The following is a 144,179-nucleotide window of genomic DNA, read 5'->3' on the forward strand; positions in this document are numbered from 1 at the left end:
GGTGGGTCACTGTCATCATCAATCACCTGCAAGCCTTTTGTCTGTGGGGGGCTGGAGGGGGCAGGTGAACCAACAGGATTTGGGGCCTCTGCTGGTGGCAGGAGAAGGGAGGGGCACTTAGAATTTTGCGGGGAACCTTCAAGGTTTGAGGAATGCCCTGGAAGGAGACGATGTCCCGCAGCCACTCTGATGGGCGGCATTCGGGTCACAAGCCAGTTCACCCCAGCGTTGAGTCACCCTGTTTATCTAGCTCTGAATGCCTCTGTCGTGACCCACGTCACCACAGTTCTGGAAGTTAGCAAGAAATACATTATTATATTTGCATTCAGAGAAACTTATAGTCCAACTGGAAAAATATATGCATGGAGCGTAACATACACACATACATTATGTGCCAGGCAGCGTTTTAAGGAATTGCATGTATTTACAGAGGTAATCCTGGCTGGGGTAGCAACTCCTGTTATCCTGTCTTTTTATAAGAAGAAACTGAGGCACGGGGGAGACCACATGGCTGGTGAGGGGTAGGGTGCCAGGTGCCAGGTGCCACATCTGGCCCGTGTGCGTGCAGGGGAGGCAGGGAGGCCATACACTCGAGATGGAGGGAGAGCTGAAGGGACAAGCCAGACAAGGGGGTGGCTGGGGGGTGCTTTGGGGGGAAGGAAGAGTTAGAGCTGTGCAGAGCCCTCCCGACTGAGCCTGGCCATGCTGGGGACAGCCAGTGCACCTGCTAAAGAGGGAGGTGGCCCTGGGGGCGGTTAGGGCACAGGCGGGGGGTCAGGTAGGTCCTGGATGCAGGGAAAGAACGGGGTCTGCACCCTCGGAGGCCGCGGCTTCCCTGGGTCCCGAGCCACGGCTGGCGCAGCAGAGAGTAAAGTGCTGGGAGACCCCGGCCCCAGGCCTGGCGCTGCCCTCAGGCATCTCACTCAAGGTTGTCGCTGGAATCGCTCTCTCATTTTTTAAATAAAAGGATCATGCGGGATGACCCCCCTGGCTACAAAGTCCTGTGGTAAGAGCAGAAGAATCCGGCAGGGTTTCTAGGGGGGCTGTGGGTAGAAGCAGCTGGAGGCAGGGAAACCTGGAATCAGAGGGGGTGGAACTGGAAGGGATCTTAGAGACCTTCCCTCCCTCTGCTTTGCAGGTGGGGAAACCGAGGCACGGAGAGGGTGCGTGATTTTCCCAGGACCCACAGCTCATGACTGGGGCAGAGCTGAGGCGACAGTCCTGCCTCTGCTAAGCCTGCCTGTGCCTGCCCCCCGCAGGGAGGGGGCGTGGGAGCCCCACTGCAGTGCAGGGACAGAGGGTGGGCAGGGAGCCCCGGCCTGGGGGGGCCCCTTTTGCCAACACCGGGTGATAATCGTCCCCAAAGGGGCACAGGTCTATGGTGGCAGCTCAGAACCTCCAACTTCGGGGCTCCAGTCCCAGCTGTGCCATGGCAAGGCCCTGCCTCGGGGGTAGGGTACTCCTACTTGCTCATCTGTCACACGGCAGGACATCCCTGCTCGTGGCTGTGAGTGGAGGCCACAGTGTCACGAGAGCCATCCGAGAGGTGGGGCCCATGCCAGTGGCCAGTGTGGTGGCCCCGGGGGCCTGGGCGTCCCTTTGCCTCTCTGGGCCCGGAGCCCCGTCCTCACGCCTTCTGGCGGGGGCTCCGGGGCTGGCTGGAGGGGCAGAGGCAGGGGTACTGCCCTGCGCTCCCACACAGGAGCGACCCTCCCGCCCCGGCTCTTGTTAGCCTCCATGTCAAAGGAGTCTGGTGACAGTCAACAGGCCTCCCTGCCTCCAACAGACCGGAGGGAGGACTGCAGCTTGCTGGGGTCAGGGAGAGGTCACTGAAACCTGCCTGATGGGGCGGTCACTCGAGCTGGCCCTGGTCTAGGGGCCTGTCCTGCTCCCCAGCATGGTGCAGAGCCCAGGACTCAGCCGGGGTGGCCGCCCTGGGCACCTGTGTGTCTAAAGGCCCCTTAGACGGTGCCCTGGGCCTTCCTCACGGGGTCCCTCCTCTGCCGGCTGATGTCTCCCCAGCTCAGGCCCCAGTGTGTCGGGGGAGGGGAAGGGGTGCGGCAGGGGAGGAGGGAGGGATGACTCCGTGGGTGAGACACAGGGCCTGGCCAGGTGCGACCCTAGTCCCTGACCCCCGGTGGCCCAGAGGGGAGGTGGTGGGGGCTGGGGGCAGGGAGGGGGCTGCTGGCTAACATTTACCAGGACCTTTGAAGATGTAAATGCTTCCCCAGCCCCTGCAGGGATTGATGGGGTCAGAGTTCACAGGCATGGTTGCCTGGCTCTCCAAGTGGGCTGGAAATCTTGCAGACACATGCGTTAGGGTCACATGTCGCGGGACGCTCCCCAGAGGTGAAGGGCTCATGGGAAACGCTATTTCTGGAGCTCTCTTGGATCAAGCCCAGAGACTTGGAGGCCTCCAGAGGGGCTGATGGAAGTCGTTTGTTTCAAATGTTTGCATTTCGTTTGCATACGTTTTCTAGGTTGTGTTCAATCACCGGACCAGCTGGGAGGCAGCCTCCATCTCCTGCCTCTGCCTGACTTGGACTTTTTATTCTACAAATCCTAGATTGCTTGAGGTTTCCTGTGACAGCGTGCTCTCTCCTGCCTGTGCCCTGCCTGGGCTGCTTCCTCTGCAGGCATGTCCCTCCCCACCCGCTTGGCATGGACAACCCCTACTCACCTTTCTGCATCACCTCCTCCAGGAAGCCTTCCTGGAATGGCTCTGTCCTCCTGTAGCATTCAACAATTCATTCATTCACTCGACTAATATTTATGTACTATCTACCAAGCCTTGTTCTATTGGGAATGTATCCCTGCCTAAAACACACCCAAATCCTTCCCCTGGAGAGCTTACATTCTAGAGAGTAATAATAGCTAACACGTACATAACCCTATTTGAAAAGCTTTTTGGGTATTAATAGATTTAATCTCCATAACATCCCAATAAGGTCGGTCAATGATTATCCACATTTTACATGTGAGGTTATACAACTGATAAGGGCCACATTCATTTAATTTAATCACTTACTTTAATTTAATCCTTATAACAGCTCTATGAGATAGATGTTATTTTCCTCATTTTACAGGCAGGGAAACCAAGACTGAAAGGGGCTAAGTCATTGGTCAAGGGCATCTACCCAGGAAGCAGTGGTGCCAAGTGGGTGACTGTGAAGGGCCCATGCTGCAGCCGGTGGTGACATTACTCTGTCTCTGGGTTGAAGCATCTCCTCTCTCTGTTCAAATGATCTCAGTTTCTCCACTATCCTGGGAGCTCCCTCAAGGCAGCGACCTTGGCATAGACCTTGGCATATGTGTCCGATTCCTTTGAAGTCCCACTATGCTGGTGCTTAACTGGCATCCAACAAATACTCGGCATTGATGGATTGATTGACAGCTGATGTGGGTGGAGGTGAGGATGAGGCAGCTCACAGTCATCGCACATACTCTGTGCTGGGCTGTGCACAGGTCCTCGCTAAACACGGCCGCTTTTAGTCCTCACAGCAGTCACATGAATCAGCTGCCTCTAGGCGAGCAGCTCGTACAGGCTGAAGATGGGGTTTGAGTCACACGTTTCTCTGACTCCAAAAATCCACGTCCTGTCTGCACCCCAGGAAGCCCATCAGTGGCAAGGGGGCCGCTCTGGAAGCATCCGAGGCTGAGCCTCCTGGGTTTGCAGCTCTGGCCCCTGTGTGGCGACGTGGGAGAGGCGGGGTGGGCTTCAGTGCCGGGGGCTGCATCCACAAGGGATGGGAAGGCATGTGGGGAAACTGAGGCTTTGGTCCCAAGTTTATTCCCATCTGTTCAGATGTTTGAGGTAATTAAAGGACCGCGATTGCCACATGGAATTTTTACCCATGGTTGCTGAATCGGCAACACTCTGTTCCAAGGCAACTGCTGGGTTCGGACAGAACTGGCAGATTCTGCTTGCGATTTGCAGCGAAGGAAGAGGAGTACGGCTGACTAGACTGCAAGGTTCGGGCCTGGAGCAGAGACCAGAGAGTTCCTGATTTAGCTATGTTTAGTGCCTTTGTTCTAGTGACATCTGTGGTTATTTCTTTCTTTCTCAATTAGGAAGAGGGAGAGGAGTATGTTCTGAGTCACCTGCCCACGGGGCTTAGCAGACTGGCCAGCTGGGCGTACGTGTGCCTTAGGAGGGGGACACAAGACACTGACCAGGGTCCCACAGCAGGGCAGTGCTAGAGCCCACGTCTCGGGCCTCCCAGGGTCTCACTCTGCCATCAGGAACACTGGCTTCCGGTGCCCCCGTGTCCCCCGGCGGACAGCCACGTCTGATCCCCCACCCCCTGTTGGTTAATCCCCTGTTTTGCTTGACTAAGAGTCACAATGCAGGAGGACTGCACCCAAATGAACGAAGCTCACTTAAATCACTGGCAGGTAATTTGATAGATGAGTTGGCCGGCACCCACTGCGGAGTTCAGCGCAGCCGGAGCCGTGCAGACGGCGGGAAATAACCTTGAGTGGCTGCGGTGAACAGGCGGCCTCATGTCACCCGGGGGACAGCACAGCCCCAGCTCCGCAACTCAGATTGGAAGACCGTGTAGCGTCTGCCAGGTGCTCGGGTGACATTTCTCTCCCAGCCTCTCCCTCCAAAGAGGGACAAATGTCTCAGTAGCGGGGCCTCAGGCAGAACCAAGCTGTGTCCTGGCTCTGACTCACCCGGGGACAGGGGACAGGGCATCTCACTCTGATTGAAACTGTGCGCCAGGGTCCCCTCCCGCCAGCCTCCGTCCTGCCCACCCAGGTAAGGACTCCAGCACGTGGTTTCCTGTGCTGGGAACACAGAGGGAACAAGGGGCCTTCAAGGGACTGGAGTGGCTTTATGGAATGAGTTTCATGGGCCACGTGCAGAATCTGACCGCTTGCGGAAGGCTGCCCAGGGGCCAGTTGCGAAGGAGAAACTTCTAGGTTCTTTCATCATGGTGAGGATTGTGAGCTCTGACTTCAGATAAGCAGAACAAACAAGCCTCAGCCCAAGTGGGAACTGGTTCTGCCCCTTTTCTTTGCTTTTCTAACTCATCAAAGCCAAGTTCCTAAAGCCTGACTGTCTCACGGTACTTTCTGATGGTTTCATTGTTTTGTTTATTGTGCTTACGGCAAGTGCTAACAGACCGCTTTCAAAGTGTGTTGATATTTCAGTTGTTTCTCAATGGCCCTTCTGTTTTTCTGCATCTGGACAGCATTAGAGTCTGGCCCCAGGGAACCACTGGGTTCCTATAAAAGTGTCCCAGGTCCCCTTCTGCAGAAAACACTGGCCACGACAAGATCAGACACCCATCTGGGCAGGAACCCCACCAGCGATCGGCAGCCAGGAGGCAGGCCTGGGCTGGGCAGGGGCCAGCGGGCGCTGCCAAGGGGACCGTGGGTGTTCTCCCTCTGCCCACAGACGTGTTGCCACCTTCCCTTGGGAGGGACTCGAACTAGCAGAGTGCCTGGCACGGGGGGATGCCACTAGGTGTTTGTTGCCCACAGGTCCCCCCCACTCCCCGTCTTCTGATTCTGAGCTGCCTGGTCAACCACCAGCATAGTGTCCACATAGGGGGTTCCTGGAGCCCGGACCGGGCACAAGAGCTGGAAAAGGGAGAACAGCTTGGAACACGGGAAGGCCGGGAGGAGGCCGGGCTCCCCCGGGCACCGGCTGCTACGTTTCCCGAAGAGCTGCAGCAGGAAGGGCAGGGTGGACGTGTTCTCCGAAGGCTCTTCCTTTAGTACTCATGGCCTTTGCCCTTTCTACCTAGGCTCTGTCCCCCTCAACCTCGTGCAGCCCCAGCACGTAGCCCAGCAGAGCACTGCAGCTCACACAGAGCCGGGCGGAACCAGCTCCGGCCGTGGGAGAGACCTGGAGGCGTGGGCCAGGGTCCGACGAGGGGAGCCACACATGCAATCTCGCTTCCCTTGACAAGGCCGGCACAAAGTCTAATCCATTTATTGAAGGCCTCCTCTGTTTTCTCCTTTCCAGGCTGCCTGAGATTTTCTTGAGTGCCCACGACCCCGACCAGCTTGTAAAGGGTCTTCTCTGGTTTGGTTCCGGGGGTTGCTGGGCCCCGTCCGACCACCCTCCTGGCAACTCTACGGCTGGGGTGGGGAAGGGTCAGCCCGGACTTTGCAGCCCCCGGGGCTTGCTCTAAGGGTCAGGTGGGACAGGCATGGACAGGGGCCGAGTGACTTCATGGCTGTGCTGCAGTTAGAGGAGAACCGGGTGGTCCAGAGGAGGGGAAAAGTCAGCTGTTCGTTGGTTCTATTTTTTTTTTTTTTTTTGAGACAGAGTCTCGCTCTGTCACCTGGGCTAGAGTGCCGTGGCGTCAGCCTAGCTCACAGCAACCTCAAACTCCTGGGCTCAAGCGATCCTCCTGCCTCAGCCTCCCGAGTAGCTGGGACTATAGGCATGTGCCACCATGCCCGGCTAATTTTTTCTATATATATTTTTAGTTGTCCAGCTAATTTCTTTCTATTTTTTTTGGTAGGGATGGGGTTGAACTTCTGACCCCCAGCGATCCTCCTGCCTCGGCCTCACAGAGTGCTGGGATTACAGGCGTGAGCCACCGCGCCCGGCCTTGTCGGTTGGTTCTAAAGGAGACCTGCAATCAAAGTGTGTGTGCAGAAACACGTCGCGCTGGGGCTGGGGCCGAGTGGCCTGCTTGGCGATGACGGGGCTCTACTCACTCGGCCTCGAAGTCCTCAACTTCTTCATGGCCACACACTCCAGCCTTTCCTGCCAGCTTTCACTATCTTGCTAAAAATGCTCCTTTAAGCTGCGGGTCCTTCTTGAAGTTTTAGCATCCTCAGAATTGTGTGTGTTCCTGTGGTTACTGGAGCCCGTCTGGGACCCCTGATGCGCCCTTAGTGGCGCCATCGTGTCTCTCCAGGACGGGAGTTGCGTCGGCCTCGGTTGTCGCAAGGAGGAAGGTGGGTGAGACGCTGGGGCCAGGGCCAGGCACACCCGGCCAGCGGGGCTGAGCACAGAGGCAGGAATATTCCATGAGAAGGGCGTGTCTTGTTTTCCGATCTGATTCCCTGCAATGGGCGAGATGGAGAACCATGGTCTTCTCTCTGCCACGCACTCTGTGTGTGTGTGTGTGTGTGTGTGTGTGTGTGTGAACACTTGTCACTTTGACAAATTTTAAACTTTATGTAGCAGTTTCTTTCTCACCAGGGTCTCTCCTTGTGTGAAACTTTAATTTTATAGCTTTGGCTGTTAATTCATCACGGGCACCACCATCAATAAATATTTATTGAGCTTTCGCTGGGCACAGCATGTTGAAATAAGAGCTATATATTTGACTCAAGAGGAGTCAAGAGCAGACGGGGGTAGATTTGGGGAGCGGTGGGAGAAATCCGTTTGGGGGTCTCCTGCAGCTCTGAGGGCTCACGACTCTGTAACTAGAGCGATGGGGCCTGCTGGACAAGGGCAGGCAGTCAGCTCAGAGGGGACAAGGGGGCTTTGGGAGACACAGGGGCCACTGCAAAGCAGCACCTGCCGAAAGCCCCCCCAGAGCCGGCGAGGCAGCCCTCGGCAGTGTGCACACCCTGGTCCTGGGATCCAGGGTTGCCAGCAGGTGAAGTGAATCTTCTAGGCCTTCCGCAGCGTGCCCCATGGAAGTCCCTACTTGCTGAATGAGTGAGGGTCTGTCACTTCACTCTGCAATGTAAAAGGACCGTAGAGCCTGGGCAAGTTTGGAGCCTTTTGATGCTTCGACAGCAGAGGACACCGAGTCTCCTTTTTCACGGGCTTCTCGGCGGCGTCCTGGTGGGATCCCCCACGTGGTGGGAGCCCCCGAGTGGCACGGGCCGGGCGGGGGATGGCTGTGTGTCTCTCACGGAGCCCTAGTTAATCAGACCAGAGACAGCCTGCCTGCCGCCGCGGTGACGCGGGCCTCCTGGGGGGTTTCCTTCAACATTATGAAGATGAACATGGCTCTGAGAATTCCCGTTGGACCTGGGCTCCGTGCTAATTGCCTCCGTATTTATGGGAAGATGGGGGACCCCAGTGGGAGCCTCTGCAGGGGAGTCTGGGCAGCTTCAGGAGAGAGGCCGTGTCTCTAACGAGAGTGGTGGGAAGGTGGGTCTGAGCTCAGCTCCCCTCGTTGGGCAAGCGAAGTGCTTATTATTATTATTGTTGTTGTTGTTATTCCCTTTGTCCAAAAGAGGAGCTGAAACAGAAACCTGGGGTGGTTCAGTGCCTAAGGTGACAACATCAAAACAGGAGCCATAGAGTCAGGGTAAACAGGAGATGGAGTCCGGCTCTCCTGCCCCCCAGGTCATGGTTTCTCACTGCCATGGTCAAGGTGAGCCCTCCAGCGAGCGAGCCTGGCTTCCTGGTAGAGACGCTGTTCTATGTCCCCCACACTGCTGTCCCCCCGAGGCTACACTGGTAGAATTAGGCTGAAGAGGCCTGAGGGGGAGGGGAGGAGCCGGGGATATTGCCACGTTCCACGTGGATGAGCTAGTTTGACTGTGGGCTAGTTACTGAGCCTCCCCAAGCCTCAGTTTCCCTGTCTGTAAAGTGAAGATCAGTGGTAACTGGGAGGATTGTTGAGGGCAGTGGCTGAAGCAATACACACAGAGGTTTGCATCATGCCTGGAACAAAAGTGAGTGATTCATAGATACGAGGTGTCGTTACGGAAGGTCTGGTGGTTAAGGCTGCAGGCTCCGGCTGCCTGAGCCCGGAGAGTTCCCCGGTTCAGTCACAGACCTCGCCACGCCGGGTCCTTTGATCAGGGGATGGGCACCAGGGCTAGTCACAGGAGGTGCCCACCTGGGGAGTTGGGGTGATGTGACTTCCTTGTGCCTTAGGACAGCAGCCACTTGGTGAGGGGCACGGTGCGGGAGAGGTTCCGGGGGTCCCTGGGAGACGGCTCTGGGATGAGCTTGAGCTGCTGCCTTGTCTACCATGGTCCAGGTGGGGACGTCGCCTCTGGGCAGAGCGGAAGCCACGCGGGCCAGGCAGGGCGGGTGCCCCCAGGGTGCTGGGATCTCTGCTTGGCTTCTCGGCCAGCCTCTGCTGGTGCCTGGTTCCCCCATAAAGCCATTATGTACCGGGAGGATTAATCATGCCGTTAGGTAAGCATTATGGCACTTTTATGGCAGCTTTGAAGCTAATCTGTCACTAATGCCTGCTGGATTATCATGATTTCTTGCAGTTGTGATTCATTAACTCGAGGCCTAATAGTGATTCTATTAAACATCTTCCATCCCTGTTTGCCCCAACACGTCCCCGCTCTCTGTTCCATTGTGCCGGGATGGTGGCGTGACGGGCAACCTGTGTGGTCTCCGAAGTAGGAGCCCCAGCGGGGTGGACAGGTCCCCCAGGCGGCTGGAAACTGCCCAGCCATGTGTCGATCCCCTCCCAAGCTCGCAGTTCGTCTCCCCGTTCCGGCTCATTCTGCCAACGGGCATCTGCTGGACTTTTCAGTCGATTTTAGCTTTTCTGGAGAGGGGGCCACAGGGTCTTCCCTGGGTGCCTGTCACTGCCTTCCAGACCACGCCACCGAGGTGAAGCCGAGCCGTGTGGACTGGTGGCTCTAAGGGGGACTGCTAGACCCCGCGGGGCCTACCTGGGGCAGAAGTGGGTTTGGGGCTGGGGGAGAGGAAACCTGGTCACACACTGCCCTTCCCGTTCCTGCTCACGGCCCACAGCACGCACAGGTGCGGAGGGGGCAGGGGGACAGGGAGGTGGTCTGGTCCCCCACCCACGGTTGGGGCTGCCAACGCTCCTAACACGCCTCGGGGAGGGTTTCAGCCAGAGATGGTTCCCTGAGGCTGGCTGTTCTCTGCAAAGGTCAGCTCCAGGGCACGGCTTGACTGATGGCTGGGGGAGCAGCAGGGAAAAGAAAGCCGGAGAGAAGGGGGCGGTGGGGGTGGACCAGGAGGAAGTTGGTGGAGACCGAGCTCGGGCTCTGTCCTGGTGCCCGGGGAGGCTCGGGGGACGGCGTCCTGCCCCTCACACCGCACCATCCATCAAGCCCGCACTGATATCTCAACAATCTGCGGCCCCTCCTCCTCCTCTCAACCTGCTCAAGTGCGCACCGGCCCTGACCCTTCCGCCCCCATTCGGGGCTCTCTGCGGCGGGATGATGGATGGCTCTCCTCCCACGGCCCCGCTCCCCGCAGCTGGGGAAACGGCGCAGGTAGAGGTGGGGTCAAACCCAGGGCAGCCACGGTGACCCAGTCACCGAGGCCAAGGGACCCTGTGTTCCCAGCGGCAGCAGGTGCTGCCAGGGATATAGAAATAGAAGCGAGAGAGGAAACAAGGAGCGAATTCCAACTCTATAAGGAGGAAAGGGGGGAGGAGGAAAAAAACCCAAACTGAAACCAAAAAACCTCTCTGCATCCTGAGGTCTTCCAAGACTTCTGAAAAATCTCGAGCATGGTGTGATGTCTTCTGTGCACAGTTACAGCGTTGCCTGCTCCAACCCATCTGTGTTTTCTCACGCCTGTGCGCTTAAAGCACCGCTGAAATGAAAAACAAGTTAAAAAAATACATAGATGTATATATAGTGAGACTGGGAAGGAGAGGGCAGTATCCTGCAGCCTGTGCAGCCTGTATTTGCAGTTTTACTTATTTTTTTATTTTTTATTTTTTTTTGCCAGTGTTTGTTGTAAGAAAAAGTGTATAAAAATAAGCCTTAGACAACTGGAGTAAATACTCTCAACACATCAGCCGACTCAAAGGCAGGATCCAACGCTGCCAGCCTTCGTGTTTCTGGGCAGCGACGGTGGGGAAAGAGAGGAGCTCTGCCCAGTTTTCCAACGTCTAGGTTCCTCCCTGCTTTTTGTTCTAGGTGACGCTGGTTCTTCTGCTGGGGCTGGGCCTAGGTGAGGCCTCGCTAGCCAGTCCAACTATGAGGGGGACATTGAGACCCTCCTTCTGCGGGTTTAGAGGCCTCGGGATAATAGACAATGGATGAATAGTAGCCCAGGAATGGCGTGTGTGTGTGTGTGTGTGTGTGTGTGTGTGTGTGTGTGTGTGTGTGGACAGCGGGTGCTGGTGCAGCAGAGGCCTGAGCCTGCTGCCAAGAGGCCCGGGTGAGAATCCAGCTCAGCGTTGGTGACCTTGTTCTTGGCCTTGGGGGCTGGGGAAGCCCGTTCCCCAACACCTCCGTGGCCGGGCACCCCCCGCAGCCTGGCACGGGCACCCCAGACGTCTTCCTTCTTGGAACTTTCAGAGCCCGAGTCGGAGGGCCCAGGAGGGAGTCCCAGGCCCGTGGAGTTGTGAATGGGTTGGAGAGAGAGCGAGACGGTCCGTGGAACAAGAGGAAATGTGGGTGACGCGAGAGAAAGGGCAGAGGAAAGGAAACAGAGGAAAACAAGACTGCAAAGGCCCTGGGAGAGAGGGCGAAGTGTGCTGCGAGAAAGATCCGAGGGATAGGTGGTCACGGGACAGGAGTCAGCCGGGAGAGACGGAGGGAGAGGAAATTTAATGAGGGCGACTTGAAGGCCGGCGCTCACCCACAGCTGGCGGGGTGCCGGGTTTGATCTCCTTGTGAGTCAGGCGGTCTGATTAATCGCGGCCTGTGGAGGAGGATGGACACCTGGCCCTGCCGCCGAGCTCTTTGATCTGCAGGATTTCTCAGGCCGTGGGAGGGGAGGCGCTGGCTGCTCCCGGGGCACCGAGGCCTCGCGGGGGGGCCCCCAGGGCCAGCCGGGCGTGGGGCGGGCCAGGAGGGGTTCACAGCCTCCTGGAGTGGTGAGGTCTGTGGGGACAGAGCCCTCGAGAGACAGCTGTGGGAAGGAGGCTAAAGCTCATAATCTCGGGGTGACTTGGCCATGAGGGGCCCCCACACCCGATCTCTTTCTCCACAAGGACATAACTGAACGGAGAGCACAAACAGCCGTTTGCACAGAACCGCGCTGGGCTGCTGGTGGCTGTGGGGCCGGTTGGTTTAATCAGGGAGCAAGCTCTTTCTAGGGTGCGTGGAGAAGGGGGTGCAGGGCTCCCTTGAACTGGTTCCATTTTATACATGTTGGATGGAAACAGATTTGAGAAAAGAAAGCAACATATTGCCAAAAAAAAAAAAAAAAAACCTCCAGAAGAAGGAAAAAAGGAACTAAAACCCTAATGCCCTTAAAAAAGAAAACCAAAAAAAAAAAAAAAAAAAAAAAAAAATTCATAAATTATGTCTTTGGACTAAATCCATTGGTGTTCTGCCAATTTCAAATAATAGTGTAACTTGATTAAAAAACTTTACAGGATTTAAAGTTGTTGGCTTCTCTGACTCCTCCCTGAGACTTCGCCTTAAGTCACTGTCTACACCAGGCTAATTTGTTCTCAGATTCCTTAATCTTCTGCGAGTTGCTGATGACGTCTGTGACTCCGTAGCCATATTGGAAATGTCTGTGATCTCTTTTGCTGTGACTTCCACCCAGAATTTTTGGGGCGACTTGAAACGTTCCTCTGAAAACGTGCTGCCATTGAAATACTGTGTGTGCGTGTGTGTGTGTGTGTGTGTGTGTGTGTGCTTACGTGTAAACTTTTCTAGTTTTACCTACCTCGGTCTCCTTTTGGGCTGCCAAACTGTTGCTCACAGCCACCCCAAGGCCCAGAAAAGAAGCGTGTGGGAACAACAAGCACGTCTCCCGAGAGTTCAGCCAGCACACAGGATGTGGGCTCTCGGGATACAGGCTCCGATGACTAGTGGCAAAGAGAATTCCAGACGCGAAGGGCGCATTTTCTGGCAGCATCGGGGTTCTGACTGCGTGACATTAGCGTGGTTTGGGGGACAGCTATGGGGCAGTGCACAGGACACCAGCCTTGCACCCGAGGGCCTGAGTTCCGATTCCGGCTCTTTGACTCGGGGACTAGCTGTGTGACCTGCCACTGCGTCGGTTTCCTCATCCGTAAAATGACATAAGGAAAAATACTTGCATCAGAGGCTTCTCATGAGAGGATGAAATGCATTCGAACCCGTGAAAGCACCTGTGAATTATGAAGCCTTCAATTAAGCGCAGGCATTCGAAGGACTGGTTATAGTACAGAAATCCGGGTCTCCTTAAACACGCGTGTTGACAGCAGGGATGTTTTCGTTTCAAACAGGGTTTGCTCACGGACGGCGTTAGAAATAGGGGCCCCAGGTAACCTGCTCCTCTTGGAGCACCTGATCTCCTATAATTATTATTTACTAAGAAGTACGTTTTGTTCATAAATGCGCCATTAAACCCAGCTGAAGTCCTCCACCTGGCCGGCCTGGCTCTTCTGGATGTGACTAGACAGGAGCCGCGAGATCCCCCCAGGTGGGGGTCTCTTGGTCTGGGGGCTGCGGCCGGCCCTTCTGAGGAGGACACCGGCAGTGGGACCCAGTATGTCTCCCGCTGGGCAGTGGCGGCACTCTCAAATTTGTGCATTTTTGCTTACACTCTCCTTCCTGCTTCAGCCTGTTTCGCTTGTTTATAAGAGGAGCACTCATTCCTCCAGCCGGGGCTTCCTGGAGTTTCGTGGCTGTTTTCCCTGCTTGTCAGTAGTCTGAGATGTGGGGATTTTGCTACTGGTGACAGCCCAAGGGCTGGTGCCGGGAGCCTGGGCTCTGGGTTCAAATGCCCGCTGGCACGGGACCCACGGGATGTGGGACATGCCATGCCTGACGTGCAGAGAGCAAGGCTTACCCTTCCAGCGTTGTGGTGAGGTTAAAGAAGCCCTCTGTAAAACTCCTAATCCATGTCTGGCACATAGTAGATGCTCAGTAAATGATTATTCTTGGCCAGGTGTGGTGGTTCATGCCTGTAATCCCGGCACTTTGGGAGGCTGAGGTGGGAAGAGCGCTTGAGGCCAGGAGTTTGAGACCAGCCTGGGCAACATAAGGAGACCTTGTCTCTACAAAAAATAAAAATAAAAATATTAGCTAGTCATGGTGGTACATGCCTGCAGTCCCAGCTACTCGGGAGGCCGAGGCAGGAGGATCTCTTGAGCTCAGGGGTTGCTGTGAGCTACAATCACATCAATGCACTCCAGCCTGGGCAACAGAGCAAGGTCCTGTCTCAAAAAAAAAAAAAAAAAATAGATGTTTAAAAAAAGATTATTCTTCTAAGACCAATGGTCTCAACCCTGACTGTACGTTGAAATTATTTGGGATAGGTAAAATTCAAAAGCCTGGGCCCCACAGCTAGAAATTCTGATTTTATTGGTCTGAAGTTAACTCTCAGCATCAATAGTGTTCTGAGAGGTCTCAGGTGATTCTAACACGTAGCCGTGGTTAAGGAATACTGGTGCTTCTCAAACTCAATGTTCACACGCGTCCGCTGGGCATCTTATTAATAGGCAGAGTCTGAGTCAGTGGGCGTGGGGCAGAGCAGGCCTTCAGGACTCCTCCCGAGCACGGCAGTGCTGTGATGATGTGTGGCCCACACTCTGAGAAGCACGTCTCTAACCTTTCCTACTCCCTGTGCCTTGGTGCACCTGGCCACGGCCATGGATGGGAGACCGTGGGGAGCAAGTGGCAGTGAACACGTGAAGAAATGCAAGTGGCAACTACTGAGGCTTGCTCAGGAACGTTCCTGCCAGGTGCCAAACCTGGAATCTGCAATCCTCTGCACACCCACAACACTCACACACACACACACACACACACACACACACACACACACACACACACACACCCCTCCTTCTGAACTGAGTCTTGAATACGCATATGATAGCAGCCAGGAGACGTTTCCCAATATTTCACTCTCTTTCCAGGCTTTCTCGCTTATTCTCAAAGATCATCAAATGAATGAAAGCCTTTTCTGCAGAACCCTAGGACCCAGGCCATGAGTTTAAATGCCTATTTGTAATACTCAACTGGAAAAGTAATCCCTAACCTGGATTTATACATAGTCAGCCCCAATGCGCTTGCCTGGCCAAACGAAACCCCCACAGGTGGGTATAGTAACGGTAGCAAAACCAGTGAGGCTGCAAATGAACAGGTAACAGCACTGGTTCGGGAAACCGAGGTTGCATTTGTTAGAGGGAGACGGAACTGACCACAGAACAAAGGGCTTCTGAGTAATGAGAAGGGGCCTTCCGGACAGCACCCAACCTGGAAGGTTCTTTTCCCCCTTAATGACAGGGAGATATATGTATATATGTATACACTGCCCCCCCTCTGCCAGCACAGTCTCAGAAGGTGCTTGGGAGCAGGTGCTTTTGCAGGGGACACTGTGAGGGTGGGTTTTCTAGGGAGCAATATCACGCTGACACCATATTTAATGAAATCGTGGCATAGTACACAGAGAAAGGAACACCCAGTGTATACAGCAGACGAAGACTCTTCATTAAAGAATGTACTTTGAACAATCGAGAGTCCCCTGCAGTTAGACCATTGCTAAGACCCTGGAAGGAAGAGTCTGACACGCAGCAGGTCCGGCTGTGTCAGCCAGGGCCACCCCGTGCGGCATGTGGCCTCATCTGATCAGCAGAGGAGGAACAATCGGGACGGCCGTGGAAGAAGAACGCGCTGATCTGATCTGTGTCAGAGGGTGTCACTAGTCACTCCAGGAAAGAATTTTGCCGTGGGGCTGAGGGCCAGTGGTTGACAACCTGGAGCACGTGGCAGCCATGCCTGCGTTTGGTTGGACTGTACAACTGGGCTTCAGTGAGCTGTTCAGCAAACAGTGTAGAGTGTTTCTCTAGACCGGGATCTTCTGTCTCGGTGCCTTTTTATTGTCTTCCTAAAGCCAGGTGTTGGCAGAGACAGATGTGTGGGCGAGATGAACCCACCTGCCCGTCACCGTTGAGGTCCTGGCGTATCCGGCAGTCGGGCGAGTTGCCCCTTTTCCTGACAGCGTCCTGCACACAGCTTATTCTTGCCTGGAGGTGCCACCCATTCCCAGAAACCCAAGGAAAAGCTCCACGTGAGCTTCGGGCCACTAGCCGGAGCACATCAGCCTCCAAGACGTCTGGGGCCTGTTCGCATGCCGAAATTGACATGTGCCATTCCGGAAATCTTGTTTTATTGCTCCTTTCCTCTCCGACAGACCCCTCCTCTGCCACCTCCTCTCTCCCTCCTTCGGAATCCTAGTCCCAGATGTGACTCTCTCTGTTTCCTTTGGCTGGGAATTTGCTGTTTTCCCATAACCCGTCGGGTTGCCTGTTAGAGAAACCAAAAAACTCCAACTTTCTGGGAAGACATCTAATTAAATTCCCAAAGAGGAAAGAGGAAAGCCCCCTCTGAACCAGACAGATACAACCAACATAATCCACGATAATCACAGAAGAGAAAGTGCCCGGGATAAGCCCCGAGAGCCGCTGGTTACATGGTGTTCTGTTTCCTAATGTCCTCTGCAAAGAAGCTGGCCCTGGGTTTAAAATAGCCCTCTGGTAAAAGCAACTATTTAAAGAGTATTGGGGTATGAGAAATGCAAAACAAAGTGTTGTTGATTAAAAACACATGATTTGTTCTCGAGACACGAGTAGCCAGCAAAATCAAATGTGACAGTGTTTTGGCTTTTTCTATCCCACAAGACATGATGGTGATTTATTAGAGTGATGTCAGCTGTGGTTAAAAAAAGTTGGCTGTGTTGTCTTAATAAAAAGAGGCTTTACCTTGGAGCTGTCAAACTCCCTTTGCCCTCTGGCTTGAGGTAGTGGCTGCCAGGCCCTTGGCCCTCTGGGGAGAGGGGCCTCTCCCCAAGGGGCAAACCTCTGCGTTTGGGGGGTTCATGAGGTCACAGGCCATTGTGTGCTTCTTGATGGAGAGGCAGCGTGGCCTTTGAGGAGGGTGGCAGTTTGCTCTTGCTTTGGTCGGCTCGTAGAGCGCATAGATGCGGCACCGTCTTGCAGTTGGAGCACGGCTTCACCCGGCTGGGTGAAGGGGTGTCTTTGGGTGGAAGGAACCCCACGGGTGGGGAAGAAACTCTAGGTCATGGTCTTCTCCAGGCACGGGTGCGGGTTTGATAGTCAGCATGCTGGATAATCCGCTGGCTGATGAGAAGTTGGGCTGTTAGCAGAAAATAGGGAAAATTTCTTAGCTGAAGCTCTTTGGTTATAAGGGAGAGAAACTCCTCAAATTCAAGTAAACAGGATTTTTTTTGAAAGGAGACAACGGTCCATCTCACAGACATCTAAGAAAAGACAGACCATCTGGGCGCTGGAAGTGGGCAGGCAGCGCCGAGGCTGCTTCCTCTGCCTTCCCCGGAGCCTGTGGTCTCCCACCCGCCTCTCTCGCTTCGGGGCTCCCCGGGACAGAGTCTTAGTTTGTGCTTCTCCGTGGCCTTGGCTTGCTGCACGTCACCTGCACCCCAGTGCCACACGAGCACGTCCTTGTCTAGGTGCAGGTATCGTTCTCACAGCTCAGTCTCGTGGCATCCCTTCCAGAGGCCTGAGACAAGATCCAGTTGCCTTCATGGAGTCAGGAATCTCTCTCTGGTCCAACGGATGGGCACTCTGGAGCCCCGGGCAAGTTCTTGGGGTGCAGAGGGGAGCCCTTTTTTTCAGGGACTGGCAGTGGAGCAGAGTCTCTGGGAGGGTGTGGCCAGGTGGGCAGGTTGTGGGCAGAGAGGAACTGTGTGTTATCAGGGACACTGAAGAAAGCAATGACAGGTAAGTGTTTTTATCCTAAGGATCAGAGACCTGCCGAGTGACAGTTTGGTGATAGTCTGCTATCGCTGTTTGGGAATGCCTCCCCCCACCGCCCAGGGAGGCTAATGATCACAATGGGAAGGTGACATCCCAGTGGATACCCCGAAATCTTTCCTGTAGACACACCCAGACAGTGAGAAGACGATATTATTATTTTTAAAATTAATAATATGGATATTTTTTTCCTAATTACAGAAGAAACACATAAATGATTGTAGAAAACTTGGAAACACACGAAGAGGGAGTGGAAAAGCACCCTTAATCCGAGCTAACTGCTGTAACATATTGGTGTATTTCCTTCTATTCTTTTTTCTTTAAGTAGTAGCCTGAGGCTGTGTGAACGATCTGTGCTTAAGATCTATCCTTTCACTTTAATTATATGTCTTCAGACTCTGGAAGGCTTTGGGATTGCTTTCAATTTATTCCCATAATTTTCCCTGAGCACACAGAACTGTTTTCTCCCCCAGCTCCCTCACCCTTCCCTGCAAGTGGTGGCTCGGAGGGAATCCATGTTTGTCGGCACCTCTGGGCTGCCACCCTGCTCCTGTGCAGGTCACCGCTGTCCTCCTCCCCAGACAACCACGAGGGCTTCTGCTCTTGTCCCTGCCACTCCCTTCTTCTGGGTGATGTTTTAAAGCCACAAATCTGTTTTCCTTGCTCTTTGCTGAAAAGCCTTGGCTGGTTATCCCTTGCGTTTAGGATAAGACAGAAAAGATATTCAACATGTTTAAATGTTTGCTGCAATTTCTAGCCACACACGCCTTTGGACTGACTTCAGCCCCTTTTCCTGCCTCGGCCCTGCCCAAATGCTGGGTCAACTTCTCTCCTCTTCGTCCGGCTCCCCCGGCTCAGCCTCCAGGTCCCAGGTCAAATGTCACTTCCCCAGAGAAGCCTTTTCATGGCTCTGGTCCTCCGTCTGGTCCCTCAGTGTCCTCCTTACTTTTCCTTCATGATACTTTTCACAGTTTGTAGCTATAAGTGGATTCGTTTGGTTGTTACATAACGTCCGTGTCCTTGATAGATACGCGTGTCCCTAAGGCAGAGCAAATCTGTTCTGTCCAAGGCTGTTCCCTATTCCTGCTGTCGTCCCCTTCTCTGCCACTACCCCACGTCGTCCCCACCGCCCCCCACAGTGTGGTGACTGTCGTGGATTAGGTGCTCGATCCATGCTTGTGGAATGAATGAGTGACTCTGGTGCTCGTGTGCTGTGTTGCAAACACAGGAGTGGAGAGTCACAGCATCGCAGCACGTTGGGTGTGGAGGTCCAGGCAGACAACATGGTTCTCATATTCGCAGTCATTCATGCGTGCCCCCAGGGTGCAGGACATGTGGTAATTTGAGATCCTGGCGAGGCCTGAGCTTGGACGTGTGCTGAGACGCTGGTGTGTAAGGCAGGTTCCCGCCTGGTGAGGGAGGGAGACTTTCAGTGACGTGTCTTCACCGTGGTGTGGCTCTGCTGCTGTCCACTTCTCACTTCCTGCTCTAGAGTTCATTCTAGAGCATCCCCACAGCCGGGCAAGTTCTGGGATCGAAAGCCTCCCTGCCTCTGAATCACCCTGGTGGGCCACTCTGGCTGTCAGCGCTTCTCCTGGTTAAAGGGAGGTTTGGCTTCCTTGGAACCTGTGACTACTGACCGCCTCTGTCCCCTGGAGGAACATCGGGTGCACTCAGCGGCCACTCGCTGAACACTGGCACCGTGTCCGGCAGGCAGAGCTGAGTGAGGTGCACTGGGGAGCCCAGCTTGGGGAAGCCCGACTGCAGTTCACAATGTGCTCTCACATCATTGTCTTAATCTGTCACAATCACCTTGTGACATGTGTGTTGCTAGGCTCATTTTCCAGGTGAGGAAGTGGGGGCTGGGGGAGTTTACACGGCTCGCCTAGACCCCCGTGATTTGCACGAGAGGGAATCACAGCTCCAGCTCAAGTGTCTGACTGCAGCGGGTGTGTGCCTTTTACCCCCCACACTGAACATACGATGCACTTCTGCTTCACGCAGCCCCAGTGCATCTGAGGGTAGCTGCTGTGCTCCTGGAATCATCTCTTCTCCTGGATGAACTTGACCCTCAAAGTGTGCTGTCGCCCAGTGGGTCCTGTTTAGCCCCACCACATGCAAACGGCCTTGCAAGTTGCAGAAGGTCCTTGCTAGCGCTCAGCTGTCTCCTGTCTGCAGACCAGGAGGGTCTCAGGCCTAAGAACTAGATTCCGAAGAGGAATTTATGGTGATTATTCTCCACGGCCAATGAAGCGGGTGGGCAGCTAACCCTGGGACCCTTTTTTTTAGGACAATTCGGGAGGTGCTTTTCCAACAAGCACCTTACAGGGGAAGATGGTAGGATGCACAGACTTCCGGGGCTGGACGTGTGACACTTGGGGCATCTTTGTGGCATCCCTGTTGGGGCACCTGACTAAAGGGTTCCCATTACCGGACACTCACAACCACCTGAGAAATTTCCAATAGACAGATCTATTGTTAATGGATTTTGGCTCAATGTAGAAGGAAAACAATCTGTGTCTCTCTGTAGCTTCCGCTTACTGGTCTCTTCGCGTCTGGGCAGCATAGCACAGCGGCGATCCTGCACGGCAGGCTGTCACACACGAGCTGTGCAGGGACGCCCAGCTGACCCCAGCCTGGCTCAGAAGTGTCCGAGCAGGCCTGGTGCGCTGCCGGCGTGGGCCATTACAAGTCCGTGTGTGCCAGAGACCGTGAGCCCCTGGGGAAGGCGCTCGTCTTGGAGAAAGAGGGAACCAGGCACAAACACCTGACCTGGGACCCCGGCTTTGATCGCAGCAGGGAAGGAGCAGTTCCGAGCACGGCCTGGTGTGCAACTCGCTGCTGGGTTTGTCTCACAGCTCAGCGCCTGCTGGACTTCATCGGGAGACCCATGGAGAGCAAAAAAGTTATGCATAAAAATGGAAAGAATCGTTTCAACTAACTCATAGTAGTCACCAGGGAGCAAGCCCGGGGATGCATCTTGAGGGTAACACACAGTGGGGAGAGAGGCTCGCCCCTCCTCTGCCCTGCAGAAAACCAGCAGTCCTATGGCCTTGGGAGGCCTCTGTCTCGTCTGTGGTGGCAGGGACAGCGGCACCCGGCAACAGGCGACAGTGGCCCGTGTCCTGGCAGGGGACCAAAGTAGTTGGGGTCAGAAAATTGCCCATGTGTGTCTTGAGCACACAAGAGGCACCCCCAGAGCCTCTGGAAGTTCTGGCAGGGACTCGGGGCGGCGGGGCTGCCGCCCGGAGTGAGCCAGTGAAAGCTAAATCATCGTCACTAAAGGGATGGCAGGTAAGCGGGCCGACCCAGACTGCACGGGCCCAGCCGTCCTCTCTGTTCCTGGCTGAACCCCCTCAGCCTCTCCCGTCACTTTCCTGAACCCACAGTCGGAGCCCCCACCGTTCTCGGGACTCTTGGAGCCACTCCAGGCTGCGACCGAAACTGTTTGCGAGGAGGGTTTTCAGCAATCCTAGAATTAATCTGGCCTAACATTCTTTTTTAGACTAGATGGAATGAAGGCTCACAGGGGCTTGAAGGGACTTGTCCCCACTCTGTCTCCAGTTGGTAGCAGAGCAGGGACTTCGCTCAAGTCACACAGCCCTGCTTTCCCCTTTGTTCCCACCTGTATCGATTTCCCCTTTATTCCTTGGCTGTGGGTTTGTTTCTGAGCCAGGGGTGCAGCGAGGGGCACCTCAGTGCAACAAGCACCCCCTCCCTGCGAGGAATGAGGGTGCTCTGTGCAGACGCAGAAAGTAACTACGGAGGTGTGGACCAGTGACCCCAAACAAGCGGGACAAACGTCCACATGGGACAACTTAGAGCTCAGACAGAAAATCCCCCCAAAACTGACCAGAAGAATGTCTTGCTATCAACTGTGGTCCCAGATGGAGGGTTGGGAGGGGCCCACGTGGCCAGTGGAGTCACTTAGGCGTCCAAAATGCGATGGAAGGATGGAATTCTACAAATCTCTGTCTTTGGCTGGGACGACACGGAAACCCTGAGGCGGCTGCAAAGATGAGCATTTCACGGACAGCCCTGCCCCTGTTCCGGAGTTTGCTCGGATAGGCAGGGCTGGCAGGCGGATTTTGCCACTTTGGCCACGTCCCATCGATTCACGGTGACTGCGGAAGCATCGTGTTTCAAAGGCGTCCTGGACCGGATCAGAGGAGGAAATGAGGGTTCTGATCAACCAGCAATGTCTCTGTCATGAAAGGGAGGAGGTTTGAGGACCGGGCAGGCAGAATGATGGTTCTCCCAAGATGTCCGTGTCTTGATCTCCGGAACCTGTGAGTGTGTTTTGTCACACGGTGGGGGTGGGGTTGAACTGAGAGGGAATTACACCTGCTCATCAGCTGCCCTGGGGATTGGGAGGTCACCCCGATTATTTGTGGGGGTCCAATGCAACTGCAAGGATCCTTTTAAGCAAAAGAGACCAGAGACTCAGAGTCAGCGGTGTTACGTAGGAAAGACTCGACTCGACTCGATACTGCTGGCGTTGAGCATGCAGGAAGGGGGGGTCCAACCGAGGCACATGGGCAGCCTCAAGATGCCAGAAAAGGCAAACAGATTCCTCCAGAATGGAGCCTGGTCCTTCCTGCCCGCACCTTGATTTTAGTCCTGCGGGAACCACTGCAGGCTTGTGACCTCCACAAGTGTAAGAGAATACATTTGTGTGGTTTTAGGCCACTAGATTTGTGGCATTTTGTTACAGCAGCAATAGGAACTGAATTCGGGTCCACGACTCATGAGGGAACTTTGCTTCTGTTTAACCTGAAGTTCTCATTCCGTTGCTCAAGCCCTTTCCCTGGGCACAGAATCGCTGTGGTTGTCAAGACCCCAGAACACGGTCCCTTAAGGAAGGCTGTAAAAGCAGCACCATAGGAAATCTTCAAAAGGGAGAGACACAGGTTTTGTGATTTCCCTCTAAACGTGGAGGGGTGAGGTGAGGAGGGCGTCGCAGACAGGCGGGTTCGAGCTGGGCAGTGGGTGCTTGGCAATCCCGGCCACACCAGCCGGGGGACGGAGACGGAGGGTTAGACTGGGACGCCCCACGCTGGCTCTCGATTTTCTCATCCGTGAGATGAACCATTGACGACCTCAGGGGGTCTCCGGGATGTTCTATAGTTTTAAGGACTCGGAAATGACAAAAGACAACAGGATGTCTTCTAAACACCAAGCATTTGAGTTACATGGTGTCATTTGTTCCTTACAACAGTTCTGAGAGGTAGTTGTGCCACGTGGGTCCCCATTTTACAGAAGAGGACGTCGAGGCTGAGAGGTTGAGGAGTTTTCTAAGTCATCCAGCTCGTAGGGGGCGGGGCCACGTACCAAATCTTGCTGTCAGACCCCCGAGCTTTCCCATGAGGTCAGGACACCCCTAAGAAGGACTCCGGCCCTGGACTGTGTTGAGGACATAACTGAGGTGCACAAAGCCACAGGCTGAGTCCCGAGTGATGCTCTTGGGTAAAGCTCTTTGGAATCCCAGGAGCCTAGCGGGGACACTTGGGGGAGCGAGAATAATTCTTTTAGAAAACAAATATCTGTGATTTTGTTTCCTTGTTTCTGGCTTAACTGGGAAGCAGTTGTGTGATCTTTCATAAGTCATTTGCCTTCTCTGGGCCTCAGTTTCCTGAGTTGTGAAATGGGAAAGATAGACTAGAATTAGTATTTTCTAACCATATTTTTTTTTAAAAAAATTATGCCTCATCAGCTAAGATTTCATGGAGCATGACTTGCTACAATTTATATTACAAAAGCAATTTTTAAAAATTTTTTCAAGTAAATCATAAAATACATTTTTCCAAAGGACACATTCCTCCTTCCCTAGCTCCCTCCCTTTCTGGGTGATGATTTTCCCTCCAACTTGCCGTCTTGGTCACCATCGAGAATCCCTGTGCTTGGTATTTGAGAATTTTGCTCTGGTTCTAAGATTATTGGAGCTAAGAACATACATATTCTGGAAGAGGGGGAAGAGACAGCCCTTCTCAGTTGCTCAGCTATCTTGCTGGGGCCTCCCCTCCGCCCGCCATTGTTCTTTGCTGGGAACACTCATCTCTCTATGTCCCCTCGAGGCCACCCTTGACCCTCACGGCCACCAAGCAGCAGCAGCCTGCTGTTCAAGTGGCCAGCTCTCAGCAAGATCACGAGAGGGTTATCTTTTATTTCTGGCATGTGCCACAACACAAGAGTGATCTGACTTCAGAGATTATCACCTCTCGTCTTTTATTCTCCCTTTTCTCCTCTCCTTTTTCCTTCGTGCGAGATCATAAAATTGCCAGACAGGCCCTCCCTTCCTCCCGGCCTAGTCAGAGTTCAGAGCTATTTACTTCTCCGGCAAACAGCTATAATCTCTCTAACCAGACATTACAGCAGTTAAGCGAGTTACATTCTCCTGGTCTAATCTCCTAGATGCTGTGGTTTTTTGAGTATAAAGCTTTTGACATCTTTTGATATCAAATGGCAGCTCTGGAACACTGGCTGTGATTAGGCATCAATGTGACCAGCCTGGAGACAAATTCAGATAGAAAAAAATGCACGGAGGACCCTTTGCTCATGAGAGGAGGGGGAAGGGCTATGCGGGTGTTTCTCAGGGCCCCGGGGACTCTCCCCAGTCCTGCATGTCCTTGGTGGCCAGTCAATACTGTGAGGTCCCAAATCGAGTCTGTCCCCCACTCATGCCCTTCCGTGCTGTCCCTGACCATGTGCCGCCCCTGACCATGTGCCGCACACAGCGACCAACATGGGACGAGGAAGTGGCACCATTCCTGAACTCACCACGCCGGTTTTAGTGGGGGAAACGGGACGTACTTGAACTTCTAGGAAACAGTACAAGGGCAGATTAGGATCAAGGGCTAAGTCACCCTTGGCTCAAATGATCAAAAGTTCTGGGGCGTGGGGAAGACCCATAGATGTCTAGAGGATGGGAGAGTGATGTGGTTTGACAGATGTCTGAGCACAGGCGGAGGCTGGAGCGAGCCTACAAGATTGGAGAGATCATCTGGGCGTGTGCATGTATGTACGTGTATGTGTGCACATACGTGTGAATGTGTATGTGCGTGTGAGCATATGTGTGCATGCATGTGAATGTATATGTGTGTGCATGTGTGCATGCGTGTGAATGTGTATGTGCATGTGAGCATATGTGTGCATGCGTGTGAATGTGTATGTGTGCATGTGTGTGCATGCGTGTGAATGTGTATGTGTGTGCATGTGTGCATGCGTGTGAATGTGTATGTGTGTGCACATGTGAATGTGTATGTGTGTGCATGTGTGCATGCGTGTGAATGTGTATGTGTGTGCACATGTGAATGTGTATGTGTGTGCATGTGTGCATATGTGAATGTGTATGCATGTGCATGTGTGCATGCGAGTGAATGTGTATGTATGTGCATACGTGTGAATGTGTATGTGTGCATGTGTGTGCATGTGTGTGGTGGCAGACAAACATCCCACGTGTGGAAATCAGCAGGAACAAAGGCTCGGGAGTGGGAGAGGCTGGGTGGGGTCGCGTCTGGGGGGGACCCGCGGCCAGTTCTTCAAGGCCAGGGGCAGCTGTGGGCGCTGGGAAGGGCCAGGCCGGGCTTGCAGCGCTCTCTTCGTCTATGTATATACGCCGCGCGCTGGCTCTCCTTTCTTGTCGACCTTCCAGTCACTCCTAAATTCGGTTCCCGCTCTCTGCCTCTCCCTGCCTGCCAGGCTGCCCGTGCCTCAGCCAAGCAGTGACATTTTCCCGAGCACAGCCTGTTCGGTTTTAGAGCCTGCGCCGCGCTTTGGGGTTTGACTCTTCCTGCCGCCCTCCCTGCGGGTCTGTGTGTGCGCGCGAGTGCCGATTTTTGGCCTTGAATCCCCATTAAAAAGAAGAAGAAAGTCAACTGCCAGGGCCAAGGACTGGTAAGTGGTTCACGGAGCCCACGAGGCCGCCCCAGCTCTCCGGCAGGGAGGGGTCAGCGGAGAGAAAGGCCCCCACTCACCGTCCTGCGTGGGGAGGCAGGGCCCGGCCACCCCTCCAAGGGCTCTCTCCCCACCAGGGAGCGTCACCCTGCAGAGCCCTGGGATGTGCGACCCAAGTGCCTTTCCTGTCCTTGGGTCTTCCTCCTCCCTCTCGTGGCAGCCGGCCCTGCCAGGGCTCTGGCTGTGCAGGGACAGTGACAGCCACCCAGTCCCAGCTGACCCTGGCTCTTGGTCCCCAGGGGCAGACGCACTGTGTCAACTGCAGGGAGGGTCTCCAGGCCACATGGAGCTGGGTGCCTTCCCCCACCCTCGGTTTGGTCCCTGAACACCCTCCTTGCAGCTTTTCTACCAACAGCCTGGGCTCTCCCCTGCTGGAGGCCTCCTCCCTGCACCCCCGCTCTTTTTGTTTTTATCTCCATATCTGTCCCTTGCGGAAGTCCTTGTTGCATTTTGTTGAAATCTATGTTAAAAACATTGAAAAGAAATCAAAAGTAGGGTGTTTGCTTTAGATACCTGCCCCTGAAATACCCGCCCCCTCTCCCCTGCAGAAGTTACCTCCTTCGCTTCTTTCCCACGCTGGTGGTGTGGTGTGTTGGGGAGGGAGGCGGTTAAGGCCGTGCCCCCTTTTGCTCTAAGTGCTTCATGCGCTGTCAGACATTCACACCTCACAGTGGATTGTCCTCTTCTAGGGGCAGCCGGTGCGAGGTGGGTTTGATGGGGCTGCTTGTTGGGGACGTGCTCTGAGCTTTCCAGGGCACTGGCCGTCCAGGTGAACAGAGAAAGGCAGGGAGGGACGGCTTAGTGGGCCCCAGAGAGAAAGATGGTGCCGATGCTGCCAGGACTGGCCTGGCTGTCAGCACGGGCCACGTCCCGCACACCAGGCCTGGGCGAGCAGGTGGCTCCTCTTCCCAGGGGGAGGCTGAGCACGTCTTGCCCTGTGCTGTGCGTGTCTGTCCTGCCCCTGGAAGTCCCTGTTTGAAGCATGTCACGGCAGGACGCCCTTGTCCCACACATTTGTTTTAAAGGCAGTGACATAAAGGTAACAATTTTAAGACCATAAATAGCAATACCAAAAAGTTGTAGATGGCCACTGAAATGATCAAGTGGAAGAACGTTCCTTGAGCACTTACTACCTCCAAGGCGTTGGACATGACCTCATCCATCACAGGATGATTAGTAAAACCAAGTGTAATCAGATTGCTAGATACCGTTCATGAGTGTTCTTTATGCGCCAGGCATTTTCTCATCTCATCCCGACAATGACCCCTTTATCTCCAGCTGGCAGCTACGGAAATAAACTGGGAGAGGCCGACGGGCCTGCCCAGGGCTACACACATAACCGCTCCAGGGGCGCAGCTGCGATCCCCGCCGTGCCCAGCCTCCGAGCTAGGAAATCCGCGCCTAGATGCTGCCACAGGACGGGGAGTCTCAGAGGAGGCAGTGGAGGGGAAGGTCTGTATGACAGAAGTTTCTGGAAGGAGTTGGGGGCAAGCTGGATTCAGGTAGGTGAAGGAGTGGGCAGCGGCGTCTCAGTGATTAGCAAATTAATAAACCCGTCTAAGCTCTGGTCCTCAACAGTCAAACAAGGACAATGACGGTGCCCGCTTTGCCTCTCTGTGCTGAGGACTGCGGGTGATTGATGCGAGGTCCCTGGCACCGTGTGTGGCACGTATGAACGGCTGCATACGTGTCCTCTGTGGCCGGAAACGTTCTCAGTCGATACGTTCCTGTGTTTTCGTGTCACCTTAGCCCTTCCCCCTTCGTCAGGGTCCTCAGCTGCTGAGTCACCAAAGTCCGACGGATTGGTTCCTTCTCTCTCGTCCTTGCTGCCACCCGCCTGTCTGAGATCCCTGTCACCGCATGCCCAAGTGGTTGCAGCTGACCCGGCACGGCTTTCCTGCCTTCGCTGTCCACACATCTGCCTGCCCTGTCCACCGGCACAGATTGTCTCTCCCAGAACAGTGACTCCGATGACTCAGTCCTGCCCCTGCCGTTAAACCCAGACGTCTTTGCTGACTCACCTACAGCCTCCTTTTCCACGGACTGGCCTCCGTTCCTCCACGTGGTTGCTCTTAGCGCCCCACAAACACCCTATGCTCCTTCCTGCCGCTGGGCCTTCATCCTTGCTTCCTCCTCCTCTCGGTGGAGCCACGCGCTGATCTTCCAGCCGGCTCGTCTGAAACCGCCCCCCGGGGTGAAGCTGTTCCCGACCAGTGCAGCTCAGATGAGCTCTCCCTAGTGCACGACTTTTACGCTCTCCCCGTGCCTTGCTCATCTGGCGCAGGGCTGCCCTGCCGAAGACCAGGCTCATGGAAAAGCGAGACGTTTCCCCAGATGGGCTGCGAAGTCCTCACGGGAGACCACATCTGCCATTTGTGTCCGGTGTGGTCCCAGCATGGGCACAGCTGAACATAGAGGAGTTCTTCAATATAGTTTGTATATATTTTTTAATAGAGGTAGTTTTGAGAATAGTGCTAATGAAGAAATGGAGGATAGAAAAACCTCTTTTCCAGGAAGGACAAGCTGACAAAGAGGAACCAGTTTCCTGGATCCCTGCGGATACAACTGAAACCTATGGCTTGGATTTGCTCGTTATTCACGTCCCCGGAAATCGGCGGGCTTTCCCGCTTTGTGCTTCTGTCTGGGACGTCCTCACGTCCTCTCGCCTTGCTTTCGACCCTTAGAAATGGCTCACACAGTAATACGTGACCATTTATTATGTCCTTAACGACAATAACAGCAAATAGAGCGCTAACGATCTGACAGGAAGGGCAGAGCAGGATGGATGACGGGTGGGGACACAGAGAAGCCTGTTCTCAGCCCAGGACTTGGGGTTTCAAGCCAGGCTTTCCACTTTTTTTGGGTTTGTGCTCCATGCCCAGCTGGCAAGACGCCGCTCTCTGATTCAAAGGGGGAAGAAGCCTCCCTCACCCGGGGATCTTGGGGACGTCAAACTGCTCCTTACGCAACAGCCTCCTAATGAGTTAAGTGTAAATGAATCAGAAGCAGATGGATTGGATTGTTCTGGAAATACACCCGAGGTTTAAAAATTAAGGGAAAAAAGCATTTGGCAAAAGGCATTTTGGGGTTTGCCAAGACCCAGAACATTTGAAAAACAGTTCAAGATTTTTTTTTTTTCTTTTTCTTTCTCTTTTCTCTTTGGTTGCAAAACCCGAAATGCTGCCGGGAGGCAGTGGGAAGAGATGGGCCTCCATTCTCCTTTGGAACTGAAGTCCTCCTGCCGCGTGGGTAATGGGCCCGGACAGGAGGCAATGGGCTGTAGAGCTGCCAGGGGGTTTCTGTGTCTGCCCCGTCCACCCGCAGGGAAGGGCTGTGCCTTGGGCCTGCAGCTCCCAGACGGGGCCTCAGCCTCCCGGGCCTGCCTTGGGCTGCCTGGCAGCGGCCCTCTGCCTTTCCTGCCTTCCCTCACCCCATCCAGTCAGGGGAAGCGCATTATGTAAGGGAAATGGTCTCCAATTTGCTAGCCAAGAAACTTTGGAGGTTAGCAAACACTAATCCAATAAAATATAAAGTGAAATGTTTATTTTAGAGAAAAGCCTTTAAACAATTTTTTTTTTTTATTAGTCACATTTGGCATAACTGAGCCTTTTCCTGGAGGGACTATCTTGTTGAGGGAAAAGGGAGGAAAACAAACAAACAAACAAACAAAAGAAAGAAAGCAACTGTCTCAGAGGAAAACTCAACCCAGCAGTTTCTAAATCACTGGCTTGCTGAGTGAGTGTGCACAAGACACCAAACCTCTTCCGGCTTTGGTTTCCCAATAACCACCTCTGAGCAGTTTCTCCGATTCAATGCAAACACGTGAATCGATAAGCGGGTGCTGTGCTGGTGACAATTCGTGCTGGATAAAGTGTCCTTGTCTATAGGAGCACTGGGTGTCCTCGGTGTGTCTAATGCACAGTCCACTTCACAAATTTCAGCACAGTTCCCCATGCCCCACCTTCTCCCCAGGCTCCTATCTGCAAAGGCCCACGCACTTGCACCCCTCTCCAAATCCTGGGGGTTCTCAGCTTAGCAAGGCTGCCTGGTCCCTGGGCCGTGACTGGGGAGGGTGTGGCTCGGTGACCTTGGTAGGGTCTCCCACTTCTAAGGTGAGCTGTCCTCATTTGCAGTTTTGCCTCAATCCGGTCTGGAAAAAGCAATCTTGGTGTTTTCCTCTGAGTCATCTCTGGCTGCTCTCACCTCTCCAGCCTGCCGTCTGCTGGCCTGGCCTGCTTCTAACTGGCACGGGAGGCCCCAGGGCTTGCTCCACGCTGGTGAGAGGCCGGGAGCTGCAGCTCTGGCTGCGGCTGCCAACGGCAGAGTGAGGCAGAGCGTGACGGAATTTCACCCACCTTCGGAGGCCTGGCTTGTTTCTTCATGTACTTGTGCATTCGCTCCCTCACCTGCTCTGCTTGGTGCTGGATCACAACCCGATCCCCCCCGTGAAGACAGGCTGTTCAGCTCAGGCCACGGTGACAATAGCAACAGCTAGCAATTGCATAACTGTTTGCAGTGTGCAAAGCGCTTTTGCGTATGTAATCTGCTGGCTTCTCCTCTTCTCAAAAATCCACAGAAAATGTAGGGGGCTTCCAATCCTCAGGTCAGCCGTCTCATTTTGCAGAGAGAATGTTCTTACGGGGTCCCACCGTCAGTGTGGGGGGCTGGGTCCAAAGCCCTCTTCACTCTGTGCTTTCTTTTTGCACTTGAACTCACTGTTCTTGATCAGGATCTAGGTTGTTCTGTGCTGTCTTGTTTACATCACCATTTCGACACCCCGTGTGGACGCTGAACTCTTTCAGGACAAGGATCGTGGTTTGCACTTCCCCGTCACTCACACGGTGCTGAGCAGGGTGTCTTGGACACGGAATCTGCTTAATAAATACCTAATTGACAGGGGAAAATGTTGAATTGGGCAGAGGTGGCAGGAACCCCAGTTCGCTGCGGAAACATTGGCACTGCGTTTCCTGACCGAAAAGACAGCTGCTCTGGGTCTCTAGGTCCGCCCCCCGTTGTCACTTGAGACCTTCTTTAGTTCTGATCCAGCCTCATCATCAGCAGAAGCAAAAACATTGTCCTTATTGTCACCATGTGCACACACCAAGCTCCTTGAGCAGGACAACAAACAGCAAAGACGGTGTTAGCTTCTAGATACCGTCCCAGCCAGATGAAAAGTAAGCAGAAGCCCAGAATTGGAGGGAGGAAGCTGCCCGTGTGGGCCAGAGACAGAAAGGAGCACCTGCTCTACCAGCGAGGGCCCGGTCCCTGCCCCGAAGTGCTGGGTTCCTTTGCCAACTCACTGGGTGATCCTGAGTTCACTGCCTTCAGCTGAACGTGGGAAAACGATCCTCCCTGCCCCTGTCCCCTTGCTTCTTCCCCGTGTGAGTGCCAGGGCAAAGGAGCTCTCATCTTGGACTCCCGGGAGGAAAGGCAGCCGTGACAACGGTGATTATCTGGAGGTTATGGCTTGTTGAAGCTGCCATCAAACAGAAAACAGCCCACCCCTAAGGGCAATGAGGGCCACGGCTAGGAGCTGCGAATCGCCCATCCTGCTCCGACCGTGGGTGTGGGGCCGGGGGCGGGGGAGGGGGGGGGAAGGGTGCGTCACACACGAGGGGTTTTGTCTCAGACTCTGTCGTTCTTTGCTTTCCTGGGTATGTGGGTGTCCTGAGCAGCCCCTTCCCTCACTGTCTTGCTCTGATCCGTGAATTCTGGCTTCTCCAACATCTCTGTCATATGATGATTCAGGACAAAAGTGGACCTGTTGGAGGCAGGAAGGGAAGATAAAAATAAAATAAAAAGTTAGCCAGGCTTATGCGTTCCTCTGAGCTCAGTTGTCCACCTTAACCTTCCCCATAAACATCTACAACCTTAAAAAAAGTCCCACAGAAGGCCAGGCGCAGTGGCTCACACCTGTAATCCTAGCACTCTGGGAGGCCGAGGCGGGAGGATCGCTTGAGGTCAGGAGTTCGAGACCAGCCTGAGCAAGAGCAAGACCCCGTCTCTACTAAAAAAAAAAAATAGAAAGAAATTATATGGACAGCTAAAAATATATATAGAAAAAATTATCCGGGCATGGTGGCGCATGCCTGTAGTCCCAGCTACTTGGGAGGCTGAGGCAGGAGGATTGCTTGAGCCCAGGAGTGTGAGGCAGGAGTGTGAGGTTGCAGTGAGCTAGGCTGACGCCATGGCACTCTAGCCTGAGCAACAGAGTGAGACTCTGTCTCAAAAAAATAAACAGATAAATAAATAAAGTCCCACAGCAGTGTGCAGAATAGGGGGGCAGGTTCTGGGCTCCAGGTCAAAGCCAGAGGGCGTGGGGAAAGTGATTCGGGGTGTGGGATGGGGGAGCGGAGCCCCACGGGCCCCCCAGGGCTGCGGGTCCTTCGTCACCCCACGCCACCTGTGCCTGGGGGGAGCAGGGAGGGGGTGGACGGCCCCCAGCTCAAACGGAAAGTCCAGGCTTCCAGCGAGACAGCTCAGTAGGTAGGAGGAGAGACACGTCTGAACATCTGCAACAAAATTAAAAATTAAATAAATAAAATTTGTTAGTTTACAAATAGACTTGTTCCTTGTTACTCGGGGTATTCACAATCTCCTTTTTTTTTTTGTTTTTTTTTTTGATTTAAAAACATTTTTTAAAAAAATAATTTTTAATTTTTTTTTCTCGGTAACACCCGTGAAAGACGTTTGTTTCAGTTGCCAACATTTCTGCAGAACTAATGTGGGTGGATTGTGACAGATATAATTTCTCCATCCTACAGTTTCATCAACTTGAGTTCTGTTAAACTATACCCGCTGGGCTTAGCTCCTTTTAAAGTTTCCGCTTTGACAGGTAGATTTATTAGTCTTGAAATTTGTACAAATCAGATGTCACTCGTGGCAACTTGTCAAAATGTCAGTCTGGCGAGGCGGCATGAAAGGCTTTGTGGAGGGAGACAGACACGAGGCGGGCTTTAAAGAACTCCCGCTCGAGTGCGGGAAGGACGGCGGAGCCTGCAGGCCCTTGATCCTGAGGGCTTTGCTTTATTAAATATCTCAATCTGCACCGGGGGGACGGGCCTTTGGATCCCGGGTCTCCGAGACATCAGGTCTGACAGCCCCAGTGTCAAGTTTCTTTGCTGGTTACGTTCACTGAGAGGTGGAAGGCCCGGCTGTGCGGGGAAGGACCGCAAGCCCAGGTCTTCTGGTTTCAAAAAATCACTGGGTGGGTCTGTGGGGCTGCCAGGGTGTCGCAGGGTGGCTCCCTCGGCCGGGCTGGCGGGGACCTTCTGGCCCATAGATGCCAACTCCTAGTTCCACGGGGGAGAGAGGAAGCCAGGAGGGAGGGAGGGAGGGATGCTGCCACGTGCAGGCGAGTAGAAACAGGCCTGCCCTCTCCTCCCAGAGCCATGGAGGTGGCCGTCCCAAGCCGGTCCCAGGAGACCAGGGCTCGCTCCCGCAGTCTGTGGGCTTCCCAGACTTCCCTGCGCCCCAGCTGTCAGTTAGTCAAGGATCCTGCGATTTGGTAAGCTCCATAATTATCTGAGTTTGGCATAGCAGGAAATGTTATTAATAGTCAGAAAATTATCTGAATTTCTGCCCTGGGGTGGGGTGGGGTGGGGTGGGGGGGTGTAGTAGAAAAAATCCAGCCAGGGGCTGGGGTGCAGCTTGCTCCCGCTGGCGGGCCGCAGGAGTCCCCGGGGGACGTAGGCCTTTAGGACCGAGGGGGTGCCCTGTTGGGGGTGAGGCTCGTCCTGCAGAACTGGAGGTAGGGTGGTGGCCGGTCTGGCACTGGGTCACTGCAGTGTTTGCTCCTCTCTCTGGGCAGCTGCCTGGGGACGCTGTGGTTCTCAGTATTCCTGCAACCTCACTGTCCCACTCCCCGAGGAGTTCTGGTGGAAAACCGTTTGTCTTCGAGAGGAGAGCCAGGACGTAGCAGATGGCGGCATGCCCCCTGGTGAGAGTGCGGAGGCCCCTCGCCTGTGATTCTGTCCCCACGCCAAACACGCCCACCTGCTCTGGCCCACCCATCCGCCTGTGAGGTGTGCAGAGTCAGCACCAGCCCTGGCGTGACCTGATTTGAGAAGCGTGGTGCTTACTCTCTCCTTCACCGTCCTCTTCCTCCTTTCTTGAAGTCCCTTGTCTTCCTAAGTTTCCAGAAACTCTTGCTAAAATGCTGATTCCTCTTTGAAGGGTGAGTCTCCTTCTTTCCTGGATTAGGGGCTTTCATAGGAAGGGCTGTGCAGGGAAGGGAAGGGAAGGGAAGGGGAGGGAAGGGGAGGGAAGGGGAGGGAAGGGAGCCCGTGCACACAGCCCTTCTCCTGTCCCCCTCACAGCACGCGTGCCTGGGTGCGTGGGCAGCTGAGTCACCGTCTGCCAGCAGCAGAGTCTGAGGCGTGAAGTGCAGGGTTTTCCCCTCCCTGGGCCGGGAGGGAGAAGAGTCACGTCCACGGTCTCTCGTTCTGTCTGAGGCTGGCGCAGCGAGCAACACCCCCGACCTCGCAAGTGCGTGGGACGATCCCAGGTGAGAAATCCCAGCCATCAGGAGGCAGGAGAATGGGGATGACCGTGACGGTATAATAATCGTGGTAATTACTCTAATAATCCCTTGGGATGCAGATCCTGTCTTTCTGAGCGTTCAAAGCACTTTCATTCTTGTGATCTTGAATGACCTCAACCTACTTCTGGCGGAGAGATCGGTGAGCCAGTCTGTAGCTGCTATATAGGGAAACTGAGGCACTGGACTCCTGCCTTTAGCTCTGCTCCCTTTTATTTAGCTACATGAGTCCTGGAAAAACAAATCTTTTCTGCGATCACCTAAGTATTCTGAGTTGCCGTCCTGTCCCTGAGAGTGAAGCACTCACCCACAGACTCACACGTGTGCACACACAGATACACACACATCTACAGAGACACACGCACACACACACGTAGGTGCACACACACACGTAGGTGCACACACACACACAGACAAAGATGCACATCTGTGGCTTCCCACCCCCAGACGGGCCTGTGCTGACAAGCGCTTCAGCTCAGAGAGTGGCGAGGGCTGAAGGCGTCGGGGAGGAGGCAGAGCTGAGGAGCACAGCCCAGGGGAGGACTGTCTTTAGAAGAAGCCACTGTGTGCCACAGTGCGGGGTGACGGGCTTTCCTGTGGCAAATGCATGCTGGCAGCCTCCTGCGCTGGGTGGATTATGAAAGCTGGGGAGTTTTCCCAGTCCCTCCTCCAAAGCCAGCTCTGCTCACCCCAGCGTGGCACTCTGGGGTCCCTTTAAAGGGGAGAGAATTGGGCTCCGAAAGGCTAAAATCAGGGCAGAAGCAGCGGGTGCTCACTGCTCACTGGAGTCCTGCGATTCCAGAGCCTCGAAGTGTCTCTGCTTAGTCATTCCAGGGAGAGAGAGTTCGGGGTGGGGGGAGAGGGGCAGAAAGAAATCACTTTGTACCGTGGAAGAAGAAGAAGAAAAAGAAGAAGAAGAAGAAACCCCAGCAGCCCGTCTGGCGTTAGTTCAGAAAGCTCTCCATCTCACACATCTGGTTCTTATATTTCAAAGTTAATTAGTCATATTGAGGCTGTCTGAAGATAAATTTATCATCCATAAAAAACACAAACAGTTTGAAAAATGAAAGGAAGTGAGGTGACATGGCTTGACGTTTAAATAAATCATTTTAACATGATTAAAAAACTTGTCCTGTCTGACACCCGGCACTTGCGTACTTTGTAAAGACTTTTTTGACAAAGACAAGTCCCTGTTTGGTATACAAAAGCCCTTGCCATTCAATGACTAAGGATAACCTTTGGCCAATTACATTTCTGAGCCACTACCAGGGTGCATGGCCTGCAGCCAACCCTGGTCTCCGCGGTGGTGGCGGGAGACTGGGGGGACCAGTGATTATCCCAGGGAAAAAACTGGGGGTAAAACATTAAGAAGTTTGGGCAACTGGAGGGTTTTTTTCTGGGAGAGAAGTGAGCATCCACTAGGTTCCTAATCCTGCTCTTGCTGGATGGTGGCTGGTTGAGCAGGAAATCTGTCCCCGGCCCAAAGAGGAAAGATCTTCTTCAGATGCCTGGCAAAAACTTCCAAGAGCCAGATGTGTCCTGTTCCTGACACCTCCCGGGGCGTGGATGACAGTTTGAACTCTGGGGCCGAGGGGATTAAGAGCCCGGCTCTCTCTAGCCTAGCGATAGTGGCAGCGGCCAGACGGGGTGGTACAAATGTAAATACCCGTGAACTCTGATGTGTCGGTTTGTTCTAGGAGCAGATGGGAGTGACCCGGAATCCAGTGCTCTACAAATTCAGACACAGCACTGCCCACTTGCCCTCGCCTGCCCCTCGGCCCGGCCAGCGAACCCTGTGTACTCTGTAAAGGTCGCCGGCTCCTGTTTTGTGTGATGACTGACAGCCACCCCCGCCCAGCTCGGCAGTGTGAACAGACACCTCGAGTGGTGCTGGTGGTGGCAGGTGCAGGTGTTTCTGGATGTCATGGAAGAGGCTGGGGCTTTCCAGGGCTTTCCCCAAGTGTGTCTAAGGTCAACTGGCTCTTGGGAGATCCCCGCATGCCTTCTGGTGTGTCCTTCGGTCGCGTTCTCCACGCAGGGCAGGAGTGACATAATATAACACGAACGTTTTCTCCCATTAGCAATTTGGTCTCATCAGTTTTGTTAATGGGCTAACAAGAGGTGCCGGTTATGGTGCAAAAGTCTCATCATGTTGGTAATTTTCGCTGTAGCGTGTTAGCAATCTGTCACTGTTTGTTTCCAGCAGTACTGGCGAGAGGCGGCTTCCACCAGGGGCTGCAGTTTCCTCCCCACTCCACCAGACTGCTCTCCCTTTCCCTGGCTCGGCGGCTTCCCCGCTCCGATCTGTCTCTGTCCATCTGGCTGTGGCCTCGTTTTCCTGCCTGCCCGGGTTTGTGTCTCTCTCTGCCGCCTCCCCCCCCTGCCCCATAACCTATCCCAGTGTTGGTATCAGAGGGAGACGCCATCCCAGGGCGGCCTGCAGGGATAGGATTCCAGAGCTGCCAGTGCCAAGCTCTCATCGCCCCAACCTCCCCCGACCCCCACGCCCATCAGCGGGAGCCACGAGGCCAGGGGAGGGGAAGTGGGTGCCCACTTACCCACGGTGCCCACTGTCAGTTTCTGTGCAAGTCAGGACTGGGACCCCGGTTTCGTGATTTCAAATCCACTGTACCTCCTACTGCACGTGCAGCGGCATAGGAAAAAGTCAGTCGGTCCAAGAAGCAAACCAGCCTTCTCACATATGGACGACTCATCCGGGGAGGTGAAGGTCGTGGGGAACACAGACTCTCCTCACCGAGTTAATGGGGCCGCAATCTGGGGCCGCAATCAAGACGGGCCCTCAAGCCAGGTGGTTTTCTGGGGTGAGTCATCCCACCAGCTGCGATGCCTCAGGCACAGGGCCTGCTCTGGGATGGAGGAGGGAAGGCTCTCCTTAGCGAGTCCTGCCTGGCAGCGGGGGGAATGCAGCTTCCGGCCCCGGCTGGGGTCACCAGCTGTCCAGCACAGAAGCCCCGGACAGAAATAGCCTTTCCTGTTCAAGGGGAGATGCTCCTGCCGCCTCCGGGCTCCACACCCCTGCTGCAGGTCCGCAAGACCTTCACCTTGCCCTTGTGCGTTTGCCGGGGTAGCCGAGACTCACTCCTCCCTGCAGCTGGTAACCTGAGGCGCGGAGGCCGAGCAGAGCCAGAGACGCCACCCCGCTGTGCAGAGATGCCAGATTTCGAGTCAGATGCATCTCAGCTCAGCCCTCTGCGGCCACATGGCCTTCCTAGCTGCCGACACTGCGGGTCTCCATCTCTTGTAAGACGGGGGTCCCGCCCAGGGTGCTCATAGGTTTGCAGTGGGGAGCAGAGGAAGTGTGTGTAAAGTGCCCAGAATGTGCCGTAAGCCAAAAATCAGCCCCCCACTCACTGTCCTGGCCGGGTGACACAGATACTTACCGTGATCATGTTGTGGGCTCAAGCGTAGCCGCTGTCAAGCTGGCAGTGCAGGGTGGCGGCTGGCCGAGCAGTTACGGCCGGCGTGGCGTGAGGGGCAGTGGCAGTCGGGAGACGTGTTCTACGGGAGGGTCAAGGAGACGTTCCAAGGTGGAGGGACGCGGAGCGCAGATTAAAGCATCTGCTGAGTGGAGGGAGGGAGCAGCTGGCCACTGAGTCACCAGCCATGTTGATGTTTAGGAGGAAGAATGAATATTCAGATGTCTGCGGCAAGGGGAGAAAAAAAAAAAGGAAAGAAAACTGTTCTGACTTGGTGCCGGAGAGAGCTACCAGGCTTGAGCACATTCCCCGTGTCAAAACCTTCCCACTAATTGTCCAGAGCTTCCTTGATTGCTTTCTAATGAAACCGCCAGCCGACTTTGAAATCGCAGCGCCGTCTCATCCCGTCCTGTTGGATAATAAACATGGCTCGCAGGGGCAGACGAGCCGGCCACGTCAGCCAGGGAAGGGGCCCGGGTGCTGCTCAGAGAGGCGGCTTCCTGGTCCTGTCCCCGAGCACCCGCCAGGCGTGCAGAACAGGTCCCCTGGCCGGGTCAGCCTCTCTCCAGTTGTCCTTAAGGCGCTTTGGCAGTGCCTGCTGCCTGCCTGGTACTTCCTTTGGAGTGAACGAGCCTGGTGTGTGTGTGTGCGTGTGTGTGTGTGTGTGTGTGTGTGTGTGTGTGTGTGTGCGCGCGCGCATTTACCAAACCTGCCCGTGTGACCCAGGGCTCTACTTAGACGCTGGGAGGCTGGGGGCGGGATCCTAGACCAGTCATTTTGGGCCACCAGGTCTTGGTTTCCATCTAGCCCTTCCCAGCCCGGCCTGTGTTCGCTGTGCACATCCTCTGTGGCCAGGTGTCTGCAGCACACGGTCTAAGGTTCCCTCGCTCACTAGCCTGCTTGCTTTTTCCCCAGCAGTGGTCAGGCTCATAACTATCTTGCCAGGTGTTTGTTTCCTCTCTGGAGACTGCAGGCGAGGCGAGGGCAGGGCCTCTGCCACCCTGCCACCCTGCCACCCTGCCGTGCGAGAACAGCTCAAAGCCAGGCCACAGGTGCTTGCTCAAGGCCTACCTGTTAGCTGCGCGAGGAAAACTGCAAAGAGTGGCCATTAATGACTTCCTCTGCTTGCCGCATAGGGTTTCCGGAAGGGTCAAATGACGGCAGCTGTGAAAGTAATTTGAAAAAGTGAAAAGAAATATGCCAAGTGTAAGCTGTTCACGTGACTGTCCTGCGGAGGCAGAGGACGTGCCTTTGCCAGGATGTCTCGGTAGCCTGGAGGTGAGGCTGGCAGCAGCCGGGCCTCTTCCAAGTGCGTCACTCCCACCTGCACCGGGGTCCTTACAGCGAGACCCGCGACTGCAGAACAACTCAGTCTGGTTCACAGTTCTCGGGGCCGGCTGCCAGGCCCAGGGGGCTGGGAGGCCGGGGTGCAACGTGCCTCCTGCAGCCGCTTACCCCGGGCAACTCCCAATGCAGGAGGCAAGGCCGGCTGGCAAAGTGACAGCTGTTAGTGTAGGGACACCTGCCACAGGACAGGCCAGTGTGGCTACTGAGGTTGCTGGGAGGAAGGAATGGTGAACTCTGAGAAGATGGGGAGGTGACAACAGGGCCACTGGGAGGATGGGGAGAAGTTTCCTAAGACCCTGTGTTTGTTCCTCACCTCTGTTTCTCATTCTTGATGGCCACACATGACTTTTTAGACAGTTTTTCCCGATCACCTCCAACATGCAATTTTAATCTCACAGCCATAGAAGGTATCTGTTTGCATACTGTGGCCCTTTGGGAGGCCCAACATTGTTGCAATATGGAAGAGCTATTTTTACCCCTCAAGAACTGGCTTTTAGGCCGGGTGCGGTGGCTCATGCCTGTAATCCTAGCACTCTGGGAGGCCAAGGAGGGTGGATCGCTCGAGGTCAGGAGTTCGAGACCAGCTCGAGCAAGAGCGAGACCCTGTCTCTACTAAAAATAGAAACAAATTATCTGGCCAACTAAAAATATATATAGAAAAAATTAGCCGGGGATGGTGGCGCATGCCTGTAGTCCCAGCTACTCGGGAGGCTGAGGCAGGAGGATCGCTTGAGCCCAGGAGTCTGAGGTTGCTGTGAGCTAGGCTGACGCCATGGCACTCACTCTAGCCTGGGCAACAGAGCGAGACTCTGTCTCAAAAAAAAAAAAGAACCAGCTTTTGTCCGGCTGGGGTGCTGTTCCCTCTGCTGCGAATGCATGCTGCGACCACGTGCCTTTCTCCTTCGCAACAAATTCTGCAGACCTCAGATTTCCCCGACAGGTCTGGTGGCTTCGTGTCCTTCTCTTCTCTGGGCCACGACCAAACATGCACCCCTGGGACAGACACAGCCAGAACTCAGGGTTCCAGGGGGTTCCCCAGGGCCCTGATGGCTTTCAGGGTGCTTCTGGCTCCCAGAGCTCCTTTGTCTGCTAGGGAATTTGGGATGCTTTGCCCATCGTCACCTTCCCTGCCGCCCCAGGGTCCTGGTGTGTGGGCCTGGCGGGACATAAGGATCCCACCCCCAGCACATCGCACGAGCTGGGACTCCACCATCTCTTCCCAGTCGCCGTCTTTCCATCTGAGCAGCACCTGGAGCCCACGCTGCCCTTGGACGCCGCCTGGCCCGGGACTGACGCCAGGCTAAGCCACATGCTTCCCGCGTGTGGCTCTTGTGTCCAGTTCGTCAGCTTCCTGAAGGCAGGGGCTGCGCCTCTGGTTCTTTGTCCCTGTTTCTCCCTCTGCCCAAAGCAGAGTGCAGTAAGTCCTTGTAGCTGGGTTGGCAGACATTTTTTGCCTTCTGAGCATGACTAGGGAAAACAGGAATTGCGTCTTTTCCAAATCTTCCTGTTGAGTCCAAGGCACCGAGTAGGGGCTTAAAAATGTTCGTTGAATTGGAGAGTATTTTGGTTTCTGTTTGCACCATCTAAAAAACGCAGTTCTCTCCGGCCCTGACATCTTGGAGCTTCACTTCCAGAGTCAGTTGGCTCCAAAGATCTGAATTCATGACAGGCCTTCTGAGTTCACGTGTTCTCGGGAGCCGAGCGAGACACCTGCCAGGGGTCACATTCTGTCGAGAGGCTGGTTTACTCCTGGAGGGAGAGCCGCGGTTGGCAGTCGCAGGTCTTAGCTCTGCTGGGAAACCAACTGCAGTCAAAAAAGCGGCATCTTTCGGGTTCTGTCTTGGGCAGCGGCTTCTGGTTGGGTTGGATCCGCAGAGACATTTAGACATTCTGTTTTGTAAATTACCCGAGAAATTACATCCCTGTCATATTTGAACACTCTGGAATAGGAAAGAATTATTTTATTGGGTGTTCCTCCTCCCTCCTCCTAAATGTTTGAGGCTAACAAAATGTTTTCGAGCAATTTCTTGTCTAGAAGAGTTGGTGAAACTTACTTCAAGTGTCTTTCCAGAACCTTTCACAGGAAAGTAATTGTGTAATTAGCTATAAATTAGTAAAAATTATGCTAATTACTTCCAGGTGTGACATATTTTGTGCTTAAAAACAGGGAAGAGAACTAAAAGGGGCTGTCAGTGTGGTTCCCAAGTGAGGGTGAGCCCAGGCAGCTTGTCAGGCTGATGTACACATTTACTTAATATTATTTTTTTTTAATTATGTAATTTCGGAATAAGTACAAACAGATCCGGGAATAAAAGTACAACAGACAAAACCCAGGGGTGGCTCTCTTTCTTGTGTGTGCTTAATTAAAAGGAACCGAGAGCGGGAGATTTTTCAGGACTTTTCAAGCCCGTAATGGGGGAGCTGGAGGTGGGGGGATGGGGGTGTTGGTGTCGGGGGTCTCCGGGCTTCATGGCTGTGTAAGGCAGAGGGGCTCCTTGGCCACTGGGGGTTTGCGTCTCTGCACACTCACTGCTCAGCTTCGGTTCCCATCGTTAAGGTCCTGTGCGCCGTGGCCAAGGAATGGCGGTGTCTCTGGGGGTTCATTTGCATAGAGCTCTCTGCTTGGCTCAGGACTTCACTGTACTGGCATTTACTGTGTCCTTCTACCACGGTCCCATGAAGTATGTAGGGTTGGTGTTGTGGCCTTCGCAGCGTGCATGAAAGCCAGAAGGACCGTATTCTCCCGGGATATGGTAAAGAGGGAAAGGCCGAGAAGATGGGGTCCTCTTCCTCCCTCCTTCTTCTTTCTTCCTTCCTTCCCTCCTCTCCTTCCTCTCTTCTTCCTTCTCCCTTCCTTCTCCTTCTTCCCTCCCGCTTTTCCTCCTCCTTTTAAAATCCATTCAGCAACGATGGCTACCGTCTGCACCTGTGAGCGGTGGCGGCAGGTGTGAGCCAGTCCGTCTACCTGCAGGCCACACGTGCTGGGTCCCGTGGTGGGTGCTGGGCAGACAAAGGCAATGTCACAGTGAAGGTCACAGGCTGCGGGATCGCCCTGAGGAACTAATGATGGAGTGTGAGAGATACTCTGATGACAGTGACCCCAGGTCTTGGGTTTTCTAAGGAGAGTCCCATTTTCAAGTGTTTTGTCCCATTGTCTTTCTGTAGGTACGTCTGTGGTCATGAAACAGTGCGTCCTGTGCTTTGGTTTTGAGCACTCGGTCCCTGGAGCTGTGAGGGAGGAATGTGAAGGTGCTGCAGCAGGATGAAGGCCACCGTCATCGAGGACAGGCACTGGACTGGGGGTTCCGGGGGAAGTGGACATTTTCTAGGTGGAGCAGGAGGGGAACAGAATCCTTTTGGGAGAGGAGATGCCCGAGAAGGGCTCTGGAGGGTGCCTTGGAACTCACCAGGAGTTATTGGGAGGGAAGAAGTTCCTGGGAGGGGAACAGCATGGGCAAAGGCACAGAGGCCTTAAATGGTGTGATGTGTTTGGGGAGCTGCAACTGGCTTAGTGTCGCTGGACTGAGGGGAGGAGCGGGGCCCAGGGACAGCCCTGCAGACCACACCAGGGAGGCTGGGCTTTAGCATAAAGGGAACGTGCTGTAAAACTTAAGCATGGGTGTGTGTGCATGTGTGTGTGTGTGTGTGTGTGTGTGTGTGTGTGTGTGTGAGAGAGAGACTGGCAGAGCCGAGGTCTCTCTGACTATGCTGCTCAAGCTCTTTGACCTTCTCCAAGGACATCAGCTTAATATGCCCAAGAAGAGAAATTTCAGCCCTGATGGGTCAGCTGGGGCTGGTGCAGAGACCCCACAGCCTCCCCAGGAGGGGAGAGCAGGGAACCCCATTGCTTGGGGAGACTTCCTTGGAGGGACGTCTTGACAGTGGTTTTCTGACTTCTGCCCGACACCCTGTAGCCTGCACTTGCCACCCAGGTGGTGGGCAATATCTCAAAGCCTTTGTCCTTGCAAATTTAATCCAAAAGATTCTTAAGGGGAAGCTGACCCTGGAGCAGTCTCCCCCAACAAGGGCGACAGCTGAAGAGGACAAGGAGTAGAAAGCAAACCTGGGTTTCTCGCCGCTGTTGATATCCTCCACGACCTTCTTCAAAGTTTCTGGCTTTCTGATCTTCAGATTTAAAAAACATATCACTGGGATATCTCTTTAAAACCAAAAAATAAAGAAATATTAAGGAAGCATGGGGAAAAAAAAATAAAACAAGCCAAGATAACAACAACACAAACAACATCAAACCCAAGCAAAACGGCACCTTTCGGCGGAGAGACAGGAGGCTGGACTCCAGTCCGTCTGACTCGAGACACTTTCCCGCCCAGGCATCAGATTCTGCACTTTTTTTTTTTTTAGAGAAATAGTCTTGCTCTTTCACCCTGGCTAGAGTGCTGTGGCATCGTAGCTCACAGCAACCTCAAACTCCCAGGCTCAAATGATCCTCCTACCTCAGCCTCCCAAGTAGCTGGGACTACAGGTGCACACCACTACGCTCAGCTAATTTTCTTCTATTTTTTGTAGAGAGGTGGTCTCACTCTTTCTCAGGCCGGTGTCAAACTCCTGGCCTCAAGCCATCCTCCCGCCTTGCCTCCCCGAGTGCTGGGATTACAGGCGTGAGCCACTGTGCCCTGATTCTGCATTTTTAAAATAAGTGGATTGAGATCATTTGTCTCAAAGCCCTTTCTGGGTCTGATCTGTAACCTTTATATTTTTATTTTGGTAGCAGCATGAAAAAATACCTTAGTCCACAGAGGAATTAGGGTGGGGCTGTGCAGCCTTCCGGCTGGAAGGGGGCCACCTTGCTGCCCCCGTCCCTGAAACGCAGGCCTATCCCCACCCCTCCCTGGGGCAGAGCCCACGTGCCATGTCTCCAGGCCTTTCCTGAGCACTTTCCCCTTTATTGGAGCTCTTAGAGCCCCGATTGCATGAAACCTGCCACTTAGCCACCTGGGCGTGGCTTTTCTGGAGGGCGAAGGATTAGACCAGGACTCAGCCTTTTTTTAAAAAAGAAATACCCCCAAGCTTTGTGTTTTAGGCTTTGCTCATCTGTCTAGTGGGCCTTAGACGCTACTTGTAGGAGGAAAGAGGAATGATTTCGACTACCCTGACCTCTCCTCCTAGATTCTGTCTTGCGGGCAGTTTGGTTACGTATTTATCTCAAAGGTCAGCTTTGCTCTGGGTCTGGGAAAGCGCCGTGGGAGTGAGTAGAAAGGGCTCAGTGCTCGCTGCCCACAACTGAACTGTGCTGTTGGACCGAAGCCCTGTGAACGCGAGCCAGTGCCCGGCAGCTCCCTTTCCATCGAAATAAAGGGCATCAGCTGCTTGGCACGGAATCTCGCCCTGACCAGGGGAGAGACCTCTGCACACACGCTCATCTGTGTGCACCTGTGAGCATGCGTGCTGAGTCCTGCTGCTGGCGTGCTGGTGTAGAAGGGGGTGGTGGTGGTGTGTGTTCATTTAGTCTTCCTTTGACCCAGCACGGTTTCCAAGTTCAATAATAATATTAAGTATCTCCCATGTGTCTAGCATTATTCACAGCACCAGTGGGGGGTGGTTTACACAATTAGAAGGTGCGGTTCTCCCTTGAGAGTTGTTTACAGTATCACGAAAGAGACAAGAGCTATGGGCATTTGCTTAACATTCATCACTGTCCAATGAAGAGGCTCAGAGAGGTTAAATGATTTTCCCAAAGTCACACAGCTACTCCAGGCCCGGGGTCCATTGTTCTCACACGTGAAACACGTAAAGAATGATACGCTTGGTGTGGGGTGCTAGGAGCTGTGGGAGGTCTGAGCACCCAAGGTCACGGACTAATCACTGCCCACCTGCAGGGAGGAAGGAGTCGTGGGAGAGAGGGTGGGGAGGCCGGCAGGGATGGGGCACGCAGCAGCCAGGGGGGGCGGGAGGGGTCAGACTCCAGCAGGATGGAGTCTAGAGACGGCGTCTGCCCCGATGCCCTCTCTCCTCTTCTGCCCTCACCTTGGCTCGCTCCTTTCCATCCAAATAAAGCACCAGTTCTCCCGGGTCATTTCCCTCCCTACTCTAGTTCAGTGTATTTCACACTTGGACCACAACCCACAGCAAGAAATGTATTTTCCAGCCGAGTGTGGTGGCTCACGCCTATAATCCCAGCACTTAGGGAGGAGGATCGCATGAGGCCAGGAGTTTGAGACCAGCCTGGGCAACATAGAGAGACCCCCATTTCTACAAAAAATAGAAAAATTAGCTGGGCCTGGTGGCACATGCCTGCAGTCTCAGCAGGCTGAGGCAGGAGGATCACTTGAGCACAGGAGTTTGAGTCTGCAGTGAGCTATGGTGACGCCGCCGCACTCTAGCCTGGGCAACAGAGGAAGACCCTGTCTCAAAAAGAAAAGAAAAAGGAAAAGAAAAGAAAAGAAATAATATATTTTCCACTGTGGCCCAGTACACACATATCTGTATCTGTGTGTGCATGGGTGTGGTTTTTGTTTTTTTTTGTGAGTGTGTATTTACTTACCTTTGGTACATCTGATGAGATCTGGTATTTTCTATTATGTTCTATTATGCAATTAAAAATTCAGATAATGACACGCCCAATTGAGGTAGAACCCTCGATATGAAAAACTGTGTAAATCCCGCTGTGTCCTAGCTAGCAGCCACGGAAAATCCTTCTGCACTCAAAACCCAGCTCTGCCGGCCTGTGGAACCCTCCTCTCTCCCTGAAGTTCCCGCTGCGGGCACCTCCCTGGGATCTTAGCCCCTCCTACTGTGGGTTTAATTACATTTTCATGCATTTGCATTTTCTCTCTCCAACAAGAGGGATTACAAATTCCTTGCAGAGAAAACACATTCCTAGGAGGCTACACAACAACACATGGAAGATAGTAAGAACACAGGGAGCTTGTTTTTTTTCTGGCTGCTCTGAGGCTCAGCCCCTGTTTTTTCCACAGTAGGTGCTCAAGGAGTATTTGATTGAATAATCGGTCGAGATCTCGGGAGGTCATGAGAATTTTCAGAGGACTGAACACCAGTCACCTCGGCACTGCTGGCGTAGAGGCCTGTTGGTGGGGCTGGTCTTCCATGGTGCCCTGAGCAAGCTCGTGGAAGCCCCTTCTGTGCTGTTCCTTATCTTGTCACTCTTCTCTGACTCAGCCTCACACTGCTGGGGCCGACCCCCTATTGCCTCTCCCTGCAGGGTGTTAACTGGGAGGGTGGTGAGTCCTACAAGACCCATGTTTGGCCCCCCGCCCACATGGTGGAGAAAACACTGGACTCCGAGTCAGAACACCTCACTCCAAGAGTCCCCTTAACCAGCTGAATGACTTAGGGGAAATGGCCTTGTCTCTTGGAGCCGCATTTCTGTGTCCCTTGGGGTTGCCGAAAGCATCACCTGCAGGAACACTGCAGGGCAGTGTGGTAACATTTGCAACTTACATTTGCAACTTACCCTGCTGTAGCAGCAGCTTCCTCTCCTCGTCTGTTCACAACTGTGTGAGTTGTTTTATAATCAGCCCGAATTTAATAAGGACACGGAGATTTAGTTATCCAAGATTACTTCGCTCCTAAGTGGTGGAGTTAGAATTCAAACTCGGTTTTCTTTCTCCAAAGTCTATATTCTTATTATGATCGTCATTATTTCATGTAATTATACCAGCCTATTAAGTTGATGATGATTTTCTCCAGCCCAGGGGTGTTCCTAGGGGAGTGAGTTTCTGCTGACACAGGGAGGGTTTGTTCCCAGTGGGGGTGGGGAGGCCGTGTGGAAAGACGAGGGAACAGAAAGGACGGGAGAGGGTATGAGTGAAGGCTGAGCAGAGAAATCACGTGCGGCTCATTGGTGAAGGATTCCTGGGTCGTGGTGCTGCTATTTCAGCGCCTGCATCCCCAGGCAGCCGGCAGATACGCCATCGGGGATTTTAATCAACAGACCAACCAACCGATATTTACTGGGGGATTTAGAAACTGACGCAGAAGTCTCACTGTTGGAAGGCACTTGGCACCGGGGTCATTTTCCACGGCCACATCATCCCAGACCTCCAGCCCTCAAGCGGTGGGTGATGTTCTCGGGAGAGTTTGGAGCACTCGTGGTCCCCAGCTCTTTGCCGCGTCAATGCAGAACAGAAGAGGGTGGTGTCAGGGTTGGTTAGGGTGGGACTCTCTTCCTCCGAAGACTCAGCCTCTCCAGTGGGAGATGCCCAGCAAAGGCGACTTCAGTTCCTTTGGTCGGTTTCCAACCTGGTCTTTGAAAAGCGCTTAACGTTCTTAGTCCTCACGCGCCCTCGCAGCAGCCCTCCGGGGCGGGGTCTAGCACCGCACCTGTGTAGACACCGGGAGAGCCCACCACCCGCGCAATGTCCTGAAGCCGGTTTGGATCGAAGCCTTTAGATGCCAGAGCCCCCCGTGATGTTTCTACTTTCCTTCAGGTGCCCCAGCTCTTGAAGAAAGTTTCTTGTTCTCAGTTGTTTCCAACGTCTGGGACGTGGTGACCTGCAAAAGTATTGTCAAAAACTCTAAAAGGAATACAGGGGTCTGTGAAAGCAATTCAAATAATTTGAAAACTCTCCTGTTTCCTGCCTACTCTTTAGCAGTATTGTCAACGGTTCTGTGGGTTTCTTCCAGACATTCTAATTGTCGATATGCTGTCCATGTAAGTATGCGTGTTACATGTAAAATACTTTTAAGCATAAAGAGGAGTGTACTATACATACATTAATAATACTGCAGCTTGCTTTTTCATCGAACATTTTATGGGCGTGCATTCATGTTAGTACCAATAGTTCTATCTCACTCTTTTTAATGCATGCATAATATTAATATTTCATTTTATGGATGAGTTAGTTTATTTAACCGATTACCTACTGATGGACTCTTAGGTTGATTCCAGCTTTTTTTCTATTACAAACAGTGCTTCAGTGAGCATCCCGGTACAGCTGAATAAACTCATACAAATGAAATTTCTGGCATGCAGGATTTGTGCATTTACAGTGTTGATCAATATTGCCACATTGCTTTCCAAAGAGGTTGTCCTCATTTACATCATCAATCTAAACATTGTTCTTTGCATGTATGTGATCAGTAGACGCTATGGAAATTGGTCCTGACAGTTTATTCAATTATGAGTGTGATTCAACTCTCCACTCCACGCGGGTGACTCCATCACGTTCTGAGGGGTGTGATTTAAATCCCATCTCCGGCCTTACTGGCTGTGGGGACGGGGGGAGCTCGATTGACTTCTCTGATGCATGATTTCTTCATAGAGAAACAACACCTCTCTTGAAGAGTAGAGTTAGGAACCTAAGGAAAGTTTGTTGAACCTCTTGCCCAGTGCCTGGCACACAGTAGGTGCTCAATGCATGCTATTATCAGTTCCTCCTCCGCCCAAGAGTGCTCAGCTCCTGCCATCTGGCCTTAACGAGAGGATTGCATGGTTTCCCAAAGGACTCAGAGGATAACTGAGGCACAGGTCATTAATGGTCTGGCTGACTATGTAGTGGCAGAATAAAAACTCATAATTTGGTAGACTCTAATTCTCTTCAGGGCAGTGACTTTGTTTTCTTATTTGTATTCCTGTCCGCGCCGAGCCCGGTGTCTAGGACCTAGCACGTGCAGTTAGATGGTCTCAGGGTGGGCGGGGAGTGAGGGTTGTGACCAGGGAACCAGTGTGCCAGGAGGAGGCCATGTGGAGGCAGAGTGTCATGTTTTAGAATCCACATGCAGCAGGAGACATAAGCGCGGCCTCTCACTTCTTCTTATTTAGAGAACTTCAGATGGAGGTTGATGGGAGTTGGGGGAAGGCGGAAAATAAAAACAGTCTAGGCACAGACCTCTTTCTTTGGAAGTCACCTTTGGGACGAGGTGAGGCCGGGGGGGCAGCTGGAAGCTGCGTGGGAAGAGGTGGGATGTACATGCAGGGTGGAGTCGGGCATGGACCTGAGTGGGGACTTGGACTCTCTCCTGCTGGGCCTGGTGCCTCTCGTCTCTGGGGCACACTGCCTACTCTCCTGGTCTTTTCTCCCTCTATTTTTGGAAATAGAGGGTCCTTCCTTCTCCCCCAAGGGCCACCCTGCCTGCGCTGCCTGGCCACTCCACAGCCATCTGGTGTCAGGAACGCCATCCGGAAGTCTGAGTCCTGAAGCCCAGGGCTGGGCTGGCTGGGCACAGTGGGAGGGGAGGAAGCAGGGATGTGCCCTGGGCATGGCAGTGAGTTGGGGACAGGGCCAAGTGACTTGAGCGTAATCTGGCTTCATCTCTGAGTTCTCACCTCATCACACCTCTTTGGGCCTCAGCCTTCCCTTCTGTTCAGTGCAGTCAGACCCGCCCTTGGTCCGTCACAAGGGAGCTGCAGGGACAGCTGGGCAGCTCGATGCTTGATACCAAAGCAAGAGAACTTGCAGGAAGGACGTCCCTCCTGCCAGGAATTCAAGATGGTGTTGTTCCATTCGTGCCTCTTCTGGGTCCTCCGGCCTTGGGAAGATGTGCTGAACTGGTAGTATTCCACACGGAGGTTGGGGCCTCCTGCCTGCCCACAACCAGTTTATCCACAGGGCTATGTCTGAATTTCTTCTCTGTTCTTCCTTAGCTGTATGATCTAGAGCAAGTTACTTAACCTCTCTGGGCCACAGTTTCCTCATTTATGAAATGGAGTAACAACAGCACCTCATTAGGTTGTGAGAGGACTCAGTATTATTATTACCTTTGGCTCTACATGAAAATTCTATTTCAAGGCAGATAGACCTTAATTGGCTTATATAGGTAGGCTATAGACAATAGTATGCTACATGCCATGCTATGTGCTACACTAAATGCTATGCTATATATGCTATAGACTATAGACCATGTTATATGCTAAAGTAACTGCTATGTTATATATGCTATATGCAATAGACTATGCTATATGCTATAGTGTATGCTGTGCTATATATGCTATATACTATAGACCATGTTATATGCTAAAGTAACTGCTATGTTATATATGCTATATGCAATAGACTATGCTATATGCTATAGTGTATGCTGTGCTATATATGCTATATACTATAGACCATGTTATATGCTACAGTAAATGCTATGCTATACATACTATATGCTATACATAATGCTATATGCTACAGTAAGTGCCATGCTATATATACTATATGCTATAGACCATGCTATGTTATAATATATGTTATGCTCTCTATGCTATATGCTATAGGCTATGCTATATGCGATACTAAATGCTATGCTATGTATGCCACAGACCATGTTATATGCTGCAGTAAATGCAGTGTTATCTATGCTATGTGGTATAGACTATGTTATATGCTATAGTATATGCTCTGCTATATATGCTATATACTAGTATAGACCATGTTATAGCTACAGTAAACCCTATGATAGCTATGCTACATACTATACACCATGTTATAGGCTATAGTATGTTACGCTATATATGCTGTATGCTATAGACCATGTTATATGCTATAGTATATGCTATGCTATATATGCTATATAGTAGTATAGACCATGTTATAGCTACAGTAAATGCTGTGCTATCTATGCTATATACTATAGACCATGTTATATGCTATGCTATCTATGCTATATGCTATAGACTATGCTATACGCTATAGTGTGTGATAGACTCCATGGAAATCCCTCTGTCGCCAGTGAGGAAGCTTGAGGAAAGGAACAGTCTCTTTGGGTGGCAGTAGGTTTTTCTAAACTATATTCCGTCTGTTCCAGTCCACTGCGTTCCATTCTATGGCCTCAATACCATTCAATATGCTTTCCGTGAGCACTTAGTGGGCTGCGCCAGGAAATCCAGTGACCTTCTCCGGCTCAGCCTGAATCCTAGAGCAAGAAACAGGGACAGAAAAGGCAAATCAGAGTCAAAGCCCTGCCAAAGAGGTTCCCGGAAAGAGTAATAACCTCTGAGCTCTGGCTTCTAACTCCAGCCCTGTCTGGCCGTGGACCCAAGGCCCAGGCCCAGAGCTGACGGAGAGTGTGGTCTCTAAGCAACGTGCTCGTGTTGGTTGGGCTCTGAGGTGAAAGTGAAGACACGAATTCCACCCCTGGGCAGCTGGGTTCCACTCGGGCCTTGGACACTGGAGAGAGATGAGGTTAATTGTTCCCTGCCTGGCTTGGCCTGAGTCCTTTTATTCCTACCTCAACTGCACTTGAAAAAAATATCCAGGCTCATGCATGTGCCACACACACACACACACACACACACACACACACACACACACACACACGTGCATCCAGAGGACAAATTAGCAGATTTATTAACCAGACCCTAGCTGTAGGTCTGCTGTGAAGGAGTGAAGACCCCTGTGGTTTGGATGTTGGTGTCAGCACTATCAAGTGTTGATTGAGTTTTGGTCCCAGCAGTAAAAAGCATGTGTGAAATTCAAGTACAGAATTTCAAACCCTTAAGCACTTCCTGAGAGTCTCAATGGCTTTAATAAGGGAAGGACATCTCTTTGATGGCAAATGATTCTTTCACAGTGCAAGCACAAATTGGATCATAATTAATGAATTTCATATATGTTCTTCCTTGCCATGGATCAGAGCTGGCGTTTAGTGTCTGTTTGTCTACGTCTCCATAACTTTATATTCTCCTCTACAAGGGGGTGTGGGGGACGCTGCCTTTTGCAAATGAAAGGTTATATATTTGTAACCTATTTGCTTCTGTGGCTTGCCGGCCAGCTTGGAGCACATCATTTTTCTCCCTTTCCTCCTCTTCTTCCTTCCTTCCCTTCCTCGTTCCCTCCTTCTATTACCAATTTTGCACATTCTGGAACACATGAGGGCTTCCCAGAGCTGCTTGGCCATTGCTTAAAGGCAATGGTATACGGTAATGGAGTCTTTGGTATACGGCGGAAGGAGGAACACATTGCCCGACTTGGTCTAGGTGTGGTCTCTCACCATCCTTAATTCTTGACCCTGCCTTTCTCAGCATCTTTCTTCTTTGACTCCTCCATTCCTTATGGTAGAGGAAAGATGGTGGTAGAACTGAAGCCTAAAGAAGGTATTGAGGACGTATACTAAGTCTTTCTGGTGTTGAAGAAGCTAGGAGAGCCACCATGCAATCTGATTCCCATCCCTCCTTCATTCAGCAGATGTTCATAGAGTGATCATTGTGGCCAGACGTACCCTCAACACTAGGAATAGGACAACCTACAAGGGAAGTCCCTTCTCTGTAGAAGTGGTTGAATCCCCCCTCATCTTTCATTCATCACCCCAACCCCATCCTTGGCCAGCATGGTCCACTTTCTCTCCTCCCCACTTCATCGGCTTCGAGGCATCCCCAACAATTCACTCATTTCCAGGATGGACACACGTGCCCCAAACCCAGCCTTCTTTGCATATGGCCAACGTCACAAAATTGTGCCCGGGAGAGTAAGTTTCATTCCCCGCAGATGTAAGGAGAAGGTGTTTTCTGAAGTTACCAAGTCAAAGTGGCTGCACATGAGTGTTGGTTTCCAGTCTGGGTGGCAGGGAAGAGCTGGGGCTACCACGCTGCCCCTCTGCAAGAGGTATATGTCGTCTAGTTGGATAGAGGATGGGTAGGCGGGTTTCTTCCACCCTGGGGAGGTCTGAAAGCCAGCACTGCTCGCTGTCGAGGCAGGCAGGGGTCAGTCTCACAGGCCGGGCTCTGCCCGGGAAGACTGGCACGGAAAGGCCTTTCTAACTCCAGTCGTAGAGCAAGGAGTGTGTATGGAGATCAACTCAGTCACAGAGGGGTTGGGATTAGCAGGGGCCGGCCGCGTGGGCCTGGTCCCTGAGGTCCAGCCTGCAGGAGGAGGCCAGGGGCTTGCTGTGGGGCCTGGGACCCGGCGTCTCCATATCTGGGATTGTCGGGGAGAAGCTGAAATAGTGAGGTGCTCCCGGAATCTCAGGCTGGTGCCCTTTGGGCAGAAGCCAGGGTTGGGGGGCAGTGGGTGTGTGGTTAGCTGGGCTGGGGCTCAAGGGTGATTCGACTCCAGCAGTCAAATGTCGCCATCTGAGCTGCCTCTGCTGCCCGTTTCTTAGACTCCCAGGGCACCAGCTGACACACGCTGTCCCACTGCCCATTCGGGAGGCCCCCGCGGCTCTCCGGGTTCCTCTGCACAAATCCCTTTTGGGGCTCACTAACTTTGGGGAGGCGGGATGAGGAAGGTGGGCCTCTGGTCCCCTCGGGCACCGGCCACCCTAGGGCTGTGCGCCCTCCTCGGGCTGCGGGCCTGGATCCCCTCTCTCCAGCAGCGTGACAGGCTGGGAGGGAGCAGATGGCGGGCGGCCCGTCTGGTGGCGGTGACAGCCCGGGTACCTGCGCCCTGACAGGCTGCCTGATAATTGGGAGGCAGGAGGGAATCGCTGCGGAGGTTTGCTGGGCCCGGGCCGCTCTGCGCGGAGCTCACACCCTTAATCAGAGCAGTCAGCCTCTCGGCTCGCGGGCCGGGCTGGGGCCTCGCGTGTTTGGACTTTTACATCTTTTTTTTGTCCTTGAGAAAAGAAGAGTGGAAGAAAGCAGCCTGTAATTGGGCCGTGGGAGGTTACTGCTTGTCAGTGGAGCTGTGGGCTGGGGCCTCGGGGAGCTCAGCCAGCGCCCGTCTTCCCTGGCAGAGGGGAGACGCTGCCACCCTCTCCCAGGGCCCCCTGGCCGGGGGAGGGTCCCCTGGGAATGTGGGTGCCACCCCTTGGCCCACGTGACTCTAGAAGAAGGCAGGGGTGCACGGAGGTCTGGTTTAGGGTATGTCTTCCCTGCTCACACACACACACACACACACACACACACACACACACACGCACACACGTGTGCACACACACACGTGCACACATACATGCGTGCACACACGTGTGTGCACGTGTGACTCTCGCAATCACAGGACGGCAGGGCCCAAGGGCCCTCGGCTTCCCCTCCGACAGCTTTCTGATGGGCACCCGGGCCACAGAAGCGAGGGGACCTGCTGAGAGTCCCACTTTCAGCCAGAGGTAGGCTTGGCTGTACCCCAAATCTTAATCTGGGGCTTACAATGGTGTCTAGGATTCCGAGGGTGCTTCTCCTACTTCTTTCTTCCCCAGCCAATACTGTTTTGGCCCACAGATGGGACTAAAATCCCATACTTAGAGATTTATTCGTTTCGACTCGAGCTTAGCTCACAATTACACAGCAGAGTCTCCCGGGGGGGCTTGTATGTGAAGCTCCGTCAGTGATTTCTCCCTCAGCAAGAATAAGGGAGATAAAGACGTTGGGTTTCTGGGTGCACGTGTGTGTGTTTGGGGCTCCGGGGCCACATTGCCAAGGCGCCACCAGAACAGGAAGTGGAGTCTGAGGCCTTCCCGTGAATTGCACCTGCATCAGAATTTAACCCCGGCAGGGCCCGGGCCTCCCAGCCCGCGGGCAGGTGAGGAGCCTGCTGCAAGCCTGTCCCCGCCAGGAGCCAGCGCCCCCCGCAGCCGCCTCCCCCCCGGAGTCTGTGTGACAGCAGGGGACCTGCGGGAAAGCGGCACGTCAGCACCCGGCCCGGGTTTGCACGCCAGCAGCTAATTAAAGCCAGGAAGGTAATTTATTGCTGAGGGAGAATGTGCAGGAGGTTTGGCTGGGTTGAAATGGCCCCCAAAGAGTTATGGAAAGCTAAAGTGGGTTTTCAGAAGCAAAAGTTAATTGCTCTTCACTTAGCATTTCAGTGTCACGTGGCTCTGAGCTACACACGCGGAGTGGGGGCCTCCTCCCAGACGTGCCACTGAGGGGCGTGCTGGAGCCTGGAGGTCCCCTCTGCCCACCGAGGGGGAGGCTTTGCCTGCTCCCTGGAATCCCCGTCGCACGTGGGGCAGGACCGAGGGCATTTGTGCACTGAAGGGTGTTGTGCTGGGGAGAGAGCTCCCGTGTGAGAGTGCAGACCCTGGGTGGGGGCCTGCTAGTTCTGCCCTGACAGCTCTGTGGCCTGGGTCCCTCTGTGATCTCCCCTCTATTTAACCATCCCTAAGGTACGTCTTCGTTTTGGGCCTTCAGTCATTTCTTTAATACTGTGATTCGCCTCTACGCATCTCCTCACGGGCGCTATTCATGCTGCGTGACCCATTTGGCAGAGCAGAAGACTGAGGCATGAGATATCCCAGCAAAGTACATGCGGGATATGGGGGTGACTTGGATTTCCCCTGAAAAGAAATAGATTTGCCTCCTAGAAATTGGAGTTTCTTGGGCCCCAAGTGTCTCCTAGCTACTTTGAGGGTGATATTTTTATTATTCTCGTGGGTAATGGCATTTGGGGGCGAGGGTTCAAAGGCATGAATCTGAGTCACTGCAGCCAGAAGGGGTGAAAACTTCTTTTGGTGAGAAAAGGGCCAGATAGGGAGGGTGCAAACCTGTCTTGCAGAGGGACCGTCTGCGTCTAAGGGCAGTGAATCGGTAGGACTACTCTTAGGTGCCAGACATTTGAAATGGCTTCTACTGTTTACATTTAAGGAGACAAGTGGAGAGGGTCTCACGAGATCTCCTCACTACATTTGGGAACGAAGAGGAGCGGGTGGTGGTGGGGAGGTCAGGGTTTTCCACTTAGGTTTTCAGTCTGCGCTGGTTTATCCATAGTAACACACTCTGGAGACACAGCAAGGTCCCCTCTCCCTGTGGCGCTGCGTCCTGTACTCAGTGGGGTGCCGAGTTCAGGAAAGCCAAAGGCATTTCAGCAAAGTCCTATTGCAGGGACCACTCCTGGAAACTCAAAAGCGAAAAATTTCTGTTTTGTTTTTCTCGGCATTCCTACTGTGTTGTCCTTTTCCTGGGAGTATGTCGAGGGCACAGGCTAGTTCGATGGGAATGAGGGAAGGGAGATAGTGACAGTGATGGCGTGAATACAGGTGTCCCGCCAGTGTGTCCACCCGCACGGTGTTCAGTTGAAGTCACATATGAGAAACACACACATTTCTGTGCTCATTCTGCTGGAATAAAACTAGGCGGAAAGATCTTAGGCCAAAGTGTCTGCAGATAATACGAACTCATTGGGATTTTTTGAAGAAAAGTTCTGTAAAAACCTCTCTCGTGTGCTCTCTTTCCGTGTTGTGGACAATGGAATCGTGTAGGTATATACTTTGTGGACAAGGTTGAGTGCAGTGGTGTCTGTGGTTCAAGAACTATATTGAAAATAATTAAGCTCCTTGGAGACAAGATGTGACACCCAACCAAAATGCTTTAGCACCTCACACATACGGTATTAGGGCTCAGGAATAAATCATAGCAGTGTTAATCTGAGAGCATTGGGAATGAGATTGAATTCCCCTCGCACAAGCCATCTACACGGCAACTTGCACTGAATCCAAACATTATTGTTATTCTTTGCAAAGCTTTCCCTTCTTTTATTCAAAAGTGTTTCTGAGTCCAGGACGTTGGGTCAAAGGGAAGTGAGAAGTCCCTACTTCTCTCACAAACGACCTGGACAGCCCAGAATGAGGCCAGAGTCCCAGGGAAGGTCTGCATGGACTGAACACCAGCCAAGGACGGTCACATTCTGATTTGCTAACCCAGAAATCCTGGGGAGTCTATTGTTTAGCTAAAGGGCAGATTGTCTCTCTGGTACAGGCCTGAATACATGGAGATGAAGTAGCCTTGGATTTGGTGGCGCGTGTTTTTAGATTAGTGACTGCATTTAGGAAAGTACCAAGTGCAAAGGGAACACGAGGTATCTCCCACCGTCACACTGAATTATGACGGTGAGCAGCATTTGCCAGGTGCGGGCACCGTGTACTCTGCCTGCTCGGGGGAGGTAGGGATTCTCTTTGATGACCAGGTCTAAAAGCGAAGCTTCTGGTTGAAGCTCGACACTGGTGTGGCCAGTGGTTCCCTGTTTCACTGCATGACACTGGATCTCCCAGTACGGGGACGTGGGGTACAGAGGAAGGCAGCAGGGTTGGCCTGCATGTGGATGGCTTTGGAAAGAGCTTGGTGTCTGTGAGGATGATGCTGGAGAGAGAACGGCCTCATTGGATTTCTGGAATCAAGTCCTAATACCTTGCTGGGGTAGGGTGAGAGTGGAAGTGAGAAGCAATTATCTAGATGAAGAGAACAGGAAAAAGGGAAGGGGGTGGACCTACTGATCACGGTGCACGTCGAGGTAGAGAAAGCCTGGCCCAGGGCAAGGGAAACCCTGTAAATTAGCCGGATTAAGAGCCTTTTGGAAGTCAGGGCTTTTATTCTCCTGCAATGTACAGACCTGGGTTCCATCATCCTAAATGAAATGTGCCCTATCTGTCCTCGAAGCCTTCTGGAGGCAAAGCTCTAGAACCACATCTCTGTAAATACGTCCAGACGTTACAGCTTTTAAAACTTCATTCTACAGATAAGGAAATTGAGTCCCTTAGCTACAGAGTGGACAGCCAGGGGGAACCCAGTTCAACGTGGGGCTTCTCGAACCTGTTCACTCAAGTCAGGGCAGACAGGGGTGGACAATGGTCCCCAGGGAGGCCACGCCAGAGACATCTCATAGCAGATGCTAAATGTTTGAAGTTTAGTGTTTAATGTTAAAAATTCACCCGGGTTTTATATGCTGTGTCGTGGTACATCTGTGTTTTAATATAAAACAACACTTTAAATTACCATCAGGAAAAACATGGAGGGACATGTATGTTTCTCAGCTCTCTCAGTCAAAGGGAGAAACACCTTTGCACTGATCGACTCTGGAACACTGACAGTGGGAGGGCAGAGGTGGCCTGCACCACCAGTGCCAGGTCTTTCTGCTTTCTGAGAATTGATAAAAATGGTGACAGTGTTTCACTAATTTTTGAGTCGAATCAGGGTGGTAACTAGCGAGAGCTGTCCTGAAAATACTCTCTCGCTCGCTGTGAATTCCAGGAGACGCACACCCATGTGTGCCAGTGCCCAGACGCAGATCTTTGGGTTTGTCTGTCGGGGTTTGGCCTCACCTGTGCCCAGGAAACTGCCCTGTGCTCACCCTAGGTCCCACCTGGGTAACTCCAGCCCACACCTGTGTGACCCCTGGCACTCGGGGATGCCACATGGTCCCCTCGCCTAGGCTTTCTCAGTGGCAAATCCTGTCTGTGAAGGAAAATAATGGTGATGAATTTCCTCCTACAGCCAATCTCAGTGCTCGACTGTCCTCAAAGGCTACTTCTTCATGGTGGTTTTGGGGAGATGTTTCCAAGGACTCAGAATCAAGATGCATGAGCAAGTTCCAACATGCTCTTGGTGGCTGTCCTTTTCCTGTCCTGGTGATGCATCATGGTTGGGGGGCTGTCAACAGTCCAGGGTTGGAATGGCACTAGAGTTGTCTTCTCGCTCCTACCATGCTGTGGCCCAGACTTAAGAATGGGACAATGGGAGCCAATTGCCGCCTGGGCTTGAGGCGGGATTCTGCCCTCCCTTTGCCCAGTTCCCCATTTCGAGTTCTGTTTCCATTTAATATGTCTCTTCCTCCTTCCGTTGTTTCCCCAAGTCTGAGGTGACAGTCTTGTGTCCCTGGACAAGGTAATGTGAGCACACAGGGCTGACACCCACACCAGGTGGGCATGTTCTGCTGGCTGCCGCAGTGGGCGCTCCGTGTTGCTTCCATGTTGAGTTTTCATACATGGGAAGATTTATCTTGGGAGGGTAAACTTTGCCCAACTCTGAGAAAGGCAGCGGCAGCCCATTCTTGTTCCATTATTAATGTCTCTAAACTCAAGCAGCTGCGATGAGGGTGGGAGATAGGAGGAGAAGAAAGAAGAAAACCAAAGCCATTCTTTGCCCTGCCGGCCCCTCGGTAAGCGGAAATACTGGCAATGGCTCTGGAAACACAGTTGTATCTCCGAAATCCAGCACTTCAGCATGCAGTGGGGCTTCTTCCTCTTCCTCTTCCTCTTCCTCTTCCTCTTTTTCTCCATCTTCTTCTTCTCCAGTAGAGAACTCGTTGCACAGAGCAGCAGACAGCTGACGAGTAACCGAGCTGTACTTGGGAAATGGATCTGAAGAGCTTTTTAATAGAAGAAAATCATCATTATTTCCCAAGAGTTCGTATTCCCGTAACATTTTTATTAGCAGCCTCTCTTCTAAACAAAGTTCAGCAGATTGATTTGGGTAGGGTTTTCTCATTTTAAATATTCCCTTAAATTATGACCACGGAGAGAGTCTCAGCATCACCATTGTTATTACTGTGATCAGCAACTCCGCTGTGATATTTATGCAGCACTTGGGAAGCTCTCGGAACACTTCAGGTATGTAACTTCATCTGTCCCCATAGCGTCCTTGTAAGGAAGGGCCGGGACACTGAGAAGAGACCTCTCCTCTCCGTGCGTCTGGAAGTACAACCCCCTTCAGGGTGTGGCTGGGAGGATGCTCACTGTCACCCTCTTCAATACGTTCCCCTGCCTCAACCTGGAGCAGAAGGACATTGCTCTAGGTATAATTTTCAGCCACCCAGAGGCTGGAAACCTCAGAGGACTTGGCTCAGGGTGGAACAGGGGGCACCCACCACTGGGTGGGGGCTGTGGAACAGGGGCATGACCCTTGGGAATCGCCCCTCATCGTCTTACTTGGACCCAAGAGGCCAAAGTCCCTAGAATAGAGTGGCACCATGGGACAGTGGAAAGGTGCTGGGATAGGAACCAGGAGATCTGAGTTCAAATCCTGGTTCTGGCACTTACTAGCTTCTTGGGCCAGTCCCTGAACATTTCTGAGGCTTCATTCCCTCCTTTATGAAAGAAAGAGTAGTGATACATCTTTCTGGATTTTTGTGAGGGCCAAATATGGCGACCCATATAGACATGCCTCGCGCAATGGACAGGACATTGGCGTGCAGCAGATGTTGGTTCCATTTCTTCATTGAATGTTTCTCTCCTGGCAAAGTCTAGAGTATCCAGTATGATTTTGGAGCACAATATTTGGATACGGTTGTCATTTATATCAGTGTCTTGCCAGAAATCATTCATTTTCTTACCTATACCATATTGAGTAAAAGCTATTGACCAACAATTAGTATATTGTGAAGTTTTTGGTAGAAATAATGCCGGCCTGGAGAGCAGGCGGCCCGGGCTATGTCCGTTTCTCTGCCACTAACAGGATGGTGGCCCTCGAGCAAACCATTTGGCGTGTCTAGGTCTCAGTTTCCTGAGCTGTAAAACGAAGAGCTTGCAATATATGGTCATGTAGATACCTATGAGCTTCACTATGCTGTAATTTTACAAGAAGTGATTTTTAGGGAAAAAGCCAACTTCCCATGTGTGAGCACTGTTCTTCCCATCTCCTGGGTTATCTGTGCCGTGGGAAGCCCCACCGATGGCCCTGCATAGGTATCAAGGGACCCCCAGCTGAATTGGGGCAGTACTCATGCTGGGGACCAACGGTGCCCAGGAGGAAATGAACAAGCTCTGGAAGGCTGGCTGGCAAGCCCAGGCTCCGAAGTGCCTGCTGATGACCCAGACTCAGCCCTGATTTGGTGGTAAACTCTAGCCTTCTTCCTCGCCTCCCTCCCTGCCTGCCCGCTTGTTGGCCTTGGGGAGGAAGGAGGACTTCTGGGCATGGAATGATGGCTTGGGCAGCCTGAGGGCAGCTGCTTGGGCAGCAACCTTTTGCAGCTGTGCATGAAAGCCCAGCTGCTTTGCTTTCTCAGGGATTGGGGAGGGTGCTGAGGGGCTGGGTGCTCTGCGGGCCGCATCTCCGGGCCAGCACTGTCTTGGGAAAGTGAGGCGTTGGCTACTTTGCTAATCCCTGCTGGTTACTCTTTGCGGCAGAGCCTGCACACTCCACAGAGTGGTAAGGTCTTCCCAGAAACCAAACGTCCTTGAACATGCCCTCAGCCGGGGGCTGTCCAAGGCTGGTGCTGCTTCTGCATCAGCCCGAGAAGCAGAGGGAGACTTACGGAAGATGAATGGCTGGGACCTCTCCTTACACAGGCTTCCCTGCGCACAGATCCATCAGGGAGAACGCCAAACACAGAGAAGACTTTCCCTTGCACGATTCATCCCAATCCTTATTTTCTTTCTTAGTTTTACAAAACGAAACCGAACAAAGCCTAGGTGCTTTTTGCTTTAATTCGGTTGAGTGCTCACAAGGGCAACTCACCGTGTGGGGTGCTGTGAGGCTACCATGGTGAACTACTCTCCAGGGGGCACAGTCCACCTGGGTAGACAAACACGATTACCTGGAATAACAAGGCAGATGGTCAGGAGTGCCTTCATAAAGTCTTTAAATGTTATGGGGGAATAATTCCAACTGGGGATGAGAGATTTTGTCAAATCTTTTGTTAGGCAATACCTAGGTCTTGATTTGGCCCTTAAATGGTTGGTAGGGTTGTAATAAAAACACATTAGAGGATGGGGAAGGGCATTTGTGATAGAAAGAACAGTTCAAGGGAAGATAGCAAGCTGGGCAAGATCTCTTTACTCACATGGCAGCCTGTCCTTGTTAACACACACACACACACACACACACACACACACACACACACATGGGGATAAACAGCAAAACCAGCTTCCCAGAAGCATCTGGAGGGGCAGGAGGGAAGTGCTGCTCGTTGCTCACTCTTCCAAACGGTGCAGCACCTCTTAGAATTTTCTGGTCTTATTTTGGATTATTTTCTACTTTATCTGGACCAGGAGCACACGGAGATCCTGGAATGCACCTTCAATTTAGCTAGAAAAATTACAAGAATGCAAAAGAAGTGCTCAGCTGAAGTATGAGTAGAAACTTTAAATGTAAATGCCATTTTTTAAAATCATTTTTGATACTCTTCCTCCTTTGGAGGTAATACGCTTTGGAGTGGAGCTGGAAGGAAATGACTTTGTCCTTGACTGTGCCCATGCCAGACATCACTAATGGAACCCTGCACGCCTTCCCCCTGAGCTGGGGCTCCCCCCAGAGTGCCCCCTGGGGTGCCAGGCCGCCCCTGCCATTCAGTCAGTTGTATTACACCAGATAAATTCTATTTGCCATTTTCTGTTTAAAGTCTTAAAACTTTACTACTATCTTAAATACTAAGTAGCGTTTTTATGAAACCGAAAGATTGAAAGTGGAGAGAAATTTTATAACACGTAGTGTGCTGTAAGTGTCCCTACATATAAATGGAAGTTGCTGAGGGGACTGTGAGACCAGGATAAAGATGTTCTCATTCCTTTTTTTCCCCAATTTCCTTGTGATTTAATGGTGTAAATGTTAGGTTCAAAGAGACAGAAAATATGTGAGAAAAATATAAAAAAAATACACAGAAAAATGACCATTGGCTTAGCTCAATAGTTCTCAACTCAGATGTACATCTGAATTGCTTACTTGCTTATAATGCAGACTCCTGGGCCTCGTTTTAGATTAAGTCAGAATTTGTGGTCTTAGAGCCCAGAAATCTGCATGTTTACTAAATATTCTTAAGTACTTCTTCTGCCCTGTGCCTGAGACCAGCCCATGAACCCGTGTTTGGGAGCCAGAGACTTAAACAATAGAAATGGTTTTGCCCTTGTCTGTCTTTGGATGGTTGGCAAAAAATACCATGTTCATTTCCCATGGCCGAACTACCTCATATTCCGTGGTAGTCCATCCAGGTACTGAGTAAACTGCGGTTGTTTGGAAATTGGAAATGAAGTTGCAATTTCCAAAGGGATTGGCCAATTGGGTGAGTATGAGTCATGCTTTGTGGAGACGGGTCCTAAGGAGGGACTTGAATTATCATGCATTCATATCATCATCTGGGCTTGGCTTCAAGAGGAACTGAGAGAGAGGAAAGCAGTTTATGTTGACCAAGAAGACAAATTGTCCTGAAATTTCTGGTTGTCTTGGTTCATTTTGTACTACTATGACAGAAAACCTGAGGCTGGGTGATTAATAAAGAATAGAAATTTATTTCTCACAGTTCTGGAGGCTGGGAAGTCCAAGATCACGGCACCGGCATCTGGTGTCTGGTGAGGGACTTCCTGCTGCACCCTCGTGTGGCCAATGGCAGAAGGGCAAGCAGGGATAAACACTGTGCCCTCACATGACAGAAGAGTGAAAGAGAGCAAATCCCCTTCTGCAAGCCCTTTTCAATAGTGGCACTAATCCATCTGTGACGGTAGAGTCCTCATGACCAAAACACCTCTCACTAGGCCCCACCTCCCAGCACTATTGAATTGGGAATTAAATTTTACATGAGTTTGGGAGGGGGCAAAAACATTCAAACCATAGCACTGTTTACATGGTCAATGTTTGACTTTCTGAAAGTCAGAGTCATGATATTAAATACCATATATGGTACACCTATTCTGTACTGGGCATTTCGCTAGGACTATGTGCACATTGTCTAATACAGTCCTTAAAATGATCTGATGAAGGAATGATCATTATTTCTGAAAGAGGAAACTTGGGCTCAGAAAACTTAAGGAACTTTCCTTGAGTGACACAGGATGTGTATGTGAGTCTTGAAACCCAGGCTGTCTGACTCCAAAATCTTCGTTCTTATTTACTTACGCTCCAAACACTAGGAATATTCTGCTTTGTTAGATTGCTGGAACCCAAACCAAGAGCCATCACGAGTGCTGCAAACTTTAAGTCGGAACTGAGAGGGACTCTTACTAAATACAGTAATGGTGGCCTGTTAAATTCTGGTGTTCTCATTGGCTTGGTGGAAATTCATGAAGTTAAACACTGAGCCTGTTATTTGTCTACTTTTGTATGAACAAAGTTTTTTAACCTCTAATGGGATTAATCTTAGGGCCCAAATTCATAGTTTTAAGGTGTTAAAGGGCTCTTCTTTACCACTGTTATCTAAAAAAACACACCCAAACTACCAGTGTGGTCCTTACACATGTGACTTTCCATGGAGCAGCCTGGATGCTTCTCCGGGAAGTGCATAGGGAGAAGGGCCCACCTGGAGCCCAGTGGACTTAGAGATCATCTGCCGCATGGAAGACGACTGATCAGTGGTCAGGAGGTCGGTTTCTAGGTAGCTCTGCCACTGAGTAACTCTGTTATCCTGAGCAAGTCGTCTTACCACTCTGACCCTCAGTTTCCATGCAAATGTGTCAGACTAGGAGCCATAAAGTTCTCTTCCTGATCTAATATGTCATCACTCTGTTGAAGACGTCCATCATACAGCTGACAAAGGGACTGATGGGGCCTTGTCAGTGGTACCTTTGTCAATGTCCTCACCAGGTCAGGATAGTCAGAGGGTGGACAGCTCAGACCGGTGTCTTATGGCACCTGCCATCCCCCTGACCTCCCGCCTGCCTCTTTCCTGGGCCTGAAGTTGTTAGACTCTTTTCTCCTTGGGAGATGGTCGTAGTGGGTTCTTGCCCCATATTCTTGGATATTTCTTGTGGGGATGAGTTAAAACTCCAGATCTTCAAGAAAAAATGTAAACAGCCCCCTTTCTGCACAGCTTATTGCTCTTGGAAATGCTGATCACCCATTCCCACCCCGCCCCGCCCATGGGCCGGCACTGCCCCCACCGCTGGCTTCTCCGGGGACGGTACGACTGTGTGACTCACAGGCATTTGCAGCCGAAGAGACCTTATCACCATCTAGCTCAACTCCTTTACTTCACAGATGAGATAGAGGCCCCGAGAGGGAGAATGACTCAACGCAAAGACACCCAGCCAGTTAGTGAGGCTGTTGACACTGTGTTTTCAAATTTACATTGTGGGTATAATAATAAAACCCACCCCGTAGAATTATTGAGAAGAAACTTAAATGAGCACATGCAAAGCACTTTAGCACAGCTCTTGGCATAAAGAGCCATTAGATACAAGTTGCTCCCTCCCTCCCCGGAGCTCAGATCTGCTTTCACCACACTTATGTTTCCGTAAAGTCCTCCAAGTCAGAGTGAGCAGATTTTATTATTCCTTTACCCCCCCGAACACCAACACGTCCGGGAGTAAACTGAGCTGGCTAAGTTTAACCATGTGCTCGTGGGGAAATCTGACTTAGCCCACGTTATGTATTCAAAACATGTTTGGGGGTGCTGCCCACTAGGACCTACCCCTCCTGACCCTTAATCCCACGAACTTTCTGTTATACCACACTGATGGATGCCAGGGTGGGACGAGCGCCTCTGAATTGCTGGGAACACCAGCCTGGTGACAGATGCCTCTGAACACATGGGGCCACGGTCCCAGTGCGTCGTGTCTGTCAGCGCAGTTTTATTATCACGCATTTGTCAGGGCTGCTATGCACAACAGCTCTGCTTGCTGCTGCAGAGAGTACAAAAATGAATAGGATATAGACCCTGCCCTCAAGGAGCAGTTCATTTGGTGCTAGAGACAGACTTAGACATAAATAATTCCAGTGCAGGGCCGGTGGCAATCCCTGATACTCTCCAGATGCAACAGGGACGTACAGGGATTGGGACATCTCCTGTTGACGTGGTGAGAGGAGGGTGGGCAAGGACAGGGAGTCCACCAAAGGCCTCCAGGACACCTGGGGGTGGCACTCCACCGCAGGGCCACGCTGTGCGTTAGCAGGGAAAGCACTGCAGGGCCCACCGGGGACTCCAGCCTCGTGAGCCCCTTGCCCCTGCCTGCCAGTGACCATAGCTGGGTCACTGCCTTGCTTTCTTTAGCGGCTGCAAAGTGGGAGAACGTCCCCTTTCTCGTCCTGAGCTCAGTGGGGACCAGGCGGTCATTTGGTCTGGACCTCAGCCGCGCTGCCGTGCGAGAACCTGCACTCCCTACACAGCACAAGGAAACCTCATTCTTTCTCTCTCCTGTCTGTTTTGGTGGCGGGTGGGGGGTGGGGTTGAGGGTAGCGCAGGGGGGAAGAGGGGAGGTGAGAGGACTCGTAGGTCAGTGGCTGACAAGGGGAGTTGGGTCACCCGGGGAAAATATGGCCTTGCTCTTCACTGGCAGATTCCCAGAGAAGCTCTAACTGTTCCCCACCTGTCCTGTGTCCCCTCCTGCCCCCCCGTGCTGCTGTCCCTGTGTGCACAGAGCAGGGAGGCGATGATGAATTTCCCCCGCACGGCATTACAGACAGTCATAAATAATGCTTTGCTCTTTGGTGACGGCACTTTCCATTAGAGCTGCCTGTGCTGGGCTGTTGCTATCCCCAGTCTTCTGCCGGGACTTGCAGTAAAATTTATCAGCGAGCTTTCTGCACCTAATAAATCATCCCCTCCGGGAGCCATCTGGCAGATAAGGCCACGAGAACCCACATGCTCCGCAGAGGCGGAGTCATAGCCAGCCGGCCCCGGGCCCTGGTGAGGGGAACTATCTCTCCACCAGCCTGGCCTGTCACGCTCGTCCTGGCCATTCTCATCATGCCGAGGACGGGGACCCTGGCTGTGGCAGCTGTTCCAGCTCACGGAACCCTGTGGCTTCCCACCCTGGGGGACAGGCCTACAGATCGCCTCCTCATTGCGTTCTTTACCCCCCAGGTGTCCGGAAGGTTCTGGGATCTGTCACCAGGCGAGAGCAGGGGCACCTGAGGCCAAGGCAAATGCTGCCATGGGCATGACTTACTTAACTGGCTGTTCCTTGGTGTGTTAGAGACTTGAGTATTGGCCAACACCAAAATGATCTCACGGTGATAAGAAACTTCCTGCTTGGATGACAGGCACCTGGCTGCACCTCTCATTAATAATTCAGGCCAAACCTTCATGTCTAGCCCCATATTTCCTGAGCGACAACTGCCATGATCTTATAGTTTCCTTTCCAATAGGCATTACTTTGAATTCGTACACATTACGGGGGGTTCTAAAGAGTGCAGGGTCGAGAGAGTGGAGAGGCATAGATTAATCGTCACAGTTCTTTCCTCAAGGCATTTCCAGTCTGGCTGGAGAAACTGTCTTAAAACCAAGGTCTCAGGTGTGGTGACTGTAGCGTTCGCTGTCGTAGCAGAACAAGCGCTTGCAAGAGGTGGACCGTGGCTATAGGGAATGCGAGACTGCTTGGGTTTCTGGTCTTGAGGTCCCAGTGCCCGGTGCATCGTGAGCACCCAGCACAAGTGTGTTGAACCTTACCGAGTGGCCCTGGCAGTGAGCAAAGTGCTCGCTGACACAGCCACCAAAGCGATGCAGAGTTTGAGAACGAAACAATGAAGAGCCGCATAAAAACAGCACCGTCATCTCCAGGCCGCAGCAGCATGCACCCTGCTCTTTGCAGTTAACTAGGTGCTCTAGGAAAATGTCCAGCTCTGGGCATGTTTAACTTGTGCTCTTGTGTGGGCTCTGCACCTGGCAGCCCCAGCTTGATCAAAGGATGCCCTGAGCCTCAGTTTCTCATTTGTAAAATAACAGGCAAAGGTAGGCAATTTTGGGGGGGCACACTTTTTAGTATTGTTGCTACTAGAATATTTTTGCTTTTTTCCCCTTGCTGTAGCCTGCTGTTTTTGAAACATGGGAAGCTGAAGGGGTGAATGAAGCCCATTGGAACTTGTCTCTTTTCCTGCCCTCTTGGGCCACTTCCCAGCCAAGAAAACCTTGTCGAAGGTCCGACTGTGGGGCCCGAGCAGCAAGAGCCTGAGCTCCCCGGAGTTCTTCCCCGGGGGCTCATTCTGCACGAGGACACAATCATGCCTCCTCTGATCACTGTGGACACATCCCGGGAAAACATTAAATGGAGTGTCCCGAAGATGCTTAGCTTAGCTATGCATTTAATTCGGCGGTAATTGAAATTTGCCAACAAAGATTTGCATGTAATCTGCCATTCCGTTTTTCAATTAAAGTTGCTTTCTCCTTGTGGAGGGGAAGTACTTGTCTCGTGTCCTCCTCGCAGCACTTTGCAAACACTCACCTTTCACCTCCTTGGAGGCTGGAGGGAGGGGAGGGGCGTGGGGCCAGCAGGTGCAGGCTGAGGCCACCAGGGGAGTCTCCCAGGATGGCAGTGCTGGGGGGAGGCCGTGGGACCAGAGGTAGGGAGAGGGTTTGTGCCTCCCTTGTCCACGGTGGTCTTGGAAAAGGAGTTTGAGCTGGGGACTTGTGGGTCTCGGTTCCCAGGGGGCAGGCAAGAGCTAGGAGACTAGGAGGGACGGTCAGGGGTGGGAAGGGCCAACCAGTTCTCTGGAATAAGGCAACAGGCCGGGGGGGTGGGAAGCAGGAGGGTAGTTGACGTCCTCTGGGTGAGTGTGGCCTTCCACAAAGGCCAGTGGCAACACCGCTCACGGGAGAAGAGAATGGAGAAGAAGGGGTGTTCCAAGGATGGCTGGAGAGCAGAGGGGGACCGGGGGCAGAGGCTCTGGAGAACTCTTGCCAGGGCTTGGAAAACAGAGCACGCAGCACATGGATTGAAACCCGCCGAGCCAGCTCCCAGGGATGGTGTTTTCCTTTACCGACTCTGTGGCCTTGGGCTAGTACTTAATTTCCTTGAGCCCAGTTTCCTAAACCATTCCATGGGCATGGAAATAATTCCTATCTCAGTAAGGGTGGGAGAGGCCAGCTGCTATGCTCTGAATGTTGGTGTCTCCCCCAAATTCATATGTTGACACCTAATCCCAATGCAACCGTGTTAGGAGGTGGGGCTTTGGGGAGGTGACTGAGTTGTGAGAGCAGAACCCCCATGCATAGGATTAGCGCCTTTACAAAAGAGGCTTGAGGGAGCCCTTTTGTCCCCTCTGCCACAGGAAGACACAGTGAGAAGGTGCCATCTACGAAGCAGAGAGGGAAACCTCGCCAGACAGACCCTGAGTCTGCCGGCACCTTGATCTTGGACTTCGCAGCCCCCAGAACTGAGAGCAATACGCTTCTGCTCTTTGTAAGTCACCCCTCTAAGGTATTTTGTCACAGCCGGCTGAGGACTGAGGCACCAGCCTGGCTGTCTGTGAGAATCTGGAGGGCCGGGGCTAGGTCTTCATCCCTCCCCTGGGCACCGAGCCTGGCATGGGCCCTGGCACACGGTGAGAGTTCAGTAAAGTCTGTTAAATGGAAAACTGGTTGAATGCAGTAACTCGAGTGGAAGAGCATTTTGTAAATTGTAAACCCGTTTTGGGTACTCTTGTAGTCTTACTATTTGTGAAAAAGGGATGGGGTATTTGACTCTGGGCTGAGCCGTGGGTGGAGAAGGTCCGAGTACGGGTGTTCTTGACTTGGGGCTTCTCTGGGAGCCTGAAGCTGCGGCGATTTGCAGCTCTGGACCCAGGTATGTCCCTGTGCCCCAGCCGGGGTGGCCCCAGGCTTGGCCTTCCCACCTCCAGCGGCAGAAGAGTCAACAGTCTGCATCGGGCTGGCAATTCTGCCGCGATAGGAAAGGGGCTGCCACAAAGAGCCAGCGAAGGTGCCCGTGAGAGACAGTTCGGTCCGGAGCCGGCGGGAGGTGGGATTAAGAGCCGCTTTAGGAACCGGTGGCCGCTGTCAGCTGTGGCAGAGGGCACACGGCCTGGGCAGAGCACGGCTCCTTCTCCTCGCCGGTGTGAGTCTTTTTTTGTCTGTTTCTTTCAAGTAGAGATAATCCCTTCTGCCTGGCCAGACAGCTGAACTGTTTTCATTCTTTTTTGTATTCAGTAATAAATCTGCCAACCCCTCAGGGCTCGAGCCAAGGGCTTTGCCTGCCGCATCTACACAGAGGTCTCGTAAAAACGGTGTAAAATGAAAGAGAAAAATGCATATTTCACACTTTGTCTGCTGTGGGTTATGGCGATTCTCAAGTCGTCCCCATTACAAACAGCCGACCTTCCCGCAGAGTTCAAGTACCTCCTGGCTGGCCTGGAAGAACCCTGCGTCTCTGCCTCCCTCTCCCCCGTCCCTCCCCCCCACGCCCCCCCTCCCCCCCACCCCCCACGTCCCCCCCACCCCAACACACACGCATTTTGCCCGAGAGGAAGCAGAGGCTGCTGGGAAGATACCAGGCCTGCTTAGTGCTTTCCAGGGGGGAGGTGGCATGGAGACCCCAGCGCCCACGTGTGAACAGCAGCCTGGCGCAGGCTGGAGACAGACGCAGCCCCTCCCCGCGCGGGCCCACGCCCGCTCCTGCACAGACTCACCTTCCCGCTCTGCAAACTGATGGAGCAATACACGAATATGGTTATCCTTCCATTGCAGGCTGCCTCGTGCTCCTTACAGGTAATTTTCAACTGTGATCAAATCCCCGACATTACTAGCTGGGTTAATGTGCGACGGGAACAAGCAACCGACTTTACCCACCTCTCTCCCCCTACGTGAATCTGCACATCAGCCCACGAGGTCACTCGAGACGTGCCAAACATGCCGCATTTGCTCCCACCCTCCGGCCTTTCCCCCATACAACTCTCCTGCTCTGATTCTGTTCCTTTCTCTCTTCTGCCCAGCTTCATCCTGTCTACTTTCAAGGCCCACCTCCTCCTTGAAGCCCTCCCAGATTGCCCCAGCCTATAGTGCTCTCTGTTTACCTGGGACTTGATCAGGGCACTTACAGCCCACACCGATCTCTCCCTTGGCCATCGGTCATTCTCTGCTTTATTGACTTTTTTTTTTTTTTTCCCAAAAAAAGCTCTTGTCATTTTTCTATTTAACCACCTTTTTCTTATTAAACATTTCTTATTCCTCTGTTAGGCTAGAGTGTCACACATATATTTCTATCCTTTACAGAGTTTTTACTGTTTACCAAACAGATGCTTAGTCAATGCTTCTCAAAAAAAAAAAAAAAAAAAAAAAAAGAATGAATGAAAATTCCCGCTGGAGGTGTGGCGTCTGCCTCATCCTTCCTGATTGGAGCCGTGAGCAAGACAGTTCACACCTGCAGGGCAAGGGAAGAGTCTTGAGTTGTGGGCATGTTGCCCATTAGATGTTTCCTCTTGTTCGGAGGATGCTGGACGCCAGGTGGCCACGAGCCCCGGCATGCGCCGTGTGGACCCTGATATTCCCTTGTCTGCATAGACTGTAGAGATTTTTTACGGTAGTGAGAACAGCAAGTGGTTCCCTCACTGCGCCTCCCTCCCTCTGAACCTGTCCCATTCCTTTCCCATCCCCGTGTGCTCCCCACACGCAGTCTGCGTGTACTTTAGACTGGGGAATTACGAATTCAATTTCCCTTGCAGTGTGCGGCGTGCAGCCGCCGCCTGCCACCGCCGTGCCTTTGCCTGGCGACTCCCACCTCAAGGCCACTTTGCAAATTCGTTTGATTTGTGGTTGTGCTGTGTAGCTGTCCCTGATTTCTTTGCTGTAGTTGTTGCTGTCGGTGCTACCGTTTCCTTGTAGCTTGAGTGTTTAGCGGAGTATTTGGGTAGTAAATATGGTTTGTACCAACTCTGTTTGAAATAATGGCATTTATGGGCTGAAGTTATTTCCAAAACCTGTGATACGTGTATACAAATAGATCCACGGCAGGGCCCCTAGACTGGGGAGAGCACAGACTCAATAAAACCTTTGAGATGGAGCATAAACAGGTGTCTGAGACTCGGGCTAGGCCAGGCGGTTCGGAAAGAACTACCCCCCACCCCTGATGTTGGCTCTGAGCTTAAGCTCTTCCATAAATACCTTGCTTGGTGTTGGAGGAGGTAGGAGATATTTTTGTGATCATATTTATCTGCTAAATGTTTGCCGATATTCTTTTGAGCACCTCACAATAAACTTCACACTTTACTATTCACTTGCTCTCAATGGCTTTAAACTTTAATTGTCCTGGACCCTGGTATGGAAAAAAATGTGCCAAAAAACTATGGGATTGGCCTATAAAACTGGTGGCCCTCTTGTCTTCCAAATGGTCGTCCGTCTGGGGTATCTTCGGCAAGTTGGGTGAACCTAACCATTTTGAACAATGCTCCTTAGACTCTGTCTTGGGGTTCTGCTAATCCCAGAGGCTCTGGCCTCTGAATTTGGGTGCTGTGGGTTTCTTTGACGCTGGATTCTTAACCCCTTCCCTGCCTTGGCAGAACCGATCCCCACGTCTGACCCCTGTCCCAAAGTGGATCCTACACATCGACCCTAAGTGAGGGTGTCGTTCACCAGAAGGTCAGGAGCGATTTCAAAGACGTCTTGGCTCTCCGTGCCGGAGGCTGCATGACAAAGTCCTGGGAAGGGTGTTTCGATTGTTCTCCAACTTGTAAATGCCAAGCAGAAATCTTGTTGCAGTTCCTAAATGCCACATTTCGGTGTGTTTATTGCTTCCCCCCCTAACGGGGAAAGATGGTGAATGGACTAATAATTCAGGAGCCGAGAACATGTTTATTTGATTTTTAGAGCTTTAGCAAATACAGTGTGTACAAAACCCGGTGCCAACAGCATGCATAATTCCTCCAGGAACGGGGCTGATAGGAACACAAAGCTTGCATGCTTCAAAACTGTAACCAATATTTACACATCTGAGTGACTAATTCTCCACTCTGAGCAGGAGAACAATAGGCATAATAGTCAGGTACATTAATGCAGAGTGTGCTCGTCTGGTGGCTTGGATATTTGACACATAAACAAAGTTGGGGGGTGGTGCCGTGGGGGGAGAAGCGGAGGCTTTTTATCTACCTGTGTAACCATGCACAGAACAGCGGGCTGCAAACACGCTCGGAAAATGCTGACCCGGTGCTGTTCCCGTGCCTCATGTGCGGGATTGGCACATGATTTGCAGCACCGCGGGAGTTCTGGAGCTGACCTCATTAGCGGCGCGTTTCCTGGCTTGTTAGCATCATATTTGTATAATTTACAGCACCTTCGTTTTTATGGAATGTGTTTCTTGTAGAGTGTAATGGCAGCAATATATTTAACCTATCCTATTTAGGAATGCGTTTGCTGGAGGCGGCCTGCAGATAGATATAAAGGGGACATTTTCTCCTCTCCTGCGCGGGTCTTTTTTTCCGTGTTGGCTTGCTCGGCTGCCCCGTGTGTGTGTGTGTGTGTGTGTGTGTGTGTGTGTGTGTGTGTGTGTGTGTGTGTGTGAGTGTGTGTGCACGCACGCATGCATGCGTGTGTGTTTGCATGTGTGCGTGTGTGTTTATGCATGTACACTCATGTGTCTGCAAGTGCCTGAAAGGCACAAAGGGGCCCTGTAGCAGCGACTTTTGCTTCCGGGTTCAGAGGCCACACCCCAGGACATCTTCGCTTCCTGGCCGGCTGCAAGGCGTGCTTTGGACTGGGCAGACCTCGCAGCCTAGCTGCCTTGCTTTGCAAGGTTTAAATTGCAAAGTGGAAAAGGGAGCCCGGCAGGCTAGATATTTGGGAATAATTGTTTTAGGAGGGGGACAGGGCTAATGTGAGGATTGCAGTAAGTAAAGCCGTAGGCTAAGGTGAGTTCTCCAGTCTCCATGACCTCCTGGGGGCTTCTGCATAAAACGATAGGGTGGAAAGATGCAAAGTAGATGTCACTCGGGGTCAGATTCTGCCCCAGCTGAATTCCTATCTTAGAAGAACACAGGGCCTATGGGTAGGGATGTGTACGTTCTCCTCCCTGAGCTGTGCAGACAAGGTAGAAAGGGCTGGGGCCAAATGCTTGGAAAGAGGCTAATGTCTTCATCCGAAGGTCTCTAAGGGAAGTCTTGGCCCCGCGGTCGGGAGATCTGACCCCAGTCCCAGTGCGCGGCTAAGCAGCTCTGTGACCTTGGGCAAACTGCTTCTCCGTCTCAAGGCACAGTTTCCCTGTTTATGAAATGAGGGGCGGATGGGATGGTGACACTCCAGACTGCGGGGCTTCCGTGCTCTGCGCCCGGAGGCCGGTTCCCGTCAGCCGTCGCACCCGAGTCGTGTTCTTGAGGGTGACTGGCCGCGACCCAGCGTGGAGAAACACGGCTCTCCAGGAACTGTCAGCGTGTCTCAGTTCCATCTTCTGACAGGGGCCACAGAGGGTGAACAGACTAATAATTCAGAAACCAAGGACATGGTAGGGTGATTTTTAGAGCTTAAGTAAAAACTGGCACCACAGCGTGTAGAGCTGCGTATTTGCTTCTCACAGTCACTTCTTGGCCTCAAAGAGACACTCACCCCAGGGTGAAGATAAATAGGTAGGCCTTGGACTCTGTCAACCCATGATAGAATGATAAGAAATTAAGTAAATCTATTAAAATGACCCGAGGCACAGGGACAAGGTTTGTCCAACTGGCCAGTCACGTTGAGGTTCTTTGCATCTTGCTTCCACCCCCAGCTTTGGAAATTTCAGAAATATTTCTGCTACCGATGACTTCTGCAATGTTTTCACTGATTTAAAAGGATCTGAGTTCTTGACTGTACTTAACTGATATGCCCTTAAAACACTAGAGTGGCTAGATACTATGGTAATAATTCAAAATGCTAAGTGTATTTATATCCAAAATCTGAATGTAAGCTTATATTCAAATTTTAAATGCACCAAGGTTGCTATTTGAAGGTACCCAGTGATAAAGCTTTTGGTAAAGAAAAACAATTGCTTTGTAATGTTTCCAGTTTCAATTTAACTGAATCCCGAAACATTTACTGAGCACCTATTATGTACTGGGGATTCAAACAAAAATTGTATAAAATTCCCGGCTTCAAGGGGGTTCTTAATCTAAATTTCAAATTGGGATTTGCATTTATTATGCATACACATATTAGTACTGGATATATCATAAAATGTGGACTGTCTGAACATCCAGTGTCCACTAATTAGGTTGTTTTAAAAACCCTGCAAGAGATAGATCATTATTACAAATGTTTGTTCGGAAACTTTTATTAGTCCCACTTGACTGACTTGATAAGCTGGCTTGTCTAAAGCGAAGACAAGGGTCAGTTCTATTGTGAAAATGGGGTGGGGAACATGGGGCCTTCTGATTTCCAGATTGTTCTTTTTTAAGCACCAAAGGAGGCAAGAAAAGCTTCGTCTTTCTCTGCTGCACCCCCTTTAATAAAAGGATTTGTTCTGTGAAATTTGGGTCCAGTCAAAAGGCTGCACTTAAGGACCTAGAAGGCCAAGTGGCCTTAAGGCTGCAGATTCCCCACCGCCGTGTGGGACACAGTTTACCCACCTGGCCAGTCAGCTCCAGGCTCTTTGCACCTTCCCTTCAGGACTGTCCTCCGTGCAATGCCCAGAAACTCCGGACTGTGCTGTGGAAAAGAAAGAAACTTCAGCCTTATTTGAGCCATGGCGTCTTGTATTCTCTCTGTTACAGCAAAGCAGTCAAGTGGAGCTGCCCAGCAGGAGGCTGGAGGGAGACTCAGGGGGGTTGGGGGGTCGGCAGCACATACACCCCCAGTTTTTCAGAGTGATTATTGGGAGGACAGTGAGCCATCTCTGCTACAGTCACGTCAAACTGAACATCTCCAGAACTCACCTCCTTGTCACCCCGTCAAACCTGCTCCTTCTACAGTTTGCTGACACTTTCAGGAAGTATCATCTTCGTACACCGAGTTGCTCAAACCAGAAGCCCAGAATCCCTCTTGAGTTCTTCCTTCTCTCATTGCTGCACATCCCGTCTTTCTCTAACTCTCGTCATTCATACCTCTTAAATCTCTTCAGATCCGCACACTTCTCTCAATCTCCTTGCACCAGGTTGGTCCAAGACACTGTTATCTGCTTTTGTGGATCACTGCAGTAGCTCCTCTCCTGGCCTTCCCGCACTGGCCTTTGCCCTTTCAGATCATTTCCCATTCTGTTGTCAAAGTTGCATTCTAAAAATGGAAATATGATCACATGACCCCTGCTTAAAATCCTTCAATGGCTTTTCATCAACCCAAATTCTTCTAGAAGATGCCATGTGATCCGACCTCTGTGTCTCCCCAGGCTCCTGCCTCTCAGACCTCGATTCTCTCCAGTCCTGACATCCTGGATTTATTGAAGGTCCTAGAATCATCTCCACTATCTATTACTTCTGGTGTGTCAAATGTACTGTCTTTCTGTTGGAGCCTCCTCTCTCCTCCTTCCCTTGTTTATCTCAGTTCTGTTTTTTTTTTTTTTCACAGCTCGGTTTAGGATGATTTTCCCACTGAAGGTTTCTTCCTTTCTGCCGGGGCCCCTCTCCCTGTTCTCTGGTCCCGAGACACCTTGCAACCCGTCTTGCCTAACGCTGATCAGTTTGGTCAAATCAATAATAATTAAATGGCTAGGACGTGTACTTGTGACTATATCGTAAGCACCAAGAAGGTCAAGCTGCCTTCTTTATTTTATGAATAAAACACATGAAAATATTTGGGAAAAACATGCTATCTTCAAATAATCCCTTTACCCTTTTTGCCAAGTCCTTGTGTAATGATGACATAGTATAATAGCAGCAGCGGCTGCTTCTGTTCATAAAAGTTATTAAGGATGTGTAGTGAAAGAAACAATTAGTAATAAATACAAATGATATGTAATAATTATAACAATAGCTCACATGGATATACTATTTTATAATTGTTATGCCTTTACTTATATAACTTTATTTGATCCTCCCTCAGACTGTGTCAGAGATGTCAGAAAAATCATTCCCACTTTACAGGTGTACAAATTGAGGCTCAGCGAAGTTAAATGACGGAACCAAAGTCTTTCATTTAGTAAATAAGGGAGCCAGAGCTTGGGTCCAGGTTTCTTGAGCTCAGAGCCAGGCCCCTGTCTGCCGTGTCAGGCTGTGACGGGAACACGAAACACAACTGCGGCTGTTTCTCGCTTCTGTGTCTGACACCAGCAGGCATCTGATAGTTATTTGCTGAACAAATGAATACACGAATACATATACCAGTAGGTCTGACTATGTTACTAAGATTTTACACGAATGTGTAAGTCAACAGTTACGAGATAATGAACAGAAACAATAAAATATGTTATACTGTATAGGAGAGAAGTGAAATCTGGCCAACAGACTAGGTGATTGCTCTTAAGGGAACTCAATGATAATTTTAAATAACTGTATGGGTGTAGAAGGTCCATATAGACTCCTCAAGAGTCTTGAACTCCCTAATGACAGGCTTGACAAAGGAAGTTTTTTTTATAACTCTAGACTTGATTGAAAGGCAAGATTTAAAATATGTGAATAATACTCAGCTTGACTTTCTCCTATGCACAGAAATGAACAGAGGGCTATTGTCCCTGTCATTGGTTGGAGAGGGCCCTAAATATTCCTCTGTCCAAACTTTGTTCTCTATCCCACTCCATCTTAGCACCTAAATGTGTTCTTGAATCAAGTGGGTACCAGGTGGCCAGTTACAGAGCTCTGCCTCTCCAGGAAAACAGCTAATGTGTCTTTTTCTAGAATTTTGGGGTACACAACACCTCCATCAAGGACAGTGCTTCCCCCCAAGGAAAGACCTTAACTCCGGGATAGTAAGAATTAGAGACCTACAATTCTGATGATTCTAAGAGGGGAAAAATTTGCCCACTCTAAGGGTCTTGCATTTTTAATTTTTTGGTCAGTTTCAGGGTTATCTCCAGGGACGTAAAGCATCTAGTGCATAGTTCTTGAACAAGAATTGGTGGTAATTATGAAGATAATGCAGCCAGTTGTAAAGAAAGTGTGTAGACATGGGGTGAAGCCCAGTTTTGCCACTTATTGGTTGGCAAAATAACTTCCTGATCATGGGCAAGTTATTTAAACTTTCTAATCTTGAGTTTTATTTCATCTGTAAAAATAATAGTAGCCATTATGAGTGAGGTCCTCTGTTAGGTTATTTCTGTTATTCCTGAGCCAAGTGCTCAGTTTATAGGTAAGTTAACTGAGGCTCATAGACATTAAGTAATTTGCCTTAGGACGTGGTCATTTAGCTGATTTCAAAGTTAAGATTCAAACCTAGGCCTGTCTGACTTCAACACCTGATTATTTTTCACTTAATAACACTGCTCCTGTGGAACACAGATGATTAGGGTCAGTGCCTGGCACATCTCTGGCGTTCCAAATCATAGCTGTTGTTATTAATTATGCCTTGGGTGGTGTAGGACAGTCTATGTATTCATATTAACCAGAGTTGGAAGAGCTTTGATATGTACTGTCCCTTAAGAATCCTGGTCAGAAATTTCCTGGGGGCACCTAAATGGACACTCAATAAATGCTTGTGGACGTGTTAAAAATGTTGTAATGATGCTTGTTTGTAATCCAGTCACATCTGAATTGATAGTTGGATTCTGTCCTTTCACATCCCCACCACAAACACATGTCTTACACCTTGGAAAGTTTTGTGCAATTCATTAGGATAAAGGATTATAAGATGTGGTCTTGTTGAAACAGCTGCCTTTTTTCCCCCTCTTAAAATGTATTGAGATTGTCCTATTTCTGGTACGGCCAAGAAGACTCTTATTGCACCGACTGTCTTTAAACAGACAATAGTATAAACTCTAGACGGAATTTTAAAAAGACCAGCTACCACCTGAAGGCCCAGGAGAGTGAACGCAAGCGGGCAGATTCCACAGGGGTACTGACGTTAGGAGGAAGGGAAGAGTATGGGGGAAGTTTCCCACTTAGGATTTCAGCTGCAGTCAGCACCACAGGCACAATTAAAACTCCCACAGAAAACCTGCAGTCTCTCTGGCCTGAAGAACCAGATGACAGAGTTTTGGACAACCACAGCTGCTAAATATAAACACTACCCAAATCTCTGGTTGAGCCCTGATTCAGGCATGTGTGGGGTAGAATCCAAGCAGCTCAGCTAAAGATAGAAGAATTGAACTGAGATTTGAGCTGCCACCAAGAGACAAAGTTTGCAATTTGAGTCCAACCAACTTAATTACCTACTATAGCAACAACGAGAGCAACAGCCACTCAACAGTCTTCAGCAGAATATAGCAGAATTCAGAGTAACCACAACACAACATCCACAATGTCCAGAATATAATCCCAAAATACTCAACACAGAAAGATGAAAAAATTGTGAACTATTTTCAAGAGAAAACATAATCAGTGAAGACTGACCCCCACTTGCTCCAAGTGTTGGAATTAGTAGCTAAGGATTTCAAAGTAGTAATTATGTATACTCATTAACAGAAGACAAAATATGATTGAAATAAATGAAAAAAATATAAAAGCTTAGTAGAGAAACTATAAAGAGGACCAAATAGAACTGAAAAATAGAATATCTGAAGTAAAAATTCATTCACTGGATGGACTAAAAGGAGAATGGAGATGACAGAGAAAGAGTTGGTGAACTTGAAGACAGGTCAATAAAAAGTTTCCAATCCTAAGACTAGAAAGAAGCAAAAAAATTAATAGAATCTCAGACACCTGTGAGACAAAATCAAAATGTCTAACATATGTTTAATTAGCATTCCAAAAGAGGAGAGAGAATGAAGCAGGAAAAAAATGATGAAAAATTGAGCAGAAGTATACCGAAAAATATAAAAAATGAAAAATAATGACTAAGTAGGGATTGGTCTTCACTGATTTCCTACGGTTGGTGAAAGACATAAATTCACATATTCAAGAATCTTAGCAAACTCTAAGAAGGATAAATATGAAGGAAATCATGCCTTGGCATATCGTGGTCAAACTACCAAAAACCCAAAAGCTGAAGAGGAAATCTCGAGAGAAAGGACACATTATATCCAGGAAGACAATGGCTCAATGGAGGCCAGAAAGCAAGGTCACCTTTAAAGTTATCATATAAAAGGAAAAAAAAAAGACTTGCCCACCCCAAATTTATATCCAGTGAAAAATATTATTTAAGAATGAAGGTAAAATAGAAACATTTTTAGATTAAGAAAACTACTTGAGTTCAGGAGACCCACATTGCAACAAATGCTAAAGAAAGTTCTTTAGGCTCAAAGCATATGATATTAGATGGAAAAGTGGATCTTTGAGAAGGAATGAAGAGTGTCAAAAATGGTAAATATCTGGGGCAAGGAAATATAAAACATGATTTTTTGCTTTCTCAATTTCTTTAAAATGCCTGTGATACATTTAAACCATAAATGATAACATTGTCCCGTGTTGTTTACACACTACAGCCACAGCATAAAGGATGGCAGACACGGTAAATGGACCTATATGGCTGCAATGTTTTTACATTTTGCATAAAACCTACAATATTAATTCTAAGCAGATTGTGAAGAGTTAAGAATGTATATTATAATCAGTAGAGAAAATACAAACATAATAATGCAATGGGTTATAGAAAAAGCCAATGGAGAAATAGAAGAGACTTATTTTTCCTTGTCCCTCTGCTTGAATGTTATCTTGGTTACTAGTTCTTGGCGAAAAATGGAGAATGTATTCATTTACTCATTCAGACGTGTACCCAACCAATAGATATTTGTTGCACAGCCATTAGATTTTCAGGTACTCCAATAGGCTTTGAGGATATAAATAAAATAGGATATAGTCCTAGCCTTCAAGGGACTTTGTCCTTCTCCCCCATGAATTGATGGAGGCTTCCCTGGACCTCTGCTCTCAAGCAGCCTTCAATCTTGTCACTTTGGGGCCATTTAAGGAAAGAGATAGTAGGATCCTCAGAAACACAGATCTTTCTAGATTTGGGTAATACGTACAGGTGCTCCAAGGAGATTTTCAGCCTGGGGAGTATGATGGTCTCTAATTTCATTTCTAGCTGTGGCATGAAAGGTCCCAATGAGGTGGGAGGTTTGGAGGACTGAGGATTATGCCCTTGACTTCAAGCGAGAAGACTAGATTCTGGTCCTGCCTGCCGCTCACTTAGCTGTGTGACTTTGAACAATTCACTTAACCTCTCTGAGCACCTCAGTTTTATCATTTGTGCAACTGGGTGGTAACCTCTGCTGTTGCTCTTAAAGGAGATAAGTATACTTCTGCCTCCTGAGTTCCAGGGTCAGTTTGGCTCAGTCCACATATAAGACTTTAAAATCACTTAGAAGTAGGTGTTCTAAAATCAGTTCTCCAACTGGAGTCTTGGAGAAAATGACTGATGCTATTCACTCTGAAGTTGATGTTCTTGGTTTGATTTTGTTTTCCTGTGTGCTTTAATTTGGTGGAGTGGAATAAGCATAGTCTTTGGTATAAGACAGACCTAGGTTTAGATTCTAGCTCTGCATTTATTAGCTATGAGACCTTGGACATTGTACCTCTGTTTTCTCATCTGTAAAATGGGGATAATATGCTTAGTTTGTAAGGCAGAAATGCCCAGGGGTCCACCTAAGATTCTTGCCTCTCTTTTGTAGTTTCTGGGAGCTGCCCAGCTAGTGCCACGGAGTTGTATTTGGGACCAATCTGCAATTCTTATCAATCCAATGTGAGCAGAAGGGATGCAGTCCACTTGCAGGCCTGGCCCATAAAAAAAAAAAAAACACACAAAACCTCTAAACAAACCTCCATGCCCTCTCCCCTTTAGACCAGACAGGGGAGCAGAGTACAGCAAGCTGGGAAGCCATGTGCGGAAGGTGCTAGAGCCACGACACTTAAGGCCGCTGGGCCCCTCCACCACCCCTGGGAGGACAGCCACCCCAGTCATTAGGGATGCCCTTTCGTAATTGGTTTAAGTGACAGATAAACTTCTATTGTGTTTGAGTTGTCATACATGTTCGGGTTTATTTCGACAGCATCACCTAATGAATTTAGAAAGCACAAGTTGCGTAAAACATCTGCTGAGTGTCATCTGTCACACGGCAGGGTTAAATAAATAAGAGTGCCCTTCTGCCTGACAGTGATGTTTTTATCAGATGGGATGAAGAGCCGACATCGGTCTCGCTTATGCTGCGTTTCTGTCACCAAGGCAGGCCACACTCGTTTCCGAATACGCCGGGCAGAGGCGGTCACACCGGCCTCCCTCCTGGAGTCACCGGGAAGGGGGTGAGTCCCCAGCAGGGCTGAGAGGCTTTCAGAAGTGTCAGACTTCTGCAAGGGACAGGTGAGACGAAATTAAACGCAAAACGAAATCGTTTTTGAAAGCAGCAAAGGTTCTTGGGACATTATCAGACAAGGAGAGGCCGGGATGTTTGCGGAGAAGCTGTGTCCCTTAGACGTCTTTCCGTTAAGCGTCCTCGCTGCTGTAGAGGAGAAATGTGCGTTCATTCTGTCATTCAATAAAGATGGGCTTGTGACCACAGACTGTGGCTTCAGGGCAGGCTTAGCACGGGCGGACGGGGGACCAAAAACCCAAAACCAGAAATCCACCGGGTCCCGGGGCGCAGGGCGGTAACAAACCGCACTTCCCTGCGGGATGGGTGACGCCACGTCGCTCCAGGGACCGCTTGTTCCCACCTGCCGCTGACTCTTCCTCCCACTTCCTCCCACCGTTTCATGGGGCCACCCAGATGGGTTCCCAGAGGGGGCTCTGTGGCCCCTGGGAGGTCAGCAGTGGCTTCTGCCCAGGGGCGGGGCTGCCAGCGCGGCAGGTGCTCAGGGCGGGTCTCTGAGGACCCGGAGTGTGACCAGGCAGATGCCCGGTGGCAACAAGGCCCGGGAGCAGGGGCTGAGGCTGGGCCTGGAGACGGGGCTGGTTGTGTAGAGATTGCAGAGGTCTCTCCAGGGCCAGAAGACGGAGGGTGCTAGATGGGACGGAGAGGAGAAAGAGGAGGAGGAGGGGGGGGGGGGGGGGGGGGGGGGAGGAGGAGGAGGGGGAGGAGGAGGAGGGGGAGGAGAATGGGGAGGAGGAGGAGGGGGACGAGGGGGAGGAGGAGGAGAAGGAGGCAGCGGCCTGGGACAAAGGGCAGGCAGGGAGATGCGTGGGGCCAGGTGATGGGGCCGGATCCTGGGGACCCTGAAGGCCAGGCAGAGGCGTCTGTTAGACACGGGTGGGGAAGCGTGTCTCTAAGGTCCCCTTCCTTCCCCACTGAGCCCACTCCCCCTCCCACAGGAGGCTGTGGACGGTCCCCGTGGGCTCCCGCCCCTGCGGGTCAGCACACCCCACCCGGCCCTCCCCAGGGTGCTCAGCGCATCTCCTTCTCCGCCACCTCGGGGCCAGCCAGGCCATTTCTCTGGTCTGCCGCTTTGGGACAGGGCGCTCACTGCCTCCCCTGCTTCCAGCCCTCCCAGCGGAGCCTGCCCCCGCCCGTTCCCCCAGCCCCATTGGAGCAGCCCAGCACCCCGCATGCTCGGCCGCCTCCCCTTCCCACGGCTTAGTTCAGTCCGACCAAGGCGACGCGGAGCCGGGTCCCCGCCTTCTTGTCCTAGCCCGCTTCTGCGTGGCCACCTTGCTTTTCACCCCAAGTCTCTCTCTCTCCCCCCGTGCAAATGGCTTTGCCGCAGCCCTGGGAGCTCACGGCAGCACCAATAATGTCTCCATGGTTCCTTGTTAGCTGCACTCTAAGCAGGAAAGTGACTCGGCCTGACAATGTAATTTACATCGCTGTATAAAACTATCTGTGGAAGCCAAGCTAATTTGTGCCAGATTAGGCTATTTGTCTCAGCCACTGTCTAGCAGCACAATCTATCAGAGGGCTGTTTTCAAATATCGCTTTTCAAGCGTGCCCTTGAGAGGCAGAAATTGATTGGGATCTTAGAGAGCAAAATTACAGCAATAACTTAAAAGAAACAATAATTACTGAATCATACCAGTGTCAGCACTCTGCAAAACACGAAATAGCCATCAAACCCCAATCCAATATATTCTGAAGCGAATTTATTGAATGGAAAAAGCAGTTGAGTGAGGGTTTCGCTCCCCCTCCTCCCCTTCCCCTGTACATATGGTTATCTCAAAACCGCAAGTGAATGAGTCGATAATTCTTGTCACTGACTGCTCCATTTTCACGGAGTCAGAGGAGATCCATTAGCCGCCTCCTGCCGCCCCGTCCCCCTCTCTCCTCCTCTCCTGCCTCCGTCGCCTCCGTTCACTTGCTCATCTCTGCTCTTCAAGCAAACAAACATGTATAACTAATCATCTGTTAAAATGCAGAGGGCCCCTAATAAATCTCTGCAGTTGAAATACTTTAATGGGTAATTAATTGATCCTGTTCCAGAGGAGTAATAAGATAATAAATTAGACAATATTTCACTCAGTCGTGGCAGGCTCCTAGCTAATGGCGCTGTAGGGCTAAGCTGAAGGATAATAAATTAGCCAGAAATTAACTGCTAAGAGCTTTCTGCAGAGAAATCGGCTGACAAGTGAGTCACACGCGTGATTCAGGGCCTGCCTGGTGCTGTGGCAATCTCAGTGACTATGAACTTGCGCTTTGGCAGGGAGCCCAGGGAGTGGGGTGCTCCCAGTGGGCGCCATCCGGATTAGGGTCCCAGCCCGAGAGCCTGGCAGGCAACGCCCAGAGCGTGTGCGGCTGACACGTGTCCTGTCCTTGCACACCGAGCTGGCCCCTCAGAGCTGTCAACTCACGCACATTGTGTCCTCTTGAAAATAGTTCCCCCCCCAGTGGGTTTCACCCATTCCCACCAGTAAGGCCGCTGAACACCTGCTGCCACCAAGCTCCCTGAGCAAATACACAAATAAGGACAGATTGAGCCTCTTCCTCTGTCACCAACAAGGGCTTCCCAAAAATGAAGCAGAAAAAGGGAGTAGGGATAGATGGTGTGAATTAACATTTTTCAACAAGTAAGAAATATTTGCTATGGGGTACGATGGAGGAAATCTTGTGGTTTCATTGAGAAACTCTGGGAGGGTGACGACAATGACCAGAGGAGGCAAGGTCTTAGACCTGGAAGGTCAGGGGGGCCTCGGCCCCAGGAAACAGGAAGTCAGTCTCTCCACGGAGGAAGGGCTTGGTGTGAAAGTGGGAGGTTGGAGGGGAATTGGGGGTAGAGTGAAGCATTGAGGAAACGAGCTGGTTTGAACTCTCTCCCCTCTTTACCAGTGTGACCTTGAGCAGGTCACCTGCACAGTCTGAGCGCGGTTTGCTCTTCGGTAAAACTGTGTTGAGATGAGTAAAGGATGCAAGAAGTCTGAGAAGCTTCCAGTTCTGTGTCTGACCCATGGAGAAGCTAATTTAATGTTACTTGTTATAGGGGGGCCTGTGCGGAAGGTTATAGCTACAAGCAAAGGAGATGACAAGGGCGTTGGGGAGGGGTGGCTGTGGGAAACAGTGAGCTGCTCCTTTTCGTCTGGAAGAGGGGCCAGATCACCTGTCCCCCACCCTGCTCAGCTCCTGCAAGACCATTCCCTCAACGCGGGTGGCAGCTGCGGGTGGGTTAATCTTCCGAGTCGTGCTGACTGTGGCGGTGTGGGTGGGAGGCATACTTAGGGCTCGGTTGTTTAAATGAGATGATACAGAAGCTAAGGGCGTGGAGACTGCAAGGGGAAGAGCAAGTCTAGACGGACTCCCAGGTTGCGTGGCGCCAGAATGGGCCGTGCGCCTTTCTGTCTGGCCGGAGGGGCCTGGGAGTTGCCTGCGCTCGTCTTGGAGGCCTGGAGCTGGGCTTTGTGGCTGCTGCCCGAGCAGCCTGTGGCAGTGGCTTCTCCCAGTTCGTCACAGGGCTCATGGGCACAGCAGAGCCACGTGTGCTCCCTTGCGCTGCACGCTTCCTGTCCCTTGCCTCCTGCCGTGGAGTTTCCTTGTTGCTGTCAAGGTATAGACAGCTTGCACCTCCCACGTGGCGCTCATTCGTGCACGAGCATCCCTGAAGCCCAAGGGAGTTATCGCCCTGCCAGGCGGGGGTGGTGGAGGGAGGCGGATACCTGGCCCAACAGGCGTTGGCAGCCATGGATACATTGTTCTCTGTTTCTCCCCTGGATGGACTCCTTGAAGGTGGAGCAGCTTCATTTGGCCTCTTGGGAGATGTCCTACGACACCGAGTGATCAGTTCTCCGTAGGCGGGGCAGCCCCGCAACGGGCTTCCCTTTTCCATGTTCTTCCTCCCTCCCTCCCTGCCCGCTTGCCCTCGCTCCTGCCGTCCTGCGAGTGCTCCCGGATAAAGCGCGAGCACACGAAAAAACTAGAAAAAGAGATCGCGCCTGCGAACCACGGCCAGTCCCCGTGGTCATCATCAGTGGCGGCGCTGGGGCCACAGCAGGACACGTGCCACCGGAAACCACACGCCGTCCCTGTAGATGTGGCAGGAGTTCCCAGGTAGGAATGGCTGGCTGAGTGGCGCTCACACAGCGAGGATCCATTAATTGACATTTATTTAGAAAATAAACACGTCCTCCTTCATTCGTTGTCCTTGTATGTGGAGTGGCTTCCTGGCCCCTCCCACGCTTAGTTCTTTGCACCTCCGGGCCTGGGAGCCGGAAGAGAGGATGAGGACGCTGCGCCTAACCTCGGCCCGGATGGCACAGGCCCAGGGCGGGTTGCTGAGCCTGGAGGCTTGTTGCAGGTGTTTGCATTATCAGAAAATTCTTTCTCTGAGCGGTCCAAGATGTGCCCCGTGGAGAAACACGTGGCAGCTAGGACCTCCCAGCCTTCTCCTTTTTTCAGGCAAACCCCGCCCAGTTCCTTTAACGATTGTGTGGGTGCCATTTGCCCTTCTTTGTGTTGTGAAATAAAACAGGCACTGAGAAAAGTACTCCAACCTCTGTGCAGCTTGATGCACAGCCATGAAGTGACAAAGTGAATACCCACGTCTGGCTAAAACGGAGCAGCTTTCCCTGGGGCTACGACGGGAATCGGAATGTCCCCTCCTGCAGTGTAACCGCTCTCCTGACTCCCATGCAAGTCACTTCCTTGCTTTTCCTTACAGGTTTAGAGCGTACACATTCATTCCCAAACCACGTGGTTTAGTTTTGCCCATTTTAAATCTTTATGTGGATGAAATCACTTTGTATGTCTGCCCTTGTGCCTTCTTTTTTGCTCAGTATGATAGGGATGAGATTTGTCTGTGTTTTTGCTTGCTGCTGTAGTCTGTTCATTTTTATTGCTATAGAACATTTTATATGTAGATGTAATTTTATTGATCTATGATACTTTATTGATTGTTCCACAATATGAATATATCATAATTTATGTATTTATTCTATCACTAGTGGACTTTTTTTGAGTCCTTTCCAGTCTGGGCTCTTACGGCCAGAGCTGTGGCGAGCATTTATCTCCGTGTGCACGGACTGGCGTCTCTCTGGGACGCACACCAGGGAGCAGCATGCTGGATCACAGGCACGCGCATCTGCTTCACCAAACTGGTGTCCACACAGATCGTGTTACGTTGCAACGCCATCAGTAGCATATGCATGTCCCTGTGCTAGACATGGAGGTATGTCACACAGAGTCCCCTTCCAAGAAGACTCGCTGCCCAGCTCAGCTCCCCAGGGTCACCTCACTGCATGGCCACCTTTGCCTTGGGCCATGCCCTTCCAGGTACAGCCCAGACCTGGTGGCTGTGTGGGATGGGGGTACAAAGGCTTGGCCACTCTGGACTGCTGTGGGACCAGTCCTGTGTGCAATTGTGGCTCCAGAGCCACTGTCCTCGCTCCTCTGCCCCTTCCTGCTGCTTCACCCCTCCTTTCATACGAGTTGATCTTGAATAAACATCGCCTAGGCTGAACCCCGTCTCAGTGTTTGCTTCCTGGGAACCCAACCTGGGCTCTGCATCCTTGCCAACACTTGATATCGACAGACTTAAAATTCTGCCAATCTGGTGAGTATTTAAGGATAGCTCATTGTGTTTTTTTCACTTAATTAAACATTTTACAATTAAATCCTTGATGAAATATTTTAAACATTTAACAGTATTGAGGCATAATTTACAAACAAATATTCCCCCTTTTGAAAGGTACAGTTAGATGAGTTTTGACAACTGTATACTGTCCTGTACTTGTCACTACCAGTCAGGACATGGAGCATTTCCATCACCCCCCAAAAATCCCCTCATGCCCCTCTGCGGTCAGTCCCCAGCCCCGTTGCTGATCTGCTTTCTGTTGCTATGGTTTTACCTTTTCCAGTGGAATCATTCCAATATACTCCTTTGTGTCTGGCTTCTTTGGCTCAGCAGAATGCTTCTGAGATGCCTCCACGTTGCTGCATATATTGGTCGTGTGATGCTTTTTTATTGCTGAGTAGTATTCCATCGTGCACACAAATCACAGTTTATCCATTCTCTTTTTGATGAACATTCAGAATGTTTCCAGTCTTTAGCAATTATGAATAAAGCTAAGACATACTTAGCACGAGTCTTTTTGTGGATATATGTTTTTACTTCTCTTGAATAAATGTGTAGGTGTGGCACTGGGCCACAGGGTAGGTATAATTTTAACTTAATAAGAAACTACCAACCGTTTTCCAAAGTGGTTTTATCATTTTGCACTTTACATACCAACAGTCTATGAGTCCTGGTTGCTTGGCATCCTTGCCAACACTTGGCATATTCAGTCTTTTTAATTTTTAGCTACTAGTGTGTATGTGTGCATGTGTGCAGAGAAAGCTCATATTTTAACTTATGTTTAAATAATGTAAAATGGTGGCTAACGATGTTGATCATCTTTTCATATACTTATTGGCCATTTGTACGTCTTTGGTGAAGTGTCTGTTTAAATCTTTTACACATTTTTTAAATTGGATTGTTTACATATAATACAGTTGTTAAGAGTTCTTTATATATTCTGGATACAAGTTCTTTATCAGGTGCGTGTTTTGCAAATACTTTCTTCCAGTCCACAGCTTGTATTTTTATTTTCTTAAGACTGTCTTTTGAAGGGAATTTTGAAATTTTGATGAAGTCCAATTTATCAATTTTTAATGGCGTGAGCTTTTTGTGCCCTATCTAAAAATTTTTTGTTTGCTCAAAATCATAAAGATTTTTTCTTATGTTTTCTTCTAGAAATTTGATAGTGTTATATTCTCACTGTAGTTTTATTTTATATATTTTTTAATTCTGATGATAATAAGCACCTTTCATAAGTTCTTTTTACCATATGGATTTCCTATTTTGTGATGTTTCTGAGCCTTTTGCCCATTTTTCCGTAAGATTGTCTTTATCTTACTGATTTGTAGGAATTTTTATATATTCTAGAGAGAGCTTTTTCAGTTTTATTCATGATTTATATGTTTCCCTACTCTGTGACTTGCCTTTTGAGTATGCTTATGATGTCATTTAATGAATAGAAGTTCTTAATGTTAAGGAATTTGAATTTATGTTTTATTTCCTTTATGATTTGTGCTTTATGTCTCCTATTTAAGAAATTCCTTCCTACCCCGAGGTCACATATATATTCTCCTAGATCAGAAAGTCTTCACTTTCTCAGTTCATGGTGTCATTGTGTCTCAGTTATTCTTTCATGGAACGCCTAGGCCAAAAGAAATAACCCAATGCTTCCATTTATAAGGTAGTTAGTTCCAAACAACTTAATAGGCATTTATGTTCTAACAAATTGGTATACAATTGAAAAAATAATACACATATATTAAAAGAAAAATAATGTACCTTTTATCATTAAATAATTGCAGTTACTTACTAAGCGATGTGTGCACTTGTTGGGCCCTGTCCAACTTCTCAAACCTTGGAATAAGATTGGATATTACCATTCTCATTTCCTGTTTCATACTGATTTTTGTTGGGTATTTGCTTTTTATTATAGCAACCGCTAAAAATCCAGGTTTGCAAAGATATGATGCCATTTAGGGGACTGTAGCTTGATTTGATGTTGAAACTGTCTAGACGAGAGCTAGTCATTTATGCAGTGTCTGAAAAGTGTTAGGTGTCCTTGTATTTTCTTCAAAAATTTAAAATATCCATGGCATCACTGTGAGTTCAATACATAGTCCCAGGGCATCTCAATGAGTAGTTTGGGACTCATGATCCTATATCTTGTTCGAATATGTTTATTGTTTTGATTTTCATACTTAAGTCTTTAATCCATTCTGAATTGTTTTTTGTGTGTGGTGTGAGTTAGGGATCCAATTAATTTTTTTTCCAAATGGATCTGTAGTTATCTCATCATTTATTGAAAGTCCATTCATTGCTCATTAATCTGTCCTGACACCTCTGTCACATATCAAATGTTCACATATGTGAAGGTTTTCTTTGATCTAAATCATCATTTCACCATCATTTTTTAAAAAATATTTTCATTTGATATAAAATTCTGCGATGATAGCTTTTTTTCCCCCCCTCTTTTGGCCCTTTACAGATGTCTCTCAATTGTCTCTGGGTTTCATCATTTTTTATGAGACACTCAGCTGTAACTTCTATTGTTGGTTCTCTGTATGCAATATATCGTTTCCCTCTGACTGCTTTCAAGATTGTCCATTTATCATTAGTTTTTAACAGTTTTACTATTATTTGTCTAGATGTGGTTTTCATTGTAATTAACATTCCTAGGATTTGCTGAACTCCTTAGATCTATAGGTTAATGTTTTCCATGTAAGTTTTGAAAACATTTGACCATATTACTTTATTTGTTCCTCCCCATCCTTTAGAGTCCTGGCCTCCTGGGACTCTAATTACACGTATGTTAGATTGCCCAGTATTGTCCTGAAGGTCATTGAGATTCTGGTCCTTTCTTAAAAGGCTTTTTTTTCCTTTTTCAGTTCAGATTGAATACTTTCTAATAAGTTATCAACAAGTTTACTGACCCTCTCTTTTTCTGTCTCCAATATGCTGTTAGGGCTATCTAGTCATCTTTTCATTTCAGAATTCCTATCTATTTATTTATTATGCCATTAGTTTCTTAAAGTCCTTGAACATATTTATAATGACTTCTTGTCTGCTAATGCTCATATCTGGGTCATCTAGGGCTTGATTTCTTTAGAAAACCTTTTCTTTTCTTTCCTTTTCTTTCTTTCTTTCTTTTTTTTTTGAGACAGGGTCTTGCTTTGTTGGCCAGGCTGGAGTTCAGTGGCATCATCATAGCTCACAGCAACTTCAAACTCCTCTGCTCAAACAATCCTCCTGCCTCAGCTTCCCAAGTAGCTGGGAATACAAGCATGTGCCACCACTCCTGGCTAAGTTTTGTGTTTTTTGTAGAGATGGGGGTCTCAGCCTATGGTGCTCAGGCTGGTCTCAAACTCCCGGTCTCAAGTGATCCTCCCCTCTTGGCCTCCCAAAGTGCTGGGATTACAGGCGTGAGCCAACACACCTGGCCTTGAGCCACTGCGCCCAGCCGATTTTTTTTCTTGACTCTAGGCCACATTTTTCTGTTCTCTCCATGTCTAATCATTTTTAATTAGAAATTGTTACACTAATTTTTACACTAGACATTGTTGATAAGTTGTAGGGACTCTGGATTCTACGATTGTCCTTTGAAGAATGTTTACTTTTATTTTAGCAGGTAGTTAACTTGGCTGGGCTCAAACTGGTCTCCCCTGGAATAGGCAAGAGTTGAAATCCTTGCTCAGTTCCTTCATCCTTATGGCTGCTGTTTCCCATTGGTCTCCTTAGAATCTCTCCCCTATATGTACAGTTCAGGGGTTGATCAAGGATTTGGGTGGAATTATACATAGTTTTGGGGGCTCTCCTCATATTTTACTCTTTTCCATCATCCTCCTCCTTATTATGGAGCTGCTTGGGGAACCCATTTTTTGACTACTTGAGTCCGTAGCCTGAAGCTTTCTGTTTGGTTTCTAGCTGTCTCATGCCATGTGAGCCACAGAGTATCTTTAGGCAAAAACATACCCAGGGCAGTTTCCTTCTTCTAAGGTTTGACTCCTCACTTGCATCCAATTGCTTTTTGTTTCCCTCCTGTACCTTCAAATACAACCTGCCTGTTGTTTTTTAAAAAATTTATAGACGTTATCTGCAGGAGTGCTATTTCAATATAAAGCACTCTGTTTTTTTCCCAGAGTGGTACTTACAATTTATATTTATTTGTCAATCTAGAAATTTTTCTTATTAATTCTAATAATTCATCTGTAGATTCTTCTAGACTTTTTATTATCTGTGTATAATGACAGTATTATTTTTTCTTTTCCATTCAATATCCCTTTTATTTCTGTGTTTTGTTTTACTACATGGACTAGCACCTCCAGTACAGTGTGAAAATAAATGGTGATAGAAGAATCTTTTATTTGTTCCATACCTCAAAGGGAAAGCTCTCAAAATTTCACCCTTAAGTACTACATTATATTATCTATAATTTTTTAAATAGGTAAACTTTATCATACTAAGCAAATTACTTCTATTTCTTGGCACTGAAAGTATTTTTTAAAAAATTACAAGTGGATATTAAATTTTATCAAGTATTTTTTCTTCATCTATTGAGATATTCAAATGATGTTTTCTTTCATATGTTAGTGTGTTGAATTACACTAATTGATTTTCTAACATTTAATCAACTTCGCATTCTTGGAATAAATCCAATTTGGTAAGATTTATTATCCTTTTTTGTATATTGCCAGATTCATTTTGCTAGTATTTTGTTTAGAATTTTTGCATCTATCTTCATGAGTGAGATAGGAATTTAATTTTTCTTTTGTACTAGCCTTGTTGAGTTTGATGTAAAGGTTATGTTAGCTTTTATTCTGAGTTGAGTTTGTGTATAATTGGAATGATTTTTTTCTTTGAATAATTGTTAGAGTCTTGGCGAAGTCATCTGGGTTTGTACATGGCTTTGGAGGAAGATTGTTGACTTTTGCTTAAATTTATCTGATGGTCAGAACGTACACGTTTTCTATTTTTCTCTTGTCAGTTTTAGTAAGATATGTTTGCACTGGTTATTTATTAGGCCATTGGCTTTTATTTCCAAGTCTCTCTTGTAGTTTCTGCTCGGTGATGCCAGAGTTGGGAATCTGCAAACAACCTTGTTCCTCCGTCCTCTGGCTTCCCGTTAGGTCCTGCGGTCAGGGACTCTGGAAGCAGGTGGAAAGTGGGAGGAAAGACGGTACTTCTGTTTTCTTACTTACTGCTGTACCTATCGGCAAAGCGCATCGAGAACATTTCGCCCTGGTGGCAGCAATGAGTTCTCTCCTTCGGCTTCTTTCACTGCTCCTAGACCCAGCCTCAGTGAGATCCTTCAAATGGGACCAGCAAAGGGGCAGTGCCCCCTCGTCTGAGGTCTGAGTCCCAGCTCCCTGTGGGGCTCCTCTTGTGAACTTCTGCGGAACTAGCAGCATCCAAGTATGCTCTGTCCTCAGCAGCATGAGCTCAGGCTTCTTGAGGCCAAGGGTTGGAGACCAGCTTGAGCAAGAGCAAGACCCTGTCTCTACAAAAAAAAAAAAAAAAAAAAAAAAATCACTTTTAGATACGAGAACCTTAACTTCTTCTTTTTTTCCCTCAGACGTACCATTATTATTTCCATGAGAGCTCTATGGTTATTTTTTTTTTTTTTTGCTTTATCAGCCTTTTGGTACTTTTTTTTTTTTTTTTTTTTTTTTGAGACAGAGTCTCGCTTTGTTGCCTAGACTAGAGTGAGTGCCGTGGCGTCAGCCTAGCTCACAGCAACCTCAGACTCCTGGGCTCAAGCGATCCTTCTGCCTCAGCCTCCCGAGTAGCTGGGACTACAGGCATGCGCCACCATGCCCGGCTAATTTTTTCTATATATATTTTTAGCTGGCCAGATAATTTCTTTCTACTTTTAGTAGAGACGGGGTCTCGCTCTTGCTCAGGCTGGTCTCAAACTCCTGACCTCGAGCGATCCACCTGCCTCGGCCTCCCAGAGTGCTAGGATTACAGGCGTGAGCCACGGCGCCCGGCCAGTCTTTTGGTACTTGTGTAACCAATTGCCTATATTAATATTTTTCTGTTGATATACCTATGGTGGTCTGTTTATTTTCCTGATTAGGCATTGACTGGTATAATACTTGATAATAGAAGTAGTCACAGAAAAAAGACCCTCAAAAATGTCTGGGCCTGGTTTAGTTCTCTTCATAGCCTTGAACACAATGCTGAACTGAACTCCTTGCCAATGGCAAATCCATAGCGTGCAGTGGTAATATGATAAATTGTCACCTACGATTGCTTGTGTTGAAGTGCTTATTGCACCTGCATGAATGCCTTGGGGACCAAGTAGCTACTGTACTTGACTAGTATAGCAATAATAGTAATAAGTACAAGAACCCTGGTGTTCAATGGTTGCTTCTAAATGCACTACAGAAATTACAACAGACAACAACAAAATCAGGTCTTTAAGCTTTCAACTAAAATGTTCAGAAAACTAGTTTGCTTCTATAGAGGCTTTAGAAGAATCTCTTTAAATGTACATGGCCAATCTTGATTAAAATTGAACCTGGAATTTACTTGTATAGGTTGCCAAATTATAACATAATTTGAAGTAAAAAACATACCAAGTCTCTACCATGACTTGGTTGAAACTGAGAATTTTTTTTTCCTTTTTTGTGTTTTGGAGAAAGGGTCTTGCTCTGTCACCTGGGCTAGAGTGCAGTGGCATCATCGCATCTCACCGCAACCCTAAACTTCTGGGTTTAAGCGATCCTCCTGCCTCAGCCTCCCAAGTAGCTGGGACTATAGGTACGTGCCACCACACCCAGTTAATTTTCCTATTCTATTTTTCTTTTTTTGGGGTAGAGATGGGGTCTTGCTCTTGCTCAAGCTGGTCTCAAACTCCTGGCCTCAAGCGATCCTCCCACCTTGGCCTCCCAGAGTGCTAGGATTATAGGTGTGAGCCACCATGCCTGGCCTTGAACTGAGAATCTTGAACTTGCAAGTCTCTCTAAGTCTCCCCTGTTGGAGGAAGCAGCCCCCTTAACTGAAGATGAGGCCAGTCTTCCCTTGCTTGAAGACCCAGTAACAAGCTCACCTGGAGCACTTGCCCTGCAAAGGGATGCTCATTTTCCTCAGGCCTTACAGCCCTCATCCTTTGTTGCCTCTGTCTGACCTGAAAACAAAAGCTTATGCTCCAAAATAAAGGCAAGGCGTTGCTAATTTGTGTCAGCATACATCTTGGGGAAACGTGCAGGAATGGATTTTAAGAGTCTTAAAACAAGGAGGACAGAATATAAAACTGGATCAAGCCCAATTGATTATATACATATACTCACCTGAGATGATGATCTAATAGCAGAAGTGGTTCTCAACATTGGTTCACCTGATTGACTGACTGAAACTCGGACTCAGCAGTGGCCTACATTCAGTGAGGTTGAGGCGTAATGTAGAAGACTGATCCCAAAGGCTTGACGAGATAGGAATACCGGAATGGATTTATCATATGCAAACTGTACACCCCCTTCCCCACTCTATCTTCTAGGAAGCCCTAGAAGACACTTCCTTTTTTAAGGGGGACAACTGGGGAATACATTAGTGATGAAAGCATCTTTGAAAAGCATCGTTTTGTGACTTTGTACACACGAGGAGATACAGCTACCAGACGTGCTCCCGATTTCCATGGAGTTAGCGGCCAAAGAGGTAGCCCTTAAATGCCAGCGACAAGGTGGACGTGATCATTGCAGTGTGCAGCAAGGACAAAGGGGTAAACAGAATGACCTGGATCTTTGGTGGTGCCTAATTGATTACTACGTCCTTAGGCATGAAACAGATAAGACAGCCCATTAAATATTCCTCCTTCTATATGACAGAAATACTACAGGTCTGGTAGCCAGGAACTTAAGTTGACTGGGCACTGTGGAGTATCTTTACTTTCTAACTAGTGTCCAGGCCTGGGCCAGATCACAGACCCTGAGGTCCTTGATTGAAGGGGAGGCTGCCCCCTTGGAGAAGAACATGCAACGCTGCTACGACTATATTCTGTAAATATTCCTCCACGTCCACCTCAAAGGTGCCTTTAGCCATTTACAAGGGTCACTGTGCACTGGGGGGAAGAAAATTTTCAGACATTGCGGGGATTTGCTAGATACTAAATTGGCTCTGAATTAACATTAGGGGCCCCAAATGCTGCTGTGATCCACTAGTCAAATGGGAACTTCTGATGATCGGGTGACAAACGAAGTTTTGGCATAGCCGTCTCCCAGAGGGCTTGCTGGGTCCATATTTGCCAGCTCCTGAGCATATAAACGACATAGATGTATTCAGCAACTAGCAGACTCCCCACATCCACTCCCTGAGCCCTGGAACGAGGGCTATCATTTGCTGCCGTCTCCAGTGGTTTAGTCTTATCTCTCCTAATAAACGGGAAGCTCCGGAGGATAATAAATCTTACGTAGCTGACTTTGCCCCATACCCCCAGCCCCACCAACTGCTTGGGAGAATGCTTTAATATTAGATATTCAATACAAATTTATCGGTAGTAATTTTGTGAATTATGTCAATATCTTGAAGCATTTAGGAGTAAACTAACCTGCAGGGTCAATGGAAGAGAGACTGATGTTTTAGACAGAGGGAAAAATATGTAGCTATGGGAAAAGAATAGGAGTCTTTGCTCTGGTATTTGCTTTCTGGGGTCTGAGTCAAGTTCAAAAAAGCATTTATTGGTATCTACTCTAATGTGAGAAATATTACTAAAATTATTTTAAAATCTCAATCTTTTAAATGTATTTGTATTATTTCAAAATATTATGGGGGTACAAATGTTTTTGGTTACCTGGATAGCTTTTGTTATGCTTGAGTCAGGGTTATAAGTGTGCCCATCACCCAGATAGTGTTCACTGTGCTCATTAGGTAGGTTTTTGCCATCCCCTCATCCAACGCCCTACTTGATTTCCACTGAGTTTTACTTCCGTCTGTGCACATGTGTGCTTATCGGTTAGTTCCAATTTAATAGCAAGTACATGTGATGTTTGTTTTTCCATTCTTTAGATGCTTCACTTATGATAATGGTCTCCAGTTCCATCCAAATTTCTGCAAAAGGCCTTAATTCATCTTTCTTTATGGCTGTGTAGTATTTCATAGTATACATATACCATATTTTGTTACCATTCATGAATTGATGGGCACTCGGGTTGATTTTATATCTTTACAATTGTGAATTGTGCTACAATAAACATTCACATGCAGGTGTCTTTTTGATAAAATGACTTCTTTTCCTTTGGGTAAAAATACTCAGTAGTGGGATTGCTGGATTGTATGGTAGGTCCACTTCTAGTTCTTTAAGGAATCTCCATATTGTTTTCCATAGAGGTTGTACTAATTTGCAGTCCCACCAACTCTGTATAAGAGTTCCTTTCTCTATACATCCATGCCAGCATCTATTGTTTTTGGGCATTTTAATAAAAGCCATTCTAACTAGGGTAATATTTAATTGTGGTTTTAATATGCATTTCCCTGATGATTAGTGACACTGAGCATTTTTCATAAGTTTATTGGCTATTTGGCTATTTTCTTTTGCAAAGCTTCTGTCCATGTCTTTTGCCCACTTTTTAATGAGGTTGTTTTCTTCTTGCTGAGTTGCTTGAGTTCTTTGTAGATTCTTGTTATTAGCCCTTTATTGGATATATAGCTTGTGAAATTTTCTCCCATTCTGTAGGTTGTCTATTTGCTCTGTTGATTATTTCTTTAGATATGTTGAAGTTTTTTTTTAATTTAATCCAGTCCCATTTATTTATTTTAGTTGTTGCTGTGATTGCCATTGGGGTCTTAGTCATAAATTCTTTGTCTTGGCTGATGTCTAGAAGAGTTTTTCCAACATTGCCTTCTAGAATTCTTATGGTTCCATGCTTTAAATTTTAAGTCTTTTATCCATCTTGGATTAATTTTTGTGAGTGGTGAGAGATATGGATTTTGTTTCATTATTCTGCATGTGGCAACTCAATTTTCCCAGCATTATTTATCGAATAGGGCTTCTTTTCCCCAGTGTGTATTGCTGTCTGCTTTGTCAAAGATGAGTTGGCTGCATGTGGATGGGTTTATGTCTGAGTTTTCTGTTCTGTTCCATTGGTCTATATTTCTGTTTTTGTGCCAGTACCATGTTGTTTTGGTTACTACATCCTTGTAGTATAGTTTGAAGTCTGGTAATGTGATGCCTCCAGATTTGTTCTTTTTGCTTAAGATTGCTTTGGCTATTCAGGCTCTTTTCTGGTTCAAAACAAAGTGTAGAATTATTTTTTCTACATTGATATTTTGATGGGGATTGCATTGAATCTGTAAATTACTTTGGGTAGTGTGGATATTTTAACAATGTTGATTCTACTGATCCATTAATATGGTATATTTTCCCATTTCTTTGTGTCATCTGTGATTTCTTTCTGCAGTGTTTTGTAGTTCTCTTCATAGAGATCTTTCACCTCCTTGGTTAAGAATATTCCTAAGTGTTTTATTTTCTTTGTGGGTATTGTGAATGGTATTGAGTCTTTGATTTGACTCTCAGCTTGACTGTTTTTGATGTATAGGAATGCTACTGATTTGTGTATGTTGATTTTGTAACCTGAGACTTTGCTAAATTTATTTATCAATTTCAGGAGTCTCTTGTTGGAGTCTTTGGGGTTTTCTAGTTATAAGGTCATGTCATCAGGAAAAAGCAATAGCTTGACCTCCTCTTTCCTGTTTTGGATACCCTTTATGTCTTTCTCTTGCCTGATTTCCCTGGCTAGGACTTCCAGAACTATGTTGAATAGAATTGGTGACAGTGGGCACCTTGTCTTGTTTCAGTTCTTAGTGGGAATGCTTTCAGCTTTTCCCCATTCAGTATGATGCTGGCTGTGGGTTTGTCGTATATGGCTTTTATAATTTTGAGATATGTTCCTTCTATGCCTAGTTTGTTGAGTGTTTTATTATAAAAGGGTGCTGAATTCCATCAAATGCTTTTTCTACATCTCTTGAGATGATCATATGGTCTTTGCTTTTGCTTCTATTTATGTGGTGAATCACATTTATTGATTTGTGTATGTTGAACTATCCTTGCATCCCTGGGATGAAGCCCAATTGGTCATGGTGGATTATTTTTTGGATGTGCTGTTGAACTCATTTTGCTAGTATTTTATTGAGGATTTTTGCATCTATATTTATGAGGGATATTGGTCTATAATTTTCTTGTTTTGTTGTGTTCTTTTCTGGCTTTGGTTTCAAGGTGATACTGGCTTTGTAGAATGAGTTGGGGAGGATTCCCTCCCTCTCATTTTTGTGAAATAATTTCTGCAGTATGGGTGTCAGCTCTTCTTTGTAGGTCTGATAAAATTTGGCTGTGACTCTATCTGGTCTGGGGCTTTTATTTGAAAACTTTTTTATTACTGCTTCAATCTCATTCCTCATTATTGGTCTATTCAGGAATTCTGTTCCTTCCTGATTGGGTCTTGAGAGGTGTGTATTTCCAGGAATTTGTCCATTTTCTCTGTTTTTTCAAGTTTATGTGTGTAGAGATTTTCATAGTATTCACAGATGTTATTTTGTATTTCTGTGATATCAGTTCTTGTGTCTCCTTTTTCATTTCTGATTTGAGCTTATTTGGGTCCTTTTGTCTCTATTCGTGCTTACTCTAGCAAGAGGTTTATCAATTTTGTTTATATTTTCAAAGAACTAATTTTTTGTTTCATTGAAACTTGTATTTTTTTCCCCATTTCATTTAGTTCCACTCTGATCTTAGTTATTTGTTTTCTTCTGCTAGCAAGTGGTTTGGTTTGCTCTTCCTTTTCTAGTTCCTTGAGACATGTCATTAGATTGTCGATTTGTGATCTTTCTATCTTTTTGATGTAGGCATTTGAGGTTATAAATTTTCCCCTTAGGACCGGTTTTGCTGAATCCCATAGATTTTGATAGCTTGTGTTCCCTTTGTTGTTCAGTTCAAGGAATCTTTTGATTTCCATCTTAATTTCATTATTGACCTGGTAATCGTTCAGCAGCAGGTTGTTTAATTTCCATGACTTTGTGTGGAATTGAGTGTTTCTCTTGGAGTTGTATTACACCGTGGTCTGAGAAGATACATGGTGTGATTTATATTTTTTAAAAATTTGTTGAGATATGTTTTGTGGCCTAAGATATAATAAATAGAGAATGTTCCACGTACTGATGAAAAGATTGTATATTCCGTAGCTTTTAGGTAAAATGTTCTTTAAATGTCTGTGAGACCCATTTGTTCTAGAGTCCAATTTAAGTCCAGTGTTTCTTTCTTTATTTTCTCCTTGGATGATTTGTCTAGTTCTGTCAATGGGGTGTTGAAGTTCCCAGCAATTACAATGCTACTGTTTATCTCTTCACTTCGATCTAGTAGGGTTTCTTTATGAATCTGGGTGCTCCTGTGTTATGTGTATAAATATTTAGGATTTTTATATCTTCTTGTTGAATATCTCCCTTTACCATAATATAATGACCATCTTTGTCTTTCTTTACTATTGTTGATTTAAAGTTGATTTTATCTAAAGTGAGAATGGCTACACCTGCTTTCTTTTGGCTTCCATTTTCATGGAATATTTTGTTTCTGTCCCTTTACCTTGAGTCAGTATGATTCCCTGTGGATTAGATATATTTACTTGAGACAGCCAGCCTATGTCTCTTGAGTAAGGCATTCAGACCATTCACATTGATTGATAGAATTTATGCTGTTCTGTTCATCCTGTTGGGTAGTACCTTATTGCTTTGTTTTACCTCTTGTGCTATTGTTTTATATGAGCTCTGAGTTATAGCTTTTGGGTGGTTTTACACTGGTAGGTGTCTATTGTGCTGAGCCATGTATAATGCAGTTCTGAATATTTCTTGCAGGGCATTTCTTATCTTGACAAATTCCCTCAGTGTTTGCTTGTCTGGAAAAGTCTTTATTTCTCCTTCTTATATGAAACTTAGTTTTGCAGGATACAAAACTTTAGGCAGTTGTTCTGTTTAAGAAGACTGAAGATGAGGCCCCAATCCCTTCTGGCTTGTAAAGTCTCAGTTGAGAAGTATGCAGTTAGCCTGATGGATTTTGCTTTGTAAATTACTTGGTGTTTTCACCTCACAGCCCATGGTAATCCTCTTTTGTGTTGACTTTGGCCAGTCTTATGACTGTGTCTTGGTGATTGCCTCTTTGCAATGAATCTCCCAGGTGTTTGTTGAGCTTCTTGTACCTGGATTTCTAAATCTCTAGCAAGACCAGGGAAGTTTTCCTCAATTATTCCCTCAAATAGGTTTTCCAGCCCTTATGTGTTTTCTTCTGCACCCTCAGGGATGCCTGTGATTCTTATATTTGGCCATTTTACATGATCCCATATTTCTTTTTTTTTTTTTTTTTTTTTTTGAGACAGAGTCTCACTTTGTTGCCCGGGCTAGAGTGAGTGCCGTGGCATCAGCCTAGCTCACAGCAACCTCAGACTCCTGGGCTTAAGCGATCCTACTGCCTCAGCCTCCCGAGTAGCTGGGACTACAGGCATGAGCCACCATGCCCGGCTAATTTTTTTTGTATATATATTTTTAGTTGGCCAGATAATTTCTTTCTATTTTTAGTAGAGACAGGGTCTCACTCTTGCTCAGGCTGGTCTCGAACTCCTGACCTCGAGCGATCCACCCGCCTCGGCCTCCCAGAGCTAGGATTACAGGCGTGAGCCACCGCGCCCGGCCTATCCCATATTTCTTATAGGCTTTGTTCATTCCTCTTAATTCTTTCTTCGTTACTTTTGACTGATTGAGTTAATTTCAAAGAGTTGTCTTCAAGCTCTGAGATTGTTTCTTCTGCCTGGTCTAATCTATTCTTAAAACTTTTCACTGTGTTTTGTATTTCCTTAAATGAATTTTGCATTTTTAGAGGTTCTATTTTTTTAAAAAATATGTTAATTTCTTTAGTAAATTTTTCATTCATTTCCTGAATTGTTTTTCTGGTTTCTTTGAGTTGGTTTTCCATTTTCTCTTGGATTTCATTGAGCTTCCTTACAATCCATATTTGGAATTCTTTATCTGTCATTTCAATATTTTCATTTCAGTTTGTATCCATTGCTAGCGAGCTGGTATTTCCTTTTGGGGATGTCCTTTTACTTTGATTTTTCATACTTCTGGAGTTCTTTTGCTAATTCCTTCTCATCTGGGGCAGCTGTCACTTCTTGTCTTGGGGTTTTCTTTTGGTTAGATGGGGCTTCTTCTCCCATTACTCTTAAAGGTGTGTCTGTAGCTTATGTTGGGTAAGAACTTTTGGCTTTGCTTATGGGTGCTTTGATGTAGATCTAGATTCTGGCTGGATGCCTCGGTCATAAATATCCTTAGTGTGGTGGTTTTCTCAGTTCTTAGTTGTTTGCAGGCTGTAGCATTGGTGAGCTGTATGTGTGGGCAGAATCCCTGTCTCTCTTTGATGAAGGAGGACAAAAGTCTTTGAAATCCTTTCTCTTTCCCCAGCCTTGTGTTCTTCTTAGCAGTGTGAATTGTGTTGGCATGCCCAGTTTAATCTCTGAGACAGTAGATGGTGCTTGTGGGTAAGAATCAACCACACCCTATATGATTGAGTCAGCAAATGCTGTAATGTGCTGTGAAAATTGACCTCCCTGTCAGTAGGTGGTACTTGCTGGAAGGAACAAGCTACAGTGTTGTTTTTTGGACCTGTGACCAGTTCTAGCCCCTTAGAAGAAGCAATCAAATGCCCCAGGTGGTGGGTGGGGCCCTGGAACTTCTAGGTGAGTCCTTATTCTTCACCTTGGCAGAGGTCAGTGGGGGAGTGAGGCTGGGAGGTGCTGCGATGGGTAAGCCTACCCTCAAGCTCCCCAAAAGCTACTAAAGTAGCTGTTTTGGCAGGGGTCAAAGGTCTGCTCCCAGCTTCTGGGGAAAGTTACCAGGGAGGGGCTGAAGTGGCTCCACCCAGCTGGAACACCTGCTTGTGGAGGCAGGGCTATCTGGGATTCACAGTCTGGCTGTCAGGAGCAGGTTTCACTCTTCTTCCCTCTCCCCTGCTCCATGCTCTCCCTCCAGCATCTTCCAGCAGGCAGGAGCTCAAACTGGCTGAGCTCCCCCATGATGGCACTATAGGCTGGGAGCTTCCTTGTCCAGGATCCTGCCCTGGGCTGAGAGCATGTTCTTCCTGTGGGGGGAGGGATACTCCACAAGTACTCTGTGGCTGGGTTTCATGGTGCACTCTCATGTCAGTCCTGCCCGTGTGAGCTCCCTTGCCTACTGAGATTAGTTCATAAATCTCCCCTCTATGACCCTAAGCAACATGATTGAGTCTGGAGGGTATGGGATGTGGCCCTGCAGGCATGTCCCTGGGCCCCCAAAATCAATCCCTGATTGTGCCAGGGAGAAGCGGGCTGATCCCGAGTTGCTTATGGGGTGCTCAAGCAGGTTTGATGTCCCTCTGCTTCAGAGGTGTGCCCTGCTCTGATGGAGCAGCCAGGCAACAGCACTGGGGAGGACTGGTGAGCAGGGAGCTCACAGTCTGAGCACCTTTTAGTCCTTAGCAGGCCTTTAAGAGGAAAAGTTTGAGCCCCATTCTCTGTGGAAGCCCTGGTGTGGTGGGCATACCTACAGCGGAAGGAGCCACTCTTGAGAGCCCTGGCTCAATTGTCTGTCTTGTCAGCCACAGGTAGGGGAGGAGAAGTGTAGGAAAAGAGTCAGAATAGAGGACAGCTAGCACTCTGGTCATCTCTGTCCCTCTCTCTGCAAGGCAGCCCATCTGGAATGTTGAAGCTCTGGGGTCATGCAGAACCCCTGGAACCCACTGACCCCCTGAGGCTCCTGCAACCTGGACTTGAAAAATGTTTGTGTGGGAATGAGCAAGATGAAAACTGAGGGGCTGAAGCCCCCTAGGGAAGGCAGAGGTGCATGGCAGGTGGAACAGCAATATGGCACCTGCTGTCTTGGCTTGGGTCCGTTGTGATGGGAAGTGCCCCAAGGGACCTGGCAGCCTGGTGCTTTGTCTTCAAGAAGATTCCAGTTCACTGGCAGCAGCTTTGGGCTCATAAGCATAGAAAGGCTCTCCAGCAGCTCAGGAGCCTGCTGACTGCCAGAGATGTAAGGGAGGGAGAAACAAGCCCCCCAACTACCCTTTTCACTGGACTCCAAGCCTCTTGAGGGTTGTCCTTTGCTGATATCTTGCTCCTTCTTGTTCTGCTCCATGACTTCTTCCCATGGAATCACTTGTAGGTTCCGGCACTTTTGCCTTGGTATTACACCCGATCTATGATTGTTTGTTTGTTTTTTCTTTTTCATCTAAAACTTTTCCTTCTTTCCCTGACAATCTGGCAGCTGGTGTCTCTGATTAGTCATCTTGTCTCCCTTCACAAAAATTTTATTCAGTCTTATGACATCGCTATGAAGTAAATTTTATGATCTCTATTTTATAGCCATGGAAACTGAAGCTCAGGAAGGTTCAGTGGCTGGTTTGGGGTCACTCAGTATGTGGCAGAACAGGAGTCCAAACCTAGGTTTCTTACTCAAAATATTAGGTGTTTTCCATTGGACCCTAGTTAGTTTTTTGGTAGGACATTTCGTCATTTTTTAAATGCTTAGAATCTCACTTTTTATTAGGAAAAGTAAATTCTTCTTGTTTCCTTGGCCATTATAATTTCAGCTACTCTTTGACCAGGAAAGATGGGAAGAGGAAAAAGAAACTATTTCTGCTTCAACTCCTGGGCCAAGTACTGATCTGAGACCTCTCCCTGTGCACTGTGTAACCCACGAAGATAAGTATTTAAATACTTATCTTTATATTTAATATTTAAATATGTCTTTACTAAAGAAAAGGGGATAATAAAAGGGAGATAAATCTAAAAGTTTATATGAAATTTGATAATTTGCTTTGTGAGGAATGGTTTGGCCTCTGTGGCTTCAGGCCTTGCTCTCTGGGAATTTCTTGCTCATGCTTCTTGGCCTTTCTTCATGGGATGTTTGCAGCTGGCTCCCATCACGTAGACAGCTTATCCACACACTTACCACCTCTGCCCTGACCCCTGCCATAGCCCAACTACAAGACATGAAGCTGAGTGAAAAACAGGGACCTTTGGGCACAGTAGGGCTTATGGAAGGGAGGTCTGCATCTCAACTGCTCTTTCCTGACTGAGGTCTCTCCAGTTCCCCCATGATCTGCCCAAACCATGGGGATGTGGTCTTGAAGCCTCAGTTAAGTAATTAGCTAGTTATTGCTTGTCTTCAATGTAACATGAAAACTCACACCACTCACATAAAATCGACACATATCCTGAAAAGGGTGCTATGTTTTTTTGTGCCTTGCAACACACTCTGTTGTCATGGTATTCCATAGGGGATCTCTGTCATTTCTTAGGGTCAAGGACATTGAAATGGCATAGTTTGGACCAGATTCACCTAGAGCACAACCTGTTTCCTAAAAGTAAGTTAAGACAGCATGGGAGCTGTATTGACTTTTCAGGCCCATTAGTGACCCATTTCTGGCTTTGAAGCTTTAGTATAATAGGTGCAAGATCAGGACTCTCTATGACCTTATCGACCATCAGTGGAACTCAAGGTGACCTACCTTGAATGCCCCGGCAAGCCCAAGGAACAAGCAAGGGAATGAAAGAAAGAAACATGGAAAATGGACAGTGAGGAAGACAAAGGGGGAAAAAAGAGAAATAATGGGAATAAATAAATGACTAGCATTTAGTAGAGCACAAGAATGTATTCTTACTCTGGTAAATCAGTAAAGACCTAATTATCAGAAGTGTGAAAAGTGCTACAATAGGGAAAAACAGAGAGATTTGAGTGGTGGGAAAGTGGGGGCTGGAAAAAGAAGATCTGGAGGTGTCATATTTGTCTCAAAGAAAGAGTAGGGTTAGGTAAATAAGGGCAGAAGAGCCTCCAGGCAGGTGGTGATCTTGGCAAAGGTGCAAAAGCATGAGAGCGAGAGTGGGTGAGGTCCTTGTGCTGTGTGGAATCCACATCTGGGTGAATTTCCATGCCCATGCCTATCTTATGGTAGCATTCAACTTTTTGTTATGGTCTTTTGGTAGAGACCATCGGTGGCCCACCCTAACGTCTATTTTCCCCTTCTTTCTTAAAAATATTTCTTCATTTTTTTTTAACAAGGCACATTTGCTGTCTCTCTTGCAGCCATGTATGCCTTTGTAACCAAGTTCTAGCCAGTGAGAAGTAAGTGGCAGTTTTATGTGGGACTTCTGGGCAAGCTCAGCTCGGAGTGGCTTTTCTTGTCTTTCTGCCTTTTCTCCTCCTGGCCTACAACACAGATGTGGTGGCTTGAGCTCCACATCCATCTCAGACCTTGAGATGGCATTGAGAATGGAAGCCATTAGCTAGGATATTGAAGTAGAAAGATTGAGTCTTCTCTGGTTTTGCTGAACATGGTATGTAAGTTGAGCCAGAGCTGAATTTCTTGGGTTTTAAAAGCTGTGTAAAGAAAGGCTAGCCAGAGAAACAGAAAACACTTAAAAACAGTGTGGTATCTCCCCCTAGGAGGTCTCATGCAGTGGATAATAGAATAATATTGTCAAGAATACCAGATATTTTCCTGGGAATATATGCGAAGTGGGGAGATTGTGAGTGAAGAAAAAAAAAAGAAGCAAGAAAATTAAGCCAAAAAGCAAGTTCCTATAAAATACAGAGCTGGGATTTGAACTTGAGTCTGACCTCAAAGCCTGTGCTCTCTGCATAGAAAATACAAGAGGAGACCCATGATGAATCAGAGAATAGGTGAGAGGTGAGATGTCACAGTCACGTTGGTGTCTTAATCCCTCCTAATGGCATTACAGGGACCTGGCTGAGTTCCAGAAACTGATTAATATCTGAGAATGGTTAGCTAATTTGATGGGACTATTTTCTTTACCTTTTGTTATAGTAGAAGAGTTTTATACTGCTTGTCTTCAAATAGCTCTCCCCCTAACTTTCCAACCAATTTCTTTGGCCTTGATAGATTCGTCCTATAAGTAACTTGGTGAAATCACAGAAGTTTTAACAGTTTGTCTCCAAGCTTCCAAAAGTAATGAGGGAGTGTCTTGTTGTCAGTTATTCTGTTCAGTTATTGTCTCTCTCTCTCTCTCTGGTGTGATATCTATATGAGAGAGAAACCATCAAAGCAATTTACAGGTCTACTATGAAAGTGGGAAGTTCTGGCCCTTGAGGTTTACTTTGGAGAGGCAGGACTTGCTAGCTATCACTGCTTTCGAATGCCATGTCCTGCCAGTCCTGTGACTTCATTGCCTTGGAGAAGAGTCTTGCCAGCTCTGTTTTTGTTATCTTCTTGGTTTAAGGAAAAGCCCAAGGAATCAGGCCTGGGACACTATCCAGAAGCTACTGGAAACTTACTTTTCATTCATTATTTATTTTTTCTCTCATTCTTTCCTTATTCCTGTGTGCCTGTTCAAATGTTGCCTTCTCAGGGTAACCTTCTTTGTCTATCCTGAGATGTTCACCCTGACTTCCTAACACTGCTAATGTCCTTTCCTCTATATTCTTCTCCACAGCATGTATCAACATTTGATCTAAAACACATTTGACCTGCTCACTTCATTGTCAGGTCTCTCTTTACTAGAATGAAAGCCCCATGAGGACAGACATTTAACCTGTTTTGTGCACTGATGTGTCCCTAGGACCTAGGACAATGCCTGACACAAAGTAGACAGTCAATAAATATTTGCTTAGTGAATGAATAATGATGCCACAGTTCCCAGCTATCTATTGGCAAAGGTACTGCTTAGTCAATGGGACTGGTTAATAGGACTAATAAGGACATCTATAGTTAGCAGAGGGTGATTCTTACTTGTCTTCTTGGATTGTGCCACGATAAGGACTTTTAGATCTTTCTCCACTTCAAGCTTACACTCACCGTCTTCTTTTCAGCTTCCACTAATTTGGTGACAAGACAACAGCTTCTTCCCACCATGTTCTGTGTAAACTCTTGCTATCTTACCAGGAACATCTTTACGAGGTTTCAGAAGAGAAATGAACCTCATAACCTCTATAAAGCAACATCAATGAACACTTGGGGGAGGGAGAAGGCTGATGGATTGTCAAGAAATTAGATTCAAGTTTTGAAAATGTAGAGACCTAGTTGTGAAGCTCATTCAATTCCGTACACCATCGACATTCACAGATTTATTGTTTGGGAGCAATTTTGAAAGTTCATGTTGTGGGGTAATTTGTAATTGTTGTTGAGGTTTGAATTTGAGTTCCTTTAAGTCTTGGACATCCATTTCTTAATGAGGATTGTTGGATTAAAAAGTAACAGAAACCAATTTGAACAGGTTTAAGGAGAAAAGTGGTTTAAGCAGAAAAGGTACACGGCGCAGGTTACGAATGAAAGACACAAGATCAAGGCCATAAACATTTTTCAGATTCTCAAACAGAGTCTGTTCCATGAGAATGAATTGTTCTCATTCCATCCTTTCTTTAGTAGATGTGGATTTAGTGCATTTTATGACTTCAGTGCTGGCTAAGAGGTAGTAAGAGACAAAGAGAAGCATTAGACTCTGTCTTTGCTCTCAGGGAGCTTACTGGCTAGTTGAGAGAGAAGACTGCCCTCTCCCCTTACACTGAACACCAAGAGTGTGTGGCAGACTGAGTTCACCAGTCCTGGGAGTATTTCACATCACTGAGACACACCTGTGTGTCCTGAGGTTAACTCAGAAAGTCTTCACGTCGGAGATGATATTTTATTTATTTATTTTTCTTCTAGGAACTATAGAGTTTGCATTGTAGATAAAGGGAAAGGTGAGGGGCGAAGGATGAACAAAATATTGGAAATGTGAATGAGTCTGGTAGTGGCAAAGCAGACCAGAGGGGTGGAAATAGGAAACTCGCCCTGGAGCAAGGCATCTGGCATCTGTGTTGGGCAGCAGTGAGCCAGAATCTGTGCCCAGGTGTGGGAGGGGCTTAAAATTCCAAGACTATGAGTTTAAACTTAATAGGGCACTATGGAGCCACTGTAGATCATTTTTAAAAGTTAAGACCTTCTAATGAAATCTTTCATTTATATAAATATACATGTGTGAAAATATAACACATAAAGAATAAAACAAACATACCTGTCCCCTCTATTCCACTTAAGAATTAGAATATAACCAATACCTTTGAAGTCCTTCTGTGTTCCCCTTCCATAAACTTTCTCTCTTTCCCAAGAGTGATCATTATTCTGAATTTTATATTCATTATTCCCTTGCCTTTGGGTTTAATTTTACTACATGTATATATTAAGTTTCATAGGATTTTAAGTTATCTATATATTTGGACTAATTTCTACCTTGTTATTTTGGGCTATTAATCTTGCTTTTTCTATATTTCTTTTCTCCCCCTCCATTCTTGCCTTCTTAGGGGGTGTTTGTTGTTAATTTTGTTTTCCCTCTACTGGTTTGAAAATTATTGGTTCCATTTATATTTATTTAAAGATAAATATTTAAATGTTATTTTGAGCACTTGAACAGTCTAAAATATATTAGTATCTTAATTCCACTTGCCTCAAGTGCAAAGATCTTGGAATGCTTTATCTCCCACCAACCCCACTCTTTTCAGCATTGCCCAGCTATTTTGGTTTTTGTTTTCAAACATGCAAAATAGATATTATGACTTTTGTTTTATGTAGTCAATATTTGTTTATATTTATATTTATGTTATCATTTTCATTGCTCACAATTCCTTCCTACATTACAGACCTTATTTCTAGGACTATTTTACTTCTTAAAGTAAGTTCTTTAGTGTGGATATCTTTACAGTAAAGTATTTCATTATTTTTTACTGAAAGGAACTTGAAACATGGTTTTTCAGGATACACTCTCCAAGATTGACAGTTATTTCTTTCCCAACATATTGAAGACATTATTCCATTATATTTTAACTTCCATTCTCACAAGTGAGAAGTCTGTTGTTAGTCTAATTGCTGTTTTCTTTCTTCTTTGTCTTTCTTTTTTTAACCACTGCCAGTTGTTTATTTACAACTTCCATCATGCCTATACCAAGAATTCATAGCTAATCCCATTGATATGACTGAATATTCAGTCAACATGCTCTTCAGTAGGCTGCATGTGACACAATTTTTTCTAAATGAAGAACAAGTAACAGTGATTACTATACCTTTATTCTTTTTTTAATTGATGCATAATAGATGCACATAGTTTCAGGGTACATGCAATAATTTAATACATTCCTATAATTTGTAAAGATCAAATCAGTATACTTGGGATATCCATCATTTGAATTCTTTTCTTCCAGCTATTTTGAACTACACAATATATTGTCATAAACTATGGTCACTCTACTGATCTATCTAACATGAGGTCTTATTGCTTTTATCAAAGCATATATTTGTATCTGTTAATCAGCTTCTCTTCTTGTATTTTTATTTTCAGTGATAAGTCTTTTCTTTTGGGTGTTTAAAAAGATATTTTTATTGTCTTTGCTGTTCTTCAGTTTTGCTACAAGGTTTATAGGTATGTGTTTTATTTTATTTATACTACTTCATATCATGTTTCCTTTATGTATGGATTTATGTCTTTCACAAATTTTGGAAAGTTTTTATTCCTTTGCATATTGCCTCAGTCCCATTCACTATTTCTGTAACTTCAATTACATATGTTAGACCTTCTAATTCTATTCTTCATGTTTCTTGACCCCATTGTTATTTCTGTTTGCACTACCTACCTCCCTATGCTAAGTTCTGCACAATTCATCAGCTGTCTTCCATTTCACTAATTTATTCTTCAGGGGTGTCTAAAATGATGTTAAACCTTTCCTTTGCATTTTTAATTTCAATGATTGTCTTTATCATTTCAATTAAAACGTTTTTACCTTGCCATCTTTTGATACTCTCTTGACCTGTGTTCATTTTCCCAATTTTATCTATTTTCTTTCAAGATTTCATAATTAGTTATATTCACTCTCTGGTAACATTCAAATTTGTTGGAGGCACATAAATTTGTTGTTTGTAATTTCTGCTGGTGCCAGCTTATGTCGCCTTGTTTCTTTTTGCATCCACTAATGTTTTATTTGAGCTCTTGTTTGGGATCTGAGTTGAGGATTCTTTTTTACCCTTCCAGAAAGGTTTGTATCTGCTTCTGTTTGGAACTGGGACCCCTATCAAGCTAGGTTGACTTTAATTTAATTTCTCAGCTTGGCATTTCCTTACCTGTGGGTGGTATGAACTCAAACTGCTGATCCCCCAGTGAGAACAGATCTAGATCACACATTCTAAGGGAGGAATATATATGTGTATTTTCACCTAGAGCTACCACATGGACAGCTTTCCTTTGTTAGAAGGCTGCCTTTTTCTTCAGTCTGCCCTTTCATTGAGGTCAGAGATTTATGTGGAAGTCTTGGTAAGTTTAGCTCCTTAACCATGCATGAGGCCAAAGCCTGGCCTCCCATTTCCCATTCACATCAAAACCACATTAATCTCTAAAGCTCCAAATTTTTGACATTTCTCCCCAGGGCTTCACTTCCCACTCTTGTTTCAGCTCACTCTTTATTTGTTTGTGTACGTATGTAAGTAGGTGGCCCTTGTAGACTTCCCTTATTTCCTTAAAAACACAGAAATTCATTTAAAAGGGTTTGTGTGATTTATCCAGTACCTAAGTGTTAGGTCAGAAGATATTTTTCAGAATGTTTAGGCTGCTATATTGTCAGAAGTAAAAGTGCCACTGCAGACTCTTTGGGGAGAGTTAAAAGAAAGAAAAGTCCTGGGCTAGGAGTCAGAAGAGGTCTTAGTTCAGTTCCTGGGAATTCAGAGCCTGAGACGCATATCCTAGCAGGGCCCAGGATAATGTCACAGCAGTGGGAGGGGAGAAGCTGATGAAGATAGCTTAGTCAGTGGGGCCACCACTGTGAGCAGTCAGCTCTCAGCCCTGCCAAGACCCTCCATGCATCTATCTAGAATGTGCCTCAGAATGGTTTTCCTAAGAGAAGGGGAAGTGTAATATATAGACACTGTTAAATTAAGTTTTGTCTTAAAGCTGCCTCCTTGAGTATTATAAGTTTGGCCCACAGGTTTCTCTGTAGGTAGTGAACTGCACCCTAACTAGATGTGTAAACAGACTGTAACCTCCTCTTGTACCAATCACTGAATTTTGGCCACTCATAGGTGCCAACTGTTCAAACCATGTTCAAATAAGGCAAACACCAAGCTTTAACCGATCCGGCTGTTTTTGTACCTCAGTTCCATTTTCTGTCCATAAATCCTCTGACCACGTGGAAGCGCTGGAGTCACTCTGAACCTATTCTTGTTTGGGAGGCTGCCCGATTCTTGAATTGTTCTTTGCTCGATTAAACTCTGTTCAATTTAATTTGTCTAAAGGTTTTCTTTTAACAACACCGATTCACATCCCCTACAGGTGAGGGTGGCTCTTGAGGGTGTTAATTCCAGTATTTCTGGCCTGCCCTGCACATGAGCTGAGAAGCTCCCAGGCAGTGAAGCAGAGAGAGGTGGGTGCAGGTGGAAAGCTGTCAGTGCTCCAGGAAACTGTCCCTTGAGGCTGTAGGTAAGTTCAGCAGTGGGTGAAGGAACATGAGGCAAGATATCAGCAACGGCTGCTATAGAAGACTAGAGTTCAAGTCCCATTTCTGGACCTAATTACACTTTTGCATAATGCTATAAAAATATAGGAACTATGGTATTTAGGGAAGATTAATATGAAAACGATATAGATCAGGGGTTGGCAACGACAGCCCCTGGGCAAAATCCAGCCTGCCGCCTGTTTTTGTAAATAAAGTTTTATTAGAACACAGCCACTCTCATTCATTTATATGTGTCTATAGCTGCTTTTACACTACAACAGCTGAGTTGAGTAGTTGCAACAGAGACTCTAGTATTTGCAATACAGACATAAAACCTAAAATATTTACTATCTTGCCCTTTCTAGACAAAAATTTGCTGACCCCCGGTTTAGAAGAACTGACCAAGGAGGACCCCAGCATTGGGAAGACAAATTCAGGAACTGCTGTAGATTTCCAAACCTGACATGAGACCAATGTCTATACCTAGTACTTAGTCTACACTATACCTGGTATTCTTTGAATTTCGAGAATTCTGGTGAAGGAATTTTAGAAACAACTGTAGGGTCTTGAGTCTGGGAGACGTTGAGGATGGTGGTATCATTGTTAGACGTCAGGAAGTTGGCACATTTTTTTGGGGGGGGAAGAAGAAAGACAGTGAGGGGAAGGCATGGTGATGAATTTGGTTCCAGAATAAGACTTGAGGGCAATTGACATGACTAATTTTTAAGTAAAAATACAGCCCTGGGATTAAAGTGCATGGCAGTGACGGGCTGCCCATGGACTGAAGCATAAGGACAGCTTCCTGGCAGACTGTGTGGGGGCCACAGAGTTCAGCCAGTGCTCGGGATTCTACCACAAGGGTCTGCAGCCATCTACCGTGTATTTTTGTCAGGGGACTTAGAAGTATAGACGCTCCAGAAAGGAAACTGTCAAATTTAAGCTAGTTCACTGCAGGGTGGGCTACCAGATCTGTGACTATGAAGTACACTTGCTTTTCCCCCAGGCTTCTGTGGCTTGAGAACTTGCCCAACCACACAAGAACAGGCAAGCAGGTGTTTCGACATGACAGACACCCCCGGTGCTGCCTTTGGTGCCTACGGCTGGTCCGTCCTCACACGACCTGCTTCTCCTGTTTGTTAGGAGACGCTGCGGTGACAGGTCGCTCCCGGGGGAAGGTGCCCAACAAAAAGGATGTAGACAATTTGGTCAGATCTCAGACTCTGGGCCCATATTTGACAGTCATCGCAGGGCAAGTGGATTAGTTTTTTGATTCAGGGCTTTGAGAACCAGGGTAGCTTATTAGTATGACGAATGCTGTCACAGATGGCAGGACACGGAAGGGACTCTACAGCAATGCCAAAATTTCAGAATAGTTTTAAAGTGTAATTAAACAAAACAGTAAGGTTTTTGTTGCTGTTTGATTATTGAATAGGCAGATATTTTATAAAGAAAATACCATCCTGTGAGAGGAGACCTGGGTTTGAGTCCTAGCTTCGTAACTTACAAACTGTGATCTTGCAAAAGTGATTTTATGTATTGTTTCCAGCTTTATTGGGGTAAAGCTGACAAATAAAAATTGTGTATATTTTTGGTCTACAACATGATGCCTTAGTATCTGTGTCCATAGTGAAACGATGACTACAATCAAGCTAATTAACACAGCCATCACCTTGTCTAATTATCATTTTTGGTTTGTGGTGAGAACATTTAAGATCTACTTTCTTAGCAATTTAAATATACTGTCCATTATTATCAACTATAGTCACCATGTGGTACAATAGCTCTCCAGAGCTTATTCTTCCCATCAAATCAAAACTTTGTGACCTGTGACCAACATCTCCCCACCCCCTGCTCCCCAATTCTGGCAACCACCATTCAAGAAAGTGCCTTAATTTGTTCCTAATTTCCTTTTCTGTTAGGTGGAAATGGTTGTAATGAGGAATAAGAAAACACCTAAGAAAGGGCTGTGCAAATATAAAGTATTGTTTAAATCGTTGTAAGCATGAAAACAGTATGATGATGTAGTATAATTATAGCTCTTAGAATTCGCGATTGTTGAGTACCTACCTGTGTAAGACATTTTCTATTCATTATCTCAGCTAATCCTTATAGGCACCCATCAGACGAGATGTTATTACATTTCCCCTGTTTTACAGATGAGGAAAGAAGCTTGGAGATTTTGAGTAACTTGCTGAAAGAGGTAAAACAATGACCCTAAAGTACATATGGCCCCTGAAGCCCTTCTGGCTGCATAGACCGAGGCTCAAGTTTGTGGTACCTTGGTATGGTCACCAAGGTCTAGGACTTCAGCCTCAAAAATCTGATTGCTAGTAAACGCAGGGGTAACCTGGACTTAATGGGTTTGTTTTCTCTAACCTAACTCATAAGAGACTGAGAGATACAATCTAGAATGTCAATTTATGAAATGGTAATGCGAAGCATGTCTAAGGAGCGGATTGAGCTTCATGTTAACAGATCAGTGGGGCCTTTTCTCATAGGGAAGCCAAATTGTGATCAATAGTTTGCTGGGTGGGGATGAAATCGGAGCACACACATTGGCAATGATAGTGACAATTACGCAACGATGGTAATTACGACAAGCACACTGACTACTACTAAGTGTCAGGCATAGTGCTTTATGTGAATTACCACATTTAATTTCCACAACAATCCTAATAGGTACTGTTTGGTTCCCGTTTTACAGGTGAGGAGACTGAGGTGTAGCAGGATGGAGTAACGTAGCCAAGGCAATGAACGCACTAGGCAGCAGAGCTGGAATGGGACCCCTGGCACTCTGCTCCACTGTGGAATGATTTGCCTCCCAGAGATGGCATCCTGTGGGAAGATTCCTATCCCAAACCCGGTCGGAGGGTGAGAATGCGGCATAGAGCTCGTAGCAAGAGGTAGTTTGCAGTGAGGCCCGCGTGGGTGGCCAAGCAGGAAGAGATTCATGATTTGGAAAGTCTGCATTGGGGTGGGGGGTGCAAGGCTTGCAACAGCCTGGAAGGGTGGGTAGGATTTGGGAAGGCGACACCCCTTGGAAGCAGAGCGGGTGGGGCGGGCCAGGACGTGGATGATGGAACAGGCAGGCGCAGCTAGGACAGGGCTCTGTGCTGGGAAGCAGAGGACGGACATACTGAAAAAGTGCTGTGGGCGAACCTCAGATGCCGAGTTGGGATTTTATCCAGATCTTTGGTAAACGTAGATGGCCCCAGGCTCGTCGCTGTTGTGAATTGGGTGCCGGCTTCGTGTCAGGTACCGTAGGGGATGTCAGGAATAGGAAGGTCACTCACCTCTCATCCCCACCTTGCAGGTGGTCACAGGTTAGTCCGGGAGGCAGGCAGGGCCAGACGGAAAAGTGCAGGGCTCGCGTGGTGGCTGTCACAGAGGTAGAAATGAACAGCGAGGGCAGGCTGGACAGCCAGACTCCTGGCTCTGCCCACGTGGTGGCCTTGGAACTGGGTCTTGGAGAATAAGAAGCCACAGTTGTCAGGGGGTAAGGGCATTACTAGGCTAAGTGAGAGCAGAGGGGCAGAGTGCGGGAGACCCGGGGACAGGGAAGGTGTGGTGTGGCCAGGAGTAGGGCGCTGGGTGGAGAAGGGGGTTCTTGGCTGCTCACCCCAGACATTTACCGGGTCCTCCAGGTGCAGAGCACAGAGCCAGATGGGAAGGGCACACGATGGATAAGTCCCAGTCCTCGCCCTCCAGGGCTGTCAGCCTAGGTGGGACTAAGACCAGGCTGCAGGCTCTTTGGGGCAGTAGGACCACACTTGCTCATTTTTATTTTAATTCTCTTAGAACACCAAGCAAGGTGCCTGGCACATATTAAGTGCTCGTCTATTGTTCATTGAATGAATAAATGAATGTGAATAATTTTCATACAATGCAGAAATGAATAAATGCTAAACAAATACCGAGGGACAGCCACAGTGCTGACTGTGAGGCTCTGCGAGTCAGGGGACCCGGCCGGGTGACGATGGCTCATCTCAGGCTGGGACCCAGGAAGGGGCCATCTGCAGCCTCCGTCCCCTCCCCTTCCTGGCCAAGGGGCCTGGGACTCAAAAAATCAGCCTGGGCAGCACCAGAACAGCTTTGCAGACGAGATTAAAAGCAAATCAAAGAAGAAAAATTGTGGCTCGGTTTATGTCTTCCTAATTAAAACCCCGCCAGTCTCCCTTCTTTTTCTTCCCAGCTAATGTTACACTAACGAGCTGAGTTTAGTGGCATTTATGTAGATAAAAGTCCCAATGATTGATCTCAATGGCTTGTTAAAATTAGTTTCAGTCCACCATATTGATTTAATTCCATTGCTTGAAAGTGCTAATTAATAATGATAATAAAAGTGTCTTGGCCCATTATTATCAGTGGGCAGGCGGGGGGTAGAGGGGGAATCGCTGTTTTTAGTGTCACTTACTCTGGCTGAGGGTGGCCTTTGAAGGCTGACAGAGGGACTGGAGCCTGGGGGTGGGGGCAGGAAGAATGACTGTTCCTTTCTCCTCCAAATCTCCTGATCCCGAAACCTCCCTGGGGAGGTGCTAGGGGCTGCAAGGAGGGGAGGCGATGGTGGCCTGGTGGCGGCATAGACCCTCTAAGGTCTCTTGACTCCCTGCAGAGGTAAAGAGGTCCGGGCTTTACCCTTTAGACCCTGTTCTAGTGGTGATGGGTCTGGAAGGGAGGTGTCAGGGTTCCCTGTGTGACTTACTGGTAGGCGGCAGAGGACTCAGCCACCTGGACCCGATCCAGCAGGAAACCCAGGGGACAGGAGGGATCTGGGGTTTGACGACCCATTGACAGATGAAGAGTTGGATGGGTGGGGAGGGGAGGAGCGTGCTAGAGAGCAAAGAGGGAAAGGGTGTGGAGAAACTGAGTTAATAAGGGAGAATAAAGGCTTTCTCCAAAATGAATTAATCAGTATAGCTTTTAAGGAGTCTTCACACCTGAGATAAAGGCCGGTGCCGGAAAGGACTCTGCAGCCGCTCCGGGGACCGCGGTGTGGGGTCGGGGGCGGGTGGTGCCGGCGTGCACACAGCACCTGGAGGAATGAGCAGACGTTCCAGGCCCATGGCAAAGGCCACAAGCGCCCACGTAAGGTGTGGGTGGAAGGTGGGGAAGTAGGGAAAGTGTCCCCTGAGGTTTGGCTGGCTCTCCGCAAGCCCAGTCCTCGAGGATTCTCTTGCAGATCACCTACCAGATCTCTCTCTGTCTCTCTCTCTCTCTCTCTCTCTCTCTCTCTCTGTTCTGCGCACATGCGCACAAAACACAAACTGCATCATACAGAAGTCTAAGTTTCATTAACAATATATGGTTTGTGTTTTGGAGAAGTTGGAGGCTGTCATGGAGACAGAGTCTCACTCTGCTGCCCAGCCTGGAGTGCCCTGGCATCATCACAGCTCACAGCAGCCTCAGACTCCTGGGCTTGAGCAATTCTCTTGCCTCAGCCTCCCGAGTAGCTGGGACTGCAGGTGAGCGTCACCATACCTGGATAATTTTTCTATATTTTGTAGAGATGGGGGGTTTGCTATGTTGCACAGGCTGGTCTTGAACTCCTGGCCTCAAGAGATCCTCCTGCCTTGGCCTCCCAAAGTGCTGGGTTTACAGGTGTGAGCCACCGCACGCAGTCTTTATTGAACTTTGTGACCATCGGCGGTGTATGGTTGGTACATTGAGAGCCAGCAAGGGAGTGGAAAGAGCTTTGGGGTCCCAGGGGACATGGTGGAGAAAGTGGGACAACACACACACTCAGGTCAAGAACGTGCAGCCTGTCGAGGTGAGAGGTCAGAGACCCTCAGAAACAGCCGACGGAGCCCACACGAGAAGTCACCAACCAGGCCACCAAGAGGTGACCTTGATTCTGAGTCAGGTCCTGGATCAGCCAGTAGCCTCTGCTGTGTTCTGTGTAGCTGCTCCTTCCCCAGGCTGCTCTACCAGGCAGGTGTGAATCTGTAAAGGCAGAATTCTGTAGGGGACGTGGCTGCCGGGTTAGGCAGTCGTGAGCATCACAGTCTTGAATGAATGAAACATCCAAAGGATCTGTCTGACATATACACACACACATGCGCGTATTCCTGGAGGGGTTCTCCGTTGAAGAATACTATCAAGCGCCTCTCACCTCCCCCCTGAAAAAGACCAATTAAATACTCACACTATAGAATGCAAACTATATATGATTCACTCTACAGTTAACTCAAGCATAATTATATGTAATAATTATACTGTGTCGTTCTGATATTAATTACAATCCATCCTCATTAAGGAATTAACCAAACCATGTGTGTCTGGGCTGAGGAGGAGGAGATAGTTTTTATTATGATTTACTGTGTAGTTTTCTTCTTCCACGTTATGCAATTTTTTTTTTTCTTTCTCCTGTGCCTTGGGCTGGACTTGGTCCCCAGTGGTTTGGGCTGGAGTATTGTGTTCCTCGTGCTCAAGTCCTCATTACTAAAGTCCTCGTTACTAACCTCGGAAAGTTGTCTGTCTCTATGTAGTTTCTCATGGTTTATTGAAGTGAAGAATCTGCCTGTGACACTCCTTAGGGAAGGTGCTTCCTTGGCTGCGATTAGCCAAGTGCCAGCTGCCGGCCTGACTGTACGTGGGATTTCTATGTGAATGACCCTGACTTTCTATTCCCATGTTGGGAGGAGAGCCCCACATGGCGGAGGGGGCGAAGGTGTTTGAGCTCCACTCATCCTGGGGGCAGAGCACCTTCCAGACTGCGACTGGCTTGGCATAGACTGCTTTTGGGGAAATATGGGGACCCTTATGCTCCCTGTGACACTGCCCGGCACCCTCCCTGCTTCCACTAAGGAGCGTTGCCCTTAACCATTTTGTGCGCTTGTGCGCTGGGTTGCGTGCTTGTAGCTGGGAGCTGGGGCCTGCCTGGTAGGGCTCTTAAAAACCATCCATTCATTTCTCTATCTTTTTGGGAAATGACATCATTTATGTTTTCTAGGGTCCAGAACTTCCAATGGAGCGTTGGAGGACACAACACATCCTGTCATCCCCTGGTAACTTCTGCGTTCCTCTCCATTTTGCCATACAATTTTTTTTCCTTTTCTTTTTCCCCTTACGTTTTTCATTTTTGCCCTCTTCTTGTGCAATCCCAGCCTCCTCTTCCTCGCTGAGGCTGACCCTGAGCACCGCAAGGTTGTCCGCACGGACTGTGGGAAGGAAAGCGAGCCGGAGAGGGGGGGCCTTACCCAGGACAGCACAGTGCTGCAGGGGGGAGAGCGTTGTCCCTCAGGACATGGCTTGATGGCAGCTGGGGCTTCTCGAGGGGACAGAGTGATCCCACATTGTAATTCCGGAGCAGGCTGTCGTGGGTACCTGGTCAGATGGGGGGAGCACACAGCCACATGTTCCAACTAGGAGTTCAGTTTGGGCGTCTGATGGTCTCCAGTCTGGAAGTGGAGAATCTCTGGCCACGCCCAGTGAAGGGCACAGTGAACAGTGTCTGGTCCTGGGGGTGCGGGGCTGACAGGGCGCCAGGGCCCACTCACAGGGTGGAGAGACCATTGGGTCCTCCATGCGTAGGGTTCGTGTTCATGGGAGGGTGGGCAAGGGGGGTTTCTGGAATAGCCAGAGAGAGACAATGATTTAAAAATCTTATCCAAGGCTGGGCGCCGTGGCTCACGCCTGAAATCCTAGCACTCTGGCAGGCAGAGGCAGGCGGATTGTTTGAGCTCAGGAGTTCGAGACCAGCCTGAGCAAAAGCGAGACTCCGTCTCTACTAAAAATAGAAAGAAATTATATGGACAGCTAAAAAAATATATAGAAGAATTAGCCGGGCATGGTGGCGCATGCCTGTAGTCCCAGCTACTCAGAAGGCTGAGGCAGGAAGATTGCTTGAGCCCAGGAGTTTGAGGTTGCTGTGAGCTAGGCTGCTGGGTAGGGAGCTGGGGCGAGGGAGGAGGTCAGGAGTTTGGTGAAGTGCAGGGTGGAGTGGAAGGAAGGAGCCGGGTAGCAGGGCATGAGGGAGATGGTCTCAGACGTTGCAGCCAGAGCACAAAGGAGGAGGGTGGGGGACGGCCACACGGAGGGTCAGCGTGCGTTGGCGACACAGGGTTGACGTATCTGTGAGCTGGGGTAAACAGCATGGACCTCTGTAGTGGATCAAGCCCAAGCCTGGTGCTGGATGAGTGTAGACAGCACTGTAGCTCAGGGCCCACGTCAGCTCTGGGGACAGGCCCATGGGACCCTGCGTCCAGCATGTGGTCAGACACGGAGCAGAAGCCACGTGGGGTGGGGAGTCACGCAGGAAGCAGAGAAGAGAGAAACACATTGGAGCAGCCACCGAGGCTGGGCTGCCGAGCGGGCGGTGGTGTGTGGAGCCAGCACCCCCTGCCCCCTGCCGCCCAGCTCGAGAGAGCCTGCTGGGCACGTCTCTGCTCACACAACGCACATCCAAGTTCAGTGACACCATGTCAATAGGTTGTTATCGTAGCTTGAAATTAGCCACGATGAGAGTATTTACACCATGGAAAGTGGCAAATGCTACAAATCAGGGTCTTTCCCCCTTGGATTGCTGCGTGTTAGACATTCACCAGCGCTGTACTGAGAGCAGGACCTCTTTTCGTGCCTGAGGAGTTAGCGATAGGGGATATTGGTGTTGCCTTACTCCGCGGGGCTATCTCAGATGCTGCACAAAGTGGAGTCACTTGGGAGTCTGTGTTTCCGGAGCTGAGGGAGAGAGACGCAGGGGGAAGGGGAGAGAGGGGTTGACATGAGCTCCGACAGCTGCGAAGGCCGTCCCCAGTGGTGGTGCTAATGATGGCTGGTGAAAGTAGCCATCAGCAGCCGCTTTTAGCATTTTTGGCCACTTGCCTGGCTCTGGGCGTGGCATGTGGGGCTGTCACACACTGCCGGGTAGTGGAAATGGATACAGACCTGATGACAAACAAACTGGCACCAGGAACCATGAACTTCAAACGTTCCTACCCTTTGACCCAGTAATTCTCCTTCTGGGAGTCTGTCCTGAGAAATCAAACCTAAACACATTTCCATTTTTTTTTTTAAACTTATCATGGCTGGGTGGGGAACCTGCGGCCTCGGGGCCACATGTGGCTGTCTGGATCCTTGAGTGTGGCCTTTTGACTGAATCCAAATTGTACAGAACAAATCCTTTTAATAAAGGTCTGTTTTTGGTGAAGTTTGGATTTGTCGGGGGGCTGCACTTGGGGATCTGGAGGGCTGCATGTGGCCTTGAGGCTGCAGTCCCCCGCCCTGCCGGGATAGCTGCATCACCTGTGGCATACCTTCTTAGTAGACTATTATTCAGGGATTTAAAAGGACGTGAGGGGAGTTAATGAAAAATACAGACATGCTTATAATAAGAGGAATACAAAATTGTAGAGTTGCGTTTTTCCCAAGTGTGTTTTCTGAAGCACTACTCCTGCGTCAAATATATTTGGAAAGTATTTGATACCAGATGCCCCTGTCTGGAGGGCACACTGCGTGTCAGTGCTGAAGGCTCTGAGAAGTCCTGTGGTCTCACCTTCTCGAACGTATTCCGCCCTGGAGTCCTTTGTCCAACCCACATCCACTTCACCCTCAAGCTCTGGTGTTCCGCAGAACAGAGTTCTGGGAGACGATGACATGTAGAACGGTTATAATTAGCTTAAAATGTCTGCCGGAATACAGACAAGGACTAGAAGAAAAAAATGATAAAATTCAAGCAGGGACCATGGGTGACAATGACAGTGAAAGATTATTTTTTTAATCTTTCTTTTTTTTTTTTTTTGGTTTATTTGTCAGAAGTTCCTTGATATGCAGATATTATTTTATTCAAGAATTTTATAAAGGTCTCTAAGCAAGTTTGTGTCTTCATGCAGTTTATAACATGCAGGTTTCAGAATTTGTGCTTTCTGCCTGATGGATAACACGTTTGTATAACCCAGTAGGACAGTGGTCCCCAGCCTTTTTGGCACCAAGGACGGGTTTCATGGAAGACAATTTTTCCACCAACAGGGTTGAGGGTGGAGCTCAGGCCATGATGAGAGTCATGGGGAGTGGCTGTAAATACAGATGAAGCTTCGCTGGTTCACCCACCGCTCACCTCTTGACCTCTTGGTTTGTGGCCCCCCCATCCTAAATTCCATGGGAGACAATTTCTCCGTGGATAGGGTGGAGGGGGATGTGGCGGAGCTCTGCCCTCTGGTCCCTAACAGGCCACTGACCGGTACCAGTACGAGGCCTGGGTGTTGGGGACCACAGCAGTAGGATATTTGATAATTAAAGAGTCTGATGGCCTCTTATTAGTAATACTATAAAATAAACAGTAGTAGTTATTGCAGCACCATGACAGTTTCAGAGTGTGACTGTGAACCTGAGAACAACCTAGTTCACCACAACCAAAAAGAAACAATCTTTTAAAAGCTAGTAAGTATCTGTCTAATAGTTAAAGGTGTGTCAGGCACTATTCAGATCAACTTTACACATATTAACTTAATCCACTCAGCAACTCTACAAAGTAGGTACTGTGACTGCCCCCATTTTACAGATGAGTAAACTGAGCCACAGAGAGGTTAGGAGACTTGTCCGTGGTTCCAAGTCCTCTATCTACAGAGACCAGACCCTTGATGAGTTTCCAGGGATCACATTGCGTCAGCAGACAGGATTTCACAGCTGCTGATTTAACTCAGATCCTAAACCATCCCTCCCTCTCAGAGGGACAGGGCCTTGCCTCTTGGGCTGTGAGCTGGAACCACGTAGTTCCCTCACTTTCTCTGGCCATGGCCTCAGCCAGGCAGACGAGGAAGGGAGGCAACAGACAGGAGGAGGGTCTGGATCCCAGCTCTGACCCCTGCAGCCCCGGGGGCCAGCCTGGCTTTGCTGGCTTTTCTTATGGACTCCAGTGAGGAATTGTAACCTTCTTCCAGGACATCTTCCTTTTTCTTTTTTAAATTTTTCTTTATACACATTTTATTTTTTAATTTTTCTTTAAAAGGATATTATAAGAGTGATCATAGGGTGTCTTTCATGGCGATATTTTTGGGCCTGAGTATACTCTAGATGGGCTGTGATACCTGTGGGGAAACATCAACTAAGTTCAGAAACCCGTTTCATGTGGTGGAGATGCCCAGAGGCAGAGTAATGGGCTGAAAGGTCACTCAGGGTCACTTCCACTCTCTGTATTCTGGGGTGTTTGGACATCAGGTGTCAGAAAAATGTCGGTGAAGCAAACTGCTGTCTAGAAATGTGCAGCTTCCTGGGTGTGTGAGACAGAGGCAGGGGGGCTAAGGAAACAAGAGAGAAGAAAACTGTTCTTCCATTCCAGGGAGACAATCTGGGGTTGTCGTGTCCATTCCTTGCTCTTTTCTCCTCAGAGGACCAGCTAGAACCATTCTTGGAGGGACGGACATCCTCTCATTGGCTTGAAGCCTGCTGTTAAATCAACTCATACCCACTTCCTTCCTTCCTCCTAGACTTGCCTGCCATGGACTATGTAGTTCTGGGCTCTGCAGTTGTTTCATAGGCTCTGCTCTCTACCCTTTGGTTCACTACTTCATCCATATCTCCTGCTCCTGAGTCCCATGGGGTGGTTGCTTGTAGGACCTCTGTTGTTTTGCCCACAGTCTCCCACTCTACTGTCACGCTTACCACTCACAAAGACACAAGACACACAGCAGGTGTGATCCCACCACAGCAAAGCGTTAGACTTTTCCTCGTCGTTCACATTTGCCTTGTGATTCACTCTGCATTAGCTGGTCTCTTCCTATCAGATGTTGTTCTTTTCTACTTTTCCACTTTTTGATTTTTACCCATGTATTTGATGGTGTCATATCTGATACTCCCCTCTGCCTACTTCTCTCACAGGTTTATGACTTTATACCGATTATACTACTCAACTTCACTTGGGCTGCTTTACGCCAAGCACATGGTTTGTCAAGGTGACCTTTGGATTAATTTAAAATTTATTCCCTATTTACAGCTCCTGGGGATTGGGGAGACCATTGGCTTTCACAGAAGGGTCTTCCTTGCAGCTGAATCTCTCGGCAAGCAGCATGTTATCCAAGCCATTGGTGGCTAGAGTGACAAGAAAAATGGGACTGACATCATGGTAAAGGAACTTCAAAACTATCCTTCAGCTCCTTGTGGCCCAGTGTTCTTGAAACACAATTAGTGTCCCAACTCCCCACTCCACCTCCCAGAGACGAGAAAGAGGGATGAGAATGAGGCATCACCATTGAGTGGTGTGACTCCCGGGTGGGAGAACTCTCTTGGCTCGGTCACCATTTGCAGGCCCAGCCTGGGCACTGCATATTATTGCCATCATAATTTTAAAAACAATATTGTTGAGTTAAGACTCTGGAGACCAAGGGTTGCTGCTTGACCACTGGGGGAAAAATCACATTTTGATAATTCCTTAATCTCTCAGTGATTGTTCTTTGCTCAGCTATGTAAGATATGTAATTGCACATCCTGGACAATTCCACAGGGACACTGGGAGGGTGAAATAAGACAGAGTCCTGGTACTGATGCTGGTAATAGGTGACAGGAGCCTGTAGTCAAGTGTGCTCGCACTACAGGAGTTATGTTTGGAGTGGTCTGGCATGAACCTTGTGTGATAATTTCTATGAAACACTGTGAGTTAGCAGCATTGCACCCTCTGTCCTCTCTCTCCTTTCTCTCACCAAGGCCCGTGGATTCCCGTCTAGGTGTTTGTTTCTTTCAGTTGTCCTGTCACGTCCAGTTGAGCCCTGAAGTGCCACCCATCATTGTCGTGGTTCCCTGCCATCCTGACCTCCGTCCCTTCCTGCGTAAGTCACCTGCAGCATGTCCCAGACTGGCCCTGTGGAGATGCCACTTCCATCAATTTCTCCCCACCCTATTTAAAAATTATTCCGTGTTGGCCGGGTGTGGTTGGGGGTTGTTTTGCTATAGCCAGTCTGTCCCCTCACCAGCCCACTCTCTGCTTGTTCGCTCCTCCAGGCCTGTGCTTGCCCTTCCCCACCCACTTCTGCCCACGATGTCACCTGCCCAGTCCCGCCCTTGCACCAAAGTCCAGCCCAAGCCCTTGTTCCTGCACCAAGTCTCTCCTGAACACTTTCAAAATCTCTTCTGCCACTAACACACTGTCACATGCTGATTTGTCACCTTTGGTATTGTTTGTGTTGTTATTCAATTTGTCCTGTTCCTTGAACATTTGGGTGTCTCTCTTTCTCCCTCAACTAGATTGTAAATTGCTCGATGATATGGAATACCACACACACACACACACACACACACACACACACAGACGTTTGTACATATATATACATATACACACAATTTCTCACAGTACCTAGTCCACAGTAGGTATTGAATAACTCTCAGATTGATGAAGGAACTGCCAGTCTCAGTTACCTTTTCACATTTAAAAACATGTGAATGTTCCTTATAAAGCAGAGTGAGAGCGATAAAGAGGGGGACTGAGGCACACAGGTGAGTGGATATCGGCCTTGAACAGAGTCTCAAACATAATAAACATTTAATAAAACCCAGGGCTTTGGTGCTCAATCTAAGATTTCTGGGGCTTAGCTTAAATAATTCAGAGTCCAGGATCCCCAGATAGTTGTGAGCAATAACCAATAGCAGGGTAGCTGGAGTGTGCTGCAGAGAAATTGTGTGGCACTCATGACTGTTAGGAACAATAATAACAATTATGATAATAATGATGATGATGACAGTGATGCTGATGGTTAGGCGGCAGCTCTGGCTGAGCCTGTGTCTGGGGTAGTGAATCCCCCAGCATGTAAGTGGGAATCTCTTTCCTCTTTCTCTGTTGGAGCAAGGTCTCGGGCTGGCATTTTGCCACATGACCCCAGCCTCCCTAAGCCACAGGGGCTGGCAGGGACAGGCCAGGCAGGCTGGCCACCAGGCCTCTGGCTGGCAGAGCGGAGGGACATCATTTCCAGTCCCTTTGGTCTTGACTGAAAACAAAGTGAGGGTCCCTGAGTTCTCCTATAAACGGCAATGATAACACAATTATCATGCAAAACAAAAATTAAGTTTAATGGTGCAAAGCCAGGGTGTACTGGGGAGGTAATTCATATTAATTATGTTTGGATTAAAAGCTTATTCCTTTTGTTAGCATCTGCAAGTCGAAACTTAGCTGTTAAAAAAAAAAACCGCATATAATTACGGCCTCTTGCGGAGGAGCAGCGTTGGACCTAATGGGGCATCCCGGCTCTCCTCTGGCTCCCGGAGAACGGTGATATTTCACATTTTATGAAACACAGAAGAAATAAATTACAGGTTTAATGATAAGAACTACTTGGGCTCATAATGAAATCTGATTGGCCAGTTAATCCACCGAGACCCCTCAGATGTGAACCATCCAAAAGGGGGAAAAATGATGAAAAATGAAATTAAATGGAAAAACCCTCACCCGCAGCCTCTTTTGTGACAGCCAGGGAAGCGCCAGAGCGGGAGGGAGAGAAGCCCTGGGGGTGGCAAGGAGAAAAATCGCTCTCCCAGGTTTGGGGGCAGCGGGGTACATGCGGGAATTTCCCTGCCGCCTTCCCCAGGTTTCCGTAGAAATGCAGCCAGAGAGAGCTCCCAGGGAGGGGCAGGGAGGGGCAGGGGTGAGGAAGGGAGGGCAGTGCAGGGTGTTGCCCTTGGCAGGAAAGACAAAGACAAACCGAGGCCAACTGGAGTCCGGCTGAGTTTTTAACATCTTTTCACCAACAAATATTTTGCTGGCAGAGGAAGGCAAAGGTCTTCTTTGGTTCTAAGTTCAGGGGGCACTTAGTCCCCAGGTTGCCTTGAGGGACTTGACACAGAGTGCTCCCGGGAGGACCAGCCCTGGCCTCGTCCCGCCTCCCTCTCTGCAGGCCCCTTGGAGAGAGGCTCAGCCTCCACGGGGGGAGCCTTGTGCCCACTGTCGATTCCATTCTGAGAGGCAGCAGGGGCACAGCGGACAGAATTTGGGCTTTGGAATCCGACAGACCTGGGTTCCGATCCTGCTGCAGCATGAATTTGTCTAAAGATCTTAGAAAGGATGTTTCACTTTTCGTGGTCTCAGTTTCCTCATCTGCAAACTGGGACTGTTGTGAAGCCCAAGTGGGAATAATGTGAGTGAGAGTTAAATACGTGCAGGGCTTGAGACCTGCTAGGTGCTCAGAAAATGGTAACGATGACTGTCGCTGCTGTTATTGCTGTAAATATGAGAAAAGCTGCCTGTCCGAGGGAAGTCCCGCAAATTAGCACATGTTCACAGGCACCCTGGGGAATCAAAGAAATGACTTTGCAAGAGTTTAAAGAAGCGTCCCAAGGGCTCCAGACCCTGAGGTCACTGCCAATGCCATCCCCAGCCCATGCTGTGATCTCCCCAGACCCCAAACATTTAGGAAGCCCACGCAAGACTCATGCTTGGTATCGGGGGGTTATAATGACGTGGAAACTGGAACTACATACACGAGGCTTCTTCCACACTCAGCTCTCAGGTCATTGTCAAGCTCACCCCTGATACTCCCCGTAGCTGCTTCCTCTTGGGTAGAAGCATCTGGGTGCAGGACGGGGGGACACTCGGGGGTGGTTTCCCCGGGTCTTTGCCATCCCGTGTGCAATGCCAAGGCCGTACCCAGTGCCAAGATCCTGGTGAAGACTCAGAGGCCTGGCGGAGGTGGTCTGACCGGGCGTACTGGGTGGCAGGCAGGAGTGGCGACAGAACCTTTGCTGAGGCACATGGAAAGGTAGGTTCCTGGGGCATCACACTGTTAGGTGAGGCAGCTCGCAGCTCAGCACGCACCTGTTGCGCCGTGACCCAGCACTGAACTCCGGGCTCTCTAGAAGGTTCTGAGGGGCTGTGTTCCTCAGGCCTCTCCAGAGGGACAGAGTCAACCGGATACACATGAAGCGGGTTTATTAGGGGGAATTGGCTCACACGATGACAAAGGTGATGTCTCACAATAGGACGTCTGCAAGCTGGAGGACCAGAGAGGACAGCAGTGTGGCTCAGCCCAAGCCCCAAAGCCTCAGAACCAGAGAAGCTGATGGTGCAGCCCCCAGTTTGGGGCTGAAGGCCTGAGACCCCCCCAGGAGGCCACCGGTGCAGGTCCCAGAGTCCAAAGGTGCAGAACATAGAGTGTGGTGTCCAAAGGCAAGAGGAGAAGGAAAAGGAGGTGTCCCACTCTGGGCGAGAGCGAGGCAGCCCAATGTCCCCCTTCTTCCAGCTGCTTTGTCCCACAGGGCCCCCAGCCCCTTGGATGGGGCCACCCACACTGAGGGGGGATCTTCCTGTCTCTGTCCCCTGTCTCACACGCCGGTCTCCCGAAGCACCTTCCCAGACGCACCCAGAACCGTGCCTCACCGGCATCTGGGCTTCCCTCAGTCCGGTCCAGTCCTAACCATCCCAGGGGCCTGTGGGTTTCTGGGAAACTCCCACAGGTCCCTGTGCCTCAGGCCCTCCCTGGCACTGCTGTCGCCCTGGGTCTCCTTGGAATGATTCCTTTGTCACTCTCAGCTTGGTGGTCCCAGTGCAGCCCCTCTTAACGGAAGGTGCCCGAGCGGGAGGGCTCCTGAGTTATCCCCTGGTCCCCCTGGCTGCACAAAGGCGGAAGCAGATAGAACCGTGAGCAGTACCTAGAGCAGGGCCCGCCAGGTGCTGACGTTCAATAACTGACACTTGCTCCTTTTCCTTAAGTCACTTGCCCAGGGTCCCATATGCTCAGGCCAGACATAGCAGCAGCCCCCCGTTTCGGAGCCCCTGATGCACCAAACACCATGCTGCTACTTTGATGTGCACCGTTGAGTTTAATTCTCATCCACACCCTTAAAGAGGGGTTATTTTTCCACTTTCCTGATAAGGAAAGGAAGGCTCCAGAAGTTAACTGATCTGACAGGTAGCTGGAGGTCTCCTGACTCCCAGCTTGGGATTCTTCCCCCTCTACCACACTGGCTTCAGGATTTGCCTTTTTTTTTTTTTTCTTTTTTTGATACAGAGTGTCGCTTTGTTGCCCGGGCTAGAGTGAGTGCCGTGGCATCAGCCTAGCTCACAGCAACGTCAAACTCCTGGGCTCAAGCGATCCTCCTGCCTCGGCCTCCTGGGTAGCTGGGACTACAGGCATGCGCCACCATGCCCGGCTAATTTTTTCTATATATGTTTTAGTTGGCCAGATAATTTCTTTCTATTTTTAGTAGAGACGGGGTCTCGCTCTTGCTCAGGCTGGTCTCGAACTCCTGACCTCGAGCGATCCACCCGCCTCGGCCTCCCAGAGTGCTAGGATTACAGGTGTGAGCCACCGCGCCCGGCCTCCTTTTCTTTTTCAATGTACGTAATTTGCCACCTGGCAAATCTCCACCCACTAAAAGGCCTCTGATGCCCTCTATGAAGGACACCTGGCCTCGTCTCCTACGGCTGCCCCTCCCCCCTTGTCTGTTACATGAACTGCAGTGTGTCTGGAACATACACGGCCCTGCCCGCCCGGGGCTTCTGCACTTGCGAGTTCCTCTGCCTGGCGCCCTCTTCCTCCGGGTCCCCACCCCGCTGCCTCCCCTTTCTCGGTCGTTGCCATCGGGCCCCTCCCGATCGCCCACCGGCTCGATGTTCCGCTTTATTTTCTCTGTGGTACTTATCGCTGTTTGCGATGCCCTTGTTTGTTTAAGAATATAACCTCCAAGAAGGCAAGGACTGTGTCTTGTCACCTGCCGAGCCCGCCGTGTTGAGGACAAGAGCCAGCACGACGCGGAGACTCGGCACAATTGCGGAGGGAAGGAACGAACACGGGGATGAAGGAAACCGGCTCTGCACCTTCCCGTTCTCAGGTGTGCGGCGGTGGCTCCTCTGGGATTTTCCTCCTTGCAGCTGCGAAGCCCTCTGTGCCCCTAGGTGCTGAGTGTCCGCAGGGCGGCGGGAGGTGGCACGTGGGATAGCACCCGTCGCCACCCCGCCCGTCCTGCAGCATGCTGAATGGCGGGGGCCTGGGGACACCGTCTTTGGCAGCGGCCAGCAGCAGGTATCTGTCTGCCTGTGACACGGACAGTGCTTTTTAGCTCTGGTTCAGGTGTCGGGAGGCCTCAGTCGGTGCCCTGAAGCCGAGCTCTGGCGGAGACGGGAGGAGGAAAGGGGTCCCTGGTGCTCCGAGCAGCCTGAGGGCAGCGCCAGGGTCGTGTTCTGCTCGCGGATTGCTCTGCGGTGTCTGCAGACGACCACGAGGGGAGGAGATGCTCTTCCTCAAAGACGTGGGGACTTCAAACCTGCCATGGGGACTTCGGCAACAGGGTCTAGTGGTCACGTTTCTGTACATGGAGCCTCTCTCTGGGGCTGGGTTTGAATCCTAGCTCTGCCTTTTGCTAGCTGTGTGACCTTGGGCAAATCACTTGACCTCTCTGTGCCAGTTTGCTCTTCTGCCTAAGAATACACCCTACCTCAGGGTTGTTGTAGGAATTAAATTAATTAACATTTATAAAGTGCTTAGAATAGTGCCTGGCACAGAGTAAACGCTATGTTGTAAGCACTACCTGTTTATTACCTAAATAAGAATGATCACCATTAGACCTCCCATGCAGACGGTATTGCAGTTTGTATGACACTGTCCCACGTGTCGTGGAATGTGATCATTGCCCTGTAATGGTGGGGATTCTTCTTCTCCTCTCTTCTCCCATCGCCTACCCTGCCCTCCCCTTCTCTTTTCTTCTCTTCCCTTCTTCCGCCTCCTCTTCCTCCTCCTTCTCCTCCTCCTCCTCTTCCTCCTCCTCTTCCTCCTCCTTCTCCTTCTCCCCCTCCTCCTCCTTTGTCTTCTCTTTTTGTCAGATGAAACTGATGGGAAATGAATTTGTTTGTCTTGAACAACATCTAGGTTTGAGAGGCCCCTTACATATTTATTTAGTCCTCATAATAATTATGTGAAAACAAATATTACTATCCCCATGTTACAGAATTGAAAACAGAGTTTTCAAAACACCTTCAGAGTTCCATCCTAATGAAAATAGGATGCGCCCAGGGAGGAAGTCTGCCTGCCCCTCCTGGTCCCCCACCGCCAGGCCCACAGCTCCCCGCACTGGGGTGTCCTGCGGTGGGCAGGGGAGGGGGCCCATGTTTATGTCCCGGGCAGCAGCTGCCAGTGCAGCTCTCTTCACTTAGCTGAATGCACCTAAAATGCACACAAAACCCCCAAGCACTTAAATTCTTTTCAAACCACTGAGCTCTTGGAGAATGGGGTGTGCAGACAGAAGAAGGGAAACTCTCTAAGCACAATTATGATTTCCATTTCTCAGAGCGATGGGGCTCCTGGTGGCACAGCAGGAGCCTGATAAAGCTTGATGCAGAAACTCAGGCCTGGTCCACCAAGGGCAGTTCCTGGGCCCTGACACTGTGGGGCAAGACCAACGGCTGTTGGAAAAGACAAGGCCAGGGCAAGAAGAGTTGAAAAGGGGAAGCTCAGAGGCAACCTGGGGGTTAAGGAAGACAGCCACATCCAGCTTGGGTCGCCTGCCGCTGTCGTTTTCCCCGTAACTGAAGACTTTGAAATGGGTTTGGGAGTCAGAATCTGGTCCCCATATGACATGGTTTGCACAGAAAAGGCCTTTTTGATCAAAGGCAGTGACTCCTCCTTTTTTTTTAGCGTTGTGACACCCATGTACTATTCTGCCATGAAAAATACCACACATTGGGTAGCTTAAACAAGAAAAAATTATTTTCTTATAATTCTGGAGGGTGGAAGTCCAAGATCAAGGTGCCTGCAGAGTTGGTTTCCTCTGAGGCCTCTCTCCTTGGCTTGCAGACGGCCACCTTCTTGCTGCCGCTTAGCACGGCTGTCCTCGTGCACGTGTGCTCTGGGGGCTTCTTCCTCGTCTGATAAGGACGCAGTCACACTGGATTCAGGTGCTCTCGTATGACCTCACTTACCCTTAATTACCTCTTTAAAAGCCCCATCTCCAAGGACAGCCACATTCTGAGGTACTGTGGGTTAGGGCTTCAACATACACATTTTGGGGACAACACAATTCATCCCATAAAACCCCTTTTTGTTTCATTCTGCTTATTTGGTATCATGCCTCCCTTCTTAGAAGCTGCATGAATAGAAATACTATTTAAGTAAGAGGAACTAAACTAATTTTTATTAAATTTTTTTTGATAGTCTCATGACAAATTTTGGAATAACTGAAGATTTTCCTGGGGTTGCTGCAGATTCCTGCCTGGGAATATCACTGCTTTCTGGACAGTTAGGAAGGAAACACACTCGGCACAGCTGTTAGGGGAGATAGAGTTGCAACTGTTGAGTGCTTATTATCTGCCAACTTAAATATATTGCCCAGGAGAATAGCAGAGATTCTAGTTTTCTTGTTAAGTATATTGTTTAAGGTCACACAGCTCTTAAATGGCAGCATGGGGATTTGAACCTGGAATCTGTCTGACTCCTAAGTCCAGACCCTGTCCACCGCAGCAGGCTGAAGCTCGGCCAGTGTTCACAGCATGCAGCTATGTCTCTGCACCTGTTTGCTACCCTGTGTTCCTATCCTCTGTGTGCAAACCTTGCAGGGCAGCCAGTCGCTAGGAACACTACTAGATGGTTCATTGAAATAAGGGTACGATAGTACCCTCCTTTCGAGAAGTCACTTGTGATTTTGTGGGTGAGCTGACATTTGCACCCTGCTCTCCAGCCAGAGTGGTGAGCCCATAACCTAGGTCAGGCCGATGTCATGTCTCCATGACTACGGGGATTGGTCTGGGGAGAGAGTCAGGTATGTAACACAAGCTGGGTCAACCTGCGTCCTTCTTGAGTGTTTTAAAAACTGAAGGTTGAGGGAGGAATTCTCTCTCTTCTTCTGGGGGATGGGGTGGGGGTGGGGGATTAGGCAGAGCTGTTGGAATGTGGACCTGGAAGTGGTCCACTCCACCAGGTGGAAGAAACACCCTGCATGAGGAGAGAATGAAGCCAACACACAGAGCAGCAGAGGCATGGGACAGAGAAAAAGAACCTGAAAGCATCACAGTCCCTGGGTCCAGCCATTGTCAGGGTCAAGTTCTATCTTTCCTGGGTTGTAGAAATTGTCTCTGTTGCTTCTGTCTGCTTTGGCTGAGTTTTTGTCACTTGCAACTGGAAACCCTGACTACATTGCTGACACGCTGAGAGGTGGCTGTGGTGTGGTGTTGTGAACGTGGAATATGTAATCAGGTGGCTGGATTTCAGTCTGGTTCTGGTGTTTTATCCACTGCATGATTTTGGAGAGGACACAGTTTCTCAGAATTCCAGTTTATTCAGCAATAAAATGAAGATAATGATAATACACATTCTGTTTACCATTTAGAGTTCTTTTGAAGGTAAAGTATGTGAGAAGGAAACGTTACAGAATTTCAAGTGTGAAGTGAGTAAATAGTGACCCTGTCCTGAGACTGTAGAGGGAAGCAGCTACTCTGGTCACATGTGAGAACCTTCTGCCATAGAAGATGAACACTCAATGAAAAGTTACCAAACATCTGAAGAAAGCCAACAAGATGAAAGAGAGATGATAAGTAAAAGAAGCAAGTTTTTATACAAAAGGAAGCAGATAATAGAGCCATCAGCACAGGCCTTTAATACAAAAGCAATTATATTTATCATCCTTTAAGAGATAAAAGAGGACATTATATCAATGAAACAAGAACAGGAACTTATGAAACAAGGAAAATTTTTTTATACAAGACCAATTAGAAAGCTTGGAAATGAACAATATGATTCCCGGAGAACAGAATGTATACAACCAAATATTTAGTAAAGTACACCAGGTGCTAGATGCAGGGGATCCAATAATGGGCAAGAAAGACCAGACATGGTCTCTGGACTCATATACTTATTAATGAGGGAGAGAGGCATTTATAAAATAACCACGCCAATAAATTTAATACTAAATGTTATGCTGCAAGAGCCTGTGATGGGTGTGGGGGGTGGTTACCTAATCAGGGAGGTGAGGCAGAGCTTCCCCAAAGAAGTGACAACTAAGTTGCAATCTTAAGGATGAGCAGGAGTTTACCAGGTTAAAAGGGAGAGTGAGTTCCAGTTAGAGGAGGCAGAATATGTAAATGTGCAAATATTAGAGAATAAAGAAAGGTCATGGTGAATGGTCCAGAGAGAATGAGAGAAAATGAGGGGGAGCCTTAGAGAATGTGAGGTTGGGGGCTGAGCACAGTGGCTCACACCTGTAATCCTAGCCCTCTGGGAGGCCGAGGCGGGTGGATCACTAGAGGTCAGGAGTTCGAGACCAGCCTGAGCAAGAGCGAGACCCCGTCTCTACTAAAAATAGAAAGAAATTATCTGGCCAACTAAAATATATATAGAAAAAATTAGCCGGGCATGGTGGCGCATGCCTGTAGTCCCAGCTACTCGAGAGGCTGAGGCAGGAGGATCGCTTAAGCCCAGGAGTTTGAGGTTGCTGTGAGCTAGGCTGATGCCACGGCACTCTAGCCTGGGCAACAGAGTGAGACTTTGTCTCAAAAAAAAAAAAAAAAAAGAATGTGAGGTTGGGGAAGGGGCAGAGTGGGGACAGACCATGCCAATAGGGAGCTATTACAAGAGTGAGACCCCGTCTCTACAAAAAATAGAAAAAATTATCCAGGCATGGTGGCACACACCTGTAGTCCCAGCTACTTGGGAAGCTGAGGCAGGAGGATCCCTTGAGTCCAGGAGTTTGGGGTTGCAGTGAGCTATGATGATGCCATGGCACTGGCACTCCAGCCTGTGTGACAGAGTGAGACCCTGTCTCAAAAAAAAAAAATAAAATAAAAAATTTGGACTTTAAGCAAACTTGAGTCAGAAAGGTACGAAAAAGATCTCTTCTAGTGGGGAAAAAAAGGGGCTTTAAAACCCTCCTCCCACTACGCAGTATTCAGAATACTTTTTCTCAGAGAGAAAATGCAAACTTTGGCTTTGAGAAGGAGAGTTTCACTACCACAGGGCTCACAGTCAGCATTCTGCTGAGCACAGGAGGAAGTGAAACCACCCATGGAAATCGAGTGACAATGAAGCTGAGAGACGGGCAACTGGGGGTGGCAGATGGAAGCTGTGTGCCAGCTGAGGCTGGGGAGCCGCTGGGGATCAAGTGCACACCCGAGTTCCACAGAGCCCAGGCTGTGGGGAGAGGAAAGCAAGGCAAGGCAACCTCAGGGAGACGTCACTACAGCACGAGGAAGGAGAGAGAGAGGGACGGAGGGAGACAGAAAGACAGATAGGGAGAGAGGGCGCACACGCTTAGTCCAAGGTGCCTGCTTAGTTCTCTTTTCCAGTTCCTGCCAGGCCTTGCTGAGCTAGTGGCCCACTTCTTGGGTTTCCATGAACTTCCTTTTACAGTTCTGCTTGTATTCTGACAACTAATCCCTTTTTAATCTCTTGAGAAAGGAAAGAAAACCAAGTAGAATGATAACTATTTCATACTTAAAGACTGCCCTATTCACAGGGAATAAGTGAAATCTGAGATTTAGTACTGTGTGCTTGTAACAAGAGGCTTGACATTCTAGCATGACAGCAAGGGACGGAAGCAGAAGAAACATTTTGCTGGAGCCATAACTGTGCTCTGAGCTGGTTGAAGGTTGTCATTACATCCCTAAAAGAGGAATGGAAATCTGGTAATTCTATAACCTTTATAGTCAGTTGCTTATTGATATATTTGGCATTCTGTACAGTTTGGTTTTTATTATAGAGTTTGAGTTCAGTCGTTATTAACAACCTCAAATATCAAGAAGACATAGAAATAATTTTTGGAAATATCACTATAGATAAGCACTTCCCAAATGGCATTCCTTGAAACATAAATGTCCTTAGATATATAACTGTACATTGTGTGATGAAAGACTACTTGATTAAAAAAAATTAAGGAACCCTCTTAGAGATTCAAAATGCACATTGGTATATTAAAGGCTCTGAGAAGTCCTACAGTAAAGAAATCTGTTGAACTTTAACCCAGCATTTCCCAAATTCACTTAACTATAAAGGCTTTCTTTAGGGAGCACTTATTAAAATCATTCTGGACACAAGTAATATGAGGAATAGAGTTTAGGAAACACTGTTATTATTCTAAGAACGCACCTGTTGGCTGTGGTATGGTAAAGTCAGTGTGACCACAGGAGAGAATGAGAATGAAAAAGTTCATTATACTCACAGATACCAGAGAGAGGGTCACCACATGGCACATAGAGGAAGCATCAGGCTTTGGTCAGGTGGCAGAAGACAGGAGAGAGGGGACATCCCGAGCCACAGCCTTTGTTGGGGTTTCTGTGGGAAGGGCAAAGCTAGGCAGAGTAAAGAGGTGAGTGGGCTGGAGCTATAGGAGTGGTCTCTAGTTGCCTGGTACGTGACCCTGGAATGCTTAAGGGCAGGGGAAATAGCGCAGTGTGTGAGCGTCAGAGAGGGAGATGGTTGGGGTTATGGACTTGCAGTTGGTTGGTTTGTACGTGAGAGAAGTGCTCCTGTCCACGCTTCTTGCTATCTCTAAGAAAGGGCTAGCCTGGGAGGAGCAGACTATTCCTGAGCAGAAAACTTTTAAGATGTCAAAACATCATAAAATACAAAAAAATACAAAACCATGGTCAATACAGTTATGTAGAGATATTTTGGAAGAGTTGTATCCTGATTGACTCCTAAAGTCTAGATTTTGGAGACCAAAGTGGGCAAAACCAAAGCGAGATGAATAGTCCCTCATAAAGAATTTTGCTTTTATTGTGTCAATCAAGGTCTAGTTGGGAAAACAGAAACCAACCTAGGTATTTCAAACAGAGGATATTTAATACAGGTAATAGGTTATAAAGATCTTAGACAGTCAAGGAGCAAAAAAGAGACGTTAAGGTAAATTAGATATTATGAAGGACTGGAGGAACAATGCGTGTTGATGGATTTTCTAGAACCTAAGATCATAGAAGATGGATTATGGCCTCAAAGCTGGGATGATGGAAGAAACACCTTCAGAAGAAGGAATGAAAGAAAGGAGGGAGAGAGAGAGAGCTTGAGAGAGAGAGAGATAGAGAGACAGAGACACAGAGAGAGATATCTCCCTCCCTCTCTTATCTTGATTTTTCTGCCAGTTAGGCAAAACCTAACAGGAAGCCAACTGCTGAAGGAACCTGGCAAATGCAGTTTTCAGACTTCCAGTCCCATTATCTTAGAGGGAAGTTGTGGGACCACATTTGCACAACTCAGTTTTTGTTTGGGGTAGTTTTGTAAAGAGCTACATGATTACTAGTTGTTATTATGAGACTATTGTTCAAGTCTTAATGGACCTGTCAAACAATCACTTTGACTTATACTCTCTTCTAAATTAATTACTAGTTTGACTAATCAGTGTGATTGTTTAAGGCCAAGCTGCCCTAAAGGAAAACACGTATGCTTAAATTTTCTTGAATTATTCAAATGAAAGAAATCTCCATGACAAAGAAGCTCCTAGCAGTAAAAATTGTCATAGAAAAACGTCCCCAGAAAACCACACCTGAAGACAATCTAAATGTTTAATAATAGGTGATGAGCTAAGAGAAGTGTAGAATATTACTTAGATGATTATGTATTTATTACAAATAATAAATGTTGGTACCATGCAACAAAACTCATTCTTTTAAACAATATATATGAGCACCCGTATGTGCCAGGCACCATAATAACAGGGATAAACAGACAAATGGGACCTGGTCCCTGTTCTTATGGTGCCTGTAATCCCACGGAGGAGACGCCTTATAAACATGAAAAAGAATTTACAACTTGCCTAAGAAATGAGCATGGCAAATTTTTATGTATACAAATTTTCCATAATGAACATGTACAATAATAGTAGTAAATTCTTGTAATAAAGTTTTTATAACTATGTACAATATATATAATTATTGGTAGAGAACACAACAGAGTGACGATAGTTGTGTTAGGGTAATCCTACTGGAATATTTAGTTTTATGTGTCAACTTGGCCAGACTATAGTATCCAGCGATTTAGTCAGACATTGGTGTTGATATTGCGGTGAAGGTATTTTGTAGACGTGGTTAACATCTACAGTCAGTTGACCTTACATGAAGATTTACCCTGGATGATGTGGGGGGGGGGCTTCATCAAATCGTCCAATCAGCCGAGCCTTAAGAGCAAAACTGGAGGTTTTCTGATAAGAAGTTCTGCCTCAGGACTGTAGCACCCACTCCTGGCTGAGGTTCCAGCCAGCTGAGCTGCCCTTGGATTTTGGACTTTCCGGCCCCCACAATCATGTGAGCCAGTTCATTAAAATAAAACTTTTTGTTTCACGTGTGTAAGTATATGTGTGTAAATAGGTACATATATTTCACACACATACACACCCCTTCTATTGGTTCTAGTTCTCTGGAGAACCTGATTGGCACATCTACTAAGCTTTTTTCTTTTAACCACTCCTTAATTTAATGTTGGTTTAATTGTATATAATTTCTTTTTAGACGCTTCTGTCCTTACTGTAACCAGACTCCTCTTTGGCCATCTTTTCTGGGTCCTCCATCATCTTCTACCTCCCACTGGCCCACAGGTTCCCAAAGGTTGCCTGGAAAGGCTGAATCTAACGCAGACAAAGGCCAGGGCGTCTTAGCTTGTGCGTTTTCTTCTTGCCTCCAAACTGGCTGCGAAGCAAGGCCAGTGGCTGCTCTCAGTCTCGAGGCCAGAGCAGCCCTCTGCATGCCTGGACTCCATCAGCCCTTTGTTGGATCCCAGAGAACTGTGGTCCCATCAAGGACAGCCTTTTAGATGACGCAGGGCAGTTCGGCTAAGACTAGTACAGAAGTGCCAGGAGCCCGGGGTAGCATGGCACCTTCAGTGTTCTTCAATCCCCACCCCACCTCGATGGGGATTGGAGAAGGCGGGCAGACCCTGCTTTGGGCTGGAGACTGAAGCAGCAAGGGCTGCATTTTTTGAGATTTAACACCATCCACTGGGTGCAGAACATTAGAATGCAATGTCAGCCCGGCCACTTCCTGGCGGGGTGACCACCTCCAATGTACCTGTGACTCCGTTTCCTCATCTGGAAAGTGGGGATGGCTATTCAACAAAACATGCAGGGTTGTGGTGACGATTCCAAATACAGTATCTAATTTTTCTAGCACATAGTTGGGGGTCCCACAAATGGTAATCGCTGTCACTATGAGATCCTTGAAGGTGAGGGGGCCTTTGGCAAAGCCCTTGGGCACATGGCAGACACCAAAGAAGCAGAGCCTTTGGTCTATCACCACCTCCCACATCTGGCTGGGGATAAAGAAATGATGCTTGCAAAGCACGCTGAATGCTCAAAAGAAACATGGGCTTTACTGTCATTTAGTATTGCCACCAAGTCGGTAGAGAATAATACACTAATCAACTCTACAAATAAGTAGAGAAAATTTACTTCCACTCAGAAATTTTGCTTTTGCTGCTATGTTCTTTTCCCAGGAGACATGCAGACAATCAAATACTTGACCCCCTTCCCCTTTTAAAAATCTCCTGCTCCTCGTTTATAATTATCCTGGTGGGCAGGTGCCGATTTGCTCTGTCACATCGTCCTAGGCCCAAGGACTCCATCCCACCAGCTTTTGTGTAAGTGCACGTGGATTACCCACTTAATGAAGCATCTGCCAGGAAAGTTCTAATCCCAACCAAGCTTCCCCTCTCTTCCCTTCTCCCTCCCTCAGCCCTCACTCAGCTGATGTGTGCTTAGGAAATGCAAACTAATTTTAAAATTCGCTGGAGCAAAACATGATTAGAATGGTTAAGTCTGCTGCCAAAAATAAAATCAGCTAATGCATTCCATATATTTAGATTTCCAAAATTAAGTTGAAATGATGCTTAGTTCATCCAAAGTTTGGGTTGATACGCATCACCCCGTATCTCTGCTAGCTGACCCTACTTTTTCTGGCAGCCGTGATGGCGGCTCTACTGTGCATGGTCTCAACTTTTCCATATCCCGGGGCAGCGTTTGTCCTCTCTCACCCTGCTGAAAATGGGGCCACATTCCCTGTTCAAGGTGGTAGAAAAGAAACTCCACAGTGCTGGGGAGAAGGAGGGCCCGAAACCAAGGCTCTCCCATTCTTTTCTTCCCTCTATCCAGTCTTGCAGGGTGGTGAGGGGTCCCGCTGCGGAAAGGTGCCCCCGTCAAACCAGCTGCTGGCACTGAAAGAGACGACGTGCAAGGGTTAGAAGTCGAGCCACTGCCTGCAAGGAGCTCACAGTCTCTTTGGGGAGACAAGATCAGCAAAACGCACGTTACAAAATACAATTAAGTGCTAAATTTTGCAGCATAGACCATAAGGAGAAACTCAAGGGAGAGATTATTGACAAAGGCTGGAGCAGTTTTCGAGATGAAGGAGGCACTTGAGTTAGGAGTGGGATCGGCGATGGGAAGAGGGAGGGCATTTCAGGTGAAGGAATCGACTCGAACACATGCGACAGTGTAGACATAAACAAGCCAGGCCCATGGTTGTGGGACAACAAAAGCAATAAGCCTGACTGGAATAGAAGCACCGTGTTAGGGAGTTGTAGAAAATAGAGGTGTTTGAAGACTCTTTTGGTTGCGAGGAACAGAAAACAATCTGATCTGTTTTAAGAAAAACGGGGAATTTATTTTAAGGATACAAAGGCGTTTCATGCGGCTCAAGGACAGCGGTGCATGGGAAACCCTATCAGGATCCAGAAGGTTCTCACTGCATCTTGTCTTCGCTTTGCTGCATATGTCTGCTCCAGTGTTCTCTTCTTGCATTCTTATTATAGCTGTCCAGCACCCCGAGTTCTCTTTTTCCGTTTCCAGCCTACTGGCTGTTCTTCCACCTCACCCCCAAATTCCCGTGAAAGAGACCCTGGCTGGCCTGGGCATGGTCCAGCCAACAACAAGGTGGGCCACGCAGTCGAGCACAGCCGTGGCTGGGGTACCCCTCTTGGGGCGGGAGGTTAGTCCTAGAGAAAGAGGAAAAGAGTTAATTCAACAGGTGAGTGAGGATAGCTCGGACAGGCCTCCTGCCGTTGGGTTCTTTCAGATTCTTCGAGGGAAAAGGGTGAAAGTATTCCAGTTGGCTGGGATTCTGCAGGGTGACCTCACTTTCAGCAAATATTGAAAAATCCAGATTTTTTTTTTTTCTTTTAAAGCAGAGAAATTAGGTTGTGACTACTCCCTTCATAAAAAGGATTATTCACTTTTGGGGACATGTAACAGGATGACTTTCAACTTTGGTACTTTCCCATTAGGGCCTCTACCGATGCTCATTTCACCTGCAATGCACCTGTCCCCTCGATGTGGGGACGTTTAGTGAGAGCTGGGATCTCTCCCTGGGCTGAGCCCCCGCCGGGCACCCTCCACGCTGGGAGGACGTGGGAGGAAGAGTTGGCTGGTGGCTGCTTGTCAGCTAGAACATGACCTTCCCGAGGGTGGGGTGGGTCCTCAAGACACCTTTGCATCCATATCGTCACGTGTCGATACTGTCACACGTCCATACTGATGGGTGCTAGTTGAACTGGATGGATAAAGTCAATTTCCAGATACAAGCAATTCCCAGCCAAGGAGCAGCATAAGGAGAACAGAGCTTTATTGTAAATAAGGGACGCAATCGTGATATTACGTCCCTTCAGCTTTATTATAAATAAGGGAAGCAATCGTGATATTACGTCCCTTCCTGCAAAAGCATCATATATGACACTACTTCTTGTGGTCCTGCCAGCGGTGTCTTTTAGGGACTGGTGACCCCAACGCCTGTTTAGTGGCAGGGCACATTTTGGCTGACCTACCTCAAATAATGCCCTGAGACTTTATGTATGTTCCCTGCCCACAGGGGAGTCTTGTGCCAAGCAGACCCCAGGTGCCCCTGCCTCCCTTTGGGAGAGGCAGGAACCTGGCTTCAGCCACCAGAAAGAAAACCCCCGCCCCTTCCACGGTGGCGGGGGTGGGTGGGGGGGAGGTAGGGAGAAGGAGCTGGCCTCCCCCCCACCTGCTAGCCCCCCAGGCTCAGCCCGGGGAACAGAGCTGCCGCTGACAGGCGGTCCAGGGGGTGGCCCACCCTGGCGAGCTCCTTGCCTTCTATGAAGAGAAGGCGACAAATGAGACAAAATGAAAAATATAATGATGCATATTATATTAATCATCCTCTCTTTTTCTGACACAATAAATCTTCCCTTTAAACTCATGGTAGCGATTGCATCATCTCCCTCTCTCCCCGAAACAGCACAGATTAAGATAAAGTGATAGCGCTGTGTCAAAGAGAGCTTTACTGCCACACTTGGGATACAAAGAGAGAGGTTAATTTATCATCGCTGGGGAGAACTGACAGAAGAGAGATATACTACCGAAAGGGGATTTAGCACAGGGCCAAGAAACTTCACACTATTTTTACCATCTGTCACATGCTCTAACAAAGCAGGGCAAAATATGAAGAAAGGAAAAATGAACTATCAAACACTGATGTAATGCAGCCCATAAATCTAATTTAATTACTTTGCATGGAGACAGGTCCTCGAGTCTGTGTGAATATACTGGATTTTCTTGGCAACTTAACAACTAAGTGTTTTAATAACATCACACTATAATTTATTCTGCTTGAAACACAAAACCCCTTTTGTGAGAGTTTCATTTTTGAGAACTGTTAATTTTTTCGGCTAATGTCAAAACTGGCATAAATTCACATGTGAACTTGAAGCCTGACTGTGAAAAAGGCTTAGGTTACTGCATGCCTTTTTATTGTTTGGCACTTTTCCCCCCTTCTGCATGCATTAGAAATAATTGGGCTTTGTTGATGACTTAGGTGAGGAGCATTGTCTTGCAATTAGGTTTTAATATAATGACAAAGAGTGTGTGAGGGGGGAAATCTTTGTAAAATATAAAGAGATAAGAAAATGCAAGTGTGGGGGGAAAATCCATATTTTCCAGCAGAATAGCAAAAACCCAAAGTGCAGTATTCCTGGAGCCATGAGAATTTCACTCTGGAGGTTGTAAGATTTCAGGGCCAAGGGGAGGCTGGGAATGCAGTTGGCCCTGGAGGGAACCACTGGGAGGGGGAAATAAATCAAAAATAAAATTAATATTCATCATGGTGTCTTCCCGAATTTGGATGCAGTTACAGAAATTATTGTTAATAATGAAAGCCATATATCAAAGGTTATAAAATTCATCTGTGCTAGGACACTATTTTTTTTAGGCTTTGTTCTGAGCCATTAAAGATGACATATTGCATTTGTGTGCCTCTGTGTATAATAAGATACATTTAAGTCTGATTCTAACCTAAACTGGCAATTTTGGCATTGAACTCAAGCTCTTAAATGGGGGCTGTGACATGACCGTCCCGAGGAGGTCAGCTGAAGCCATCCGTTCTCCCACGACCTCACTCAGTAAGGCAGGACGGATGGGTAATTAATTTGTGAGATCATCAGTGATTCATGTTGGAAAAATAAGACTCCGAGCCTCTTGACAAATTCAATTGAAATATAATGGGAAAAAAGAATAAAAAAAAAATCCCTATTTCTCTCCCTCCCAATAAAACCCTGAACCCTCACACTGGAAAAAAACCCAAATGTAGACATAGTCTGCCTAACTTCATTTGTTTATTCCTTCAGCAACACTTAATACATCCCCACTCTATGGAAAGCTCTGGAGGACACACACTTTGGAGGGGCTTATGCAGAGATACATCAGACAGAAAAATGACTACAGTTTGGGACATTCGAAGAAAGTTTAACCTGGCGGCCAGTATCACTGGAGTTCACTGGAAGGGCAGGGTATGAAATCTGGACAAAGCAGAAGCAATTCATCTGGAAAATTCTAACACGTATTAAGCCCGTCAGGAAATTGACCACAATATCCATATTGTTGAATATTTATTGAATGCCACCAGTGATTGGGTCTATGTGAAATAAATACCTAGAGCAATTCGAGGGCCTTGAAACCAGGAAACTGAGGTGTGAAGGTTTTCAGAGAAGTGCTTTCCAATAAATTTCTCTCCATGGTTTTTTCTGAAGTTCATATTCCCCGGCTCAGACTTGGAAAACACTCAATTCTTGTGGTTTCTTGTTCTGTTGAATTTGTGTGGGAGAAAAAAAAAACTGTACAACCTTGAACTCTGAATGAAGCCCAGTGTGCAAAGTGGTGGTTTTCAGCTGCGCTATTTCAAATGCTCTCACTGGTATTTTTAAAGACTTCCCACGTATTCAGTTACTGACCTGGGGCCTGGAACAGTGAACATTAAAAATTAAAAAAAAAAAAAAAATCAAACCGCCAGTATTTACTTATGAACTGACTCGGTAATAGCCCTGCAATCCAACTGCCTTAAAATTAGTATACAAATTGAAAGTTTGAAGGGTTGCTTTTTTGGCATTTTGATTTCCTTATCTGAAAAATGGGGATATTAATACCTACCTCCTGAGGTTGTTGTTAGGATTAAAAGTGGCGACATAGGTGAAGCACTGAGCGCGCTAAAATGATGGCTGCAATTACTATTTTATTATAATTATTTTGATTTCGCTGCCCCTCCTTCTCTCTCTCTTTGCATTTCTAACCGCCCCTCCCCTCGCCGTCTGCCCCCTCCTCTCCACAGCTACTTTTCCGACCTAGAGGAATCCACTTCATCCAGCCTCCCCCTTCTGGTCCAGAGACAGACTGCAGCCATGCTTCTTTCTTTCTTTTTCTTTTCTTTAAGCAATTTTCAAAATAGGAAATGCAAAACAAAACCCAAAAAGACAAAGCAAAAACAAAACCCGGTCATATTAGGAGTGGACCCAGGCTGCTGGATGGAAACGAGCCTTGCTAGGGAAGCAAACACTGGGCAGAAACGGAAGGAACACCTGGCTCAGTGTGTGCTGCACGGCACGAGAGGAGATTGCAAAGGAGCCCATATTCTCAGAAGTCAAGGGAAGTTTTTACAATCCGAGGCGGCGGGGAGTGGGAAGCATACTCGGAGTTTCAAAGGC

The sequence above is a fragment of the Lemur catta genome, chromosome 22, assembly GCF_020740605.2.
Source record: "Lemur catta isolate mLemCat1 chromosome 22, mLemCat1.pri, whole genome shotgun sequence".
NCBI lineage: Eukaryota > Metazoa > Chordata > Mammalia > Primates > Lemuridae > Lemur > Lemur catta.